The 142,262-nt window shown below is 49.1% G+C and overlaps 1 protein-coding gene across 16 annotated transcripts; it reads left to right on the forward strand.

Annotated features, from left to right (window-relative positions):
* The first annotated feature begins 512 nt into the window (after positions 1-512).
* Positions 513-65,779, forward strand: MARK3 (microtubule affinity regulating kinase 3). 16 transcript variants are annotated; one of them, XM_054201305.1, is made up of 20 exons: positions 513-1,197; positions 9,235-9,273; positions 13,886-14,077; positions 20,054-20,107; positions 27,626-27,674; positions 28,156-28,221; positions 30,755-30,825; positions 36,389-36,445; positions 37,420-37,656; positions 37,751-37,870; positions 38,599-38,698; positions 38,960-39,072; positions 39,851-40,004; positions 41,776-41,993; positions 47,265-47,368; positions 52,096-52,260; positions 53,070-53,243; positions 55,621-55,647; positions 60,555-60,599; positions 62,823-65,779. In XM_054201305.1, the coding sequence occupies exons 1-20, from the start codon at positions 1,147-1,149 to the stop codon at positions 63,166-63,168; spliced, it is 2,382 nt and encodes a 793-aa protein (XP_054057280.1). In that variant the 5' UTR covers positions 513-1,146; the 3' UTR covers positions 63,169-65,779. The 16 variants fall into 16 exon arrangements, with proteins under 16 accessions (XP_054057280.1, XP_054057276.1, XP_054057274.1 ...); XM_054201301.1 differs by lacking the exon at positions 9,235-9,273 and adding an exon at positions 3,529-3,644 and having other exon boundaries at positions 514-1,197; positions 52,986-53,243; XM_054201299.1 differs by having other exon boundaries at positions 514-1,197; positions 52,986-53,243.
* Positions 65,780-142,262: the final 76,483 nt, after the last annotated feature.

The following is a 142,262-nucleotide window of genomic DNA, read 5'->3' on the forward strand; positions in this document are numbered from 1 at the left end:
GGAGAAGACTTGAGGACCAAACCATGAACACGGCTATGCAGCCGGGGTGTTTCTGGAGGACACATGTCCCTGCTCCTGGCTGTGAGCAGGCAGCAGGGTCTGTCCCCGCGTCCCTTCTCCGGCTGAGGACTGGCCCCCCAAGGAGGAGATGCTGCCATTTCTCCCACCACCCTCCGCTCCTTCACCCCCTCTGCCCCACGCTGCTCCCCAACACCTCGCCCCACCGGTTCTCCCCTCAGGCCCGGCCCCGGCCGCACCGGGGGTCCCGCCGCTCCCCGAGGGCCTGTTGAGGAGAATCCCCCTCTCCAGGCCGCGCCGCCCCGGGGGGCGAACCGCTCCCACTGGCCGACGCCCGGAAGAGGAGGGGGGGGAATCACCCCACGAGGAAGGGCCGGGCCCGGCCCCGCTCGCCGCCGCCGGGACCCCGCCCCGCCGCGGCCCTAGCAACAAGCCGCCGGCGCCGGCCTCCCCGGCGCGGCCGGGCGGGGGGCGGGCCCTTCCGGTTCATGTCGGAGCTGGGCTCCGCGCGGAGGAAGCCGGGCGGCCATCTTGGCTCGTCCGGTAACGGCGGAGGGGCGAGTGTTAGGCGGGCGGGCAGAGGCGGGCCATTATGCGAGCGGCGGCCCGGTGAAGCGGGGCCGGGGCGGGGGAAGGAGAGGGGAGCCCCCCTCGGCAGCGGGCCCGCGCTAACCGCCGTGCCCCGGCTTGCGTCGGAGAGTGGCCGGCGAGAGGAGCCGGGCTGCGCCCCGCTGCCGCCTCCTCCCCGCCCGCCCTGCGTTCCCCCCTCCCCTCCCCCTATCCCGGAGTCGCTGCCTCGCCGCCTCCCTTCCCCCGGCTCCATCCCTCCCCGCTTGATGAGGCGCCCCGCTCCCCGCTGCTGACCCCCGCGGAGTCCGGCCTGGCCGTAGGATGAGCCCGGAGGACTCGGAGGGGGCGAGGCGGCTCCGCTCCCTGAGGGGCATCTAGCTCGGGCGTGGGGCGCCGCCGGAGGGTGGGGGGCACCGAAGCGACGCCGCCCCCCCGCCAGCCCACCTGGTCCTTCATGGTGGCTCCCTGCGACCACCATCTCCGAGCAGACGGGGGCCGGTGTGTGTGTGTGTGTGCGCGCCGCCGTCGCGGGCAGCGCGGCCGCCCGAGGGAAGTAAAATGTCCACTCGGACTCCATTGCCCACGGTGAACGAGCGCGACACCGAGAACGTGAGTACCGCCGGCCGCGGGGGGGGGACCGGCCCCAGCACCCTCCCCCGGCCCCGCCGCCTCTGGGGGTCACCGGGCGCCGGCCAGCCGGGGGAAGGGGCGGGGGGGGGGGGACATCGCCCTGCTCTCATTAACCTCTTACGGCTTGCACTGTTCCCGAATTGCGGATTTATTTTAAATTAATTATTTTTTTTAACTCCCCACCCACCCGCCCAGCACGGTTTCCCTATTATTGGCGGGCATTCCTCCCCCAGACCCGGTGTCCCCCTCTCTAACGCTTTATTCCAGTGTCTCTCGGTGGCGGGGATGGGGTTTGTCGTGGTGGTAGCGGGGGAGAGAAGATCGGCGGTGGGGAGGGGGGGTGGTCTCCTGGTGGGTTGCTGTATTCTCCTAATATGCCAACTTACTGCTAAAAGCAGTGGAATAAACCTCTAGTAAACAGATGGGAATAATTCAGCTTTGGTAGGGGTGGGCTAGGTGACCTAGATAATAGGCCTCTTCCCTGCTTAATTTGCAGGGTTCTCTTTGATAATGACGCTGTTAGACTAGTCACCTGTTCAGATGACATTAAAAGGGTTTCTTTATTGGAATTATCTTACAGATAAGGGAGCCTGTTCCTTCCCCCCTCCCCCCCTTTTTTTTTTCCTTAACAAAGCCAGGGTTTAGGACATTTTATTTACAAGATTGAGTCAAAGACTGTATTAACAATCACACAGGTCGTATGCTAAAGGAAGAAAGAAAAAAAAAAGTAGTCCCACCACAAGGGCAGATAGCCACAAACGAAGCTCAGCAGGAGACTCCCTTTCTGCAGATAGGAGCTGTATTTCTTTTAGGTTAAAACTTACTTGATCCCGGTGTATCCTGTCTAACTATTTTTCTGCATAGGCTCGGATACATCCCCAAATGATAAACAGAAGGGAGTTGTCAGTCACTGTAGTCTAAAATGAGTCGATCAGTGAACTTTGTATTCAGCTTTCTGTAAAGGCTATCTGATATTCTTTAGGAGACAGACGCTAAGCTTGACAGAGGAGGCTTTTTTTGCGAGGACTGCTTGTGTTTTGAACTGGCATAAAAAGTGGAAACTTTGGTTAAAGATCAGGAAGAACTGTTGGATTGTTCTAGACCATAAATAGTCCAAGAAATGTGATGGTAGCCCCATTGTTTAAAACAAGACCAGACAAAGTGTCAGAAAACATGCTGCATGGAACAATTACTGCATTACTAGGGATTTAGATTTTATTGACATAATAGGCACTTTTGACTTCTCTGATCTTTATTTGTTTTAGCGCTAGATGCAACCTGCAGGCTAAGGGCTGTATTGAGCAAAAAGCCAAGTAAGCATATTTGGTTGTAAAATCTCAATGAGCTTCCTGCCTTCTGGAAGAAAATAATTAAAATATTATGCGGCCCTTCCTATGCCATGGGGAGAGTTGAAGTTGTAGCATACTCTACAAAATACTATACAAAGCTTATTTGTATAATTGTTTTAGTCTATAAGCAAACCTGACAGAGGTTTTCAAGCTCTACATATATGTGTGGAGGCCACCCAGTATATCATTTTAGGAAGTGTTCAGATCAGGTTCTCTAATGTAGTTAATTCAAACTCTGCTATGGATAACTTAATGGTGGGAAGACTTAAAATGTGCTCGAGGAAGTACATTATTCACAAGCTGTGTGTTCTAGCACTTGAAGTTAGATTTTTACATGTCTTCCACTTAAGGCACCTTGTTCACACTTCAAAATATTGGTCTAACACTTCTCGTTCTTTAGTAATCTTAATAATTTAACATACGGGGATTGTCTTGCTTGCAGATTAATTGCCTTAGGTTTAGATTAAGGCATATCTTTCAACTGCTGTAATCTGGGCTGGTGACCACAGAAATACCTGTAGGTAGTGATACTGACAGGGAGACAAATCCATTGAACTAACCTCCTTGTACAATACCGTGTTCCTCAAGAAGCTGCCTCATGTTCTGGCCATCAGCTATCTAGAAATTCACCAGAAACCCTTGCTTAAAACTAAATTTAAATCTGACATTTAGTTTGTCTGAATTACCCCTACAGCTGTGAGTGCCAGGTCTCTTTTTTAATAGCAAATGTGACAATTTTGATACTTCAGCTAACTGTTCTTCCACCCCAAAGCTGGCTGTATTGTGTTGGCAGGTAAATTGAGCTCTTGATTCTCTTTCACGTAAGAGAAGTCTTAATTAGTTAATATTTGTAGGACTCTTTGAAGCTCGGGTGGGAAGAGGCTTAAGAGATGCCAAAGTATTCAGCCAGCCCTTAGGCCATGGTTGTGGACCCACTTAATGCCTTCTTTCTACTTGGAAGGTTACCACTGCTGACAAAGGCTTGGCTGGTGTTGAATCTGGTTGAAGCGTGCTGATCGTAGCTTACCCATGCCTATACTTGCAGTTTTGAAAATGAAGTTAGCCTCCAGAATGACGGTGAGCGTAAATTATCATTGTCTGTTCTTGCAGTTAACCACGTTCAGTGCTTGGCAACTCCTGTTGAATAGACAAGGTCTAATTGTCAGTGCTCAGTTTTTTTTTTTTTTTTAAGGCAGTGTATACCACTTCTTACCGAGACACTTCATGCATGTACTGCTGAAGTGGAAATACCGTCACAGTAACTTTCCCCAAAAGCCAGTCACAGCTATCAAGCCTTTAGTGCCTTTGAGATTAAAGAATTTGGCTCCGAGTCACCTGGTTTTGAGAGGAAAGGCATCCCAGATGATCTGTGATCACAGGAACTTCACACTTGAACAGTTGGAAGCTGGCTGTTGGCCTGCAATGAGCTGGCTTCTTACCACAAAGGTAGAGCAGCTCCTTGCTGGCCATGTCTTGTGTGGCAATGGCTGCCAGCTGCTTAGGGGACAGAAGTGAAGGAGGGGATCAGATCTTTTCTGTCTTCTTCAGAATTATCTCCTGCATGTGGGAGAAAAAGCAAGAGAGGCAGCAGAGACCTCCTTCATCCAAATCTGGGAGACACGGTAGACACAGACGAAGGACCTGTAGGTCACGGAAGAATAAGTAAACTTGTTTTACTAGTGACGAGGAGGAAGGGAAAGGAGATAGAGGAGGAAAGAGTATGGAAACACAATGTGAAGGAAGGTAGATGGTGGAAAACAAAGAGGAGGCATAGAGGAATGTGCATATGGCAGGATGGAGGACAAGCGACAAAGAAATAGGAGCAGAAGAAACAAGATTGTAGAGAGTAGGACAAATATTTGTTAAAAAAAATTCCCAAAGAGTGGCAAGGTGGTAGGGAACTAGATAGAAACAAGGAAATACAGGGGGTATGGAGGTTGGTGGTTTTTTTTTTTTTTTTTAAGGAACATGAAATAGAAAAGAAAAATCGACTAGTTTAATTTGAACCTCTGTCGGTTGCACAGCTGTGTTTCTGGGGGAAAAGTAACTGTTTTGGATGTGTTGGTAATGCAGGCCAATTTGAATTAAAAAAATACAAGTAATTTGAGGAAAAGCGAGACTAAAATGTACTCTTATCTCCATGACTGTGCCTAATGTGAAAAATTTGCTATTGAAAAGTGCCAGTGTGATGGCAACTGTGCTTGTACAAGCCTTTACAAAAGGATTCTGTGCAGCAAAAGTATCTAATTTAATTTTTTTTTATTTAAAATGGTTTAGTAACGGCAGGGTTAGAATCAAAAATTTGTTTTTAAGATATTGTGAAGGTTAGTGCAGTACCTCTTGATTTATTACCAATCAGCTATGAAATGCATTAGAGCATTTGCAGACAATATGCAAGCTCACATTATTCTATATATTATTTATCAGTCTTCTCCTATTACAAATAGATCTGTAATCGGAATGCTTTCTTCCGTAGCGTGAAACCCTGTTTTGTTTTGTTTTTTTAAAAGAAGGGGGTGAGGAGGAAAGCGTGCCTGTGGCCAAGAGTTCTGGTAGATTTTCTTCTACGTGGACCATTTATGTTTTTCCATATTTTTCACCAGTTGTCATAAATGGTCTGGTTTGAAATAAATTAGGTGAAGGTGGCAAAATAACTAGAAATAAACTATGTTTTAGGAGTTCACCTGGGATGTATTTTTTTTAATTCCAGATTTTCACAGAGCAGGAAAATGCTTTTTGTGCATTTTTTTTTACTGCCTGGGATGCCTGATAGGTCCAGTACTGTGTTTGTACTCAAAAAATACCCGATTAGGTTGTGTGGCATTGCGAGTCAGCCACTGACTGTTAGTATTTTCACATCTTGAAGTGAGAGGTTTCATTCTTCAGCTCTGCCAAACAGCCTGTGCCGTGTCGTTTAATCATTTCGGTTTCACTGTCAGCTCCAACTGATAGGAGGCTGCTGGGGGCGTCAGCCTTGGCTGCCTCTCCCCACCTGTGGTTTGTGCCGGCACTAATTACTGCGGGGCTGTACGACGAGTCTGCTCAGCGCTCTGACCTGACTCAAATGAATCCTTAAGAAAAGTGGGTTTATCCCTGTTCTGCGTTTCTGCAAATACTGCCACAGAGGAGGGGATGGGAATATCCAGTTCAGGTGGGAAAGGATAGAAATGCTTCTTACTATTTTGGGTTTGGTTTGATTTAAGCCAGTCATAGCACCCTAGGGCTAAGGCAACTTGAGTTATGCCACAACTACAAAGAGAGATGTATAACTGCAGTGGTGTACCTTTCACAAATTGTAGTGGTCTGCTCCTGGAAGCCAACTTCTTTTTTTCCTTTTTTTATGTTATTTCAGTAACTCAGAAAAATTAAGCTACAGGATCTTACTCCAGAAGTTGTTAAAAAGTCAGACGTAGTTCATCTATTTTACGAGCACCACTGAACGTGACTTAAATTGTGGCCTTAGAAATAGCAGTCTGAAAAAAAGAACACAACTACAGAAATTATTGAAAGAAAATAATCAAGAGGAAATACGGGGTTTAATACACTAAACTTCATAGACTTCTTCCTAGGTTTTCTTACCTGGTTGATTCTCCATTTTAATTCTAGTCAAAAGACATGCTCGCATTGATGTAAGCGGACAGTTCCTGTTGACTACATGTCTCAGGTGACTCAAGTCAAAGGAATTCTGAGAGTGGAGGCATTTGTCTCTCCAGATCTCCATTTCAGATGATATATAAGTAGCATGTGTCTGCAACTTCCTCCTCTTCTCAGGCAAGTAATGCTGCCTTATGGATGTCAGCCAGATCAAAAATGGAGGTCACTTTTTTTTTTTAGGCTCATGGCATATCAAGGTTGGCTCTGCTTAGTGTGGAGATCGTTTGCCACTGAAAATCTTTAGAATGTATGATGAATAGATGCTCACTGCTCTTAAAACACAAACCTGAAAGGTACTGAGTACACCTGTGCTAACACTCCAGTCAGTCTCCTGGATGAAACCCTTGGCTCAAGAAGAATTCTTGGCCTGTAAAGCAGCAACTTGTTGAGCTCCGTGTGCGTATATATACATATAAACAAAAATTAACTTTCAAATAAAATTTGTTCCTGCAGGGTTAAAGCCTAAACAAAGTTTTCTATCTGCAAGCTCAATGTGGTCTTTGAAAACCAACTGTGAGGGTTTTTTTTTGTTTAGCATGTAATTACTGACAGCGATGATTCTGGAAACAACTTAGTTGGCAGTATTGTTGATGAAGAATAGAATATGGTTGGCTCTTCAGCTATTATTCCCCAGGCTGATGTCAATAAATATCCATTTTAATCAGCAGTAAAGAAACTGGCTGGAAAGATATGATGAATGTCAGATCTTGATAATGTGAAGCAACAAAAGAGCTTTTAAAAACTTTTTCTAACAGGCACCAGACTTATCTTTTTGATTATACAAGCAGTATTTCTTCACTGTTGTGTTGTTCAGTGCTAATCGTGGAATTACAGATTCACTCTCTTTCATATGCTGTGTAGAGTATGAACCAAATGATGTCAAATAAGTGGGCAGAGGCTGTGGTGGTTATATACATGGAAAGGACTCCTGAGCCAGACCCTGTATGCCCACGAAGGGGAGCATCCTTCCTTCGCTGAAGGATGTTAGTGCTTTGCTATTGGTGCTCTCCTGTTCTGATCTTCAGGTCAGTGGTGCAGTTGTCACTAGCTCTTCCCACCGCTGGTCTGTGGCCAGAATTATGAGCATGCTGACTGTTAATCCTGTTTTTATCTTTATTTCACCCTCCTTGCTGAGGTTAGGGAGCATTAGGAATGTATGTCAAGAGGTATAGCCTGTGTGCGCTAAAGCCTGTATTTACTCTTCAGGATCTCCCTTTAAACTGGTTGTTTGACAAATATGACCTAATTAAACTAGCCACTCATTTTCCTGAAGTGTCATACCAGTTAAATAAAAATGAGTATTATGGTAGGCTGAGAATTGCGTGGTGAGTTCTTCACCTTTTGACAATGGAAGCATCCAAATTAGTGTTTTCTCTTTTATCAGCTATAGTGTGTTTCTAGAAGGTCTGTTTGTCTCCCTTGCTGAGTTCTGACCCTCTCAGTTGTTCCACTCGATCGCAGCATCCATAACGGTAGGGCTGTACCACACATCAGTGAACAAATCTGCCTTCATGGATTGATAACTTCAGTGCCACATTGGATACCGTTTCTCTTTGTAGGACAGCGTTTAAAATTTTATGAGATGGAAGCCATGACTGTTCACCCTTAAGAGTGATTATGTAGCAAGGTAGTCTAAAAACCGCCTTTTAATTATATGTGCTGAAACATCGGCACGGGCATACTGGGTCTGACAAAACCCACCTTGCTCTATGTCCTGATTTGTGCCCTGGTCAGTGGTAGGAGGCAAGTAAAATCAGGACAAGTACGGGATGTCTTCATCTGATGTCTTCCTATTTTATAATATAGGAAAATAATGTACTATTTTATAATATATCATGAGTTAGGGATTCCCAGAGCAGTAACTGGTATATAGACAATTGTGGTTGACTGTTTGCTGTGACACCTCTTGGTGCTTGCCAGAAATGTAAGTCTGTGTTTTGACTTTCCAGTAGAATTCCTTCGTCAGCAGTCACAGGATGCCCTGCTGTGCTGTTTCACGGGTATATCCGCGCAATAAGATGCTACCTCTGTGAATATCCTTAGGGCTAACCTTTTTTCTCTTACGCTGAGAAGTACTCAGCAGTCTGTATGTTCTTAAAGATGTTAATGATGAATAGGAAATAAGATACAACACATTGTTAGGAAGGGCTGTGGTGAAATATGTCTTCGCTTGTTTCATTTAAAATATTTCTGTGTTTTAAAAAACTGTTTCCTGATAAGTTTTTCTGTAAATAAGAGTGCTGGTGGGGAGTGCACAGCCAGAAATGACCATGTATTTATATGTTGTGTGCCCAAGTTAGGGTAAGGAAGCAATTTAGTGTCTCAAATGTTCATCATTTCCTGGAATGTTTAGTTTATTAACATTTTATGGGTAGGCTTTAAGTACAATTTTTTCTTATTATAATTAAAAATGCAGAATCAAATGAGGCTATCATGATTCTTACTGGTCTGTCAGCTTTCCAAGAAATTCTATAATATAACTTCATAGTATTTCATACAGAGGTGAAGGTAACAGCTAAGGTAATAAACATTCCTAGAGACTTTTGTAAGATTACATTTTATTAATTCATTTGGCTGATGAGAAGGTAGTTTTCGCTATTGTATAAAATAAATATTTTTTTAAAAATATGTTAATACCGTTTGTCTTCCCTATTTTAGAAAGCAAGCTTCCTACTTACTGTAAATAAGCATGGATTTTTGCAGGTCTTGGGCATTTAATTTCTTAATGTTTTTCAGCTCTTCAAATGGATATCAGATCCTGTCTCTTCCAGATTTTTCTCAGCTGTTGGCACCTTCTTAAGCAGTCTAAGAACTTTGATACTAGTCATGCTCTGCCCTGTGTGTTTCTAATGCTCTGAATGTTGAGATATCTCTAATCATACAGATACTGGATAAAAGTTAACATCTACCAAAAAGATTTCCGTTATTGGCACCTTCATACTTCATTTGCTTTTTACTTTCTTTTCTTTTCTTTTTCTTTCTCTTCATGCTAATCATTATCTGGCTATGAAAGGATGTCGGCTCATCATTGGGGGAAGGCTTTTGCGAAAAGGTGGGTTTTGCATCGTGTTCCAAATATAGTTGGTCTTAGGCTCAGTCCCTCCCTCTCAGTAAGGTCTCTCACAAATGGAGATGTTCTACTCGATTTCCTGTGGGGTTGAGTAATACCAGGGTGGGGCTGGGGGGAGGCGGAGGAGGAGAATGCTGCTTTTTTTTTTTTTTTTTAAATGAGAGAGGTTGTCTTGTTGGCTTGAAAATGGATAGTTTTTTAGAGCACCCTCCTTCTATGTGGAAAAACAAACGAACAAACAACCATCTTTAAAGTATTTAAAAGATTTTTGAAATGGAACCTGATGCATGCCAAGATACGGAAGAAAGTGCTGTCTTGTCATGAGTGGATTTCAGGAGACGTCTCTTTTAAGAGAGATGGTGACTCTGGCTAGCCTGAAGCCACACAAAATATACAGTCTCCTTGCTTTAGTTCCCGATCTGCAGTATAATGGTCTTCCTTTGCGTGAAAACAGGTATTTTGGGAATCCCTCAGCCATGGTGAGTGTCATGAACAAGTGTTACCCTTACACAGAACGTGCTTCCAGGAGATACATACAGCTCACCTACCTCAATGAATGGAAAATTACTACAAATAAACACATGCTTGTTTTAAATTTTGTGTTTTTAAGACAAACCCTCTTTCTTACTGAAGCCATATAAATGCAGACCTAGGAAAGAAGCCTGAAACCGAACAGAATCTTTGGGGGTTAGGGGGTGAGGGAAGCAAAATCTGCGGAGTTGAGGGTCTGCTTGGGAAAAGACAAATGACCTGCATCTCAATGTAGAGCAGAGGATGCTATTGCTATTTCTCCAGGCTGAGACTGGAGCTGTTAATCTGTGATGGTGGTTTTGTTGCATCAAGATAGCTGTTGAGGAAGCTGCCCTATGAAGAAGCTGAGTACAGCCAAATGCTATACAAGCCAATGCCTGACTCGAACTTTTCCTGCACCATCTATATTTTTGCTTTTTGCCTACACCGTTTAGCTTCTCATCTACCTATCATGGCTTCTTAAAAATTATTTGGATGGGAGAAACACTTTTACTCTATTTTGATTTTATGCCTTTTAGTATTTTATGCTACCAAGCCTTCTTCTTTCTTCATCTCCATAAGCAAAAGAAAATCCATGTTGAAACTGGGAAGCTGTTTTCTGTAGTTTTTTAGAAAGTTTGTGTTCTGTTTGATACAATAATCTTGTATTTGACAGAGGAAGGACTTGCTGATAGATTTACTTACGTGAAGTGAAATAAAGTCCAAATGAGATGTACTTGCAAATGGACAGATTTTTACAGAGCAAAACACAGCTACGAGCAAGTCAATTGAAGATAACTAAAATGCTTAGGAACACACAGCTTGATATTCAGAAACCACATCTGAAATAGGTCATTTTCTTGAAAAGAAATAATCTGGGTTAGGGTGGAAATGCAAACCTCCGTACAAGGAGATCGTGTTAAATTTATCAGCACTGGTCCAAATAAGTTCACAGCTGTTAATTCCTCCCTTTAAGCGTAAAGCTAGAAAGCATGAAAAAAATGATAGGGCATAAGAAGCCATTCCTCAACAGAGGACAGTGAAGCTCTCAAGATAAATTTGCTGTGGTGGTTTACGATGTGGAATAGTATAATCTTTCTTTTACCTAACATTATTTATATATAGTAGGATATGAGTAAGATCAGTTCTGAATAGCCTGTGCACAGGTTCTCTGGTTTGGGAATACATGGTACCTGACGCCCACGTCTCAGCTGCCTCGTAAGCTGCCTCAGGTCTAACGTAGTTTATTAGTTCAGGCACAAAACAGCACAGATGCAGATACTCTGTTTTCAGTCTCATCTGTGTGGTTCAAAGGTAACCTACTTGTTGAATGTGTCTGCTGGGGATCCTGAGCTAATAAGCCCTGCTCGCAGGTAGGCTGAAGCCAGTTTATGTTCCTGTGCCACGTGTGCCCAGGCACGAAAGGGCTGTAGTCTAAATAGTTCTGATAGACTTCTTTTTCTGAGGTAGGTTATCAGCCCGGTGTAGTGCAATGTGAAGTAGTACAGCTGTATTCCTGGGATGCTGTACTTGAAGTAAAAGTGAGCCTTCTGATATATCCAAGAAATATTCTTGTGGCCCTGTACAGAACATCCCGGTTCCTGATTGCTGGGGGTAGCAATGTAGGAGGATGTTAACTTTTAGCATCAGCAGTTGCTGCTTTTTTCTAGCTGGTCTGAATAACTTGACACTTGAAGGTACCAAAGGAGCTGACAGAGAAGTTCTCTGCATTGCGCGCTGCAGGGTTTGTTGGAAGTCGAAGTTCAGGGAAGTACAGAGGATTGGCATTGCTGTGCCAGTGTATACAGGGGTAAATAAGATGGCCTGAACAACCAGCACCAGCCTGGCATTAAGGGCATGCAAAATAGTGAAATTGCTGATACAGGATTTCACTGGCTTTAGTAGTTCCTTCAGCTGGGGGACTCATCTTGTCCTCCCTCTCCTTGAGAATTATTGATTGATAAATTGTTATCTAGTTGTCATAGGTCTTGAGATATTAGTGAGAACAAGGAATTGTTATCAAGCATTGAATTTTTACTGGATGTTATTATGGGCGTTCTTCTTGTTCCTATGTCATTTATTAGTGGTTTGGAAGAAGAGTATACTACCGCTCCTGAAAACTAGGATAAAGATTGCTTGAATATTAAATAGGCCAGGATGGGCCAATCATCAAGAACATGTAATAACCTGCATGTAAGGAAACTTTGCGTTTCACTTAAGCCAAATGTAAGATCATGTCTTTAAGGAACCAGGAATGAAAGTCGTCATGTGTGGTAAGGGAATGGGAGGCAATAATTTTAAAGGAGAGTTAGGGTCGGGGTTGAATGGTCAGATACAGACGGTCTTCTCCCAAGAAGGGCTGGTTCTGTCCATGTAAAATCAGTGGAGAGTTGAACAGAAGATGCGATCTCAGTGTTTAGTCCTCCTGCACCTGCTGTTGATATGGTATGTCCAGTTCTAGCGTGAGCCCCACAAAGAGATGTTGGAAAAATAGGAGAGGGTTCTGAAAAGAACTATGAAAAATGTTTTCTTGTCTTTAATTGTTCTCACAGCAGCCTATTTAGGGAGATAGATAGATAGATACAAAACTTCTGAAGTGAAGGAATAATGTGATCATAGTAATTAAGTACCTATATGGGAAGTACAAATCCAGTGATAAACCAGTAGTCGGGCAGTAAGGAGAAACTAAAGCCAAATTGATACTAAAACGTCGTATGCACCACAGTGTGTGTGTGTGGGCTTTAAATAGTAACTATTGAAACAATCTTCCGAGATTTGCGTAGACTAGTATCAATACTATTTCTTAAATGAAATGAATGTGTTTTTAAAAATAATTGAATCACAGCTGTTGCACTCAAATTAACAAACCAAGGAACTTAAGATGCCGGAGTATATGGTCACAAGGTTATGTCAGGTTATTAAACAGAGTGTGAAATTTGCCTATTGTCGTGCAAGTATGGATTTGTTCATTTGTGCCTGTACCAGGGTTGTTAGCTCTTGAGTTATGATCTCACATCCTTATGCTGCAGTGATTTTCAGACTGAGTGTTGCTGTATGCCAGATTTTCGGTTGCCCCCGCTGGGTTTCAGCAAGAGGAGTAGTAGTAGAAGAGCAAGATCTGGGATTTCTGGGATGACTGAATTTAACGTGTCATCTTCTGTGTAGCCAGGCGTTTGCTCCACACTTGCAGACTACTGAGCATTTCTAACTACTACTTTAATTAGTGAAGTTGGTATGTAGACTGCAACCGTGTGTTCAGAACTGAGAGACATGAGCAGTCCCTTAGTTTCTTTCATAAACAGGCTATCAGGAAATGAAGAAGACTTTACTGTTTTCTTAACCATGTGATCTAATGAATAAAGACTATTATAGGTATGATATATACCCATTCATTTTCACAATTAATAGCTGTTCAGGGAAACTGAGTGAAAGGAACTTAACAGATTGCAGACAATATCTCAGGTGTCTCTAACTGGTGCTCAGCCTATTGATATCTGAGGTTTCTATACATTAGGTAAGATTTCTTCCCTTTTCCAGGCCTTCCTGGCTATAAGGTTTTGTAGGAACGCGAGTCTAGTATGAAAAAAAAAAACCAACAAAAAAAAAACCCAAAAAAAACCCAAAAAAACTTTTAGTACTCTACCAGTAGTGTTAAACTGTCCAGTAAGGGTGAACATTTTACTGTGTGTGCTTTTGGAAAAGCTTTGTTCATGTCTCCTTTCTAAAGCTTTCCTGCTCTAGCTAGGCATAGTAATGCTAACAGGAAATAGTATGAAATACCTCCACGTTCTGTAACTGATTCATTAGTTCACGTAGGTTAGTTAAAAATGCTCAACTGTTGCTGCAGTTCAGGTGACGTTCCACTTGGTCCTTACCAGGGGGTGAAATGGATATTGTGTTATGAACTGGGAGCCTCTTTATTGTCCCCTTCAGGGCAAAGTTCAACGTGAATCTGAAGTTCGAGTTGCATTCTTTGAAGGTTTCTTCAAAGGAATCGCTAATGTTTTTGATTGTTGTATACCTCTCATCATTGGTGTGTGTTGTCTTTATTTCTCAGCCTTATCTGTGTATGTTTTTATTGCAGCACGCATCCCATGCAGATGGACGGCAGGAAGTTTCCTCTCGAACTGGGCGCTCTGGAGCTCGCTGCAGGAGCTCTATAGCTTCCTGCGCAGATGAGCAGCAGAATATTGGAAATTACAGGCTCCTTAAAACGATTGGAAAGGGGAATTTTGCAAAAGTAAAACTGGCAAGGCACATCCTAACTGGCAGAGAGGTAAAGTGGTATGGGTATAAACACTAGTGAATTGCAGTAGGTGTGAAGATTCTCTTAGAATAGCATCATCTAAGTCTGTGAACATTTAGCACATTTTACTAGAGATACTGCCACTGATGTAGAAAAAAATAGAAATGGAAAACTGTATTTTTTCTTTTTTAGTAATGATTGCAAAACAATTTATCTTGAAAATGGTCTCTTAAATTTATGTTTTTGACAAGTCCCTGTCCAACTGAATTGGGTTCCAGTTTGCTACTAGAATTCTCTGCTAAATCCTCCATTCACAAAAAAGGGCTCAATATATAGCAATCAAATAAGCTTGCTGGAAAGACTGCCTCTTGGTGTCTCTGTACTGCACGGCGCAGTGATGTATTGGAGGGGAAGTCAAGAATGAGAACTAATATATCTTCTTGATTGTGGTCTGAGTAGCCCAAATGCAGTATTTTCTTGCCAAAGCATTGTATCTCCCAGGAGTTCTGCTAGTGTTTGCAGTGCTGGGCAGCCTTGGGAAGACACTCCAGTTTGTTCAGAGCTGGTTTGTGTGTCGGTTGCTCAGCGTTGTGTGGTGTAAACAAGCTTTCTCTTGTATCTCTTCATAGTGTCTAACTCAGGTCCATAATTAGTTTCTGCATGCCATTACAATGTAGTTAATCACTTGCGCTTAATGATGGTTCTGTTGGTGAGCTATAGTTCTGTTTGCTTCTTACAAGAATGTGTTTCTTGGTGCTGTTTTATTAATAGTAACTCTAGGTACTGAAAGGGAGAAACACCTTATTGACGTTTTCTTGCCAAACCTGTCTAATTAAGTAAATATTTGCTGATACCGGCAAAGACTTTTAGAAAGCTATGTGGCTGACTGCAGCGCTTTAAGGGAATTTATTTTTTTCTGAGCTAATATGGAGTTCAGTAGCACTAGGAGGAACAGAGGGGACATCATTTTGCAAGAGTTATTGGGAGGGATTTTTTTATTTTTTTTTTTTCTGACAGTTCTGGTGATCAACTGTTGTCTTCAGGTGTTAAAGTTAGTGCATATTTGTAGACAAAATTTTTGGTTAACTGCTTTCCAGTTAGGTTCCCTCCTCTTTTTACTGATACTTTACACAGGAAATGCAAGTACTTGGTTAGTATTTCTTTGCTGTTATTATAGGCATAGGATTTGGAGACAGGTATCATGTGTCACACATTGCTGTGCAAAAAACTGAATTACGTTTTCTTTTACTTGCATATAACTGTGTTGACCTCTGGTTTATTATTTTTGTTTGAAATTTCAACAAATAAAGCAACAGTGTAAAATCTTTGTCCCAATTTGGAAAGAATTAAGTTTTAAGTTTCTTTAACTCTCATGGATAGATGTCATTGAATCAATTCAGAGGATAAATACATTCTGGGACATGGCCATTGGTCCTGGTGGCCTAGAATGAGTGGCCTTCCTTTGAAGGGAACAATTAAACTAGTTTTATAGGAGTATCTTGAAGGTATCTTAAACTTTTCTTTTTTCCTTGTAGGAGAGATGAGTAAAAGTTTCTCTTCTTGCTAGGTGATCTGTATGGCATTGATAATAATTGCATGTTTTAGATGTGTGTGACCAGAATTCTTCACAATATTCTGGGTAACAATTTCCCCAGTGTCATTAATTTACCCTTGCCGTTACAGAAGTATTTATCTGATCAATCTTTAGATTGTGCTAACCTCTTTCATGGCTGTGACATTGACGTTTTTTGGTTGTGGTCAGCAGCAGCACTTTGTATTTTGTTGAATCTCACTTTCTTTGCTAACTCATCTCCAAGGTTGTTCATATCAGTTTTCCATTGTATTTGATGGTGCCTCTTAACTCCTTCAACAGACTTAATCATTATCGTTTGACTTCCCATGCCAAAGCCACTGATACAGATATTAAACAAGACTGGTCCCAAGTCTTGTCCTTGTAAAACTTCTGATACCTCTTTAGCCATTTTTTTTAATTAAAAAAGCTCTGTTCACATTTCAGCTTATCTAGTTCAATAACTTCCATGCATCCTCCTTGATGAGGATTTGCAAGAGTCCAGATAGCCATATCTTACATGTTTCCATCGGGCACAATTAACTGTAGGAAAATATGTTGCATTTAACCCTTCTGTCTGTTTCCCTATTTTTTCCCCTGCAAGTTTCGAGCTCAAGAATTTTGTAGTAAAGGGCTCTCCTAGAAAACAAAAAGTTAAGTCTGATAATTTCCAAACCTGTGCTGCCATTTTATTCTTGATAGGTGTTAGAAATCTGTGCTCAAGAACGTTTTTTTTCTTTTTTTTTTTTTTTTTTTTAAAACCTACCACTCTTAATAATTCTGGGATACCGTTCTCAGTCTGGCCTCAGCCAGACAGCACTCATCTTCCTGAATTTGTTATTTCCTACGTTACACACTAATTCCTGCTGGCTGTCCTGTCTTTGTTCCCATTCTTTTTTCCATCTTATGTACCAAAACATAAAATAAAATGCTTAGTTTTGGGAGTCACGCTTCAATGAGTTTCATCTCTACTGTATCCTTGCTGTGTTTGAACCCTCCTTATCTTCTCCGTGTTATATATGTGGCTATTCTTAATGTCCTTTTAAGTGTCCGGTTCGGTTTCACTTCATGGCAATTCCTTCTTTATATCTCTGCGCTGATTAACTTCTAAATCATGCAGTAGATCAGCACTTTTCCTCTCGCTTCTTGGGAGGAGGGTATGTTTGTTCAGGCATTCTTTTAGGGTAGTTGCTCATCTCCTTACATCTGGAGTCCTTCCCTATGAGTTTTCCTGTTGCTTGAAATACAGCTTTCACGTTTCCAACTGGTCTAAGTTCCAGGACTCTCTTTCATTTCCATCTTTAGCGTGTCTGCAGGATGGATGATGAGAGCTCAGCCTCAAATTACAGAAAAGGAGAAGGGTTTATCTAGCCCTTTCAAGGAGCGATGAGAACATCAGCCTAAGTTGAGGGGGTTGAATTGTCCTGCCAAGGAGTGTGTGGCCTTCTGCTCACTGCAGGGGTATGGAGGTTGGGTTACCTTCGCTGCTCTAGAGGTGCTCTTTGGAAACACACTCCTTAGAGATCCTCTGTCTGGAGAGTATTATTTGTAGTCTGCCTGCCTTTTTGAAACCAAGAATCTCCATTGTAAATTTGCTTTTGTTAATTCTTTGACTTTTAAGCCATGTATTTTCGATTGTAATTTATCAAGGGTTATTTCCTCTGACAAGTTTCCCATACTTGCCAAAATTAATCTAAAAGATAAAACTACCTTTTGCTGTTTCTGAGGTGGTTGGAATCATAGCCAAAAAAATATGGATCCTTCTGTTCATTAAAGGCATGTGTTCAGTTAATAGCCAAGAAGTTGAAGTCTCCTAGTGAGACAGGATTCTTTCAGCATCCAAGTCTGACTCCAAGGAATCTACTGTCATATTCTTTCTGTTCTTTCCTTGGGAAAAGTGAAATTTGAGAGGGAGAAGACATTCTGAATGGTAGCAGTTTGGCCAATTTGCTCAGTGTTTCAACTTTTTACTGCTTTAACTCCCTCATTCAAGTCATGTAGGAGGAATGTTTTAAGTCATGTTATTGTGAATGGTGAAAGCAAAGTTAATTTTAATTCTACTAATGATCTCACACAGAATATCATGGCTGATGCAGCGGTGTAATGGTGTAGGTGGACTTGCATTCCTCCAGCATTGGCCATAGAACACAATACTTGAAACCATTCCAGATTCGCTTTGTGTAGAGAGAGCAAAGTTTCTGGTTTGGAAGGCAATTTGATGCTTTATTAACTGTGCTTAGTAAAACAGAGAATTTTCTTTCTCAGGCTCATCAAAACTATTCTTGAGGGCAGGCTCCCTTTGCCTGTGATTTGGAGACCTTATCAAGGCACCTGAAGTAGCTCCCTGTTCTGATGATGGGTTCAAGCTCTCAAAGGCAGTGTTAACACATTGTACTCCCAGTGTTCATATGGATAGGAATTCTCTAAATTCATCCTGCCTTTAAGGCTATAATTAGTGCACCGAACAGGCCTGTGAGTCTGCCTTTCAGAAAACTCAGGTGTGTACCTTCCCTGTCTCTCCAGGGGTTTGCCAGTGTCAGAGACCTTTCTCATCATCTGGCACCAATCAATGCACAGCGTGAGAGGTGAGCTGTGTTTTGCAGAAACTCAATACCTTAAGACTTTGTGGGTTGAAACAAGTTTATGTCTTTCTAAGATTGACCAGAATGGTACAGCTCAGAACACAAATGCAACTTTTTCTGAGTGGAATGCGCTTCCCAGGCAAACAGCCATCTTCTGTGGCATGGGTTGTCTTGGGACACCAGGTGACCTTCAAATAATATTATCTGCTGTTGACAAAGGCAGTGATTCCTCTATATCCAGTATGAATGTATAAGAGATCTCAGGAATTGAATAACTTTGTTACCTTCATGACAATAGTTCAACAGATGCAAAGGTAGAGATAAAAATCTTTCTTGGTTTCGTACACAGCTGCTAATACGAAAATACCTATTGCTTAATGTGTTCATGTCTTGTTTGTATTTTTGAAGTGATTTCTCAAGGTTTTGCGATGGAATTTTGCCTCAGGAAATAGTGATCTTTAATTTCAGTAGCATACCTTAGAAGAAAATACTCCTCAAAGCAAAAGTATTCTTAGATGGCTTCTTGGTGTGACATCTCCTTGTATCTTGTATCTAGAAGGGCTCAAAATAAATCTTGAATCTTAGTTTCAGAAAACACCTTATCCTTCATATAATTTTGTGATGCACCCAAGTATTGAACACTGTTCCCCTCTTACCCTCTCCATCATGATGATCCATCCCATGTGTTTTTGCACTTGAATGTAGGGATATAAATTTGCTTTGATGTAAGATATTCATTATTCCATATGTTGCCAATCCCAAGTTAACAAGGTGAAAAAGATAGCACAAAGCGATGCAGGGAAACTGGGAGCTGTGGCATGGGAAGGAGCAAGATCTGTTGTTTGAGCCAAAAATTCAAGGGGAATTGAAAGCCCTTGCTTTGCACCCGTGAGGTATTATAATCAGCTGAGTTGCAGCATCTTGCCTCTTTGAGAGGCACCATCTCCTTGGCTTCTGTGGAGTTTCTTCTGGTATGTTGACTCTCTAATTTAGAAAGGAAAAATACCAATTGGCATGTAATTCTAGAAAGATTACCGTTTCCTGTTCTAACTCATCCTGTATCCAAATTGCATTGCACTGACGCTCATCTCTGTTGCCTGTTCGTTGCCTCAGATCTTCAGGTTCTGACTAGTTACCATACTATTGACTTTCTCTTTTGATTCTTTTGTGAAATTTTTATTTCGTTCTTTTATGTTTCTGTGCAGTATTTACTAAAAAGATTAGAACAAATAAAAGAATGAACTTGCCCAAATTGTTGTACTATAGTCAATGGGTTTTTGTTAATGCAGAAGTGATACTTCATTTCATATCATCAGGTAGCAGATTGACACAAATAATCGGTGAATTTCCAAAGGTGAACTTAGTTCTTGCAAAATCTTTGTGGAATTACTTTCACTCACTCTGTTCTGAAATCTCTGCTTTTAGAAGCATCTTCACAAACTGCCAATGCCCAGCCAGTACTGTATAATCTGTTGTGTAATTATACTGTGTAAATATTATCTGTAGGCACACTGCTCTCTACCGGGGCACTGTCTGGTGTTGGAGCTTCCGCTGTCATAAGTGTGATGGTCTTAATGTCAAGCAAAAGACTAAGTGAGCTTCTTGTCTTAATATGCTTGAAATACTAGGGTTTTTTCCACTCTTCTGATTAGTTTCTTGCAGTAGAAGTAAAGTACACCTTAGCTGTTAATTCCAAATGTTTTTAGTTTAAATATAAGTACATAATTTGCTGAAGAAACTTGAGTGGGTTTTGTGTAATTTTCATGTTTTCCATTTCTGTTACTGGATTTGACCGTCCTGTAATAACGCTGATTTGTTCACATAGAAAATACTGATAATGAACTCTTCCTTTAGGTGGCCGTAAAAATAATTGACAAAGCACAGCTGAACCCAACTAGTCTACAAAAGGTATGTTTTTACATTTAATCTTTCAACTGTAGTGTAACTTGTTTTGTTTCACCACCTCCTTCCCTTAACCCCAAATGCCTGTGCTGGAGAATCTGAAGCATTGCATACCTTGCACACATCTGACTACTGTATTTAATAACTAGTTTTGTAACAGATATTTTTGACAAGGCTGCAGTTGTTCAAGATGAACTTGTCCAGAGCTGTAAACTGAGAGAACAGTGGTGTTAGCCACTTCCTTTGTCTCCCGAGCATAGCTAACTCTGTAGAGAGGATGTTCGTGGTTTGGTGTTGTGCCCCCCTGCCTCCTTCGTGCTGGTCACTGGGTTAAACTTAGGAAACCAGAGCTTGTGTCCTGTCCTCTTAAACCAGCCTTGAAAATACTGTCTCTGGACTGAAGGCCAAGCAGGCCTTTCACGGAGTTTGCAGCAGAAGAGGTTTTGTGGAGCAAATTGGAGCATGGCTATTCTGGTTTCTTCCCTCTAGCCTTGAATGTTTAATGTGCTGTTACGGTTGTATCGCCTTATCTATTTCAGTAAGCAGTGATAAATCCTACTCTTTCGTCAAGCAAGCCAGTCTGCTTTGGAGTGCCTGCAGGAAGTACATTTAAATGTCACTTTTACCTAGGACTTTTCTAACTCTGTCCTTTTAAGTGCTGCTGTCAAAGGCTTTTTATTTACTTTCGAGTACTTTGATAAAAAAACTTCCTTGCAATATTTCTGTTTGAATGAGAGAATACCCAGAACCTACCTGCAAACAAAATGAAATAGCATGACCAGAGTAAACTGGAGAATATACACATTTGGATTTTATACAAATATTATGAAGATTGTGTGACTAGATGTTTTTATCAAAATTAATGGTGCAAAAGTAAATTGGAAAAACACACACAAGTTCTTACATTGTACAGTTTGGTTGAGAGGCAAAGAATAACCTATAGAAGAAAGGCTCCGTCATCTGAGCAGGTAGCAACTTCCTACTGACTCTGTAGACTGGGAAAAAGTAGATAAAGTGGTTCCAGCTTTCTCAGATTTTTTTTTTTTTCAGCCTAATCCCTGAGGTTATTGGTAATTTCTGGGTAAGCAGGGGGGAAATGAAATGCAAATTAGGTAATACGATGGATTAGATAAAGTTGATTTGTGTGGCAGATCTGTGCAACTTTGAATACCTGAAAATATTGTTAAATGCTTGAAGCACTTGGAAGAGAAACAAAAACTGTGTGATATGAAGGGGAGGGGTCAGGGCATGGGAAAAACAGTTAGAGAAAAGTAGAGAGGCCGTGTTTTCAGACAAAAATGTACAATCTTGATCCTTCAAAGGGTGTTAGCTTGAGATTGAGCTGTAATGCTAGCTTGGGCTCATTTTCGGGTACAAAGCAAACCTTTTACAGGTCACAGGTGTTCAGTTGGCAAGGCCACAAGCTGGAAGCGTGCTTTGGTTCCTGGCTTTCAGCCTGCTCAGTGTCCACTCGTGTCTCTTATGATTTCATTTTTCTTTATAATTTAATTTATAAAATTAGATTATAAAGTGTGATTTGTAAATTGATCTTACCTACCACTAGGTTTTTTAAATGAGAGTCTGGAAGAATAGTACGAAGTAGGAGGGTAGAAATCGGATCAAATTTGGGGAGTGAGATTGCTAATGTGCTCTCCTCCTTAAGCTAACGTGAGAACAGAAAAAAATTAGCAAGATATATCAGTGTTCTCCATTCAAAAATGGAAAGTAATTTCCTTAAAGTTAAATGCCTGTTCATCCCAGTAAGCAGAGTGAATGCCCAATGCGTTATTTACCAATTTTGCCTTATGCAGGCTATTTTTGCAACCCTTGCCCCTTTTTCCCCCAGCACTGCCAGCGATGCCGTAGCCTCAGTGCATTTGAAGCCAACTGCGCACGCGATCTGTAGATGCAGGGGAAGCTAAGATGGAAGTGCTTCTGATCTTGCATTTCTGGACAGAGCGATAAAATATTTGAGGTATGGTGGGGAGGGAAGGGCCGTGCCAAGAAGAGGGTGTGGTGTACAGTGTCTCAGCTGCGGTGTAGCTGCATACCCTCGTCATCCTTAGGTGGGGAAACAAATGGTGATTAAGGCTGCCGGTTCTGATTTCTTTGTATTACGCCTTCCACACTGATACTTCAGCTGCCAGAAAGAAGTTAACCTTGTTAAGGACTTGCTTTGCTTTCTGGTGCAGTAATTCTCAGTATGTCCTCGCAGTAAGCTCTGGGCGGCTGCAGTCCTGACAGCTCAATATTCATCAGCGCAGCTCTTTGGAAGAGTCAGGTTTCTTGTCTGCTGCTGAGGAAGTCTGTGGTAGACACATGCAAGCTACTCTTAACTGTTGTTTTAGAACCTGATTACTACTCTGCTACCCTTGCTTAGCAAAGAGGAAACTGTAAGCAGTACTTCCCTGTTTTGAAAGAAAAGGGAATTCTTAGAGCTTTTTTCCCATGCTGGTGGTGTTAGTCATAATCACTGTTCTCCACAAATGGACTTGTGTACCCGGTTCCAGTGAATATTGGTCTCACTGGAAACAAGTGCTGATGCTACAGTAGTTCACTTCCTCCTAGACAAAAAAAAAAAAAAATTGTTTGTTTTTGTTTCTTTTGAATTAGCAATGCCATTATATGCAAGGAGTTTTTTTACCGAGCCCATGTAATAGCACTTAATCACTTCTCATTTTCCTTTTTTAGAACTTGGCTCCTCAGCCAAATAGTTTTGTTCATTATGTGCAGATGTTTTGCCACTTGTTTGGGCCATTTTTTTGCTAAAGCTTTTTAGAGTTTTTAAACATCAATTTTAAAGTGGACCGTGTTCTTTCTGACCATGGGTCAATCAGTATTTTTAAGACTGCAAGAGAAGGATGAGAATTTAAAATGCTCAGGCTTTTGTGTTTATAACAAGTATTTTTTTCTGTTTTCAATTTGTGGCTTGTTTGAGGCAAACTTGTATAAAGGCTTCCTGCTTGAGGCTCCTAATTATATGTAGGGCATATTTCAGTGAGCGGTTATCTGGAGGAGCCTAACACACAGGTAGAGCTTGGCTTGGCACAGCATCTCATGAAAAGTCCCCCACTTTGGGGTTAAGGAGTCCAGGATATGCTCTGCATCTGACGAGTGTACTGACTTGCTTTTTAGCAAGCTTTTTCAGTATTTTTTTAAATCATTTGTTACCAAAACTCTTGCAATAGCTAACACAGGAACACTTCTAATCTGTCTTTTCGGTGTGTTGAAAGAGACTTGGCTTAAAAGGTGGGCCCTTCTTCCCCCCCACTCCCTTGTTGCTTTGGGTATGTCAGCATAATTGAGTAAAATCGATTCAAGATTGTTACTCAGTATGTGTCTCTGTTTCCATTGCTGGTTTGATGGTTGTTTTTGGTTTTTTACTCAGTTTGTTGGCTAGCAGCATTAATTAAATGTAATTCTTTTCCCATATCTAACATGGCTTACAGTCAAAGGACCAGATCACAGCAAAGCTAAAAGCCATTTGTTTGGCAGACTAAGGATGTTTGTCTTTGCCTAGAAACATTTGTAGAGCTCCTGTTGATGGAAAGTGAGTTGTTCAACAAGTTGGGAGTAGTTTTTTCATCTCGGTATTAGAAATTAAACTGATAAGCACTGTTGTCAGTTGATTGTCTGCCTTTATGGTCTCATCACGACAAGTAAGTTCCGAAAACCTTTTTCTGTATTGTGAACCTTCACGTTGCATCCTCTGATGTTACACCTTCTTCTGTGTTCCTGTGGTAGAGAACCTCAGATGTGTGGGCTTTTATCGTAACTGGCTGTTTGCAGTGAATTTTACTGTGTGGTGATAAGTACTACTTCATTTGCTAGAAGCTGATGCACATAATGTTCTGGGGGAATGAAATCTGGGAAACCTTCTTTCAGCATACTGTGTGAAAGTTGTATGATGTTTTACGTTGTATTCTTCTATCAGAAATAAACTATAGTACATAATACAATAGCAAGCATTTGCAGATATCCCTGTGGAAGTTGCTGTCTGTGTCACAATGCCACACAAAACATTTAGGCTGATTAGGGGAGCACAATCTGAAGTGCATTCATCTAACTAAAATTATAACAAAGAATTTGATGGTGGTTGTATCCTATTCTCAAGTATTTTTATTTTTAATTTCCTCTGAGACAAAAATAGTCTTTTTTAAAAAAGCTTGTTTCTAGTCACCCACTTCAACAAATGGATCATACATAGAAGTTACTTTTTTTACGTGCTTCATTTGGGTTAGTAACGCAGAATAGTCGTCTTGTGGACCAATGTTATATTTAGAGCAGTCCAAAATGTTATATGAGCCTGACTTTATCACATTAGACCATCAAAGTGTACAGTGTACAATGGAAGTAGCTAGCCCCAGCCAAGTCAGCATTCTTTATTAAAAAAAATTGGTAATGAATATATTTATTTACATCATGATATTGTGAATTTTAGCCTCATTTTTACTGTCTTATTCTGTGTTGCCCTTGGTTGACTTTTCTTGTTTGGTGGCACCAGTGATGACTGCCTATATTCCCATACTTAATCCTATGAACGTAGCTCTCTCTCTCAGGTGGGTAGGGTGATGATAAATAGGCTGATGGCTGAATAACAGCCAAGGTCTTCATCTGTGCAGCAGTGGAGTTGCCCTTGGTGAGAGTCTGACCCAGTTGGCTTTGTCTGAGTGTTGGGGGTGGAAGATACCAACAATCAATTGAGAGCGAATTAAGCAAACTGTCTTCAGAACTTTAAAAGCTGACCAGGGGCTTTCAGTTATATAAACTGTGGTTAAAAGTATTAATGGAGTATTCAGAATATATTATACACTAGTTCAGCTGAAGTGATTGAAAAATAATAATAATTAAAAAAAAGCTATAGATTCAACTGCTTTTAAATTTGTGGTGATCAGAGATAGATGGTGAAGCAGTCTACCTTGTCTAATTACATATGTGAAAAATCTTCAGAAATAACATAGTTTAGAGGGGGACGGGGGGGGAAGCCAATTTACTTACCTCTCTGGGCAAAAAAGAAAACATATGGGTATAGTTCTTGAAACTCCATTTTGCATGGCCAAAAATTTACTTAATCAGTCACTTGATTGCATTTAAGCAGCTTGTCATTTAGCAAAGTGTCAGGCATAGAACTGGATGATGATAGGACAATTAAAAGCATTTGGAAAGCTGTTTGGTTTTATTCTGTGTTCAGGTAGTGTGCCATTCCCAGCCGTGGCTGTAGTGTGGGGGACAAGGTCTGTTGGGCACTGCTATGAGGATTGCTCCCCAAATCTTAGCCTTTACAGAAACATCAGAAAGCAGAGAATGGTTAGAACAACTGGTCTCCAAATTGTGATTATTTTTTTTTCCTTCCTATTTATTTAGTTAGTTATTTAAATCCTACTGCCCACGTTTTCTTTTATTAAAAGACACAAAGGCACAAGGATTTTGTTTTGTTAACTCTTGGGTTGTTTTCTGCTTGTTTCTTATGTTTCACTTTTTTTTTTTTTGCTTTTATTGAGTAAGTACACCTACAGATTTTTGAGTCGTTAGTAATACATGTAGACATGCTAAATGTCTTCACTTTATCTGAAATCTGATCTGAAGCAAATCTTGCAGCAGCACTTTTTGCTTCCTTACTGTTAATAACAATGCTGTTATCTCTTATTTGCAAAACTCTTTCTTTCTTTTCTCCCATGTCTGCATTCCTGTGGAGCTGTGGACTTGCGTTCTGCTTCAGTCTCTTTACATTAAGTTCAATATGATCTCTTAAGTTACTGGTGTTCCTGTAGAAGTTGGTGTTAGATTTATAATAAAACCTCTTAATTACTCCTGCTTTTTGAAGCATGGTGTTGGAAAAAAACTGAGGCTTAAGAATGGCTCTGGAGTCTTGGGCTGGCATGGGAGGAGCTGCAGAGGGAGAACAGCTACACACTTGACTGCCATATAGCATGCTGCCTAAAATGATAATTCTTTGCGTTTCCCAAATACAACAGTATTTGCACTTCAAGTTCTTTTGTAATATTTTTTTTTATCTTGGGTATTTTCTGGGGGAAGTGGGACTACATTTACTTCATCTGCTATTAACCAGCTTTGATTAAAAACCGATGTTTTGTATTGCAGTAACAACACCTGTAGCATTTTCAGTATTACACATATGGGTTTATGTGCATCTTTTAATTGTCTTTTTCAGAAGAGGATTTTCAGAGGTGAAAATAATTAACAGCTGATCAGTAATAGACTGCTTTCACTTGTGGTTTGTTAAATGGCATTCCCATATTACTGTCCAGTTGCAGGACGACAAAGCTAACTGTGTGATGGGCAAAGTTGAACTCTTTGGAAGTAACTACTCAAGCAAGACCCTCTTCACATGAGTATCGGTGTCAGGGGCAGGAACAAGATCCTTACGATGAGTACGTGCCTTCTGGATGCAGCACTGTTGATCTAATGTGATGCTGCAGCTTGAAACGGGTAGTTGTGCTCCCTCACCGCCTATCCGGCCAAAATAGATGTGCTGGGGTGGGCAAGGGAGCTGCAACAGAAGACTTAGCTTTGTGAGATTTTCTGTTAAATTCATTCCCGGGTCTTGTGCATCAGTCTGGGTTAACACCGGTGCTCACATAAAGGGAAGCGGCAGGATCCTGTTGCGTAGGAAGGTGAATGGTGAAGAGGGTGGGAGCAGGCTGATCCCGTTGAGACTGTACCGCTGAAGTAGTGGCGTTTCTTCCGTCTGCTGGGGATTGCTGGGTGAGGAAAACACTGTTTGTGTTCTGCCTTGTTAATTTTCGCAAGTACGTTCAGCGTGTTGTACTGGCCGAGCAGGCTTGGAGGCTGTATGTCTGGCAGTGAGAGTCAGTGGAGCTGTGGTGACAAACCCAGGACTAGATGCCATGGTGCCTCAGTCGCCTTGCAGGAATGCTTTTGAAGGGCCAAGGGGGAGCCTTGCCTCCCCATCTCTCCTTAAAACTTGCTTCTTGGTGGTGTAGTTGGATAACACATTTTTTTGTGTGATGTAAGCAGCTGATTTTTTTTCCCCCCGTGAGTTCCTGTCCTATCACAGTAATTCCCTGGCTTCAACAAAGTACTGAAGAGTGATGAGTTCATCCCAGTAACACAGTGCAGTGGTCTTCAAAAGGTGCTCTGGTGGGGGCTCCCGAAACTTTGGAAACAGTATTTTCTATGTCCGGGTAATGATTGTGTGATATGTACTGGCCAGCGAGAAGTTGCGTGGGCTTGTAACGGTCATCTGGCCCCAAAAAGCTGCAAACCACAGAGCTAAGATCACTCCTCTCCTGAGCTATCTGGAGTGCTTTGTGGGTGTGTTCAGGTTTTTGAGGGTTAGTTTGTTTGGGGAGGGGTGTTAAAAGAAGCAGGCACTTAACTCTTACCTCCAATAAGTGCTTATTTCGTGAACTTAATTGAAATGGTAATAGTAATGTGTGCCCTTTATATTTAAACAAGTATATCAGAATGATGGGGCTTTAGGAAGAATGGGTGTTACCTATTTCATTAACTTCTTTCTTTTGTGTTTTACGTTTATTTCAGCTCTTTAGAGAAGTAAGAATAATGAAGATCCTAAATCATCCAAATATAGGTACCTTGTTTCATATAATTTTCAACTCTGGAGAAATGTTGGCTTTTTCGCTGTTAAAATTGTTGTGGTATGAGTTTAAAAGATGATTCTGCACTAGGGTGTCAATTTACTGTAAAGTAACAGTAATAAATACTTTTTCAGAGCTGTGTGTTGAAGGGAAAAAAAAACCAAAACACAACATTTTGATTCCTTGACACAAACTATTATTTGCCTAGATAACTGATAATATTTTCCCATGTAACAGAAGCAAAAGTATTGTTTCTTGAGAAAATGTTGTTCTGTATGAGTTGACTGAATGTGTTACAGTATTTTCCATTTAGCAACGTTAGACAGAAAAAGCTTCCTTAGAGTAATAGTCTGATATTGCCAAGCAGCAAGGAAATAGGGTTTGCTTTGGGTTTTTTCTGACTGAATTCTCTATGGGGTTAACATAGTACTTTTGCAACCAGTTAACTGATTAATAAATGACTTTCTTTTCTAGTGAAGCTATTTGAAGTCATTGAAAAGGAAAAAACTCTGTATTTAGTAATGGAATATGCAAGTGGGGGTAAGTACCTCTCTGCTCTGATGACATATGTAAACAAATTGCCAAGTGGGAAGAAGCACTTGTTTTCTTTAAAGTTTTGATTGCTTTTTCAGGAGATACTAATGTCATGGTAGTGTAAAATCTTAAGCAAAGTCTAGAATATTTTCTGGGGCTTCTTTGGGCAACATAATTAATGAAAGCTTTTAAAACCAGCTTCTGAACTTATTGCAACTTAGTAACATTTGCTTTGTTGTCACACCTCAGATTTAATGGGAATCTTTATTCCGACGTTGATTGTTCCTCTCTGTAACAATGCCAACCTTTTCCATTTATTGTATTCGACTCTCTGTCTCTGGTGTCCTATTTTGTATAAGATATTTGGTAAAAACGTGTTCAAATGAGACATTTTCTTTAACTGTGGCTTTCAAAAGCACGAGTATTGCAACTTGTATTTTTCATATGTTCATGACATTTGACATATCTTTATCATGGACCTTCTGCTGTCAAGAGTTGTTAGGTTTAGCTTTATGCCATTTTAGGAGGAACTTAAAAATTTATTCCTGATTGTGGGGGTGGGGGGAAGCGTGCATCATGCAATTCTAGCTCTGATGAAAATATCTTGACATTAAGGTATTCGGGCTTAAGTTACTCCTTGCTGTCTAAAACCTAATAGCACTCAGTTTGTCAATGTGACCCTTTAGCATTAGCAGCTGGGAATCTGAGTTGAGGCTTTTCTTTAGTTTTGGGAGGGAGATACAAATACTTCTTTTCAGAGAAAATCAACATTGAATTCTGACTCTGACGTTAGATTATGTGAGGTTTGACGAATTACTATAGATCAGATAATGATTCTCTGCCTGCCTATGTTTTCTTCTAGCAGCTCCCTAAATGCTCAGCCAAGATTTGTCTAAACAGAAAGGAAGTTGATAAAATAGCATTAAAATATTGGCTAGCGCAGGTGTTTGTGGAGGCATCTCTGTGCAGTTTGATGGTGCTAGACTTAAAAGTGAAGTCCTGTTGCCATCTAGTGATTAGCTTCTAGGAGGTAGAAGGGCCAGCGGGTCTCTAAAGCAGTGAGGATGTTTCTTAGGGTAATGGAGAGATATATACTGTACTGGTCTGAAAGGCGGTGAGCGGTGCCCTTTACACGTGCCCCGTTGTGCAGGACAGGAATGGTTGGTAGTCTCAGTGCCAGGGATCAGTTTCACATGTTTCCTCTTTATCAAGATACTGGTCGCGCATGTTGCATATGAACCCTGTGGCCGCAGGATGAAAGAAGCTATTGCTACAACTGCAACATTTTGCATGAATTGGGGATAATTCTTTCTCTGGTGTCATTTTCCCTGAATTGTGAAGAAGTGTTCAGGGTTGTTCCTTCAAGGTTTTTGAAGAAACAACTGTGAAATACAGCTGAGGGAGTTACTTGAGCTAAGTATTAAATAATATGCTACAGAGGGAAGTAAGGCTATTTTGTAGAAAATCCTGACATTCCCTCAGATTGCTCAGCTGTTGCTTTTCCTGCTGTATGACTCTGCGGTTTTTTCTTCAAATTTGGTGGAATTGCTTCTTTTCAAAAATAAATGTGAAGTTACTCAGCCCTTCCCTCGTGAGGTGGCTATCTACCAAACAGCGTTTTCTTGCTCAGTAGAGAGCATTTAGGTGTTTCATCCACTTCTAAAGTTTTTATTAATTTTGTGTATTAGCAAAGAATTTTCAAAACTGTGTACTAGTCTGTGTTTGTAGGAGTTGTTATATACATGACTATTGTTTTTTAGTAAAGAAAATCTCCCATGCTCTCACAAACATGTCAATGTTTCACAGGCCAGTTGACTGCACCTGAAGCTGCGCTGTTGTCGTCTGTATTGACACGCTATAAAATGGATTGATTAAAGCGGGGCAGGGGGAACCCCAAACACAACAGATCTTTAGTAATCTCCTTTAGTTGTCCGCAACCATACAACATTGGGCTTGTTGAGGAGTAATCCTTCTCAGTGTATCTTACAGATATGATGGTTGTGTGGTGGATTATGTGAGCGTGTCCTGCTGTGCTCATTATTGTGACCTCCCTTGTGGGTACCTCTTCCAAGCCTAAGTTGAAGCTAAGATTTCTGATTTTGGTTAGAACACTTTCATACACATGCACAAAGTGAAATTCTAGTGCTGGTATGACAATATTTACAAATATCATCAAGTGTTCTTATATATGACGCTTTTTTTGTGGGGAAAAGAAACCTTTGTGAGAAAGCCTGAAATACCTGGGTACATATAATCTTCATTTGCAAAACAGAAGTATGCTGCTCAGTTTCTGTCATAAATAATTGGAAGCAAATGGGTTTTTTTTCTGTATCCAGTCATTCATTAAGTCTAACTATTTTCTAGTATAAGAGATAACCATGTATTAAATTGCATAGCAGTTGTGCCTTGTTCTCTTGAGCTAACCTGTAATCATAAACTTGAAGTACAATTATTCCAGTGAAGCTGTTGTGGGCAACTGTTAGAGAGGAATCTCTAGATTCTGAAATTGGCATTAATGTATCTCATTATTGAATTGTAGGGGAAGTGTTTGACTATCTGGTTGCACATGGAAGAATGAAGGAAAAGGAGGCTAGAGCTAAATTTAGACAGGTATGTATAATATTCCTATACATCAGCTCCCTCCCTCTCCACACACCCCCATACCCCCTGTTTTTAATGCTGAAATGAGTAAAATGTCTGTCCTTTGCATTTGACTTCTAGCAGTGTTAAGCGATAAGTGGACTTACAGCCCCGAGTGAGGAAAAAAAACTTGGGTTACAGTAGCACTTCGAAGGGGTTAGTAGTCCATTCAGTGGTGCTAGTTTCCTTAGTGCTGTGTACCAGGGTGTCCGGGAGTGCCAGAACACAGTGACTGCTTGATTTGGAAGTGTATTCCGCTCCAAAATTCATTTCCTCTGGGTTGATTTCATATATCCTTAGTTCAGCTGCTCTGTAACCTTTTGGAAGTTATTCAAATGTAACAGGCTACAAACAGGCCAGTTTCAAAACATGGGCAGTGCATGCAGCGGGCATCCGTTCACATCATCCATTTACATGAAAAGATGCGGTTTAATAATTGTTCTAAAAAGTCACAGAAAAGTAATTTCTGAGCTTGTTAGTTTAGCTTTATTTATGATGTATAAACTAGCCCTGCAAAGATGTGGTCATTTCATTGATCTGTAAAAAGCATTTCCATTCTACAGTAAAGCAGTATTGAATAACCAAATACTTACACATAACTAATTAAAATCCAAATCTCTGCTCTTATAGCATCTAGAGTTTCATTTTCAGATCTGGATGGTCTACTTTACTTTGTTTTCTGCTCTTGTGCAGAAATTTGTAAATGCATACGTTATTTCCATCCCTTTGATCACTTGGATAACCTAGATAATGTTGTGAAAAGTAATAAATCTCAAAATTCTACTTCTGCTTAATGACTCTTTAAAATAATGAACAGTGACAAAAGTGTTTTATTGAACGGGGTAGGAGTTTTAAACTGGGAAATTGTGGCAATGACTTGACAGTTTCACTGTTGGAAGGGGAGGCTCCCATAGCTTTGCTGCTTAAGCGTAGCCATGCAAAAGTAGAAGAAATTTGATCTAATATATGAGACTTTCCAGGAAATTAACTAGTTACTTTCACAAAATGCCTTGTAAAGAAAACTTTTACACTTTTCTAGTGTGGGTAGTGTGATTGAAAGGAACGATTTGGGAATTAGAAAACTGTGCCACAGCTGTTTTGCTCCCTCTTTCTCCAAGAGTAAGAATTGTGAAAGTGTTGTAAACAACAAGCTCAAAAGTTGCAATGAAAGTAAGGAAAAATAGAAACATATCTGACCCAACATAAGGAGGCAACAAAAACATTTCCGTGAAATCCTTGTTCCTTGTTTTTCTCTCATCTTTTTAAATCTTGTATCTACCCTCTTTAATCTTCTGGGGAAAAAACAAACAAACAAAAAACCACACCAAAACCCAACTAAACAAAATAACACAAAAAAAGCAGATGCAGACTTCATATCCCCAGAAGTGATTTGTGATTACTGTAGTTATACAGCTTGATAAGTAAGGAAATTTTTTTCTTCCTCTAACAAAATCTTACGTGTCTCTTTAAAGCTGCTTCCTACCCTTTCATATTCTGGCAGGTAGAGAACTTTCCTTTGTGATTGAGGGTTTCTGGTGCGTGTTTCAGTGCTGTGTTGGAGTAGATGTGATGAGTTGTGGAGCAGTCGTTCCCATTTCAGCCGTCTCTTCTAAATCTCAGACTGTTGCCTTGCACTTTGTAATGTCACTTGAAGAGCTTCAGAGTAACTTGAGAGGATTTGCTGTTCTCTCTCAGATGTGAATGTTGAAAACTTCTGCTGGTATGGTTCTCTGCTCTTTGTCCTCAGTTCCTTTTATCAGGAGTTGTGTGGAAAAAGATCTTGCAGTAATTCCATTGAAATTGCACATTTCTTCAACAATTACCTATTTTTTTTTTCTAACAGTACAACTCCTCTTTAAGTGAAAACTTGTGGAAACAGGTCAAACATGTTTTACAGGTACACTTAGTGCTTAATTTTATGGGATAATTGAGTAGTACAGGATATGTGTAACTTCATTTTTCAAAAACAAATGTGAAGGGAAAGAATTTAAAAGATAGTTACCTGCTGAGCTGGGTATTTGGCCCGTCAAGACTTGATTTTTATGTACTTCAGATTCTCAGCTTGATTTTTCTCTTTTTTTGTGCTTTGGTAGACTAAATGCTGTTTGTAAAGATAGATATATAGATTGTCTCACTTGAATCCACTGAAATATACAGAAATATGTTTTCAGTTTCTTCTTCGAAGTCTTGTCTCCTGGCACAGGCAGCTGTGCTCTGTCCTCCTTCAACAGCTGACTTCACGGCTACCGAGTTCAACAATATTAGAGGACCTTGATCTCAAAGATAGAAGGTTCTTGAGAGCTTCAAAAGCATGAGCACCTGGAAAAAAAATAAGAGAGAACCCTTGTAATAACCCGAGGAGAGAAAGTATAGCACGAGCATGTTGCATTTTGCTAGAGAGAACAGCATGCGTGTAGGACAGAAGTGAGGGAAACTTTGATCAGAGCTTGGCATTTATTAGACGCTGGGACTCTGATTGTGGGACAGTGTCAAAAGAAACTAGATCTTGCTGGGTTTACGGGTCATAAAACTATTCATTTCACCTTACTGTAGTCCCAGAATAGCTTCGTATAGCTTTTAGCTATTGTTGGAGGGAGAATGCTCTCTGTAGACCTTTTATCTGATTCAGTGCAGCTGTTCTTATGTTAGGTAGGGACTTGTGACATAATAGGGATATTTTATTTTTTTTTAATTCACTGACTGGTTGAAGAGATGGTGACTCTAAACTGAAGAAACAGTTGTGCCCTGGTATTGAGCTTGGTTGTTACAATAGGTTATATTGTATCTTGTATTTGGATCATGTTTCTTCTTTCCGTAGATGTGATTTCTGCATCCAGCACTTGTGTTTTATCTGAGGAGGCACTTCCTCTCTAGCAGGCAAAGAGCAGAATTTGGTAATTCTCCCCTCTTTGCTTGTTATAAATGGACAAAACCAAATTTTTTTGGTATGCATACTTAAGGTTTTTAGAAAAAAAGAATGTAAAAGACAGTGATCATGTTATTCCAGTAACCTTCGACAAGGAGCACAGGAGAGGGTACAAACACTAAAAATACAGCCATGCTCTGCATTTCTCCATTTCAAGCTCCTTTTGTGCAGTCATCTGTGAGAAATTCAAATCCAAAATGTTTTGCGTTCTTAATGTCACCTCATTTTTCTTTCCCTGTTGCAGGCTTCCAAGCAGTTCTGGTTCGATCTTGCAATTCTTTTTTCCATAGAAAAATTAGCCTATCTGGATAAGAATTAATGCAAAAACGAGAAGCCAAGGCTTAGGGCAGGGGGTCTCCCAAAATCCATGTGCGTTGCTTCCCTCTCTTCCTTGACTGCAGCCGATTAGATCTGGCTTCCTTTAGTCTTCCCACTGTTCCCTTGAAGAAGCTATTAAGAATTTTTAGTGCTGGTAGATGTTAGGACAGATCTTGTAAAATGAAAAAATGCACCAAATACATCTTGTATGTTCCAGTTAGGCAACTAAATACTCGTGGCAGTGTGGAAGGGACCTTGAGAGGTCATTTATCTATCTTTTTGTCACTTAATCCTTATGAAGAATGGTTTGTCTGCCTAGAGATAACTTGTTCTAACTTGTTCTTCAAAACCTATGATTATACAGATTTTTGAAATCCCTCCCAATAAATGTATTTCAATGCTCCAGTTCTGACCTCTGTAGCAGCAGGTCTGCTGTTTCTTCCCCTCTTCTCCTCACCTGCCAAGCACCAGCAGATATCTCACACTCAAGTAGGTTGGGGGTGAGGGGGCTGTCAATGGAAACAGTGATGGAAGGTGGAAGACAAGGGACTCAATCCAGTGCAGCCGTGCTTTGTGCTATTTTTCTTTCAGTTTTGACTGCTGTTCTTCAACTGTTAACATCATACACGTTGCGTTATTTCCCTTCCATTTAGATTGGAATCACTTCTGCAGTCTCTCTGCTGTCCTGTTGCAATGCAGAGGAGTTCAAAAGCATCTCCAGAGGAAACTACTGATTGATCATCTGCTAGACCTTACACTCTTACATAGTCAGACTAAAAGCAGTTTAGGAGTGAATGGTATATGGCTGTGTCTCTGCAGTCCCGAATAAAGCTTGAGGTGTTTGTCGTGCTGTCAGCCTTGGAAGCCCCTGGAGGGTGAGCTCGTGACTGGCGCTGAAGTAACGGTAGTGGACAGGAAAGAAAAGAAAACCAAAAAGATGGTACAAGTGATGGCGTGGGAGAACTTTGGCAGCTTCAGTAACTGTAAAAAGCTGAACTTGGAGTCTGAAAGAGGGAGCCAATATATAAAGGAACAAGCAAAAATAGAATGAAAGTACAGGGAATAGAAATATTTCAACTTTCCTGAGACTGCTTGGTTTCTAAGGGGGCATTTTGCACAAGTGTGAGTCAATAATACAGGGGTACAAAGATGGTAACATTGGTGTTTAAGTTTTGAATGCAAAATTGACCAGTAGGTCAGTTCTTTGACCTACCAAGAACCTTACTTTCACCTACTCTAAATTCTGGGTCAGAGAACCATTGCTTTTTACCAGTGCAGGAAGATGCTTATGCTAAGCTGGGCAGTCTGATCATGAGTTTTATTTTTTTGTAGCAGTAATGATACCTCATGTTTCTGTGTTTGAATATTCATAATCTTGAACAGAGAATGGAAATACATTTATTTAAGTGTGGTTATTAAAGTAAATTACTCTCATGTGCAGTTCCACTTATTTTAAGAAGTCATAACGTCTCCCTAAATTCTGACCACGTATGCATGACAATAAAATGTATTTGATCACACTTTTGATCATGCAACAATAAGACTTTATTCAGCTTTTCCACATGTGTAGAGTTCTGCAGCAACGCGTATGACTTTAAAGCAATGTACTAGGACACTGTACTGTGTAAATAGCTTATATAGTTTGCTATATAAAGCAGGAAAAACTTAATGATATTTGGAAATTATGATGGAAGAAATGATTCCATTACACTTGAGAGACACAAAGAGTTTTTTCCGTTGAACTTGCTACTCTTGTACAGTACACAAAATACAATAAACCATATGCACTTAAACAGCAGGCCTCTGTCAGATGCATAGTTGCTTCTCACTGCATAAGTTTTGACAAACAAGCTGTTTCCCAGTAGTTTCTCCAGGAGCGAAGCCTGTTTCTTACCCTTTTCTCTTCATGCTGTGGCATGAAAAATCACCTTTGGAGAGGGACTGGAAAACTTCAGTCTAGAGGGAAAGCTTTTATAGCTGTATACAGTATTGGAATGGAAATACTTCAGTAACCTCTCTGAAAGTCATTGCTTCTGCTGGTCTATAATTAGCCACGCAGGAAAAACAAAATCTTCTTTCAAGTATAGTAGAAACCAAATAGATCAAATAACAAACACTTAAGTTATTTAGCAGCTTTCCCCCAAATACACCGGTCACTGTAGTAGTTGGTTATTGTAGTTCTGAGTGGATAAGTACCTGTCAACTTCAGTAATAAAAGTTGAACCTTTTGATGAAAACTCCTGTTTCTTTGAGATGTCACTTCTATAATTGGGCTTGTTTTCTATCCAGATAGTATCTGCAGTGCAGTATTGCCATCAAAAGCATATTGTTCATAGAGATCTCAAGGTGAGTAGGAAAAAGTGTGTGAAGTGCGTGTGTCAGCTTCCGTATCTGTGGGTGTCATATTAATTGTGCTGATAAAATGTAGTGTATGTTAAACTTTCTGATTTTGGGGGTTTTTTTGCATGTTATAGCAAATTTTGAGGAATGTTTACAGTATAGAACCATTTCAAATAAAAGAAAGAGGATTTGTGAGACTCTTAAATATAGAAGTTTAATGCTGCTGAAAGATAACCTCTCGCCCTGTGGTCAGGCTCAAATTTGATGCAAGTCAATGTTAGCTGAGAGATCTTTTTTTTTTTTTTTTTTTAAAAAAAAGGTAGTTTCATAGAGATGTGACGTTTTGGTCTCGAACAGAATGAATTACCAGTTGTGATGATGAAACTGGGGTATGGCTTCTTTGTAGCTTGCCATGAAATGGTATATCCCATCTTTAAACTGTGCCTTTTATATTAATAGTATTGCCATGTAATTTGTTCAATATATCGTAACTTTGTAACTTTAAAAAAAAAAAGCAACCCACGCTTGAAGAAAGTTTGAAGATTGTGTGTGTTACTAACCTTTTGTAAGAATGCCATGTAAAGTATGGATAGTGAGACTGTATCTTGTTTTCATCTTAATACATCTGAAATGTAAGTTACAATAGAATCATAGAATAGTTTGGGTTGGAAGGGACCTTTAAAGGCGATCTAGTCCAACCCTCATTCTCAGGGATGCACTTCTGTGCAGAAAACAGATAGATGTTATTAATGCAGTTTTCAGGTAGCATAACAGCACCCATAGTCTGAAGCCATTGTACAGAGATTTTTAAAATAGAGGATATGTGAATTATAGACTAAAGCATACCTAAAGACCTTGCAAGGAAGGGAATGTTAACAGATATTTCAGCTTTTTGTCTTTTAAGAATGAGTAAAAACAGATAGTAGCACTTTAAATCAAGTATCTTAAGTTCATCTTACAAACTATTCTCTCTCTTCCAGGCTGAAAATCTACTGCTAGATGCAGATATGAACATTAAAATAGCTGACTTTGGTTTTAGCAATGAGTTTACAGTCGGAAATAAACTGGACACCTTTTGTGGCAGCCCACCATATGCTGCTCCAGAACTCTTTCAAGGGAAAAAATATGATGGACCTGAAGTAGATGTTTGGAGTTTAGGTGTTATCCTTTATACTCTTGTGAGTGGATCTCTTCCTTTCGATGGACAGAACTTAAAGGTGCGTTTTTGTAGAATGTGTTGGGCATGTTTACCTAATGTTTTAAGTGATTTGCTGCTTACAACTTACTGTCTGTTCTTCTTCTATTACCAAGGAACTTAGAGAAAGAGTGCTAAGAGGAAAATACAGGATTCCTTTCTACATGTCCACAGACTGTGAAAACCTCCTCAAACGTTTCCTGGTGCTAAACCCAACAAAAAGAGGCACTCTAGAGGTAATTGCAGAAATAAGGTGCATCAGAAAGCTAGACGTCATATTTTGCAAACTGGATTTTTGAGCTGCAACTTATTATTGTCATACCATTCCTGAATAGTTTATTTGGAGTGGGTTCAGGAGTGGAAGATTGTTGAGTAAAGCATATAACTTGTTTTTTTTTAAGATATTGTTTGCTGGGGATACAAAGCATCTGACTCCACAGTTACTTTCAAAATGAACATGAGACTACACTGCTTATGTCGTATAACTTTTCCTGATGGTTACCTTGTGGATTCCTGCATTAATGAATGATCCCCCAGGACACTTCCCACACTTTCAAATGTGAACTGGAAGTATGGACTGCTAGGTTATTGTAGGGTTGCATTTTGTACCATCATGGAGGAAAAAGGCCAAAAGAATACTAGTTTCCATGGACTTCCATAGTCAAGCCTGGATCTGCTAATCTTGTCAGAGTTGTCACACTGCTCCTGGTCTGTGTTACAGGCTTTTAGCTTTCAGCTATGTGCTAGAAGACAGCTGATTGGGAAGCAGCTTGGCTTGGTGTGCACAGTTGGTTCTCCTCACTGGAACAAAACAAAGCTGAGTAGGTGCTGGGGCCTGTTCTGGAAAAGAAAAAATGAGAAAAGGCCTTAGTGTTTGGTAGATGGAGGAGGGGGGGAGTTTGTTCAACAACTCATTGTCTTTGCTGCTAAGTGTATTGTACTAATAAAACCCTTTCTTTTATAGCAAATTATGAAGGACAGGTGGATCAATGCAGGGCATGAGGAGGATGAACTTAAACCTTTTGTTGAACCAGAACTAGACATCTCGGACCAGAAAAGAATAGGTAATCAAGTATTTTTCAGAATATGATACTGTTTGCATGGTGTGGGTGTTGTTTTTGTGGGTATTTTTCCCTATACCCCTCTGTATTTCTTTGCCCTTTGGAAAAAGTAATCTAATATCGATATTTCTTCAGGCTTATGTTCTCACACTTAATTGTTTCTTTTAATTCTTTAAATGTTCCATTCTTTCTCTTGAACTTAAACACTCAGCCAGCCTAAACATCAGAATGTTTCTGTTACTTACAGAGTGTGTTTGTTTTTAGATATTATAGTAGGAATGGGATATTCTCAAGAAGAAATTCAAGAATCCCTTAGTAAAATGAAGTATGATGAAATCACAGCTACATACTTACTGCTAGGAAGGAAATCATCAGAGGTAAGTACCGTTCTTACAAATGCAAAGAAATAAAGGAATCAGAAAGTGGTCTTAGCAAAGTAAGAAGCAAAAATTAAGACAGCAACTATAGGCATTGCATTCCTCCACAAAAGTCCATTACACTTAAAATCACATTATTCTAATCATCAGTGTCAACTGTCCAGATGGTGCTGTGTTTGTTCTCACTGTGATCTCAGTCAGTAAACTCTTTAGGTTCCCAAAACTGCCTTGCTTGCTCAGCAGTTACTCCTCTGAAGGACTTTGTATGCCAGTTACTGTCCTGTCTAGTCTAGGAGCTCAAGTGTGAATGTGCCAGCTGTAAATATTTTAAGAGAACCAAAAAGCAGGACCAATCAACCTAAAAAAGTTCTTGCCTTGTAGATTACCTCTCCATATGATGCTGAAAGGGCTCAGCATCAGTAAGCTGATCTTGGTTCCTCTGTTGGAGGAGTTGGTGTGGTGGCTTCTACTAAATGTATCCTCTCTTCCTGTTAAAATCTTAGAGAACTCTGAGGAGATAGTACTGAAAGCAGAGATGGATTTTCTTTATCTGATTGTCCTTTGAGGAGCTGCAGATTCCACTGAGTTTCACCTAAGACAGTTGCACAAGAATCTAAGAGAAGTTGGGGCCTCTTAAGCAACTTCCTTGCTGTCACAAAATTTCCTATGTACCAGAGCCATCTTCCTTCTGCCTCCCAGTTACTGCTCCCATAATGTGGTGGATGTTTAATTTGTTTTGTCTGAACTCCCTGTTTTAATATTCTCATTTGTATTGTAGTTGGATGCAAGTGATTCAAGCTCCAGCAGCAATCTTTCACTTGCCAAGGTTAGGCCAAGTAGTGATCTTAATAATAGCACTGGACAATCTCCTCATCACAAAGTTCAGAGAAGCATATCTTCTAGCCAGAAACAGCGGCGGTACAGTGATCACGGTGAGCAATTCTCATTTTCAGTGTTGCAGAATATAGTGACTTCCAGTTCTGTTCGGTTTCTGACTTTGCCTCCATCCCCCAAAGGTAAGGAGGATGACAACAGTGTAGCTCACAGCATGGTGGTTAAATAATTTACTGAATAACTAATATTTTTTTTAATTTGTTTCGTTATAAAGCCTTCAAAAACAGCTTCTAGAGGAAGGCTGAATACACCAACTTAATTCGCTTATTCTGCCTTGTGTCATCCCTTGCATTCCTGACCGTGCTGGGAAAGGCTTGTTATACAAATTGAAGAGAATGTTGCAACCCCCTTTTTCATGAAAAGCACAGCACTCCTCCCCCATGCTCTTCTGTGTCTGTTCAGCTTTTGTTTTCTTTTGACACTACTAGGTCAGCCTGTGTCTAAAACTTGAAGAAATGTCAGTTTGCCAATATTTCTTGTTTCCTGTTTCCTGAGGGAAGTGTCACTTGATTGTCCTGCAGGAATTAAATTTCTAAAGATCAGTGACTCAGGCAAACTCAGAACTCTGCTTAATGAGTGTGCAGGATAGTAGCTTAGAGCTTTCTAAGTATCTTAAACATCTTCCTGCCCAGACACTAACTCATAAAAGGAGTCTGTGCTTAGGTCTACTTTTAAATACATCAAGTGCATCCAGAGGTTGCTTTCCTTGTGGAGTCTCCTGGTATGATGATTATTGTGTTTTGTGATGCTTTTTAATATATATCTATACCTATATGTAATACATATACATATGCATTTTATTGTGTGTGTATATACGTACACTTTCTGATTAATTCTTATTAAAACACTAACTACAAAGTTGATGTATCTTGATGTATCCTCTTCTGAGGCGATGTAACTAAGACGGCAGAAAACCCAATCCTGACATTCCCCCAGGCTTTTCCCAGCATCCAGGATCCTATTAAAGCAGAGGGAGCTTGGGACTGCTGAAGGGGCTGCCTCATTCTCCAGTGTTCTGGCACACCCAGGGAGGCTGGTGGTAGATCACCACTGCCACCGCTTCTGGGCTGTTCCAGGAGCAGTTAATGCTGCTGGTGGTCCAGGGTTGCGTCACCAGGTACCTGTCTCAGGAGCCCAATTTTATCACAAATTGGCTTGAACACTGTGTGCCAGCTTTGTGCTAATGAAGGATCCTCTGATTTGAATGAGTCAGTTACTTGCTAAGTGTCTTCAAGATTATTCTAAAGGGTTTTTTTCCTTACCAAGACACACCAGTACTCAAACACCAAAAGGCTCCATTAAATTCATAATTCTTTCATGGAAATCACGTAATATCTTCACCTAATGAATTCAAATAAATGCCTGTTGTTATGGCCCTCCTGTCCTTAGCAAGGTAAGCAGAAGAAAATTATGTATCTTTGAATTATGATAAAAGTGGAAGCCTTACTAGAGTTGACTTGAATATCAAAGTCAGATTTTAGTACAAAATGGGGGGCCTTGCTTCATGGGGTCGTGTGCGTATGTTGTCATCGCCTCCCTTCTGTTGTCCCCCCCCACTTAAAGAGAAAGAAATAAAAAAAAGTTTGGAAAGTGTTTTGTTTTTCACAGTGTTTTGCTGTCTTCTGAAATGTGTATATTTCAGTAGTTTAAATAATTACCTTTTTGCAACTCTGATTCCCAGTGTTAATTAATTTGATTGTCATGTGTGAATGCATTTCCATTGTAGTGAAAAACAGCTACTGAACTTCTGAGAAGAAAAATCCTTTTCCTGTTTCTTTTTTGGTTTTTTTTTTTTTTTTTTTTTTTTAGCTGGACCATCCATCCCCTCAGTAGTGGCGTATCCCAAAAGAAGCCAGACTAGTACTACAGACACTGACCTCAAAGAGGAAGGAATTCAGTCAAGAAAATCCAGCAGTAGTGCTGTTGGAGGAAGAGGAATTGCACCAGCTAGTCCAATGCTTGGAAATGCCAGCAATCCCAATAAGGCTGATATTCCTGAACGTAAGAAAAGTTCGGCTGTTCCTAGGGTAAGGAAAAATGCTTATTTATCAAAACCATGAAATGTTTTTGAGGGGTGAAAAAGTGTCAAACCTGTGATTTATCAGCGGTGCTGATTTTATTTTTTATCAAGAGTAAATGTAGGTATCGTACTGTTGCTTTTTTTTCCCCTGCATCAGTCGGCTACTCAAGTTACCTCTTAATATTCCTGAAGTAGTTAGTAGGTATTAATAATTAAGCAGTAGTAGCTGTTAGTGAACAGACATACTTTGGGTATTAAAAAACATTTAGAAAAAAGAAAGTGAACCTAAAGGCTCTCCCCTGAAATTTCCTATGAGTTATTTCTGATATCAGCAACTACTGTTGTGTGGCCTCTGTACAGAAGAACAAAATCTCTATTTTTATTACAAGGAACCACCTAATCTTTGTTCTCAAACACGCTATTCCAAGTCATAGTTATGTATATTAAGATTATCAAAGAAATATAGCTCTAAAAACTGTTCAAAGGTATATTTCAACCTGTATTTAGAAGTCGTGTGCCTGGCTTTTGTCCTCGTGGGCTTCCCGCACCTGCCCCTAAACCTCAACAACAAAAATACCATGCTAAGGTGCATAACCAGTGAATTTACAGGGTCGAGCAGTAGGTAGTGTACCAAAAGAAAGAAAATCCTTTGTTTGGTTTGGCTTTAACTTGTATACTCTGTGGTGCCTCCCGCTGAGGCAAAGCTGGAAATCTGTTTTCACATAATAACTTTTGTGTTTTGTAACATTTAATTTCTAAAACTTAAGGATTTTGTATTGAAAAACTTCCTTCTTTTCAGAAGAAATAACTTCCCAGCCCTTTATTCAACTTGCAATGGAGTGATTTTATTTTTTTTTTTAAGCTTACCCAAAAAGCTGTTATATTTGGTCATATACTCTCTGCACCATAACTTACAACAAATAAGAACAGAATTTCCTGAGCTCACAGCTTTTTGACAATCTGAAGCAAAAGTAGTAAAATAAGATTTATTTTACTTTTTTGGTGCTGTATTGTCAGTTGGCTTAGTGGCTGATAGTGACTTGGCTGGAGGATTTCAGACAAAGAGATTCCTTGGAAAGACACGTCTTCTACTGTAGCAGCTGTTACTCATAAATGCAAACAAGAGCTCATGATTTTAGGCGACACTTTTCTGACTTTTGTGGTCCCCTGTCCTTTCCCTTGGTTTATGATTAGTCCAGAAACCATTCAGATTTTGTTTCTTCTTACATGACAGTTCTTTGCTGTTGAGACTCAAAATGGTAGGATAATCCAATCAGTTTTGTCCAATATGGGACTTCACTAAGTATTGTGTAGTGCCTCACTCAAGAGCTTTGCATCACAGTTACAACATTTTTTATGTTTAGTATCTGTAGTGTTTTGATCTGCCCTTCTGCACAACTCCCAAATCGTGGGAATTTATTCCAGTAGTCTTATTTCAAATTCCTTACTACTGTAGCTGAAATAAAATTTGAGCTCATAACTGTAGGATACTTCTCTCTCTTGATTCAGTGCACAACAGATCTTTTACAAGCAGTGGTACAAGGTGGTGAACATGGAATCAGACTTGTGATGTCACTCAATTAATTAGTGATTAATTAATTAATTAGCTTAAAGTTGTCTCTGTTCATAGCTCTTCGTGTCAGATTGTGCAAACTCTCTTATTTCTGCCCCTGCCCCACGCTAGAGATTAGTCTTTTACTTTCTGGCTGTTGGGGATTGCGGGAAGCACTGACTTCTTACACAATTCCTGGAACTGATTAGGGAGTTTTATTTCTTACAGTATTGGCATGCATCTGGAAGGGGAAAAAAAAGGATATTGGAGTTACCATATTTGTCCTGAAGTTGAAAAAAATTTGAGGTGGAGAGAGTTTGTGTTCTCACTGAGCACTTAAGTCCTAAAATCAGTAATATGATAAGAAGCAACAGAAAAATACCGTTTAAAAAAATTATTACTCTGACAGATACAGCAAAATTAGTAGAACTGGTCCTTGCTGGAGACTCTTAGCCAGTTGTGTGCTGCTCTTCTTGAATAACGAAGCTTACAAGCATGCACTTAAGAATAAGAGTTGTGCTTGTAGAGCAGATAGCTAGTCTGGGGTTGGAGTAAGGGGCTCCAAGCGGTACTTCTAAAGCTGGCAGTGTGTTTAAACTCTTTAAACAAAATAGTTCTGCAAGCTGAACAAGTGCACATCAAAAAGCTTCAAGTTCATCAGGCAAATACCAAATTAATAATGAAAACCTGCTACAGGGGTTGCATAGTTAGCAGCAGCTAATTAATTCCTTTCTTTAATAACTCCTTGATTATTGTTCACAGCTTTGGATTTTTCCTCAATGCTTGTAATAAGGCTGCCCCAGAGCCCTTAATATGGACTTTAAAAAACTGGAAGAGGAGAATAGATGGTATGTTTGTGAAATCATTTAGGATCAAAAAAACAGACTAGTGCTCTTAATTTAGATTGGTTCATTACTGTAAGTCAGAAGCTGATTCCTTGAAAGGTTTTCATCAGTCCTCGCCTTGGCGTCTCTTAATGTGAAAACAGCCTGCCTAAGCAGTGGGCATAAGACTCTCTAGGAAAAGAGGGGGACTCTGCACCACAAATTCATCCTTTGTGCTGTGATTGGACCTTGTGCACATGCTCGGAAGTCTCAACATGTGCTTCTGCAGTGTCAACACCTCTTACAAAGAAGGCAGATGATGCCACAAGGATGAACTTATGCAGCTGACCCTCACCCTAAGGGTTGTCATTCCATTGGGGAGTGTGGCTGACACCAGTTCCAGGCTTCCTGTGCTGTGCACCTGTGCGCCTTAGTCATGTCCAGAGATTAATAGTTTGTAGACTGGCTGAACAAAAAAGTTGTAGCTGAAGAGCTTCCTTAATGAATTGTGAAAGTCGTACACTAAAAAGTGTAGAGGCCCCGATGCCAAGGCTGTATTCTTGCTAAAACTGAAGTTTGAAAGCTTGAAATGCTTAAATCTCCTCTCACGACCTCTGAAATCTGAGCCAAAGAGAAAAAAATATATACTGTTCCTTCTGTCTTTGTGTTCCAGAAAGAGCTGGCAAAGTGCATCTTTAGAGTCCTCTGATTCCAGATACGAATACCAAAACTTGTCCACTCCCAAACCTGAAAATGCGTAGTCTTTCAAGTTTGATCCAGCACAGAGATTGCGGTCTTGTCTTTCTAGACGTGCAACATCACAGTACTTCTTAATGCTATGTGGTGGCTTCTCAAGGCAAACAAATATTTAATGCTCTAAGGGAGCAGGTGGAAAGAAGCAAGCCACCCATTATTGTGCATGTTTCCCACCAAAAAAACCACTGCAAACATATGCAAACATTAATATACAGTACTTCAGTGTACTATTGGCTTGCAAGGGCTCCACAAAGTGTCTTGCACAGCGTGATCTCTCAAGAACATACAAGCTCAACTTCACGTTAGATGCACAGTTTCATTGCTCACAAGTTTAGTAAAGAGAGGGGAGTTTGCACAATGACAAATGTTAGAGAAAAGTGGAAGAATCAATGACTGAGTTTAAATAAATGAACATATTTGAAGACAAGGGAATGTGAAAGGAATAAAGTACAAGGAGAGCGCCAGGAAGACTTCTGCTGGTGCTTGGCACATGTCTATCCCAAAGAATACTTGAGAGCTCTTGAGATAACTACTTACGATTTAATTAATAGTTCTGTGAATCTAAAATACTCTTGATACTCTTTGTACTTTTTAACACTAGGAGGTTGCGCGGTTCACTCTTTCATTTTTATTTGTACTTTCATGTGAAGATGTGTAACAGGTCAGCATTCTTTTAAGCAGACAAGATGGCTTCATTGTTAAATCTGCAACTCAGGGTCCGAGTTGCTTGAGACTCCCTGTATAGCAAATATTTTGTCTAAAGGCACTGGCAAAGCTTGTACTGGTTATTGAGAATACTCCACTTTAACAGTTTTATTTCAGGTTCGGAAACAAAAAAGGTTTGTCTACACTCCTTTTGTGCTTGAACTTTTTTTTTATCCTTTTTATCCTTCTTCCCGTCTCATTCTCTACTGTGACCGTTTATGTGAAACCTTTTTTGTAATGCTATTTTAAAAATCCACTGAATTTCCCTTGTCTATCATAGCAGTAATTCTTCAAAGAACTCCAAAAGGTTAGTTGAGCATGAAGTCCCCTGCCTGATTCTTAGTGGCCATCCTTACTGAACATGTGCTTATCCAGGTGCTGACCAGTCATTCCCTTAAGCTAGCCTCCTCCAAGACTTTCCCAGCAGTGATGTTTAAAGTTAAGAGCCTATTTTGCTTCCTGCTTTGCCCCGTGATCCTTTTCTTTAAAGACAATTTTTAAAGGTTTTTTCCAATTTCCAACCACATGCAGTTTCCTGTGTTATGTTCTTGGGGTGGGGAGTAAAAATGGAAGGCTTGCCAGCTTTTACTTCCTCTACAACCTGGGGGTGCATGTTTATCTGGACCACCATGCTTTTCCTACAGTAATTGCATCTAACATTTTGTAATTCTGTTATCTGTGAATTACCTAGCTTCTCAGTCGTTCCTGGAAAATTGACCGCCAACTTGGGCATATCTCCACCCTCTTTCTCTGTAAAGACAGAGGCAAAGTAATTCTATTTCTTTTCTCCCCTCTAAAGTAAGGTCTGTAGTTTAAGCTCCCCTGGTTCTCTTGTCCTCAATGTATTATGCTTGTATTTAAATGTATATTTTAAAAAATGTTGTCTTAAAATTCTCTGCAATTTCTGTCTTTAATTTGAGTTATCCTTCCCTTTTTTTAAAACTTGTCTAGTGTTTTATAGTATTTTAATATTTAAAACTTCATGTTTACCTTCCCACTGAATTTTACAACATTTGTTTCTTAAGTCTTTGCTTTTCCTATCTTGTTTAAGGGTATGATTTTAAGTTAAAGGAAATTCTACAATCTGCAAGTGGTAAAGTATTTCAAAAATAGGCTATAAAGATGTAGGCTATCCAGATGTAGATGAATGCTATACATACTGAGAATTTGTAATTCAGAACACTGGTAACTAAAAACTTTAAGCGGTAATAATTTTGAGCCATCAACATGAAATACAAGAACAACTCTTTCGAATTATTTTTTCAGATTGCATTATTCCTTAAAAATACTTGAAGGTGTTTGTATATTAACTTATTTAATTATTGTAAGTCCTATAATTGTGTAGAACTAGCATGAAGTAAACCAGCCTTCAATTATATGTAGACTTAACCCCAGAAAAGCCGTTTGTGGGGAATAACAAGCCTATGTTTTTTAATTGTAGAATAATACTGCCCCCGGAGCAATGACACGGCGCAACACATATGTTTGTAGTGAAAGAACCACTGCTGATAGGCATTCAGTGATACAAAATGGCAAGGAGAAAAGGTATATGAAATGTCTTCCTATGGTGTGTGTCGCTTGTCTTCACATTTCCAAAAAAATTATAATGTCTGATTTAAAAACCAGTAATATTCTAGCATAATTCTTAATGAAAGGTGAGTATAGATCTTTGGTTGTGGAGTACCCGTAAGTATGTTGGGTTTTTTTCTATGCTTAATTCATACAGTCTTTATACTTAGAATGTTAAAGGAAGATGCTAATTTCTGGTTAAATACATGTCATGTTTTTACAGCCTTCATCTTAAGTCAGATGTTAATTCCTGTGACCAAACAACACATGCTTGCAGAAGAGGCTTGTTTAGTGTCAAACTACAAAGTCAATCTCTCTTGGGCCATTTTTTTCTTTTTACATTTCGCTTTATAGTGTACTTTGGGATTAATTGGAATGCTCTTTTTTCTACCAAGTTTCAGGGAGAAAGTCACTTTTTCTGAGCAAAGACAGAACAGTGATGGGCCATTGTCTTGGACTAATAATGTTGCTTACTGATATCCTTGTAGTTTAATTGCTTCCCAGTATTTATAGAACCCATCTTAAGAAGGGTAGCACTGATATCTCCATATTCTGAGTGAAAACAGTCAGAGAAATGATCTCCTCTTACTTTACTGAATGAAAGCTTGACTGGAGCACGCAATGGAGTTGGAGTTAACCAGTTCATGTGTCGGCACCACAGCTACATCTAGCGCCATCCTTCCCTGTGTCCCAAAGAATGAGGAGAGCTGTAGAAAATAAATATAATAGTGAACGTAGACATTAGCTATAGAGTAACACTTCTGAAGAATACCAGCAAGCCTCCTGGCTGGCTGAGGTGTTTTAAGTCCCAACTGTTCTTTGCAGAATTCTACTGGTGTCAAAAGCTGGTAACAAGTAGTTGACCATTGCTAGGAGAGTGCCCGGATAGCTAGTACTTAATAAAAATACTTAAGCTTGGAGGAATGTGTACCTCTCTCCTACTCTTCCCAATTTTCTCCACCCCTTCCTAATTTTCTGCTATATTGTAAAGGGTGGGAAGAAAATACTTTTCTTCTAGCTTGTGTTGAAGTTGGTGAAAGATCCACCATTTTTTGTACAGAATGTTTCCCCTTCCTTTTGCCAGTTCATAAGGAAGAGTGGCAAAGCTGTGATGTTGAATGGAAAGTCTGTCTGTCCCTTGTTTGACCTGGAGTCTAGGGATAAAGAACATGATTTTGACCCTGTCTCTTCCTCCTAGCTTTCTGCAAACTGAAAGTGATTAAGGAAAAAGTCAAGTGTTAAGTTTGAAGAGTGCCAAAGGTGTAGCTGGCCAGCTGGGCCTGCAGTCAACTGTCTTGTGAAGTACAGCACAGCTATTTGGTACTGTCTCTTAGTGTGTCTGTCTCGGCCTTCATTGATTAGTCCTTGTTAATGTTACCAAGTTTGTTTAGATTAAAGCTCACCATCCCTCCTTTGATTTGATACGTTAATAGCTTTGTTTCTTTCCAAACTCTCTTTGATAAATGAACCTTTCTGTCCAAAATAGTTTTGATCAGATTTGGTTACTTGATTTCTTGGTTTAATAACATTTTTGTTCATCTTTAAACTAATATCTTTGCAATATCTTGTCTACGATTTCATTATTATGTTTTTTAAAGGTATTAGATATTGTTTACTAGGAATGCTTGGGATTCAGATGTCGACTTAATTCAGGAGTAACTTTCATACTGCTAAGGAGCTGTCTTCTAAAGTTGTTGTTGGTTTTTTTTTTTTTTCCCTCAGCTTTGAATTTCTCAGAAAACTGCTGTCTTTCTGGTTTTTCCCATACGGGCATTGTATTAACTCTATTTAATATCCATAATAGGTTATCCTTATGTAATTAACCTTTTATTGTCAATATGGTATGCAAACATCATCTGCTTATTCTGTAGACTTTAGCCCTATTTGGGTCATTTGAAATGTCTAGGCGTTTATATTTTCGTTGTTGGAAAAAAAAATCTTCATAGCTTTTATCGTATATTTTTGATTACTACTTTCGTTACTCTTTATAGAAGGTTAAAGCAAGAAAAGATAATGAGAATGCATTGCTAATTGTTGTACAATTGGAGACTTCTTGTGGTCTGAAATGCTTCAACACTAAACTGCTCATTCATTTTGGCACCATTTCAGAATTACTGTGATTTGGCACAGAATTCAGAATTTATGTCTGAATATATTTTGTTGCTGTAGCTGGGCAAAGGCTTGACTGATCATATGAAATGCAGGGACCTTTAATGCAGGCTAAATAAACATGGCTGTTGATGGGACTGGATCTTCAGAATGGATGGATTTTGCGAGCCTTCAGGTGTTTCTGTAGTATCTCTAATACGACTGTACTCTCATCTTGGCAGAAAGTAACTTTAGAAACTTGTTAATGGTTTTTCCTCTGCGAAGCAAGAGCTGAAGTAGAAACTGGGCCTTCGTATAAATCCAAGGTTTTGTTAAAAATGCTTTCTGTGCTTTTGAAGTGTCTGTTGGTGGCAAATGTTAAAGAGAAAAGTAATTACTATAAAAGGTTTGTTACAGATTGGATTGTAGATTGTTCATAGCCAGTCAGATACTGACACCCATCGAAAACTTGGGAGGCTGGCCTTAAAAGGCAAGATGTGTGCATTCAAAGTCTCTATTCTTTCCCTTGAGAAACAGTTAAAATATTGCCTGTTCTGTCTTTATTTTGCACATTGAATTCTGAGGAGGCACCATTTCTGAAGGTATGGAAGCTTTGAAGAATCAATAGTCAGCTGTTTGACCTGATGTTGGAGAAAATAGTCTTGAAGACCCCATGCCAGACTGGCAGAAGGGAAGAGTGTTTTAAGTCACACATCCCTACTTTAACACATTGTGTGGCTGACACAGGCATTCCCATGGAGATGACTCTGGCTTTCCTCCAAAGCCTGAGCATTAATTAACGCACTTGGGGATTCATGAAACACTTGTCATAATGATAGGCAATTGCTTTAAATCATTTCTAACGCAAATGATTTACAACAGCCTCAGATTTTTTTTATAAGCCTTGGCACTAATTGGCAAATGTTAGCTCACTGTTTCTCGTGTTCCCAGGCTAGTAATCCGAGGAATCCAAGGAAGCTGATTTCTAGCAGTGCTTCACAGGAAGAAATAAAAATGCTTTAATATGTGGTCTGGTACCTTATTGATACCTTTTAGCTATCACATCTTTGGAGGCAGGTGATAAGTAAAACTTGAGTCTAATGTGTTGTAAAACTAAATTTTTCTCCTTTATCTTTTGCAACATGTTGAGAGGAAAGGAGCTAGAAGTGCTTGAGAGGCTGGTGACCAATTATTTGGGGATTAGTTGACTTCAGGGTATTGCTTTTGAGATGAATGCTCATTTCCTTACAATTTCTTAATACCCTGGGGTAATATAAAAGCTGGGCTGTGTTGTGGGCTCCATTGTAGTAGTGGTTGTAGTTGGCATCCTGCTGGATTCAGCATTGTAAAGAGATGTAGACATGACTCAGATGAAGTCTTCTAGATTCTGAAAAGTTAAAAACAAACCAAAGAAGTAGATCTTGCTAAGCATTTTAGGAAGCAGTTCTGAAGTCTGAGCTGTGAGTTTGAGAGCTAAGCCCAAGAAGTGGCTCAGCTGACGCTCGTAGCTGGAGTAGCATTCTCCTCTCTGAAGGCTGATATACCAGAATGAGATAACAGGACTTGAATTTCAGTGTGTGTAACCATGAAATAACTTGGAAGTGAACATGCAGTCTGATGAAACTGTCATGGACAGATTTCTTAATCTCGGACAATATTTCTGAATTTCAGTTGTCTTACTTTTCAAAGAAAACTTACAATGAACAATATATGGTGTGGTAGCCTGAAAGGCCTGATACATCTTGTGGCCTCTCAGTTTTCTCCTATCATTATTGTTACTAGATATTGTGAAGGCTGCAAAGAGTATTTTGGCCCAAAGAAAGAAGATTTCATTCTCCTATTTTAACATATTATACAGCTGGCAGCTTACTGGCCGTTCTGCCAAGACAGCACTGTAGACCTTCCTTCAAAGCCTGCATGGTAATTTGGAGAATTTAAGGTTTGTGGCCAAGCAATCTGAGATGCTCTTCAACAGTCATACCTCTATCTTCAGAGAGCAGCAAGCGTTATTCATTGCCTCCTACAGGTTGACCAATAGTAGCCTTTTTGTTTGAGCGTCTCTGGACTTGTTAAAGATCATTATATTGTTGCTTTCGATTGTGCCTGTGAAGTCCCTCGATTATCAGATGTAGATCAAGATTTGACAGCTTGCCCAACTTACATTGATTTCTTTTAACATGGATACATTCTGAAAACAAAATATTTCACTGCAGTAATGGACCTATCACCAGTCTTTTGGAAAGTGCAGTTGGTGGGGTTTTTTTTTAATGCATTTTTTTAATGTTAAGACCAATACGAATTACATCAGTGCTTTATACTAGTGCTTTGGCACAGAACACTGAGTTTTTCAGGTTCTGTATGTCAAGGAGTGTATCACCACAAACTAATGCTAATGGTAAGAGAATGATTGAAGTTTTGTGCTATAGTAAGGATGCTTTTTAAAGGGGAGTGTAGGATAGTTACTGCTGTTTATGTAGAAGAGGGCTGTTAGAGTTCATGTTCTTTGATAAATCAGCTAATAGAAGGAAAAGTTTGCTTTTTTTCTATGCACTAGTTTGTTGTTGGTCCATCATGCTCTTCTTTCTGCCTCTGCCTGAACCCAAACCCCCTCACAGCCTGACAGAAATGTTCGCTTACGCAGCTAGTCCTGCTTCAGTTTGTACTACATCCTTCTCCAGTGTTCGGCTGCGACATCAGAAGTCGATGTCCATGTCAGCCTCTGTGCACACGAAGATGATGTTGCCTCCAATAGACAATGGCGCAGATAACTTCAGGCCTATGTAAGAACCTGAAATCGTTGTGAAACTAACTTATACCCACTGCTTCTTAACTTTGTGCTGTGGAATTTTAGTCCTAGATTGTTCTAGTATATATTGCCCACAAGATGTGTGTTTCCTCATTTTTTTAGTCTTGTTTACATGTGTCTTGTGGTGTGTCAGGCTGTCTGTGACATAATCCTGCAATAATGAACCTTAATTTTTTTCCTAGTGTTAGGAGTATTGGACATTCCCTATTGTCAAAGTTTGTGGGAGACTTTAACTGTGTATCCTGAAGGACTTCATTACTTGGAGTGGTTCACTTGTAGAGAATTTTGTGTAGGATACTATCAAATTAGTAAGATTTTCAAAGACGTATATCTAGAACGTGGAGGGAGAGTCACTAAAGTTACGTATTGCTTCTCTTTCCTGGGAGGAAACTTTACTCATCTATTCTTTTATCAGGCTTCTCAGTGAAACGTTGTATGCCTAGTTTATCTGGTCTTTTCCAGGATACTCCTGTTGCATTTTTCTGCCTATGTAGGTTTCTGTTTCGGCAGCCTTTTAATCCTAACTTCTTACAAGTTTTGATTCCATACAGTGCTGTAATAATGTTGGTATTTCCAACCCTGGCTTATATAAAAATGTCTGCTTATGCTTTACTGTAGAATGTAGTGTTTTGTGTTTCCTGCAGTACCGTAGTGCTTCTGTAAAGAAGTTCTAGCATTGTTTTTTGTTTCCCGCTCTAGCACTATTCCCGATCAAAGAACTCCCGTTTCTTCAACTCACAGCATTAGCAGTGCAACCACACCTGATCGTATTCATTTCCCCAGAGGAACGGCTAGTCGGAGCACTTTCCATGGCCAGCTCAGAGAACGACGTACTGCTACCTACAACGGACCACCAGCCTCCCCCAGTCTGTCCCATGAAGCAACACCGCTCTCACAGACTCGAACCAGGGGTTCCACCAATCTATTTAGTAAACTAACTTCAAAACTAACAAGAAGGTAAACCTCTTAAAATGGTAATGCAACGTTTCCTTTTTATCGGGTAGTAGATGTACCTAGTTGTTCGTTGCTTAGGTTGTTTTGTCCACATTCTCTGATTAATGGCTTAACAGTTTCTGCAACTGGCTTACGATTTTTTTTTTGTAGTTCTTTTTGGTTACAGACGCCATTTGTTTTTAGCAGTTGAATCAAATGGGATAAAAAGTGAGACAGCCTGGTTTGTGCTGTTTGTTCTGTGCTCTTCATTCTCATGTCTGAGGTACAAATGCTGCAGAGCTGAAACGTTTCAGCTCAGGTCAAAAGCTGCTCACTCTGACTGCATGGTCTGTCAGCTGACGGCATAAACTAGGATCACAGTCTTGATATTTAATGTAGTGTTAGAAGTTCAGGTTGTATTTCCCAACTGCTTAAGCTATTAATATATCCAGAATAATCTTGCTGGCAACACATGAATAGATCACAGGTGAAAGGGTAGAGGCAGGACACAAAAGCTTCTTTTTTGGCCATAGTGCTGGCATCTTAAAATAATGGCAGTACTATGGTTTCGGTCTAGGCAGGAGTCTGGTCAAACCTTGGAAAACTTACTCCTGTTTTGACCTTTAGTTCATCTGCAGATTCTGACTTCGGTGTGAAGTTGTGTTGGTCTAGCCAATGCCTAGCTTAAGGAGGTTTCTTCCTGCGCTAACAGTTTTTATTCTAATTGGACTTCCAGTTTCAAATCCACGTACAATTTAAATTAGTTCCTGCAAATCCTAAAATTGAAAACCACTTTTTTCCTTCTGTATTTAAAACCTGTGGGTTCACGTGCCGCATACTTCAGACCATTCTGATATCCACAGCTTGTGTTTGCAGAAGTGAGGGTTTGTTTATCCTTGCCTTAAAATAACCTCCATGCTTTTGTACCCTCCTCATCACGTGAAATTTTCTTGGAATATATCGTTCTGATCTTGGCCTGCTTGCTGTTGTTTTAGGCTTATATCACATCAGCACCAAGCCATTTCCTTCCTGTCTGTACTGTGACCATACATGCCTCCCTCTCAGCATCCTCTTCATTGTCTCCTATTCCTACAAAATAACGCTTAGCCAAACTTCAGTTTTTCACAGCTGGCCAATTTCAAAGTAGAGAGGGAATTTCTTTAAAAATATAGAAGTTGTTTTTTGTGAAAAACAAAAACGTGACAGCCTAGCCTTTGGTAAATGTCTTACCCTGCTCAGTGCTCTGCCAGCTAATGTTTCCCTGGGAAATACTTTTTTTTTTCCTTCTTTTTCTGTTGAGAGAGAGAGATATAAAAGATTAATTTGAATTATTTTTTTTTTTTAAGAATTAAGTCATCTGCTTTTTGTCAAGTGAAGTCTTAATCAAACACATCCTTTTGGCACATTTTTCTTTCTGTACTTTTGTTTGTAATATCCTTACTTAACTTTCCATCTGACGTTCCAAATGTGGACGCTCAAACTGTGAACATGCAAGCTTGTCACTTGTGCTGCTGGAACATGCTGTTTATCATTGTGTGTCGCTCAGTTGTTCAGGCAGCATTCAAGCTTCTATCATTACCTCCGAGTTTCAGCTTTTGCAGTGCAGTGTGGTTTTCTTGAAGAAGTTTTTCCCCACCACTTCTGACAATAGTTTAAATTCCATCTGGACTTAATTAAATAATGTATAGTTGTAAAACAATAGTGCTGTTACAGATGGTTAAGTTTGCACTTGGAGGACCTCTTACGGTTGAGGCTCTGTTATACGAGGTGCTGCACGAACTACTAAGGAGGTGGATAGTGCCAGCCATCAAAGGACACAGTTCTTCTCTTCAAATACATTTTAAAAACCTTAAAACCTGTTAATTTATTCTAGCGTTCTCTATGGGGGATCAGAATATTTTTTATTATAAACTAATTATGTTCTGGTGTAGGCAATTGTTACAGCTTCTGCCACTAAAATTAGCTAAATATTTAAGGCATTTTTGGCACAACATGGCTCACCTAATGTTAGGAAGGAAGGAAGAAACCTAACTCTGAAGATACTCAAGATCTAGTTATAGTAGATTTTTGCTTTCTATTTGAGATACATAAAGAAAATTCAAAGATCTTTTTATGTGACCTTGCAGGTTGAGTTGTAAAGTGTTTTGACACCAGTACGAATTTTAATTCATAATAACTACTGGTGGTATATTTCCCATAAAAATGAAGTTTGGAAGTAGCAATGCTAAGAGTTTGACTCTTCAGACCCCAAATCATCTGCCTAATCTCAGAATGTATTGAAGTGTGATTTCATTGTGCGTTTTAAATGAGATCTTTTTGCATGTTTCACTCTAAATGGCTTTTTCAATTTATTTTGTACAAAACTTTTTGTTAATTATTATTTTGGCTTAATTTCTTTTAGAAACATGTCATTCAGGTTTATCAAAAGGTAGGATTTATTTATATTTAAAAAAAAGTCGCTCCTGCAATTAACAACAGATTTGGCTTTCTAGCCTTGGTTTTCTGAAAACTAAACTTTCTGCTGAGAACTAAATACTTTCTTTCTTGAGAGGAAAGCATAGAATAAATCCATTAACTCATGATGATACTTAAGAATCTGTGGCACCTGTATAACAAGATGCTACGCATGCCTTGTGAATTCTTCTTTCTGTGATAGAGTTGGTAGTACCAAAGTAATTCTGTTCTCTGTACTAATACACTTAGCATGCTTATGTTTGAAGAATGAGGTGTTTGATAACAATGATGAAAGTATAAACAAAACATAAGGTTACAAGCAAATAAAGGTAAGTGATGCTAAATTTACATTCTCTATCTCTTTGTTTCATGACATTTTATAAAAAAAAATCCGTTTGAAGTGTTGCCTGCGGTTGATAACGATAGAAAGCAAACCGAACACAGTTCTGAATTGAAGAGTTTTGTGTGGAAGATTGAATGAAGATGCAATGGCGGTGTATTTATTTGAAAATGGCATGCATTTGCTGAAGTGAATTGCAGCCGAAGCACAAATAGAGCACTTAAGTTACAAAAAGTATGACACCTATGCAAATTTCTTAGCAAAAGGGAAAAGCTCAAAAGTCTGATTCACATTTCAAGCCCAAAGGATTGAATTTAGTTTTGCAATTTGGGAATGAATCAAGCTGCCATGTATCTTGTTAATCCACCATGACTCATGAAAGTTGGTTATACAATTTTGACCCGCAGATAAATTTTCCAGTAGAATCTTGTAATATTCTGGTAAGTTGTATCATATCTTGTGGCTTCTTAAAGGGCGGTACTTTCAATTTCCAGCTACTTTTCAAAAAAAAAGAAGACAGGGCCAAAACCCAGACATCTGTTTTAACTTTCACAATGCAAGGCTGTGCACGTGACTGTAATTTGAAGGTTTTCATACCATTTCAAAGAAATACTCAGATTAGGGAGACGTGAGATACGTTAATAGCTACTTGAATTTGGGTACCGTCCAAGTCTAAAGGTACTGCCCCAACTAAATGAGTAAATTCCACACCACAGGAATAATAATCAGGGCTCTTCCAAACATGACTATGTTTAGAGCTGGTGTTGGTTGGGTTGGCATTGTGACGGCTGACTTGAGAAAAGGAACATGCACAAACTGTTTGTTAGGGAAGGAAACCATCCAACGCAGTCTACAGATGGAACCGAGCAGCAGCAGTAGTTTGAACCCCTCGTGCATCGTGAGCTGTGGGGTGCATACTGCTTTGTCTCTCCATAGTCACATTGCTTTTAAAACAAAAGCTTACGACTGTGCAGTCTCCACAACTGGAGGAAGTTTGTTACTCTGCTGCTCTGAAGACAGACGGAAAATGCTAATATGAGTACAGTTTTCAACTAGAAGGTTACTGTTCAAATTTGAGATTTTAAAAAACAGTAATTTTTTTAATAATTTTTTAAAATTTTCCTTTGACTTGAGGCCAGGGATCTTAGACTACTGTGGAAATAGCTGCTGCAGCTTTCACTGCAGATTTGCAGTCTTACGTCACCTACACAGGACCAGACTGTGCTTTTTAAATTCTATTTTAAGTGTGCATGGTGTCCCCCCATATCTTATCTTGTACATAGGTACAAAATTAAAATGTTGGGGGGATGGCAGTTTGATATCACTTCATATGCTACGAATCTCAGCTAAACTAATTTTCTTTGGTACTATAACCTAATTCCACATATATATATATAGTACTGCAACATCATTTTGGGGAGCTGAACAAAAGTAGATAAACAGTTACTCCTTTTTTAACTACTGAGTTCTAATATTGTACTTGGTACACAGAGGTATAAAATATATCTCTCTCTCGGACCATGCGCTGTCCTTGCCAATCTGCATATTGTGGAAATCTGACTTTTTTTCTGACAGCAAAAATCACTTTCAGTGTTCTGGATTTTATTGCAGCATCTTTTCTCCATTCCATAAATTGATCTTACTTGAGCGTCTTTCACTTTTTGCTGTTTTTCCTTATCTTTTTCGACAGTTTTCTTTGTGTTTATTTGTATTTTTAACAGGGTGTACAAAGATGTAAAGAACAGAAAGCACAGCATAACTCAGGACAGATGCATGGAAATATTTTTTTCTTTAAAGCCTTCTGCAAACCATAAAGGAGATAGTGTATAGGCATTGCATGACAAATGACAACATAACTTTCCTATATATTTGTTCCGTTCTCAAGACCAAGGAGCGACTTGGTACATAAAATTAATTTATGTAAGAATACAAGCAAAGGCAGAAAATTTAGAACATAAACTAGGCGTTTGCGGTTCCCGCAGAAGGGCAGTTTATATGAGCAGTGAGGAGGCCTCGGGGCTGCATCTGACTTGCAGACCCACCGGAACAATACTGGCAGTACAGTAAGTGACTGTTCCCAAAGCGCCAGTGCTGGGCTGTAGAACTGGACCGTAACCACGTCCTTCGTGAAGGAACAAGCATCTAGAGCGACTGGCACGGCTCTCCAGTGTTTGGCATGATGGCTGTATTTGAGGGTGCCTGTCACCAAATGCAGTTCCTCGTGCTAAACGAATGGAACACCGAAGCATTGAAAAACTTGAACAAAGTAAGGATTTTCCGAGAGGCTTCCATGAAAGCATGTTTGTTATTTCAAAGCGGTAGGTATTTTGTAAATAACGACCGTACTTAGATTTAGAGTACAGTGGTTTACAAGCCAAACAGTTTGGCTTAACTTCAACCTGAACAGGGTCTGAAAACACCACTAGGGAGTTTTCCCCCCAGACTTTTCTGGACAGATTCCAGTAACAGTAAGACTATTCATTGTTGGGGATACTGGTTATGATCCCATTTTCTACAACCTCTGGCAAGTTTAAAAAATAAATAAATAAAATACATCCATAAATGCATGCAGCTCTTAACAAGGCTGTCGTCTTCCACTTCACAGGAACACAGTTGTCCTTTGAAGACACTGCTCAACTGAAAAACTGAGAACTTGAACTTTAGACTTGTTGCTTGCTTTGCCCAGTAAAACGAGTCTTTCCCAGATCGTGTGGAATGCATGGATTTGTTCGGATGGTACATGTGATAGTTCTCCCCCTGCCCACCTACCCCCATTGCAGTTCTACAGAACTGTTGTAAGGGATGAGTTCATGGGCTGTATACACAGACCTTGGAAATCTTTTTCCACCTTCTCCTGTATCCACCATAGTAAAGTAGCAGGTGATCTTAATCTCCTTACTAAACAGATCATCAGTGCTGTTGACATTTTAAACTCTTAACGTGGGTTTTGGAAATCTGAATCAAGTATTAGTTGCAGTCAGGTACTTGGGAGATCGGGGGGGCTGCAGCCTCTGAGTCAGTTGCCCTCCTGTGTTACTGAGGGGAAGGGAACAATTCTCCCCCTCTTTAAGTTGAATTTTAACAATTGTACATAAAATTGTGCTACAATGAAAATGAGTACCATTAAAAACACTTTGAAGAGCTAGAATTAGTTGAGGACTTGTCAGTTGTTTTCTTCTTCTTATCTTCCTTGTCCTTTTTGCTTGGGACAGCTTTAGTCAATGGAAACGTTTCCTAGCAGAGAGTCCGTCTCGCTGTGTGCTGTGCATACCTCGGAGAGCAGGGCTCTGATCGGCGGCTGTTGGGAGGAACGGCTCACAGCTGAGTGATGGACCACTTAACTGGATTTCTGTTGCAGTAGCAGCGTGAGTTTTGATCCAGGAGCAGGGTCCATAGCCTTTGCAGCAAGGGCTGCCACCGTGCTCCTCCGGGTGCTAGCGCAGCCTCTCTTCCCTTGTGACAGGGACTGCACAGAGTCATCCCACAAACCTGTTCCCTCACTGCAACGCTCAAAAGCGGGGAAAGGAGGAAATTAAGCCTTGTAACATCCCCCACACACCCTGATATAAATACCGCTGTACGGCAAAAAATAAGCTTACTGTTTTACATTCCTGTCCCTAGACACCTGATAACCAAACTGCCTTAATAATTTCCATTGTTCAGTGTAGCTACGTCCTACCTTAGAGTAGGCTTGATAAGGGCCTTACAAAGCTAGCTTCCCCGCGAGCAGAATTAACACGGATTTAGAACGGTGGTACTGCGATAATGGGAAGGCAGAGGAAGGTGATTTTCCCCCTTATTTCTGCTTGATACTGGGCTTTTAAAAAATGGTAGTGATCACCAACATAGCTTTAATCAATGTAAGAAGACAGAAAGTTTGTTTACTCAGATGTTGAGGGTGCGTCAGTGTGGGAATTAATAGGGTGGCCATAGCACAGCTTGACAAATCTTGGATTTACCTCTAAATCTATCTTAAAATGTATATGCATCTTGTTCTTTTGCTTTAAGGTATTTGGTATTGTTTAAGCACCTAATACCTCAGATTTGATGTGCTTGCAAACACACAGGGTGACCAGACTTGTCTGTAAAATACGGTATTTTTTTAAATGCGTATATTATTACCAGATAAAACTTTAATTAGCCTAAAAATAATTGGGAATTATTTCTCTTTTAGGAGGTACTTACTAAATAATACAATAACTTCAATACAGTTTGTAACTTCAGCTTAACATTTTCCGTGTTTAGAAGTTGAACTTTAGTCAGAGTTCTACAGTACTAATATGTATAAACATACATTGTAAAAATCAGTTATGCTCTTTTTAAAAACTGTAGTTTATAGACTTCCATTTGGTTTGACAAGATGTTACATCCTGAATTTGGTCTAACCAATGAAGTTCTTTACATCTTTGTTGCTTTGCATTTTAACACACCTTTGGTATGACTGCAGTATCTTTTAGCAGCTACTCAGATATTGTATATTGTAGTGTAAGATTTGTCTTCTCTTTCCCACTTCCTTTTGCTTCTGCATTCTTTTCAATGAGGCTCCCGACTGAATATGAGAGGAACGGGAGATTTGAGGGCTCAAGGTGAGGGTAAAATTTTTGTTTAAAATGTTACTTAGGTGAGTTTGAACCTTCCTCCCCTTGATTATGTGGCATAGTGGCTTCAGGCAGCAGCTTTTGTTTTGTGTGAGGCTTTGAAACTAAACAAAGAAGCATTTCTGTCTGCAAAACAGCTATTAAAGCACTGACTGACTTGGTTCTGAACTTTCATCTTTCCTGTTGCCTTTTCCCTTGTGTGTTTTTTGCATTTAAGTCGTTATAATTTGCTGTTGTCTTGTAGATGTGTAGGTGAGTGGTCTCTAGTGAGGCTGCAAACGTGTGGGGTAACCACTGAAGGGTGATATTTCTCATCTGCAAAATCACAGATAGTTAAACAATATTTTTCATGTTATAATCTTCTTCCAAAATCTGCATATCAAAAAATACTATAAATGATCAAACTTGTGCTGGTTCTGCCAACTGTTTTCAAGTAGAAAAAGCTTTCACAAATAAATAAGCATTGAATCAGAGTTGGTGTTCCCCCTGCCCCCCCCCCCTTACAGCCTTACTAAATTAAAACCTTTAAGTTAAAACAAAGTACCCCAATTTCCTTGCTGAATTTTGTAACATCTGGCAAATCACGTAGCTGGATTTGACAGCATAATCCTGTGACTCTCACAGTTACTGGAAGTCTTTCTAATAGAATGTAAAATGATTAAATAGGTTATCTTTGAGAGAGATTTATTTAGTTTTGACCTTGCTATCACTTTTTATTTAATTTTTTCATAATTGCCTGCTTAATGGCAGTAGAAGGAAAGCATTTTGTTACCAGAAATTCACTGCCAACTATTTTAAAGAGCAGCTTGACTTAATATTGTAAATTAAACTTTGAAGTTCAACATGAGACCTGAACTGCATGGTTTGTGGTCAGTTAGGTTAGGCGTTTTCAGGAAGATATTTAAGCTTGACAGTCAATATATTTAAGTCTCTTGTCCTGAGGACAAGTAAATTTGAAGAGGCAACTGACAGTGTGCAATGTTCGTAAAGCAAATCTGTCAGATTTTTTCCCTGGAGGTCCAAATGCAGTTCCTTATTCTTTAGCTACGTGACCACTGATTTTAATTGAAGTGTAAGAATCATAGCACTCTAGAAATTTCTGGAACTTTTCTTTGTCCGCTATAACTTTATTTATCCTTACCAAAGGAAAAGCTTTTTTTATTTAAAAAACATAGTAATGCAGACTTGGGAAATGCAGCCTCAGTATTTTGTGCTTTATCTCCTAAAACTGTGACAATAATAGTAACCCTCTTACTCGCTGTCTTTACTAACAGTGTTGAGGAGGTGTCTGATAGTGACTTCCAACTCTCCTTCCTCCAGTCAGCCTCAAAGGCACTCAACTGCATAGCTTGCAGCAGCAAAAGATTTCATCGCTTTACCCCTGTCAGTTGTTGGTATTAAATAAATTGCTGCCCAGCTTAGAGATGAGGTATTTCCTCCCTGTTGAAGGGAACCCCAGTAGCCTCCGATGTGGTGGGTCTCTAGTGACCATCTCCAACACCAGTGCAGGAAGGCCAGAGTGAAACCGCAGCAGCCCGGAACTGAGTGGCACATGTTGGCCCTGGGGCAGTAGGTGGGTGACCCATGGCAAGGTCTCACGGTCCTGCTGTCCTTCCTCCTGCTTGCAGCTGACTACTGTGGGACTCTGTGGGCTCTCTCAGCGCTCGGTCTCTGACCTGCTGCACAGGAGGAGGTGCAGGGGAACCCTTGGGGTCTTTCTGCACAGGCTCATCCCCATTGCGTATGAGTAGGTACCTCCTGTGGGCTGGTGCTCCCTTGTCCTGGGCTGAGCACCCTTTTGTCACAGGTCGCCACTATTTGAATGTTCCAGAAACTTCTAGCGCAGAGCTGGTGTTTCAGCAGTCCACGTGGCCCAAGAATAGGGCTTTGAGCAGAACCTGCCTTAAAATTGAGTCATAGGTGATGCATGTAGTTCTACCTCTGCAAGGTCATTTCCCTCACGCTCTTGACTCCAGTGATTTCCAGTTGTGTCACCCGTCGTACCATACCTTCGTTTCAGCCCCAACAGCTAATGCTTTACCTTGACTGTGTGTTCGTACAGCAGCTAGGAAAGCGGGGCATTGCTCGCAGCCGGAGCCTCTAGATGCTGCTCTAATACCGGCAGTGTGCGTTGAGTGTTAGTTTGCTTCACTAACGTGAAACGTGGAGAAGGTAGCTGGCCCTGCTAACTAATAAATTCCTGTCTTTCAGCCGCAACGTAGCTGCGGATCAAAAGGATGAGAACAAGGAAGCCAAGCCTCGGTCTTTGCGTTTTACCTGGAACATGAAAACCACCAGCTCCATGGATCCCAATGACATGATGAGGGAAATACGAAAGGTCCTGGATGCCAATAATTGTGACTATGAACAAAGAGAGCGTTTCTTGCTTTTCTGTGTCCATGGAGATGGGCACGCGGAAAACCTTGTACAGTGGGAGATGGAGGTGTGTAAACTGCCAAGACTGTCGCTGAATGGAGTTCGCTTTAAGCGGATATTGGGAACATCCATAGCTTTTAAAAACATTGCTTCCAAAATTGCCAATGAGTTAAAGCTGTAACAAGAAAAATAGTTAAGTTGTAAATTAGTTAGCAATTTCAAGTGTTTTTGAGAATTCTGATGGAAATGTATAGAATAACATTTAGGCAATAACTTCTGCATCCTTCTGAATAGTGATATTAAAAAAAAAAAGCTGCTGAGCTGGGAGGGAGAGTTGGACTTTTTTATAAGTGCACTACAGCATTAAAGTTGCCTACTATGTAAAATATTACCCCTTCTGCTTTATTTCCATTGCTCCTAAGTCTTTGACAACAAATTGAAACACAGAATATATTCATTTAAATATGCCTCCTGTTTGTGTGGACGTGTGAATGTACAGTATGTGTGTATAATATATAAAGTATTATATGTAAACAATTCATTTACAACATCGAGCTGTACCAGTACCTCTTTTTGGGCTAATTTTGGTGCTAAAAATTGAAATGGCCAAGGAGGAAACACTTGAGTTAATATTTAAAATAACTGAAGCGATAACCAGTAAATGCAGGTTTACAGTTCACTGCTGTGTTAAGAAAAAAGAAAAAAAAAAAAAAGTGTGTGAAGGGTTTGGATTTACGGTTGTGAACATTATTAGTCCTGTTTTCTAAGTAGATTTCACGAGATTATTAAAAATTCACTTTTACTGAATAAGTCTTGCATTATATTTTGCCCACCTATTTATTATTTAAGTCTGAATCAAATTAAAAAAATGTAGCTGATTTGCGCATTAAAATTTGGGTAAACGCTTCCATGCTTCTGCTAAACTACTAAAACTGTATCTTTGTCCTTTTGGCTTATGAGTATTGATTGCAGCTAAGAACACTTTTCTGTTGTTCCACCGTTCCTCTACAACCGTTCCTCTACAGAATGAGGCAGTCTAAAAGGATGTGCTAAACGCTGACTAGCGACTTTTGCTTTCAGACCAAGTTCTCCACGTTAGACTAGGTCAGACTGATGCAAAGCACAACAGGACTCTCAGATATCAACTGTATTTTGATGCAAGTTGCCACGTCCAGTCGGTGCCGTTCCGAGGTTTTGCTGCACGGTTGGCAATACCCTCCTGCGCCTTCTGGGCATGCACGGTATTGAAACCCAAAAGCGGGAATCAAATTGGCTACCGCTCTCCTCTGTTGTAACGTCCAACTTGCTAAACTACAGCCATGGGCAGTAGCAGTTAAAACCTTTCCTTGCAGCTCTCTTCCAGCGTGCTTCCACTCGGCCCTGGTTGTATGGCTTTCCATGGCTTCGTGCCACTTGTGTCTCCAGCTTCTGCTGCGCGGGGAGTCCACTGCCGCTTTTTTAACGTGCGGTGTGGAAACCCGCCCGTGGTGGAACTCTCGGATGGCCAACGAGCTTTCTGTAGGACGCGAAGCAACTCTGGGATGGTCCCCACTTTTTAACCATCACTGTGGTGAGGCAGATTTGATTTTTTGCAAACTAGAATGAAGAAATTTCTTCATGCGTTGTTCCCTACTGATACTCAGTTTATTTCATCAAGGACTTCTGTAGATAATATCCGGCAGTATCTACCTGACTTTTTGTATTAATGTTTTATGGTTATATTTCAGTGAAGCACTTAAAGCACATGTTAAGTACATGCTTAAACTGGAGCCTAAATTTGCATTTTAAATTTGCAGTGAGCTAATAGTTATTCATAGTACACGGTTCAGATTTGACCCGAGGTGAAAATGCAAAATCCTTAACATTTTGCGAGTTAGTTCTTGTGATCCGTAGTCTCTGAAGGCAGCAGACTTCCCCCTCAGCATCGGTATTGATTATGCTAGTTTAAAGGGTAGTCATAGTTGTTAAATGTAGTAAATATTCCTGAATTTGCATTTTATTCTCTGTATATTCTGTATCACACCATGGCTTGAGAACTCCAGGTGCTACCGGAGTTCGGTTGGCTTTCAGTGCTCTGCCCGTGCCTGTGCTGCTCCGTATGGTTTTTTCCATGAAAACTCCATTTTGTAATAGCAATAAGCCATTTCAGGGCAGTCATTGTACTTTCTCAGGTGAATGGTCACCTCTCCTTTCACTTCCTACGTTTAAAGCACTCCTCCAAATGTATTTTTTTTCACCTGGCAGTGCACTTTGTCGTCTGAACTGGAAAAGTGTTCTGATAAATGATGTAAATCTGTATTCGATGGAAGATCCAAAAGGTTTCATATTAAATGTTTCCTGAAATACTCTCTTCCTACTTCACCTGTTAAGTATGTAATTGTTTCTAGAAAGTGCACCAGTATCATACTTTGGATATTTAAAGTTTGTACTTAAGTATTTTTCTTAAAGTGTTCTCAAGAGTTTCTTTCAGAGTAAATCTGTATTTGAGGTATTAAAAAAAAAAAAAAAGAATTATTATAATCAGAAACAGATTTTTAACAGCTTCCTTCCCCAATGCCTTATATTCTTGCAGCTTGGTTATTTTATACCTGTGTTTCTTTAGCATACTGCATGCTTACTCTTCAGGCCTCCAGGAGTTGCCCGGAAAGGAAAACTGCTTCCTTCGGATCTCCACACCAGAGACTAAATTCTTCCCAAACACAGGCCTTTTATTGTTGATATCCCTCGGGGCTCTGTGTAGCTTTATCAGCTCTGCTGGTGAGAGGACTCTGCAGAACTACGGCTGGTTTTTCTCTCCTTAAGAGACAAGTTTTGAAAATAACGGGAGGTCAGTGTGTGGTGAGGATGTAGCAGCAGGCCCAGGCTTTTTGAGATGCGTCTCTGGCAACTGAGAAGCGGTTTTACGTAACGGCGTGACTGGTGTCCTGGAATGCGTGGTCCGAATGGTGTGTTGGGGGGCATTTCTAATGGGCTTGTGACTAAAGGTTAAAACCCATGTCATCCAGCTCTGAAGATGTCTCTTAGTTGCTGGATCTGGCAGAGAAAAATGTCTTATCGAGTTTGGGTTGCAGGGAGTTGACTGCTTTAAATAAGTGTTTAAAGATATGCACATTAAAAAAAAAAAAAAAAAAAATCGGCACACTGAGCAGGAACAAACAAGTTCAGATAAACTTTTTCTCATGCAAAGCTTCCCTGTACTTAGGCTTTCTAAAACACCTCAGTCCGTTTGACCTCTTTACGAGGTCTGAGGTCCTCGACGATGCTAAGTGGTCTAACCATTTTGCATGTGACTTTTACTCAAGTTATGGCACATGGTCCAATATTTATGGGTTCAAAGATTTTTTTTTTTTACCACAAACTTGGGCAAGGTTCGCCTTTTTTCTCTTGTATTACAGTGAAATTTCAAGAGCAAATACAGTGAGATGATGTATCCCAAATTTTTCAAGATGAATTAGATTACTTAAAAACAATAGATCTGAAATTAGCATCTACATGTTTATGTTAAAGAAATGAAGTCAGAGGTTCAGGAGTCTTTCTAGTCACATGGAAAGATGGTAGTGGATCTGGAATTTAAATAGAGATCTCTCCAGTTCAGTTAAAAGCTGGGATGTACACGGCCCGATTGGGATAATGTGTTGAGACTTTTAATCAGCCTTTCCCACAGCTGCTGCATCACACACAGTGTTGCGGATTGCAATTTAATTAGGACTGTGGCCAACCCAGAGAACCATTTTTCTCTCTTAAGCCCTGGTCTGGAGCAGCAGGATGTATGCGGCTGTTTTGAGTTAAAACCCACTTGGTCGTGCTGGTTTGGGTTCCCCAGGGGCTTGGGTACCTCACTGGGTACGGGCAGAGGCTGCTGCTGAGCTATTGTCCTGCTGTGTATTTCAGGGGTGAGGTGGTCGGGTGTTTTCTTGCTGTGCGGTCTGTGATCATAGAATCATGGAATGTGTTGGGTTGGAAGGGACCTTTAAAGGTCACCTAGTCCAGCTGCCCTGCAGTAAGCAGGGACATCTTCAACTAGATCAGGTTGCTCAGAGCCCCATCAAGCCTGGCCTTGAATGTCTCCAGGGATGGGGCCTCCACCACCTCTCTGGGCAACCTGTTCCAGTGTCTCACCACCCTCATTGCGAAGAACTTCTTCCTAATGTCTGATCTAAACCCACCCTGCTCTAGTTTAAAACCATTGCCCCTCATCCGATTGCTACATGCCCTTGCAAACAGCCCCTCCCCAGCTTTCCTGTAGGCCCCCTTCAGGTACTGGAAGGGGCTATAAGGTCTCCCCGGAGCCTTCTCTTCTCCAGGCTGAACAACCCCAACTCTTTCAGCCTGTCCTCATGGGAGAGGTGCTCCAGCCAGCTGTCCAAGACCATATATTTTCTTAGTAACCTAAAGAGTGAAATATTTAGAGAATCTCAGTAGTAGATGGTATTTCTGCTATTTAAGGTGGGGGGAGGGGTCATACTAATGTAACATCTTTGTTTTCTAACTCACGTTGCAGATGTTTAGGAAATACTAAATACAGTTTTGTAAAGCTGATCCCACTCTAGATTAACGTTTAATTTTAAACATGTAGGTTTGCAATTTCCTGTATTTCCAACTGTCAATGCAATCGCATCTCTGTAAGTTTTCATAGAAAAGCCCTGAAGCTTTCCTGTGACGATGTGCTCACGTTATTCCAAATCACTGGTGCTGCCAGTTAACCCCCCGCTCTGACGTTCTGATGAAGTCTGGTTGTGAAAATTACACCTTTGACTGGAATTTTTCCCTCCAGTAGCAGTGAATTGTTCCATGGATTTCACCGCTGACCATTAATCCGTTGCCGTTACCCAGCAGGAAGGGGCGTAAGCTTTGGATAAAAGCTCAGCCCTAGTGCAATTAATAAGAATTTTTTTAATTGCACTTCACACCGAAGGCCCATCAGTGTCCTACGTTACAGCGGCAGGAAATGCTTAGGGAAGTCCAAGAACACAAGACAGATAAAGTAATTGTTCTCCACGTGTGTGCTCCTTCTGACAAAATCAAGAGCAGGAAAAAAGCGAACCTTTAAACTTACTGGGATAATTTGATGGTGTTCTCGTTCCTGTTTTTGCCGGTCTCTTCGTAGCGTGCTACCAGGTACTGCCTCCAAGCAAAGGGGCTGGATAACAGCAGCAAAACCAGGAGGAGCAGTTGCCTCACCCAGTGCTTCTGAAGTTCAAACAGGACGGTATTTGAGAGACCCTTAGCTGGCCTCTTTTAGCCTTCTAAGAATGTCTTAACCCGTGGGCTCTCGTTCCGGCAATAACTTGAAAACAGAAGCTGTGTCAATACCGACACTATGAATCCTGCATCTGTGCACAGAAGCCACGTTCAGGGCATTAATTACCAGGTGTTGCGTGTTCGTCTTCACCTACAAGTGCCATTAACACCTTGTCATGGTCGTGACTTAGCAGGTGAGATATTTATTGCAGGAGGAAAAAAAAAAAAAAAAGCTTTTGCTTGTTTTTGCTTATGTGCATTGAGCAGTTGGAACTGTGTGCTGTGAGACTCGGATGTGGAATTCATGCGGAGTGGCCACGGTTATGGTTGCTGTGGGAACCACGGCATTGAATTTCAAGGCATAGAAATGCAGTTCTCATCCCATTAATAGCCTTGTGTTACCGTTTAATAATGTCCTTATGAAATTCAGCGCATAAAGGCAAAATATTTGTACAGTTCATGTTTCCTTGTAGTTGCTGGTCACGCTGAATGTATTGGGGCAATAAAATCAGATAAGGAAATATCTCACCACAAAAATAATTCTCTTAAAACATATGGGGATGCAAAATTGGAAAGTAAAGTCCTGTTTGCTTGGAGGCGTCTCTTACCAGGACCTCAGCTCAGCCTGAGCGCTGTAACCAACTACAAACAGCAAAATCTGAGCGTAGAATTATTTTCCGTCCTGGCTTACCCAGCCAAAAGGCACAAAATTAAGTGCTTTCACACATGCTTCCACAGAGATGGGAAAAACACCAGCCTGATAGGAGCTTGGAGACGCTCGAAGGCGTTTGTTTTAATTTTCCTGTGTGTGTGGCGCCCGTGGGAGCAGGGGCTGGTGGGTATGAAGAGCCGGAGGCTGCCCGGCAGGGTCAGGGCAAGGGTGGATGGATGGATGGATGGATGGATGGATGGACTGGATGGATGGTTGGTTGGGCCCTGCTGTGCTGAAGGGCGCGCTGAAGAGGGATGTTGCAGTGTCCGTGGTGGCCACAGGATGTCTCTCAAATGCAGAAACACGGCTCTGGTTGGTGTTCGTCTCGATTATTTTTAGAAGAGAGCGCCAAGGATCACTTGGTCCGTGCAAAGCGGCAATTTCACATCGGTTATCGGTGTTACCATCCACTCAGCAAACTTTGACTTATTGTTAAAAGCATTAAGGGGGGAAATGTACCACAAGATATTGACGGAAGTTGCATATTTTTCAGGTTGAAAAACACCCTAATGCTACATTTAACTTTCCATTATGTTTTATTGCTTTCAGAGCGGAGGTGTAGTTAAATGGTCTTTAGCTTTGCCGTGGAAAACCCGTAGGGCTGCAAAACTCTCTTCCACTTTGTCAAGCCTTGTTCCCTCTCCTTTCCTAGAAAATGACCATGTCGGGCAGCAGGCTTTTCTGCTGAGAAGGGTAAAAGGAATATTGAATATTTAAATTAATTTCCAGCTTTTTAAAGAGTAAGAATCTTTGTTTTCCTGTTCGGAAATTTAATTACTGAAGCTATTTCGCTGTTCATCCTTTAGTCATCAGTCTAATCAAGGCTGTAAATTGCAGCCAGCCTTTTCTAAAATAATGTGGGATCACTTGCCATTTATATTTCACTGTATTAAGTAACCCTGAAGCTTTATGCCTGGCATTTTCCATGCCTGCAGTCTGGTTTAGTCTTCAAACAAATCTTGTCACTTGTGCTTTGAGTAGGCAAGAAGTGAAACTTCCTTATTTGCTCAGGATTTTTTTCAAATCGCATGTTTTGCTGCAGCGTTCACTTTTATTGTAATCAAAGTTTTGCTGTTGGGGGATTAATAGTGACTGGTAGTAATATTTATCGCTGGGATATTTGGATTCGGTGAGTGGAAATGGAGAAGCTGTTTATTTTGGTCGATCTCAGGCTCCTCCGTCTTCTTTCCATGAAGGAGCCCCGTGACTCGTCCCCTCCTTCCTGCAGTCCCAGACCCCATCAGCCGCGGCTGAGCCCTTTCCTGCACCTCCCAGGGCGATGTTCTAAAGCCTTGGTTGTGGTGGGAGTCACGGCGTGCACAGAGCTTGTCGTGTCGTGCGTGGCCGTGCAATGGGAGCAGCAAAAGCAGAATTTTGCCGTTGGGAAGTTCTGTTCCTCATCACCCACCTGGGAGCAGCCCTCAGAGCGAATTTGTTGGGTCAAATGTATGTATTTTAGTGGTTTTATCTGACTGACCCCTTTATGAACCTCTTTATCCCTGGCATGTAAAACGTGTTACTTTCTCCTTATCTCCAGAGATGAGCCTTGGCTGAACCCTTCTGGCTGAACGCTTCTTCGAGTTAAAGTCTCGATTCAAGGGGCAGACCCTTTTTGAGGTCTCCTGTGGTGTCAGAGCTCCGTGAATCTCTCCAGACTGGGTCTGTAGGTGCTCTTCTAGCTGGGGAAAAGAGTACAAGTGCTCCAGGGCCCCCTGAAGCGTCTTAACACGGGTCCTTGGCACAGACCATGGCAAATGCAGAGGGATCTCCTCAGTGTTCAGTTGCTGAAGTGATTCTTCAGACCTGAGGGACAGTTTAGCTGAAGTAAGTGCAAGTCTGTAGTGAACACTTGAATTCGGAGCAGTCTCTAGGATGAGGAAGAAGGTGAGTTGTCTCTTCTGGGTGACTTCAGTTCCTAGGTGCTTTCCAGACTTCTCATTATGGCATACTTAATTAGATGTGTTCTGTAATGCACGCAGGGCTTGCGCAGTGGTGGCCAATGTGCACGATGACAAAATGCCCCGTTATGTGGAGCTGTGTGGGCTCTGGGTGCTAATGGAACGAGCAGGACTGCCCTGTTGTGGCTCTCCCGGCCTCCATAAGCAGGAGGGAAGGCTTGTCCTGGTCGTGTTGCCGTAGGGAACCATGTCTGTTTCTCTCCCCCATGGCCCTTTGGTCCTGCTTAGGAGCGACATTAAAAGGAGTTTTGCAAGGCGTAAAGGGAGGGATGGTGGGAGCTTACTGGTGGCAGAAGAGGAGCTCGGTGAGCACCACCTCCAGTGGCCCCTAGCTCAGATGGGTTTGTGTCAGGTGCAGCCGTACCATTTCCCGTCCCGTCTCACGCTGTTATTTGTTGGTGCCAACAGCCCTTGGGGTAAAGCTGCAGCTCGCGGGGGCTGCAGGGAAAGGCCCGTTCCTCCTCTGAGCTCTGTTTTCAGGGCACTTGCAGGGACGTTTATCTCCGATCCATCCACCCACCCTGCCTGAAGCTGGCTTGCATGTTCAGCAGCCACAGGGAGGACAGATCGAGCGGACACGAGCGCGGGCTCTCACACACGGCACATGGCTACATAAGGCTTGTTTCTCTGGGAAACCAGCCTGAAAACGGTGACAGTTCACAGCAGGGATCAGATCTGCTGATTAAGAGGCAGCTCTCCTTAAAAGGTCACTTTTCAGGTCAGAGCTTTGCTCGGGGTGAATAGGGGTGGATTCTGCTGTGCACAAAAGGGAGTCAAGCTCTAGTCTGTGCACCCGGTGACTCGGGTAACTTAAAATACCAAAGACTGCTCTCCAATTTTCTGTCCACTGCTGACATTATTAGCTTGGTCTGCCAGGGTAAGTGTTGCATCATGTCAGACAGTTTGGGGTATTTTTTCTTTTTTTTCATGACTATTTTACATCTGGCTAATTCTGCTGAAGAAGCGGGGAAATGTGGCACCACCTTTGCAAAGCAGTAAAAGTAAAGGCAGTGACAAAAGCATTCGTCAAGGATAAAAATAAAGCAGAGGGATGAGAGCCAAGCTTTATGGGGAGACATGCTGTTTATTTCACCAGCATCCAGCATCTCTCATTAACTTACTGTTACCCTTACCTTACCCTCCCCTTCTGTCCTACAACAACATGTGAGAATAAAGACTGTTTCGTCCTTGCCTTGTTTTGTCACTCAGATGATGCCTTTTCCCAGTTTTCTTTCTTGGAAGCAGCAGCGTTTAGCATTTTGCTGCAAAGCTGAGTTTCACTGATTTAGCAGCCGAGTTCAGGGAAGGCAGGGGATGAAAACAAGTCCTAAATTTGGACTGAACCAAAGATAGACATGCTGCTAAATGGAAAACCAAAAACCTGGAAGTAAAGCTCTGGATCAGCGTGGTATTGCACTGAAGTTTGTGGCTATGCTGATGGTTATACTTGCTGCTGTAACGTGCCCTTTTATCTTTACCTAGGGCACGTGCGAGTGTCCTGGCTGGGGACGCGTGGAGTGTGGTGGCAGTCACCTCTTCTGCGGTATCGGCTGGTTGCGGGGAAATGGGGGTTTGTGCTGCTAAATTCAGTGGTGATAGAGTAACCCTGTGGGTAAAGGCATTGCAGAGCTGGGAGGCCGAATTCTGACCTCCGAAAGGGTCTGATCCTCCCCCTCCCCGGCCCCCAAGGGCTGTGTGGGACACTGCTAGGACTCTCCCTTCTCCTGCCAGCAGCGCTCAACCTCTGCAGCCTATTAGAGCAAGGAGCGTGTGCCTGGAGACAGAAAATGGTAATTTCTTGCCGTTACTTAGCAAGCCTAAGCCCCACTGGCATGGTCCAACCAGAGCTCTGGAGAGATCCACTTTTACACAGCCTTAACCTGCAGAAGCCCTGTGGTCTGAGAGATGAGAGACCCTGATTCCGTTTGAAAGTGGCTTTCCCCAAAACACAGGAAGAGAAGTAAGGAGGATGGGGGGTGGAGGTCCACCTCTGTTACAAGCACAGTGTTGTTTTTCCAACATCTCAAACCTTTTTACCAACATCTGCTTAAATTTGTGTGTGTACTTTTGGTATGACATTCGAATCTTTATCGAACCCTTTGCTGGGGCTGGGATACCTGAAGGTATGTCCTCTGCCCAGCCTGCGCACCTTGCAGCCTGTCGGCAGGGCAAAACCAGGAGCTTCCACCTGTCCATGTCCACAGCAATGACTTGGAAACAATAGTGTCAGTCAGTCTTTTCAAATTAAATTACTCTAATGCAGGAAACAGCGCTGAAGATTACAGCAAACTGAGCAGGCAAAGGCAACGCTCGTTGCTGTAACTTGTCCTTTCTTTATTTACCACGTGGGCAAGTATATGGATGGAGACGTCTCCAACTGTGGGTCATGCTGGCCAGGGCCTCTTGTGCAATATTGGCCACATCAAACTGACGGAGCTAGAGGAGAGTTTGCTGGATGCCCCTCTCAGCCTCTTTGAGCGGTGCCTGACACCCACCCTGGCTGCAGAGCACCCTCCTGGCTTCTGCTGCGAGGGCAAAGGGCTGAGGCACGGGCAGCCTCCGCAGCAAAGATGCTCTTTGTGCAGCTTAGGAGGACCTCTGCCAGCTCTCTGCTGCTCTGCTCAACAGCTTGTCCCCATTTAGAAACCACTGTACACACAAAGAGGATGCGGTCACCCCAGCAAATCGGAGGTCCCAAGCCAGTTCTTCAATCTGTAGCGCAGCAAGCTGTCTGCGCTCGCGGGGGGTGGTACAATTTCCTGTTGAGCCTGAAGGGCGCGTGGCCTCCTTTCCCCACGTTTCTGGGGCAGACAGCAAAGGAAACAAGGTGTTAAACCCAGTAGGAGCTAGAACAGGGCCCTGCTCAGCCTTGATACCATCGGAGACAAAAAGGCCTGCCAGCAATCCCACTCACCAGCTGCCGTGTGGAAAATCCTGGAGTGGGTTGAGATTCAGGAAAAGGTACTAAAATCTGTCTTTGCGGGTGACGGGGTCCCTAACTAGGCCATCTCCTAAAGCAGGAGACTGAGCAGGAGTGGAGCTAAGTCCAGAAGAGGAAAGGCTGGAGTGATCTCATCTCTGCATCTACTCTATTTCCAAGTAGGTAGAATAGACCAATGGATTTGAAAATGGAGTAGCAGGAGTTCCCTCCCTCGGCACCTTCCTCCCAGGCATGGCTGCAGGATGGGGTCAGTTTTTAGGACAGACACTTGTTTCTCCTCCCTGCCTAGTGCTTACAGCAGGTGTCCCCTCACGCTGCACCCCTCTGGGGCAGTCCCCACACAACCAAGGCACGGTCACCACCGCTGCCCCCCTGCAGCGAGGGTCCGGCCTGGCAGACGTGGGGGAGTACCCGCAAGAAATAAGATCACCCGCTGGCACATCCTTCTCTCCTTATGGTTTTCCACAAAAGAGCACCCTGGTTTGCTGCCATCTTACCCTGTATCGCCACAGCCGTGGCTGGCAGGGGTGGGTGCTGCCCCGGGATGGAGGCCAGCTGGAGGGTGAAGGACAAACCGCTGCCTACTCAAAGTAAAAAGCCTCTTCCTATCTCAACTGGTTTCATTTCTGTTTTCTGGCCTGGATCCAGGCTGGGTTGGGGCCAGGACACTTCCTAGCCCTGGTTTCTTGTCTAGTTGCTAGACCAACTTCTCCTTTGGCTGGCTGGATGCTCTTCTGCTGGCTGTTCCTCAGAAGGACCTTCCGCAGGGGCCAGGCTAACCTCTGTGTGAAAGAGGAAGGGAAGGTCCTGGTCTCACACGTCGGGAGTGGTGCAGCTTGTGCAAGTGTCTGTCACAAGACGAGTAGGAGTCAGACTTTCCCAAGTCTCAAGTTAGATCTCTTTCTGGCCGCTGCGATGAGTGTGGGTAGGCTGACGTGTAGGACAACAAAAGCTCTCTGTTGGTAGATGTAAGCAGAGTAGTTTGAGAATGTCCCAAGTTTTCTTCTCAGTGAAGTGATAATTTTTCAGGGTTGTGAGAACTTTGCTGAAATTTTCTCTCCTGGAGGACAGAAGGGAAAGGGGTTCACAGCATCCAAGGATGCTGTCAGGAGGACCTTCAAGCTTGTATTACAGTCACACAGCTTGACGAAGAACTACAAAGAGGCACAATTCATCAACCCCATGGTTATTGTCCTGCACACAAGCTGCTGCTGTCCTTTTTTGAGGTCATAAATATTTGCAGTCAACTCAGGCAAGTGGTTGGCCAGTCGTGTCTCTAGGGAGACGGAAAGTCTGTCAAATCCCCACTGTAAGGAGCTGCTATCTGTTCGAAGTGGCGCTGAAAAGGGCTGTTCATCTCTGACAGCTCTTCTGTGGCCGAAGCGTGGCCGCCTATGTCAGCTGGACCGGAGATGTCCTGTCGGCATCCTGGGGAGGGAGCTGGGGGATGTATGCTGAGCTCTCCCTGCGTGGGTGACTGACCATCTCGCCACCACTGCTGAAGGAAGCAGCAAGCTGTTTTGTGAACCCCTTAGCCAGCAGCAACCCAGAAAAACCTGAGCGCTGGCTCTTGCTTAGACTGTCATATGCTTGAATTCAAGGAAAGTTTTCTCCCTTGGCAGAGAAGGAGCAAAGCCACCCTCTGGTTCAGTGCTAGCCGAGAGCATCCCTGCTTTCCCTCCTGCCCCAGCACTTTTGTTTCCAGGGCTGGCTGCTGATGGGATGTGCCTCCTGCTATGGCCATGGCTGTGGTTCTGCTCTCTTGGGCAGCTCCTCCCCACGTGTGATGCACTACAGACTATGTTCCCAGAGGATCTAAGGAAGGAGCACTTGACACCAGGAAGGACAGGTCTTTCAGACGCTTTTTGAAGCCACCATGCCCTGGGAGGGGGCAAGGGCTGAAGTAATGTGTTCCTGGAGCAGGCATGCACCGGAAGTCTGGAGGAAAAATCGTTATGGAAATAATAACAACAGTGACAATCAGAATAGGTGGGATCATGCTCAACACAAAGACAATGCGTCAGCCGAAGCAGGCATCTGTTTCCGTGGAAAAAGTCATCTGCGGCTGTGATGAGCCTGTGCCTCTCCTTGCCTTTGGGTAGCTGGGAGGAGAAGACAGGAGGGACAAAGGTGGCTCAGCATGCTGGCGTCCAGACCTGGCTGTGCCTGAGCTAAAGGCAAAGCTCAATGGTGTGCACGCAGGAACAAACAAGGGAGCTCTTTTCCCTGTTTGCTGTTCTGGGGCAGCAGCTGCTACAGCTTTTGTGAACGTCTGGGCCAAGCTGAACCCCAGTGGAGTGAACGCGACAGCATAAAGCCTAATGCTTTGCAGGAAACACCATGTCAGATTTGTCCCTGTTCAGCTTGGTGGACTCTGAGGTGACAGGAGGGACCATCTGTGGTTTAAAACAGGTCAGCCCCAAACTCCAGCAACTCATGGTGGCCCTGGGTTTGTGGCCTGCAGATGGATGGTCTGGAAATATAGCTCCAAAGGTCAGTGGAGACCCATCCTCAGCCTTCTGCTGTGGAGTCAGCCTGGGTTTGGAGAGTGATGCAGTTGGAGGTAGCTCCTGGACAGTGAAGGGCTGTGCCCTGCCTGCTGGCACCATTCGGTCATGGCTGGTGATGGTGGCAGCCTTCACCCCCCAGCCCAACTCCAGCTGGGTGCCTGGGTGCACTCGTGCGCTGCGACCCCGCTCGCTGCAAGCAGCGCAGTCCCCTGCTGCCAGCTCCTCGCCTCTGGTGGGTGCTGAGCTGCCCTGTCCACCCCCCATGGTGGAGGTTGTCTTGCAAGACCTCGTGGGGGCAGTGCCATGTCTCCCTTCCCTGGGCTGCCTTCTCGTCACCTGCAGAGTGATGTTCAGGCTCAGAAAACATTACTCAGACCTGCAGGTCTTGCAAGCACCTACCGGTGGTGGGGGCTGCCCCATGTAAACACCACCCAAGCGGTGGGGTGCGGGCTCAGTTCCCGGCACCCATCAGCTCTGCTGCAAGCACCCCTGGCTGTAGCAGCGACACCCTGCTGTGTTTTGGAGCTGCACTCTTCACAAAAATATGAGCATCCCTAAACAGACCCGAGGTCCTAACGCGACACTGCCAAGGATTTCTGCTGGGCTGCTGCTTCCAGCCTGCGCAAACATCAGTCCAGCCAGAGATTAAACAATATCCTTTAATAGGAACAGCGTTTCGAGCGTGGGGAGAAAAGAGCATTCCCCATTCAGAGCTCTCACGCAGGCTGTGCAAGGGCTGCGGAGGGAGCGGGATGCCCTGATTTGGAAGTCCCTTGCTCAACCCGACTACTCAAAAGGCGTCTGTTTCCTGTGCTTGGGCCAAGGGAGAATTTTTTTTATTTAGAAGATTCCTCGCCTGCTTAGCATAGAGGGGAACTCGAAAGACGCCAGCTTGTTCTCCTGGCCTCCGCCAAACGTGACTTTGACCTACAGCAGATGCGGGAGTTACTACCGGCTTGTTGGAGCCTCCTCGGCGCACGGGGCCAGGGCTCGCCAGCGCTGCCATTTATGGGGCTCCAGCCATTGCCCTGATTAGATAGTGCTCGCCCAGTGCAGGGCAGCAGTCCCTCCTGGGCCTCACAGCGTTGCCTTGCTCCTCGAAGGCCACCCTGGGGTCCTGCCTGGGGGGAGACCCAAGGAAGGGGGCTGCTGAAACGCTCACCGGCGAAAACAGGAGCTGCCTTTAAAAATAAGCTGACAGAACAGCTAAGCTGGAGAGCATCACTCCCGTTTCCATGAGAACGAGGGAACACAGCCTGCCAGGGCAGCGCCACTCCAGCCCTGGCTTTCCAACCCCGCTTTTGCCCTGCAAGGAGATTTCTCTCTGGCTCTTCCCTACTTTTACCCTCTTTTCTTATTCAGGCTCCTTTGGGTGGACCCTCCCTGTGGTCCCTGCTCTCTGCAACTACTCCTTCTGCCCCCCAAGACCTCCGAGCCTTCCTGGGATGGCAAAGCCACATTTTGTCACTGCCAGCACCCCAGGGTGTGGGACACAAGGGGTCCCACACCCTAAAATGGCCAAAACTTGGAGGACAAAGCCCCGCACCTGAAACAAGGGGCTGTGGACCAGGAGTCAGCCACATCTATCACAGGGTTTTATTGCTGCCAGCAATTGGGTAGGGTCTTCTCTGCGCTAGTTTGGAGGGTGATGTCCCCTCTGGTGTCCTCCCCATGCTGGTGGGAGGTGACCTTTGCAGGGGGACTAAAGTCTCTGGCTGTGAGTGAACCAAGAGGCTCTTCACCTCCAATAACATGCTTTTTATAGTCTTTTCCATTCCCAAGAGAAATTCTGCAGGAATTTTCTATTTCTGCAGGAGAGGCAGCGGGGAGAGGAAAGGTTGAGCTCTCTTGAGACATTTCTACTTTTATTTTTACTTTTGTTGTTTGGGTTTTTTTTAAATCTCGAGGAAGGAACAGACTAAAAGGGCATAAATAAAATACAACTAGTTGGGACAAAAATACTTGGTTGAAATCCTCGCCCAGGGCTGTGAGTGAGTTTGTGCTTGAGAGAGACATTCAGCTAAGGGAGGATTCTGCACCTCAAACCGGGATTATTTTTTTTTCTCTATTCCATCTGCAGAAGAAAAAGAGTGACCAGGTTAACCCTCACCTCTGAAGAGGGTGAGCAGGAAGGCAGAGGACCATGTCCAAGAGCTGCTTTGACCACCCTGTCCCCAGCCTCAGCAAAGCTGCTTCCCCCGCACTGTGAACCAGGGTTAACGATGCTCTCCAAGGGCTGGTGAAAAGCCTGCTCGATGCTTTGCTAAATGCACCATCAAACACAAAGTACTGTTAGCACTAAGCCTGGCATAAGCTGAAGGAGCAATCTGGTTTTCTTTTCCAGTCCAGAGTTTGGGGTTTCACGGTTGTTGATGCCCCCAAAGCCCAGCCTTTAAGGTGTCCTGCTCCTGGTTAGCATCTTTGTCCTCCCCCGGGGGGGGGGGTGGCAGGGGGCTTTTCTACCTTGGAAAGGAAAGAAAATACTGACAAGCTTTCAGCCACTTCTAAAATATGCTTTAGCTGCATGCTTCTCGCAGAGTGTAAGTGCCGTTGCTTAAAACAAATATATACGTACTCAATTTTCTTGTCTTATTTTCCAAAGATCCCACAGTCTCAGCGTGGCTTGATAATAGTGCCTCACCACAGGTTGCCTTTTCTGAGAGGCTCATTTCCAAGTCCCAAAATATCTCCCGCAACAGCTCATTTAGAAACTGCAGCCACTTGGCCACGGCCACCGTGTCCCGGGTGCCGGTGTGAGCATAGGCTCGCCGCTGCAGCCAGCTTGCTGCTGCCGTCCGCAGTTGCCTCTGCCAGCACTCCAGGGTTTTTCTCTGTGGGGTGGAAGGACAAGAAAGAACATGTTGAGAAACAGCAAGCAGAGAATTACGTGCGAAGTTCAAAGATTAGTGGTTGGCTTATTAGGGTTTTTCCCCTAAGCTCAGTATTAAGTAATGCTAAATGACCCGCACGTAAATCAGAAGGGAGGATTAATAAAGGCTTAATGGTGGATGTTTGTGTTTGAAAATGTCATGGGACTAAGAGTGCTGGCAAACAACGGCACGTTGCCCCCCTCACTGATACCCACTGGAAGATGTTTCTTAGGATCTTAAAAATTGTTTTACCTTACTTCCTAATTTTATGACTCTTTTTAATAAAAAAACTGTTCTCATGCCCATTCAGCCTCAAATAGCTCTTGGATTTATAAGTGTAATTCACCGTTCCTCTATATCTTGATGTGTTTATTCCAAATCCCTTTTAGGTAATCTGTGATTTCTGGTGGTCCCTGCTCAGGGCTGGCTGTAACTGAAAGTGAATAAACTGAGCTGAAAGGTACATCATCTGGGTATTTAAACAAGCCCTGTAGAAGATGGTGGCTCACCAGAGAAGTTGTTCTTGGTGGAAGCTTCACTCTTGAACTAAGTTGTATGAAAAATCTCAACGCGGCCACGTGAATGACAAGCAAAATGGAAATGACTGTGAGAGAGGACAGTTTACAGGTACCCCAGGAAAGTAATGGCTGAAAGGGCACGTATTCTAAATACAAAGACGTGTCATTGCTGGCTTTGACACTGATTATATAAAAGTATTTGGAAAAGATACACTGGCCATCTGCTGTCTTATGCCTCTTCATGGGCTCCAGCTGACCCACCGCTTGGTGTCATTTCTCATAAATACTGCTCGAGGGCTCATCCTTTATTCCTTGAGAGGAAAAAAAAAATACAACTTTCGTCTGCTTTTAAAACTGTGTTTTGTACCACATGCAAGGGTCTGCCCAGCCAGGCATTCCGGGGTGTCACACCCAAGCACCAGGACCACCCGAATCAATTTGAAGGCATTTTGAGGGGAGCAGGAAGGGGCTGTGTAGAGGGATGCTCAGCCCCTGGAGATGTCCTGGATCCCATGAGAGAGGAGAGGGATGTGGCATCTTACTGACAATGGGTCATGGCATCAGGCAGTGATGACCGAAACAGGCAGTCCCCTCCCCTGTGTGAGGACACGGGTGACCACCAGCATGAAACACTGCCGAGCATCTGTGTCCACCAGTGGGAAAAGGACCAGATGCTCCAGGGGCAGCAGCTGGGACCAGACTGATGATTCCCTGCTGGAGACTGGGGCCTGGGTTTGTCCGATATTTAGGTTATTGCCAGGAAGTGAAGAACATGAACCATGGCAGAGCCCTGTACTGCCGCAGGGACCCTTCCCCTCTGACATACTGAAAAACCAGCCCCACAGCAACAAGCGGCAGGTCCAGCAGAGACGGACCTTCTCCATCCCCTGTCAAGGTTGTCCTCATCACCGTGTTCCGGCTCGGTGATGACACAGGCTTTTGCCTGCAATCCGAGACAGGCAGCTCCCCCCATGCTAAACTGCAAGGTCTCCGTCCTGCTAACAAGTCTTTTTGCAAACCACAGGGTTCATTGCAAATAAAAACCACCAGGAAAAAAAAAAGAAGCCCCCCAAAAGGCCAAACCACCAAGTAACAGAAAACATGTAGCTTATGGCTCTGGGTTGGTCACGTCCCCCACTTGCTGGGTATGAGGTTAGCTCAGCCTTTCTCCTAGATGAGCCCTCAGCCCTGCGCCACTTCATAGCACCCCACAGCATGAGTAAGTCAAAGCAAACGCTTTAGGGGGATAACCGGTGGGCAGTCAGCTGTTGCATAAGGATAAGGGCTGCTCAGATGCAAGGTGTGATACACAGCAGCATGCTGCATTAGTGTGCTTCTCACACGGCCCTGCAGAGAGCTGGCTGGTGCCACCTCTACTGCCTCTTAACCTGACTCTCTTCCATGTTAATGCAATCAGGCGGTGCCTTGCAGTCTGTATGGTCACTGGTGGCCAGGGATGCTGGCCAGGACACAGCCCTTTGAGACATCACTGCAGCCTTCCCCAGCACTTACCTCCTGCTGCTGGGATGGGGCTTCACAAGAATTTTGTGGAAGGGAAGGATGGACCTTCTGGGATGCCGTGAGAGACGATGTGGTCTGGGGATCAGCCTCCGGAGAACCACGGGCAGAATGGGGAGGTGCCCAGAGCACCCAGGGGGCACTGAGGCCAAGCACTGGGGGTGGCTGGGTGCACTGTGGCAGCTGCACACATGTCTATGTGTGCCTGGCCTTGCATTCCCACCTCTGCTCTCCTCTGGCCTCCAGGACAGCCATAAGAAATCCTCAAGCCTCTCCTGAGGCTTTCAGCAGTGGGAAATAGCTGAGCTGTTGATTCCTCGTGGCCCTTTTGGCCCTCTAGGTAGGTGCAAGGTTTGGGGCACTGCTGGGCCCCCACCAGCCACCCCTCCGTGGGATCGGAGAGCTGCCCATGCCACCCACCAGATGGAGGAAAGGAAACAGTGCTGGCAGCGGCATGTCCCCTTGGCCCAGCAGAGGGACAGGGGGACGTCCCAGAGGCAGAAGAAAGGAAGGCAGGCACTTATTCCAGCTCTGGGGGAAAGAGCATCCTCAAGATGCTCAACATTTTGCCTTAAAAAAAAGGCTTATAAAAAAGGAGCCAGCGATCACTCTCCTGTGGTGAGAAGCCAACGCTCCAGGGCCATGAGTTCTCCCGTCCATCGCAATCCTCTTCTCATGCACATTCCCATGGGTATCTCTGGAGCCATCTCTCCCCAGACAAGTCCCAGCTCGGAGGCTGTTACAGCAGCAATCCAATACAATGGTATCCCGATGCCCTTTGCTGAAGACAGCCCACTCATGGAGCAGCATGGTCCCATAGCCATCCTGGTGTCCATTCCCACCAGAGACCTCTCCTGTCGTGCCCATCTGGACATCTTCTGTCACTCGCTCCTGGCACAGCCCTCCAGATCCTCACCGCCAGCACAGGATGGCTCTGCTGGCTTCCCAGTAATCACAGGTACTCTCTGCCCAGCAGCCCGGGAATGTCGTCAGCCCAAGTGGTGATTAGCGATGAATCAGTGGATTTCACCACAGCCGTGGAAGGAGACTGGCCGGTTTCTGTGGGTAGATGCAGCCTGGCCCACGCTTACTGAAATACCAGCTTTCCTGCCCGAGATGACTTCACCACCCAGTGCCCTAAAACTACCTCGTTTGCATCTCACTGCTGTGGTCACCTCCAGCTTATCCCTGGCCAGCTGGGCCAGTGAAGCAGGAGAAATCCCCTCTGTGCTGAAGCTGGGGCACAACCTCCATCAGCTCCCATGGGCAGGGCTGGGGCTAGCACTGAGCCTGCCATCAGTTTTGCCTCCAGTTTTGTTGCACTTTGAACATGCAGCAGCATTTGAACTGCAAACAGCCCCTATTTACACCCCAACAAAACTGTCCTCGGTGTATGTGCTAACTGCTCTGCCTGACCAGGCTAAAGAACGTGGGGTTTCAGTTGAGTTAATTCACTTGGTTTCCAGTCTTGTTCATTCCCCAGTAATCCAGGAAAGCTTTACTGTGCCCAAGTACTACTATCAAACACCATCGCAATAAGTCACTGCAAAAATATAAGCTGACACCTCAAAGGTCTCCTCAGCACAGGTTATTCTCAGTTTTACTCTCTGGTCATCAGTAACAGATGTGAAAGAGCAATTGGACTGCAGCTGCTGGCTGAACCTCACACCCACCTGCGCTAAACACAGTGAGAAGCTGTGATCTTTACAAAGATCTGCACGTGTATCTGTCAAATTAATCTTCAATTCTGGTTTTATTCTGAAATTGCATCAGAGAAAGCTCGGAGTTGCCCACTCTGTATTTTTAGCTGAAGCTTTTAAAATTCATTAGAAACCTCAATGTTCGCATTTTTCTAAATGTTACCCTTTCTCTCTATCCATTTTCCCGGGTGTTGAGCATGAAACATTTTGCCCTTTAAAAGTTCATATTCATATATATATATACACACATATATAAAACAAAATATACATATGTTTATATAAATATATATCTATATATATGGTTTTTCTTACTCACTGTCTGGAGGAGGAAAATAAAAATCTTTAGGAGGTTTGGATGCAACTCTGTTTATTTTTACCCTGTCTGGTAATGCAGATTTTCCCCGTTAATTGTCGATCCCAGTTTGAGCCCACGCTGCCAATTTAATTACTAGACCCACACTGTGGGTGTAGTAGATACAGCTTCACCTGGCACACTCGACCTGGCTCTATGCAGCATTTCGACAAGAAAAAGATGGTCTTTCAAAAGGTGGGGGAGACCCAGTGTCTTCATGTACAAACAACCCTGCAGCCCATAGGGAAGCCCTCGCCACTGGGTTTTCCCGGCTCACAGCCAGTGAGGCAGAGATGCTGTGGGGCTGGGAACCCAGGGCAAGCAGGCTGTGCCTCGAAATGGGGATGGTCAGGAGCTTGTGTCATTTCTGTGTACGAAAATATATCCTAACACGTTAAAACCAGGGGAAGAGGGTCAAGCGATGCGAGAGACCTAGATCTGATCAGCCTCTCATCTCAACATCTTAGGCTATGGGGTGTCCTCCTCCATTGCCAGGCTTGGCTTCCCCGTCACTGGGGACAAATAGAACCCAGCGAAGCCCTATGAGGGTGGAGAATTGCCCTGAATTGCCCTGCCACTTCCTGCTGGTGGCAGGCCAGAGCAAATGGTCACACAGGCTATTTCCAGCTTTATAACTGCAATTTTTTAGGGGAGGAGGGCAGGCAGACTAGCCAGAGGAATGCAGAGCAGCCAAAGGAGCCTGCTGGCCTTCTGTTTCCCCAGGGGAAACAGAAAAGCAAACAGGAGATGAAAAGGCTGTGATGCCATCTCCCTTCCCAGAAAAGTGGCCTGCCCACCATGCTACCACATTTCACGTGTGTGTGTGGGTGAGTTAAAAAAAAAAAATTAAAAAAAAAAATCACTCAAACTCTCCTGCTCAAGCTATTCCACATTGCATAAAAACATGGTAACGCTCATCCCAGGACAGGCTGGAGCCTAAACCTCCTCCCTCTCAGATGGGTGCTGGAGACATTAGGCAATAGCATCCTCCTTTTTATTCTTGGCCTAGTGACGGACTAATTATGCTGGGCAAAATGGAAAGCCTGAGGAAAGCACTGCCCTGGCCTCGGCTGTGGTTGGGGCTGAGCCGAGGCGGAGGGCAGGACTTTAGTAGCAGTCTGCTGCACCCTGGGCAAGGCTCTCACCGGGGACGCTTCAGATAAAACCACCTTGCTCCATGCTTTGCTTCCGTGTGAGAGAAGTCACAGGGTTTGGCCACCTTGTCCCAGGAAGCAGAAGACTCCCCAGAGCACCTGGACCTCCTCATGAAGGAACCGCCCCGTCCCCTGGCTTGGCTGGGGACACAAGGGAGCACGTGGGGAGCTTGGCCACTGAACCCAAGGCCTGGTGTGGCAGGGTGCCCAGGATTGATGCCATAATGCTGAGCTTACCACCATCCTCTGTGTGGCTTAGTCCACAAGCGGGTGAAAGACCATGAATAATTTCCCAGTAGATAGCACAAAAGTGGAATAGGGAGCATTTATGGGCAGTCTACTGCCAGTAAGTGTAATGTGAGAGGTAAATGGTTTCCCGAGCAGCTTGATTTCTTGAATAAGGATCCTGGGGTGCCAGCAGGCAGCGTGCTGCCTGTGCCAGGCGTGCTGAGAGGGAAGGGGACCGGGATGGCTGACTGCCACCAGTGCAGGCATTGCCCTGCAGGGGCATCACGTCCAGGCCAGAGCTAGGCAGCCGATCCCCAGAGGAGAGCAGAAATGTTCATAAGAAAAAGACAATGAAAAATAGAATGAAATTTCCCTTGAAAATGTTGTAAAAATGGTGTGTGTTTCAAGTGGCACCCGGGAGCCGAGGGACATGAGCAGGAGGCTGAGGATAACACTTCCAGATAACACTTCCAGCCTCACAACTCACATTGAGGTGCTGGAACATGGCCAAAGAAGGGCAAAGAGGCTGGTGAGGGGTCTAGAGCACAAGTCTTATGAGGAGCAGCTGAAGGAACTGGCGTTGTTTAGCCTGGGGAACAGGACACTCAGGGGAGACCTTATTGCTCTCTACCTGAAAGGAGGTTGTAGCAAGGTGGGTGTTGGTCTCTTCTCACAAGTAACATGCAAGACTCACAATCAGACAAGAGGAAATGGCCTCAAATTGCACCAGGGGAAGTTTAGATTGGATATTAGGAAAAAATTTTACACTGAAAGGGTTGTCAAGCATTGGAACAGGCTGCTCAGGGAAGTGGTTGAATCACCATCCCTGGAGGTATTTAAAAGACATGTACATTCAAACTGGGGGGGTCTGACCACATCCCAGGTAGAGAATCTTGCACTTGCTCTTGTTAAATTTCATACGGTTGGTGATTGCCCAGCTCTCTACTCTATCCTGATCTCTCTGGAAGGCCTCTCTACCTTCAACAGAGTCCACAGCTCTCCTACTTTACTAGCATCGGCAAACTTACTTAACGCACACTCGATTCCTGCATCCAGATCATTTAGAAAAACATTCAAGAACACTGGCCTTAAAATTGAGCCCTGGGGAACTCTACTGGCGACTGGCACCAGCCTGATGGAACTCCATTTACAACTCTTTGAGCCCGAGCCATCGTCCCATTACGGTTTGCAGTTGGACTTCACAGAATCACAGAATCACAAAATGGCTCGGGTTGGAAGGGACCTTAAAGATCATCTCGTTCCAACCCCCCTGCCATAGGCAGGGACACCTCCCACTAGATCAGGCTGCTCAAAGCCTCTTCCAGCCTGGCCCTGAACACTTCCAGGGATGGGGCAGTCACAACTTCTCTGGGCAACCTCTTCCAGTGCCTCACCAACCTCACAGTAAAGAATTCCTTCCTAATGTCTAATCTAAATCTCCCCTCTTTCAGTTTCAGGCCGTTACTCCGTGTCCTATCACTACACTCCCTGATAAAGAGTCCCTCCCCATCCTTCCTGTAGGCCCCCTTTAGGTACTGGAAGGCCACTATAAGGTCTCCTCGGAGCCTTCTCTTCTCCAGGTTGAACCACCCCAACTCTCTCAGCCTGTCCTCATAGCATAAGTGCTCCAGCCCTCTCATCATCTTAGTAGCCCTCCACTGGACTCGTTCCAACAGGTCCATGTCCTTCTTGTGCTGAGGACTCCAAAGCTGCACACAGTACTCCAGGTGGGGTCTCACCACAGCGAAAGAGAGGGGGAGAGTCACTTCCCTTGACTTGCTGGCCATGCTTCTCCTGATGCAGCCCAGGATGCGGTTGGCTTTCTTGGCTGCAAGTGCGCATTGCCGGCTCATGTTGAGCTTCTCATCCACCAGCACCCCCAAAGTCCTTCTCCTCAGGGCTGCTCTCAAGCCATTCTTCGCCCAACCTGTATTTGTGCCTGGGATTGCCATGACCCAGGTGCAGGACCTTGCACTTGGCCTGGCTGAACTTCATGACGTTCACACAGGCCCACCTCTCAAGCCTGTCCCAGTCCCTCTGGACGGCATCCCTTCCCTCCAGTGTGTAGACTGCGCCACACAGTTTGGTATTGTCGGCAAACTTGCTGAGGGTGCACTCAATCCCACTGTCCATGTCACTGACAAAGGTGTTAAACAGCACTGGTCCCAGTACTGACCCCTGAGGAACACCACTCGTCGCTGGTTTCCATGTGGACATTGAGCCGTTGACCACAACCCTTTGGGTGCAGCCATCTAGCCAGTTCCTTATCCACCGAGTGGTCCATCCATCAAATCCATGCCTTTCCAATTTAGAGACCAGGATGTCGTGTGGGACAGTGTCAAATGCTTTGCATAAATCCAGGTAGATGACATCAGTTGCTCTCCCCTTATCTCCCAATGCTGTGGCAGCCCCATAGAAGGCCACCAAATTTGTCAGGCACAATTTGCCTTTGGTGAAGCCATGTTGGCTGTCACCAATTACCTCCTTATTTTCCATGTGCCTTAGCAGAGATTCCAGGAGGATTTGCTCCATGATCTTGCTGAGCACAGAGGTGAGACTGACCAGTCTGTAGTTCCCCAGGTCTTCCTTTTATCCCTTTTTGAAAGGGAGTTGGTGTTTCTTTCGCAGTCCATGCCTGTAACTGGGAGAACGGAAGAAAAGATAACCTGCGCCCCAGACTCCCTCATTAACCGTCCCAAGGCCCTGAAGTCTCTTGATTGTTCCTGGGCTATGTGTTGCCACCTCATCATCACCCACGTGAAAGAGCAACAGCGGGTAGTACTGCGAGGGCCAAACCAGGCTGGGAAGTTTTCTTGTGACGTCCCTCACCTGGGCCGCAGGGAGAAAGAGGGTCTGCCCGGCATATTGGGCCCTCTGTTCCCCTCAGAAGGGAGTCACCTACTACTACAACGCACCTCTTCTTCCTTGTGGAGGCAGTTTTTAAACAGGGGCTAGGCCTTACTGGTCCCGGCATCTCTTCTGGTGCAGCCAGACCATCTTCCATACCATCCATGGTTTGGCCTACCTCCTTGAGAGCCTCACACCTATCGTACAGAGGCACCTAGTTTTAGGGGATGTGGGCAAAGAGAGGGTTTGTTTGCCACCTCTAGTACGGACTAGCCTCCATTCACTAGCCTCCTTTTGGCCACTGCCTTCAGTCTGGCAGGGGGAAGGTACCAGATCTCCTTCCACTCAGGGTTTTTTTGGTGGCTCTTCTGGTTTTGTACTCAGGGAGTTCAGAGCCTGATTGCACCAATCAATTTCTTTCTCACTCTCCCTGATGCTCCTCAACCTTTCTGCTTCCTCTTAGCTCTGCCACCAGGCTGAGTAGATCATCCACCTGGTCGCACCCCACACAGCTGTCACCCCTTCTGCATCCATCAGCCCTGAGAGGTTGTGGCACTCCCTGCAGCCAGAGGCTTGGGTGGCTGCGTGCTTCCACGGGAGCTGTTTGTGTGGCTACGTCTGCTCTGGCAAGCACAGAAGACGCAGGAAGCTGCGTCTTTCGAGTAGAGCCCGTGGCCGAGCTCCGCTCCTCAGCTTCCCGCGCAAACTGCCGCGCCACGCCCTGGCCGCCCGTCCTGGCCGCCGCGCTCCCTGGGGCCGCCTTGTACGGGGCTGGGGGCGCCTTGTACGGGGCTGGGGGCGCCGCCCCGTCAGCTGCCCTCGCGCCAGCTGCCGGCGCCCGGCGGGTCCCTGCCGCTGCCCGCGCTTGTCCCGGCCCCAGGGAAACTCGGGAAAAGCCCCTTTTCTCCGCGATCGCCCAGCTCCACTGCGGCCGTGCGGACACCGCGGCCGTTCGTCTCAGCGAGTGACCGTTAGTCGCGGTTACGCCGCGTATACATCTACCGCTGCCGCGGCAGGCCCCATCTTGTCAGCCGCTCTCGCGCGAGCTGCGGGCCAGCCACGGGGCCCTGCCCCTACACGTGCTTCTCCTGACCTCACGAAATTTCCGGAAAAGCCCCTTTTCGCCGCATTCGCCCCGCTCCTCTGCCAACGTGCCGGCACCAGGGCTGTTCATCTCAGCCAGTCGACAAGCCTAGTTGGGGGCATCCCCGGGCGGCGGGTTCTCACCCGGCATTGAGGGCCCAGCCACTGGCCCCTGGGCTGGGCACACCCTTGCTGCCTCCCCGCTGCCTCGTCCCCTCCCCTACCTGCTCCCAGCTCCCTGCGGCTCCCATCCCGGCTCCCCCCGACGCCAGCTCCCTCCCTCCCAGCCCCACTGAACCCCTTCTCTCCGTACTCCTACAGGCTATGGCTGCAACAAGAGTCCTTGCCATTGCCAGGAGCCTTGCGATAGAGACTCTCTCCCGTTACCCCCTGCACAGCGACCGCCCCCCCTCTTCCCAAATCCGTTCCCCCGGGGAGCTTCACCCTGTGCTTATTTATGTCAATAAATCACTTGTTTAACACACAGACGCTGCCTCCGTGAGTGTCGGGGCATCACTTTGTTGGGGAACACAGGCACAGGGTGCTGACGGCTCAGCTGCCACAGAGCCAGGGAGCATTTTGCAGAAAAGCTGGTTCCCGTGTATGAAGCACACCAGCGACTGGTGAACTCCCTCGCCTCCCCTCGGTTTAAGCTGAGGCAACCCCTGGCCCACAGCAGCTTGCCATTTCTCTTCAGAGCTGATGTTCAGGCTCTGGTTCACTGATTTGCTAGCTAAGGCTCCCCCTCCTGTCCCTACTCCTGCACTGGGGCAAGAGGAGCAATTTGTCACCCTCCACAGCTGGGCACATTGCCTGTGTGGCTCCGCAGGGAGGGAGCCTGACGTGGCTTCCTTGGGGGCCATACACAAAGCAAGCCCTGGGAGCGCCACAGCATTGCCCTCGGGTGACCCCAGCGAGGTGAGAATGACGCAGGCCGAGTGGGGAGCCCTTTGCACGGGGGACAAGTGCCACGACGGCAGAGCGGGGCCCTGGCGGCTCTGGCTCCTGTACCAGCATGAGACTCATGCTCCACACCCTCTCGTCACCTCATGCTCAGGTTCTCACCACTTGAACACAGGGAACTTGAACTGCAGGGAAAAAGACGGGAGAATGGGTGACACAGAAAGGAAAGGGAAATGCCCGCACAGCAGCCCTCTGCCAACAGTGGCAGCGTGCTCCTCGCAGTGGCCTCCCCAGCACAGCAGCCGGTGAAGACCGTGGTGGCTGCAAAGATGATTTTTGCACTGCTTTCCCTTCACACTGTCATGACCATGGTGGCGATTGCACACGGGTCGAGAAACTCCCTGGCAGCTCTGGCTGGGCAGGGACCAAGTGAGAGGCGCTGCTGAGGTGCCTCTGTGTGTTCACTGGGGTCCCGGTGGAGCATCTGCTCGTCCCAGACACTCCTCAGGGAGTTGGTGCCACAGAACGGACCGTGCTGGACGTGGAGAAGCCGGTGCTGTGTCATCAGGGGGAGCTGCCCATGGGGAAATCTCCACCTGCATCCCCAACATCACCCTTGGGAAATGTCTCTTTGGAAGCAGTGTCCTCTCGCCGTGGCACAGCCGGAACAGAGATCCTGCCATGGACAGGCCCCATCCCACCACCAGCATATACACCACCACCCACCCATCGGTGTCCCGAAGGCACCGAGAGCACAACCACCACCACAAGCTCAGAGGCCAGCACCAAGGCAGCCGATTCCATCTCACGGGACGGGATCTCAAGGAGCAAGCAAAGCATCCACGGGCCACAATGCCCCATTTTATGTTTGCTAAGGGTTTGGGGGTGCTTCTGTGATGGTGTGCTCCCCGCCAGGTGCCAACCGGACCTTCATCTCCCATGTCCCTGCCCAAGAGATAACCAGCCGCGGTGGTCACAACGGGTGCACCTGGTTGTGATGGCGGCATCCAGGGCTCAAAGGTGGTTTGGGGGAGTCTGATAACAACACAATAGCCAAGGGCAAACTTGAGCAATGCTGGTGCTGTGGTCAATATGCAAATAGGACTAGAGGGCAACCATCTTACCCCCGTAAATAGTCAACAGCCCAGGAGCCCTTGGAGCTCTCCTGCACAGCAGCAGGCTACCTTGAGTAGGGACGCCTCTCAAGATTACTTCTCAAGATCCAGAGATTCCTCGGCAAAACAGATCCTCAGCAAGTGACTGATAGCATGCTAAACTTTGAAATCTTAGCTAAGTGATGGAAAGGATTGATTGCGCAGGTGTCATCCTGTAGCCATAAACGCTTGAGCAACTCTGAGACTAGGATTGGATGCAGCCGCCCCTGGACTCCTCTCTGAGAAGGAGTTTGGAAAGCAAGAGGGTCCTCTCTGAACCTCCTGACTCAACGGGAGGCTCTCCCTCACAGTTCTGACTGACCCTGCCCTCCATGCAGTAAATGACTGATTGCACCTCGCCATCGAATCCTCTTAAAAAACACTCACATTTACTACAAAAAGCTGTCACTGAGCCGGGGGGGTGCCCAAGGACGGGGCTGGTTGCCGGCCTGTGATGCGCTCTGTGGCATGGGACACCACAGGGGACGCGTCACAATGGGGGGCAGCTATAAAAGGCGCCAGCAGCAGCGCTGCCCCAGTACGGCCTGGGCTAGCGGTGAGTGGGCTGGCGGGGGGAGGCTGGGCTGGACCAGGGCCAGGGCAGAAACGCCGGCCCCCGGGGGGTGGGTTCTCACCCAGCACCGAGGGCCCAACTGCTGGCCCCTCTGCTGGGCACAGGCCTTGCTGCCTCCCCGCTGCCTCGTCCCCTCCCCTACCTGCCCCCATCTTCCTGCGGCTCCCGTCCCCATTTCCCCCGGGGCCAGCTCCCTCCCTCCCAGCCCCGCTGAACCCCTTCTCTCCCTATTCCTACAGGCTATGGCTGCAACAAGAGTCCTCGCCTTGCTTGTGCTAAGCATCTTCCAGCTCCTGCCGATGGTCGGTGATGAGCGGGATGACAGCAAGCACGAGCACGTGCAGCAGCTTATGGAGCAGCTGAGCCTGGAGATGACTTGGCTGCTGCAGGAGCTGGAGCAGGGCGCCTTTGCCTGGGGAGCCCTGCTCTTCGCTGCCTTACAGCAATGGCAGTTCTGGGCCATTGCAGGAGTGATGGTCCTGCTCTTCAGGCTCTGCTGCTGGCTCAGGAAAAGGAGCCGACAGCCACCCAGCAGGAGCAAGAAGGACACTTTGAGAGACGAGGCTGATAGGGAGGAGCCAGAAGAAATACCCAGTGTTGCCCTGGATCTGCGCTGGATTTCGGCCACACGCCTTCTGGACCTGTCAGAGTCCTTCACAATGGTGGAGGAGCTGGTGGACGAACTTCTCCGTATCTGCCAAAAACTCTCTTGGGACAGTTTCGTGCCACGACTGGGGCCAGTCATCGGGGTGAGCAGCACCTTACAAGGTTGGATTCCCTGTGAGGAGGAGGCCGTCTACCGCCTACTCGTGCCCCTGAAGCCCCCCCGGGGCCATGCCTTCCACCTGGAGATGGGCAGCGCCACCAAGGACACGCTGGCGAGGAAGGCCAGCCTCCGCGTAGACCTGCGGTGTACCTGCATGAAGGAGCCGCTGGCGGAGGACATGCTGTGCTTCCTCCACCACCCTGAGGAGGAGCTGAGGGAAAAACAGGGGCCCAGCCTCCTACACACCTTCTGCACTGGCCCCTACCTGGACATAGACACAACCGCACGCTGGCTCCAGATGCTGCTAAAAGACGCCTGGGCGGTTATGCCCCAGTCGAGACACTGCTGTCTAACGGTGCTGCCCTCCAAGCACTCCTGCAAGCTCCAGATGACGCACACTTCCAACAGTACCATCCTGATTGAGCTCATGTTTGGAGTGAAGCAGGGCGACTCGTACGCCTTCCTCAGCTGTGAGTAGGCAGAGGCCACTGTTACCAGCAGCAGGACGCGGCCATTGCCAGGAGCCTTCCAACAGAGACTCTCTCCCGTTACCCCCTGCACAGCGACCGCCCCCCCTCTTCCCAAATCCGTTCCCCCGGGGAGCTTCACCCTGTGCTTATTTATGTCAATAAATCACTTGTTTAACACACAGACGCTGCCTCCGTGAGTGTCTGGGCATCACTTTGTTGGGGAACACAGGCACAGGGTGCTGACGGCTCAGCTGCCACAGAGCCAGGGAGCATTTTGCAGAAAAGCTGGTTCCCGTGTATGAAGCACACCAGCGACTGGTGAACTCCCTCGCCTCCCCTCGGTTTAAGCTGAGGCAACCCCTGGCCCACAGCAGCTTGCCATTTCTCTTCAGAGCTGATGTTCAGGCTCTGGTTCACTGATTTGCTAGCTAAGGCTCCCCCTCCTGTCCCTACTCATGCACTGGGGCAAAAGGAGCAATTTGTCACCCTCCACAGCTGGGCACATTGCCTGTGTGGCTCCGCAGGGAGGGAGCCTGACGTGGCTTCCTTGGGGGCCATACACAAAGCAAGCCCTGGGAGCGCCACAGCATTGCCCTCGGGTGACCCCAGCGAGGTGAGAATGACGCAGGCCGAGTGGGGAGCCCTTTGCACGGGGGACAAGTGCCACGACGGCAGAGCGGGGCCCTGGCGGCTCTGGCTCCTGTACCAGCATGAGACTCATGCTCCACACCCTCTCGTCACCTCATGCTCAGGTTCTCACCACTTGAACATAGGGAACTTGAACTGCAGGGAAAAAGACGGGAGAATGGGTGACACAGAAAGGAAAGGGAAATGCCCGCACAGCAGCCCTCTGCCAACAGTGGCAGCGTGCTCCTCGCAGTGGCCTCCCCAGCACAGCAGCCGGTGAAGACCGTGGTGGCTGCAAAGATGATTTTTGCACTGCTTTCCCTTCACACTGTCATGACCATGGTGGCGATTGCACACGGGTCGAGAAACTCCCTGGCAGCTCTGGCTGGGCAGGGACCAAGTGAGAGGCGCTGCTGAGGTGCCTCTGTGTGTTCACTGGGGTCCCGGTGGAGCATCTGCTCGTCCCAGACACTCCTCAGGGAGTTGGTGCCACAGAACGGACCGTGCTGGACGTGGAGAAGCCGGTGCTGTGTCATCAGGGGGAGCTGCCCATGGGGAAATCTCCACCTGCATCCCCAACATCACCCTTGGGAAATGTCTCTTTGGAAGCAGTGTCCTCTCGCCGTGGCACAGCCGGAACAGAGATCCTGCCATGGACAGGCCCCATCCCACCACCAGCATATACACCACCACCCACCCATCGGTGTCCCGAAGGCACCGAGAGCACAACCACCACCACAAGCTCAGAGGCCAGCACCAAGGCAGCCGATTCCATCTCACGGGACGGGATCTCAAGGAGCAAGCAAAGCATCCACGGGCCACAATGCCCCATTTTATGTTTGCTAAGGGTTTGGGGGTGCTTCTGTGATGGTGTGCTCCCCGCCAGGTGCCAACCGGACCTTCATCTCCCATGTCCCTGCCCAAGAGATAACCAGCCGCGGTGGTCACAACGGGTGCACCTGGTTGTGATGGCGGCATCCAGGGCTCAAAGGTGGTTTGGGGGAGTCTGATAACAACACAATAGCCAAGGGCAAACTTGAGCAATGCTGGTGCTGTGGTCAATATGCAAATAGGACTAGAGGGCAACCATCTTACCCCCGTAAATAGTCAACAGCCCAGGAGCCCTTGGAGCTCTCCTGCACAGCAGCAGGCTACCTTGAGTAGGGACGCCTCTCAAGATTACTTCTCAAGATCCAGAGATTCCTCGGCAAAACAGATCCTCAGCAAGTGACTGATAGCATGCTAAACTTTGAAATCTTAGCTAAGTGATGGAAAGGATTGATTGCGCAGGTGTCATCCTGTAGCCATAAACGCTTGAGCAACTCTGAGACTAGGATTGGATGCAGCCGCCCCTGGACTCCTCTCTGAGAAGGAGTTTGGAAAGCAAGAGGGTCCTCTCTGAACCTCCTGACTCAACGGGAGGCTCTCCCTCACAGTTCTGACTGACCCTGCCCTCCATGCAGTAAATGACTGATTGCACCTCGCCATCGAATCCTCTTAAAAAACACTCACATTTACTACAAAAAGCTGTCACTGAGCCGGGGGGGTGCCCAAGGACGGGGCTGGTTGCCGGCCTGTGATGCGCTCTGTGGCATGGGACACCACAGGGGACGCGTCACAATGGGGGGCAGCTATAAAAGGCGCCAGCAGCAGCGCTGCCCCAGTACGGCCTGGGCTAGCGGTGAGTGGGCTGGCGGGGGGAGGCTGGGCTGGACCAGGGCCGGGGCAGAAACGCCGGCCCCCGGGGGGTGGGTTCTCACCCAGCACCGAGGGCCCAACTGCTGGCCCCTCTGCTGGGCACAGGCCTTGCTGCCTCCCCGCTGCCTCGTCCCCTCCCCTACCTGCCCCCAGCTCCCTGCGGCTCCCGTCCCCATTTCCCCCGGGGCCAGCTCCCTCCCTCCCAGCCCCACTGAACCCCTTCTCTCCCTATTCCTACAGGCTATGGCTGCAACAAGAGTCCTCGCCTTGCTTGTGCTAAGCATCTTCCAGCTCCTGCCGATGGTCGGTGATGAGCGGGATGACAGCAAGCACGAGCACGTGCAGCAGCTTATGGAGCAGCTGAGCCTGGAGATGACTTGGCTGCTGCAGGAGCTGGAGCAGGGCGCCTTTGCCTGGGGAGCCCTGCTCTTCGCTGCCTTACAGCAATGGCAGTTCTGGGCCATTGCAGGAGTGATGGTCCTGCTCTTCAGGCTCTGCTGCTGGCTCAGGAAAAGGAGCCGACAGCCACCCAGCAGGAGCAAGAAGGACACTTTGAGAGACGAGGCTGATAAGGAGGAGCCAGAAGAAATACCCAGTGTTGCCCTGGATCTGCGCTGGATTTCGGCCACACGCCTTCTGGACCTGTCAGAGTCCTTCACAATGGTGGAGGAGCTGGTGGACGAACTTCTCCGTATCTGCCAAAAACTCTCTTGGGACAGTTTCGTGCCACGACTGGGGCCAGTCATCGGGGTGAGCAGCACCTTACAAGGTTGGATTCCCTGTGAGGAGAAGGCCGTCTACCGCCTACTCGTGCCCCTGAAGCCCCCCCGGGGCCATGCCTTCCACCTGGAGATGGGCAGCGCCACCAAGGACACGCTGGCGAGGAAGGCCAGCCTCCGCGTAGACCTGCGGTGTACCTGCATGAAGGAGCCGCTGGCGGAGGACATGCTGTGCTTCCTCCACCACCCTGAGGAGGAGCTGAGGGAAAAACAGGGGCCCAGCCTCCTACACACCTTCTGCACTGGCCCCCACCTGGACATAGACACAACCGCACGCTGGCTCCAGATGCTGCTAAAAGACGCCTGGGCGGTTATGCCCCAGTCGAGACACTGCTGTCTAACGGTGCTGCCCTCCAAGCACTCCTGCAAGCTCCAGATGACGCACACTTCCAACAGTACCATCCTGATTGAGCTCATGTTTGGAGTGAAGCAGGGCGACTCGTACGCCTTCCTCAGCTGTGAGTAAGCAGAGGCCACTGTTACCAGCAGCAGGACGCGGCCATTGCCAGGAGCCTTCCAACAGAGACTCTCTCCCGTTACCCCCTGCACAGCGACCGCCCCCCCTCTTCCCAAATCCGTTCCCCCGGGGAGCTTCACCCTGTGCTTATTTATGTCAATAAATCACTTGTTTAACACACAGACGCTGCCTCCGTGAGTGTCTGGGCATCACTTTGTTGGGGAACACAGGCACAGGGTGCTGACGGCTCAGCTGCCACAGAGCCAGGGAGCATTTTGCAGAAAAGCTGGTTCCCGTGTATGAAGCACACCAGCGACTGGTGAACTCCCTCGCCTCCCCTCGGTTTAAGCTGAGGCAACCCCTGGCCCACAGCAGCTTGCCATTTCTCTTCAGAGCTGATGTTCAGGCTCTGGTTCACTGATTTGCTAGCTAAGGCTCCCCCTCCTGTCCCTACTCCTGCACTGGGGCAAGAGGAGCAATTTGTCACCCTCCACAGCTGGGCACATTGCCTGTGTGGCTCCGCAGGGAGGGAGCCTGACGTGGCTTCCTTGGGGGCCATACACAAAGCAAGCCCTGGGAGCGCCACAGCATTGCCCTCGGGTGACCCCAGCGAGGTGAGAATGACGCAGGCCGAGTGGGGAGCCCTTTGCACGGGGGACAAGTGCCACGACGGCAGAGCGGGGCCCTGGCGGCTCTGGCTCCTGTACCAGCATGAGACTCATGCTCCACACCCTCTCGTCACCTCATGCTCAGGTTCTCACCACTTGAACATAGGGAACTTGAACTGCAGGGAAAAAGACGGGAGAATGGGTGACACAGAAAGGAAAGGGAAATGCCCGCACAGCAGCCCTCTGCCAACAGTGGCAGCGTGCTCCTCGCAGTGGCCTCCCCAGCACAGCAGCCGGTGAAGACCGTGGTGGCTGCAAAGATGATTTTTGCACTGCTTTCCCTTCACACTGTCATGACCATGGTGGCGATTGCACACGGGTCGAGAAACTCCCTGGCAGCTCTGGCTGGGCAGGGACCAAGTGAGAGGCGCTGCTGAGGTGCCTCTGTGTGTTCACTGGGGTCCCGGTGGAGCATCTGCTCGTCCCAGACACTCCTCAGGGAGTTGGTGCCACAGAACGGACCGTGCTGGACGTGGAGAAGCCGGTGCTGTGTCATCAGGGGGAGCTGCCCATGGGGAAATCTCCACCTGCATCCCCAACATCACCCTTGGGAAATGTCTCTTTGGAAGCAGTGTCCTCTCGCCGTGGCACAGCCGGAACAGAGATCCTGCCATGGACAGGCCCCATCCCACCACCAGCATATACACCACCACCCACCCATCGGTGTCCCGAAGGCACCGAGAGCACAACCACCACCACAAGCTCAGAGGCCAGCACCAAGGCAGCCGATTCCATCTCACGGGACGGGATCTCAAGGAGCAAGCAAAGCATCCACGGGCCACAATGCCCCATTTTATGTTTGCTAAGGGTTTGGGGGTGCTTCTGTGATGGTGTGCTCCCCGCCAGGTGCCAACCGGACCTTCATCTCCCATGTCCCTGCCCAAGAGATAACCAGCCGCGGTGGTCACAACGGGTGCACCTGGTTGTGATGGCGGCATCCAGGGCTCAAAGGTGGTTTGGGGGAGTCTGATAACAACACAATAGCCAAGGGCAAACTTGAGCAATGCTGGTGCTGTGGTCAATATGCAAATAGGACTAGAGGGCAACCATCTTACCCCCGTAAATAGTCAACAGCCCAGGAGCCCTTGGAGCTCTCCTGCACAGCAGCAGGCTACCTTGAGTAGGGACGCCTCTCAAGATTACTTCTCAAGATCCAGAGATTCCTCGGCAAAACAGATCCTCAGCAAGTGACTGATAGCATGCTAAACTTTGAAATCTTAGCTAAGTGATGGAAAGGATTGATTGCGCAGGTGTCATCCTGTAGCCATAAACGCTTGAGCAACTCTGAGACTAGGATTGGATGCAGCCGCCCCTGGACTCCTCTCTGAGAAGGAGTTTGGAAAGCAAGAGGGTCCTCTCTGAACCTCCTGACTCAACGGGAGGCTCTCCCTCACAGTTCTGACTGACCCTGCCCTCCATGCAGTAAATGACTGATTGCACCTCGCCATCGAATCCTCTTAAAAAACACTCACATTTACTACAAAAAGCTGTCACTGAGCCGGGGGGGTGCCCAAGGACGGGGCTGGTTGCCGGCCTGTGATGCGCTCTGTGGCATGGGACACCACAGGGGACGCGTCACAATGGGGGGCAGCTATAAAAGGCGCCAGCAGCAGCGCTGCCCCAGTACGGCCTGGGCTAGCGGTGAGTGGGCTGGCGGGGGGAGGCTGGGCTGGACCAGGGCCGGGGCAGAAACGCCGGCCCCCGGGGGGTGGGTTCTCACCCAGCACCGAGGGCCCAACTGCTGGCCCCTCTGCTGGGCACAGGCCTTGCTGCCTCCCCGCTGCCTCGTCCCCTCCCCTACCTGCCCCCATCTTCCTGCGGCTCCCGTCCCCATTTCCCCCGGGGCCAGCTCCCTCCCTCCCAGCCCCACTGAACCCCTTCTCTCCCTATTCCTACAGGCTATGGCTGCAACAAGAGTCCTCGCCTTGCTTGTGCTAAGCATCTTCCAGCTCCTGCCGATGGTCGGTGATGAGCGGGATGACAGCAAGCACGAGCACGTGCAGCAGCTTATGGAGCAGCTGAGCCTGGAGATGACTTGGCTGCTGCAGGAGCTGAAGCAGGGCGCCTTTGCCTGGGGAGCCCTGCTCTTCGCTGCCTTACAGCAATGGCAGTTCTGGGCCATTGCAGGAGTGATGGTCCTGCTCTTCAGGCTCTGCTGCTGGCTCAGGAAAAGGAGCCGACAGCCACCCAGCAGGAGCAAGAAGGACACTTTGAGAGACGAGGCTGATAAGGAGGAGCCAGAAGAAATACCCAGTGTTGCCCTGGATCTGCGCTGGATTTCGGCCACACGCCTTCTGGACCTGTCAGAGTCCTTCACAATGGTGGAGGAGCTGGTGGACGAACTTCTCCGTATCTGCCAAAAACTCTCTTGGGACAGTTTCGTGCCACGACTGGGGCCAGTCATCGGGGTGAGCAGCACCTTACAAGGTTGGATTCCCTGTGAGGAGAAGGCCGTCTACCGCCTACTCGTGCCCCTGAAGCCCCCCCGGGGCCATGCCTTCCACCTGGAGATGGGCAGCGCCACCAAGGACACGCTGGCGAGGAAGGCCAGCCTCCGCGTAGACCTGCGGTGTACCTGCATGAAGGAGCCGCTGGCGGAGGACATGCTGTGCTTCCTCCACCACCCTGAGGAGGAGCTGAGGGAAAAACAGGGGCCCAGCCTCCTACACACCTTCTGCACTGGCCCCTACCTGGACATAGACACAACCGCACGCTGGCTCCAGATGCTGCTAAAAGACACCTGGGCGGTTATGCCCCAGTCGAGACACTGCTGTCTAACGGTGCTGCCCTCCAAGCACTCCTGCAAGCTCCAGATGACGCACACTTCCAACAGTACCATCCTGATTGAGCTCATGTTTGGAGTGAAGCAGGGCGACTCGTACGCCTTCCTCAGCTGTGAGTAAGCAGAGGCCACTGTTACCAGCAGCAGGACGCGGCCATTGCCAGGAGCCTTTCAACAGAGACTCTCTCCCGTTACCCCCTGCACAGCGACCGCCCCCCCTCTTCCCAAATCCGTTCCCCCGGGGAGCTTCACCCTGTGCTTATTTATGTCAATAAATCACTTGTTTAACCACAGACGCTGCCTCCGTGAGTGTCTGGGCATCACTTTGTTGGGGAACACAGGCACAGGGTGCTGACGGCTCAGCTGCCACAGAGCCAGGGAGCATTTTGCAGAAAAGCTGGTTCCCGTGTATGAAGCACACCAGCGACTGGTGAACTCCCTCGCCTCCCCTCAGTTTAAGCTGAGGCAACCCCTGGCCCACAGCAGCTTGCCATTTCTCTTCAGAGCTGATGTTCAGGCTCTGGTTCACTGATTTGCTAGCTAAGGCTCCCCCTCCTGTCCCTACTCCTGCACTGGGGCAAGAGGAGCAATTTGTCACCCTCCACAGCTGGGCACATTGCCTGTGTGGCTCCGCAGGGAGGGAGCCTGACGTGGCTTCCTTGGGGGCCATACACAAAGCAAGCCCTGGGAGCGCCACAGCATTGCCCTCGGGTGACCCCAGCGAGGTGAGAATGACGCAGGCCGAGTGGGGAGCCCTTTGCACGGGGGACAAGTGCCACGACGGCAGAGCGGGGCCCTGGCGGCTCTGGCTCCTGTACCAGCATGAGACTCATGCTCCACACCCTCTCGTCACCTCATGCTCAGGTTCTCACCACTTGAACACAGGGAACTTGAACTGCAGGGAAAAAGACGGGAGAATGGGTGACACAGAAAGGAAAGGGAAATGCCCGCACAGCAGCCCTCTGCCAACAGTGGCAGCGTGCTCCTCGCAGTGGCCTCCCCAGCACAGCAGCCGGTGAAGACCGTGGTGGCTGCAAAGATGATTTTTGCACTGCTTTCCCTTCACACTGTCATGACCATGGTGGCGATTGCACACGGGTCGAGAAACTCCCTGGCAGCTCTGGCTGGGCAGGGACCAAGTGAGAGGCGCTGCTGAGGTGCCTCTGTGTGTTCACTGGGGTCCCGGTGGAGCATCTGCTCGTCCCAGACACTCCTCAGGGAGTCGGTGCCACAGAACGGACCGTGCTGGACGTGGAGAAGCCGGTGCTGTGTCATCAGGGGGAGCTGCCCATGGGGAAATCTCCACCTGCATCCCCAACATCACCCTTGGGAAATGTCTCTTTGGAAGCAGTGTCCTCTCGCCGTGGCACAGCCGGAACAGAGATCCTGCCATGGACAGGCCCCATCCCACCACCAGCATATACACCACCACCCACCCATCGGTGTCCCGAAGGCACCGAGAGCACAACCACCACCACAAGCTCAGAGGCCAGCACCAAGGCAGCCGATTCCATCTCACGGGACGGGATCTCAAGGAGCAAGCAAAGCATCCACGGGCCACAATGCCCCATTTTATGTTTGCTAAGGGTTTGGGGGTGCTTCTGTGATGGTGTGCTCCCCGCCAGGTGCCAACCGGACCTTCATCTCCCATGTCCCTGCCCAAGAGATAACCAGCCGCGGTGGTCACAACGGGTGCACCTGGTTGTGATGGCGGCATCCAGGGCTCAAAGGTGGTTTGGGGGAGTCTGATAACAACACAATAGCCAAGGGCAAACTTGAGCAATGCTGGTGCTGTGGTCAATATGCAAATAGGACTAGAGGGCAACCATCTTACCCCCGTAAATAGTCAACAGCCCAGGAGCCCTTGGAGCTCTCCTGCACAGCAGCAGGCTACCTTGAGTAGGGACGCCTCTCAAGATTACTTCTCAAGATCCAGAGATTCCTCGGCAAAACAGATCCTCAGCAAGTGACTGATAGCATGCTAAACTTTGAAATCTTAGCTAAGTGATGGAAAGGATTGATTGCGCAGGTGTCATCCTGTAGCCATAAACGCTTGAGCAACTCTGAGACTAGGATTGGATGCAGCCGCCCCTGGACTCCTCTCTGAGAAGGAGTTTGGAAAGCAAGAGGGTCCTCTCTGAACCTCCTGACTCAACGGGAGGCTCTCCCTCACAGTTCTGACTGACCCTGCCCTCCATGCAGTAAATGACTGATTGCACCTCGCCATCGAATCCTCTTAAAAAACACTCACATTTACTACAAAAAGCTGTCACTGAGCCGGGGGGGTGCCCAAGGACGGGGCTGGTTGCCGGCCTGTGATGCGCTCTGTGGCATGGGACACCACAGGGGACGCGTCACAATGGGGGGCAGCTATAAAAGGCGCCAGCAGCAGCGCTGCCCCAGTACGGCCTGGGCTAGCGGTGAGTGGGCTGGCGGGGGGAGGCTGGGCTGGACCAGGGCCGGGGCAGAAACGCCGGCCCCCGGGGGGTGGGTTCTCACCCAGCACCGAGGGCCCAACTGCTGGCCCCTCTGCTGGGCACAGGCCTTGCTGCCTCCCCGCTGCCTCGTCCCCTCCCCTACCTGCCCCCATCTTCCTGCGGCTCCCGTCCCCATTTCCCCCGGGGCCAGCTCCCTCCCTCCCAGCCCCACTGAACCCCTTCTCTCCCTATTCCTACAGGCTATGGCTGCAACAAGAGTCCTCGCCTTGCTTGTGCTAAGCATCTTCCAGCTCCTGCCGATGGTCGGTGATGAGCGGGATGACAGCAAGCACGAGCACGTGCAGCAGCTTATGGAGCAGCTGAGCCTGGAGATGACTTGGCTGCTGCAGGAGCTGAAGCAGGGCGCCTTTGCCTGGGGAGCCCTGCTCTTCGCTGCCTTACAGCAATGGCAGTTCTGGGCCATTGCAGGAGTGATGGTCCTGCTCTTCAGGCTCTGCTGCTGGCTCAGGAAAAGGAGCCGACAGCCACCCAGCAGGAGCAAGAAGGACACTTTGAGAGACGAGGCTGATAAGGAGGAGCCAGAAGAAATACCCAGTGTTGCCCTGGATCTGCGCTGGATTTCGGCCACACGCCTTCTGGACCTGTCAGAGTCCTTCACAATGGTGGAGGAGCTGGTGGACGAACTTCTCCGTATCTGCCAAAAACTCTCTTGGGACAGTTTCGTGCCACGACTGGGGCCAGTCATCGGGGTGAGCAGCACCTTACAAGGTTGGATTCCCTGTGAGGAGAAGGCCGTCTACCGCCTACTCGTGCCCCTGAAGCCCCCCCGGGGCCATGCCTTCCACCTGGAGATGGGCAGCGCCACCAAGGACACGCTGGCGAGGAAGGCCAGCCTCCGCGTAGACCTGCGGTGTACCTGCATGAAGGAGCCGCTGGCGGAGGACATGCTGTGCTTCCTCCACCACCCTGAGGAGGAGCTGAGGGAAAAACAGGGGCCCAGCCTCCTACACACCTTCTGCACTGGCCCCTACCTGGACATAGACACAACCGCACGCTGGCTCCAGATGCTGCTAAAAGACGCCTGGGCGGTTATGCCCCAGTCGAGACACTGCTGTCTAACGGTGCTGCCCTCCAAGCACTCCTGCAAGCTCCAGATGACGCACACTTCCAACAGTACCATCCTGATTGAGCTCATGTTTGGAGTGAAGCAGGGCGACTCGTACGCCTTCCTCAGCTGTGAGTAGGCAGAGGCCACTGTTACCAGCAGCAGGACGCGGCCATTGCCAGGAGCCTTTCAACAGAGACTCTCTCCCATTACCCCCTGCACAGCGACCGCCCCCCCTCTTCCCAAATCCATTCCCCCGGGGAGCTTCACCCTGTGCTTATTTATGTCAATAAATCACTTGTTTAACCACAGACGCTGCCTCCGTGAGTGTCTGGGCATCACTTTGTTGGGGAACACAGGCACAGGGTGCTGACGGCTCAGCTGCCACAGAGCCAGGGAGCATTTTGCAGAAAAGCTGGTTCCCGTGTATGAAGCACACCAGCGACTGGTGAACTCCCTCGCCTCCCCTCGGTTTAAGCTGAGGCCCCCCTGGCCCACAGCAGCTTGCCTTTGCCCAGCACAATTTCAGGTGCCCCAGGGTCGAGCGAGCCGTCGCCCGCCCAGTATGACCCACGGCCGCAGCATCTGCACAACCCGTGGCAGGCACCCAGGGCACAACGGTGAGTAATGCTGAGAACCAGAACCAAAGCTTTCAAGGTGAGGGGGTGGGAGGTTCAATTTCTCTCTGGATCACAGGTTTTTAGTGAGTGCCGGCTGGGGTAGTTCGCTGTGGCCAGCCTTTTGGTGTGACATGTTCGCTCTCTGGAAGCAATTTTCAATTGCTGCGTACTAGCTGAAACAAAAGCACGGCCGCTGGAGTGCTACTGCTGCTCTTCGGGCTCTGCTGCTGGCTCAGGAAAAGGAGCCGACAGCCACCCAGCAGGAGCAAGAAGGACACTTTGAGAGACGAGGCTGATAAGGAGGAGCCAGAAGAAATACCCAGTGTTGCCCTGGATCTGCGCTGGATTTCGGCCACACGCCTTCTGGACCTGTCAGAGTCCTTCACAATGGTGGAGGAGAAAAACAGGGGCCCAGCCTCCTACACACCTTCTGCACCGGCTTCTACCTCGATGTGGAGAAAATTGCCCACTGGTTCCAGAACTTGGTGAGCTCAGTCTGGGGGAGATGCCTCAGTCGCATTGCTACGCTATGAAGGTGCTGCCTTCCAGCCGCTCCTGCAAGCTGCAGCTCACAAATGCCTGCAGGAGATCCCTCTTCGTTCAGGTGATGTTTGGGGTGCAGCAAGGACATCTTCCTGAGCAGCCAGACTACAGAGGCCATCTTCTCCTAAAGCACCATGTGGACAGAGAGCTACGCTGTGGCAGAGCTGAAGTCCTCAGGCATATGGCCAGGCAGGCCCCGCACTGCAGGCCAGTAGTAATGGCGGGAGAGCGTAGGCAGCCCACGAGAGCCAGCAGCTCGCACGAGGGTTGGCGACAAGAGGGAGTTGGGGCCTACAGTAATGGCGCCCGATTTAAAGGGGCTCTAACAGCCACCAGCGATCACTCGCTGAGGGAGAGCTGTGGTGCAAGTAGGTCCACAAGGGAGCGGAGGTTCATAGCGCAAAAAGAGGTTTTTTCCCGATCTTTCAAGAGCTGGGGAAAGGACAGGAGAGCGCAGGCATCCCGAGAGAGCCGGCAGCTCCCACAAGGGTTGGTGACAAGATGGCATCAGGGCCAGCAGTAATGGCGCTTGATTGAACGGGGTTTAACAGCCACCAAGGGTCACTCGCTCAGGGAGAGCTGTGGTGCAGGTACGTCCGCGAGGGAGCCGGGGTTCGTGGCAAAAAAGAAAAACGTTTTTTCACGATCTTTCAAGAGCTGGGGAAAGGCCAGGAGAGCACAGGGAGCTGCTGGCTCCCGCGGCAGCTCTGTCTCCTGGGACACCACAGGGGATGCGTCACAATGGGGGGCAGCTATAAAAGGCGCCAGCAGCAGCGCTGCCCCAGTACGGCCTGGGCTAGCGGTGAGTGGGCTGGCGGGGGGAGGCTGGGCTGGACCAGGGCCGGGGCAGAAACGCCGGCCCCCGCGGGGTGGGTTCTCACCCAGCATCGAGGGCCCAACTGCTGGCCCCTCTGCTGGGCACAGGCCTTGCTGCCTCCCCGCTGCCTCGTCCCCTCCCCTACCTGCCCCCAGCTCCCTGCGGCTCCCGTCCCCATTCCCCCTGACGCCAGCTCCCTCCCTCCCTCCCAGCCCCACTGAACCCCTTCTCTCCCTATTCCTACAGGCTATGGCTGCAACAAGAGTCCTCGCCTTGCTTGCGCAAAGCATCATCCAGCTCCTGCAGACGGTTGGCAGTGAGCTGGACGACGGCAAGCACGAGCACGTGCAGCAGCTTATGGAGCAGCTGAGCCTGGAGATGACTTGGCTGCTGCAGGAGCTGGAGCAGGGCGCCTTTGCCTGGGGAGCCCTGCTCTTCGCTGCCTTACAGCAATGGCAGTTCTGGGCCATTGCAGGAGTGATGGTCCTGCTCTTCAGGCTCTGCTGCTGGCTCAGGAAAAGGAGCCGACAGCCACCCAGCAGGAGCAAGAAGGACACTTTGAGAGACGAGGCTGATAGGGAGGAGCCAGAAGAAATACCCAGTGTTGCCCTGGATCTGCGCTGGATTTCGGCCACACGCCTTCTGGACCTGTCAGAGTCCTTCACAATGGTGGAGGAGCTGGTGGACGAACTTCTCCGTATCTGCCAAAAACTCTCTTGGGACAGCTTCGTGCCACGACTGGGGCCAGTCATCGGGGTGAGCAGCACCTTCCAAGGTTGGATTCCCTGTGAGGAGGAGGCCGTCTACCGCCTACTCGTGCCCCTGAAGCCCCCCCGGGGCCATGCCTTCCACCTGGAGATGGGCAGCGCCACCAAGGACACGCTGGCGAGGAAGGCCAGCCTCCGCGTAGACCTGCGGTGTACCTGCATGAAGGAGCCGCTGGCGGAGGACATGCTGTGCTTCCTCCACCACCCTGAGGAGGAGCTGAGGGAAAAACAGGGGCCCAGCCTCCTACACATCTTCTGCACTGGCCCCCACCTGGACATAGACACAACCGCACGCTGGCTCCAGATGCTGCTAAAAGACGCCTGGGCGGTTATGCCCCAGTCGAGACACTGCTGTCTAACGGTGCTGCCCTCCAAGCACTCCTGCAAGCTCCAGATGACGCACACTTCCAACAGTACCATCCTGATTGAGCTCATGTTTGGAGTGAAGCAGGGCGACTCGTACGCCTTCCTCAGCTGTGAGTAGGCAGAGGCCACTGTTACCAGCAGCAGGACGCGGCCATTGCCAGGAGCCTTTCAACAGAGACTCTCTCCCGTTACCCCCTGCACAGCGACCGCCCCCCCTCTTCCCAAATCCGTTCCCCCGGGGAGCTTTACCCTGTGCTTATTTATGTCAATAAATCACTTGTTTAACCACAGACGCTGCCTCCATGAGTGTCTGGGCATCACTTTGTTGGGGAACACAGGCACAGGGTGCTGACGGCTCAGCTGCCACAGAGCCAGGGAGCATTTTGCAGAAAAGCTGGTTCCCGTGTATGAAGCACACCAGCGACTGGTGAACTCCCTCGCCTCCCCTCGGTTTAAGCTGAGGCCCCCCTGGCCCACAGCAGCTTGCCTTTGCCCAGCACAATTTCAGGTGCCCCAGGGTCGAGCGAGCCGTCACCCGCCCAGTATGACCCACGGCCGCAGCATCTGCACAACCCGTGGCAGGCACCCAGGGCACAACGGTGAGTAATGCTGAGAACCAGAACCAAAGCTTTCAAGGTGAGGGGGTGGGAGGTTCAATTTCTCTCTGGATCACAGGTTTTTAGTGAGTGCCAGCTGGGGTAGTTCGCTGTGGCCAGCCTTTTGGTGTGACATGTTCGCTCTCTGGAAGCAATTTTCAATTGCTGCGTACTAGCTGAAACAAAAGCACGGCCGCTGGAGTGCTACTGCTGCTCTTCGGGCTCTGCTGCTGGCTCAGGAAAAGGAGCCGACAGCCACCCAGCAGGAGCAAGAAGGACACTTTGAGAGACGAGGCTGATAAGGAGGAGCCAGAAGAAATACCCAGTGTTGCCCTGGATCTGCGCTGGATTTCGGCCACACGCCTTCTGGACCTGTCAGAGTCCTTCACAATGGTGGAGGAGAAAAACAGGGGCCCAGCCTCCTACACACCTTCTGCACCGGCTTCTACCTCGATGTGGAGAAAATTGCCCACTGGTTCCAGAACTTGGTGAGCTCAGTCTGGGGGAGATGCCTCAGTCGCATTGCTACGCTATGAAGGTGCTGCCTTCCAGCCGCTCCTGCAAGCTGCAGCTCACAAATGCCTGCAGGAGATCCCTCTTCGTTCAGGTGATGTTTGGGGTGCAGCAAGGACATCTTCCTGAGCAGCCAGACTACAGAGGCCATCTTCTCCTAAAGCACCATGTGGGCAGAGAGCTACGCTGTGGCAGAGCTGAAGTCCTCAGGCATATGGCCAGGCAGGCCCCGCACTGCAGGCCAGTAGTAATGGCGGGAGAGCGTAGGCAGCCCACGAGAGCCAGCAGCTCGCACGAGGGTTGGTGACAAGAGGGAGTTGGGGCCTACAGTAATGGCGCCCGATTTAAAGGGGCTCTAACAGCCACCAGCGATCACTCGCTGAGGGAGAGCTGTGGTGCAAGTAGGTCCACAAGGGAGCGGAGGTTCATAGCGCAAAAAGAGGTTTTTTCCCGATCTTTCAAGAGCTGGGGAAAGGACAGGAGAGTGCAGGCATCCCGAGAGAGCCGGCAGCTCCCACAAGGGTTGGTGACAAGATGGCATCAGGGCCAGCAGTAATGGCGCTTGATTGAACGGGGTTTAACAGCCACCAAGGGTCACTCGCTGAGGGAGAGCTGTGGTGCAGGTAAGGCCGCGAGGGAGCAGGGCTTCATGGCAGAAAAACAGGGTCTTTTCCTGATCTTTCCAGAGTCAGGGAAAGGCCAGGAGAGTTCAGGCAGCCTGTGAGAGCCAGCAGCTCGCACGAGGGTTGGTGAGAAGTCGAGGTTGGGGCCTACAGTAATGGCGCCCGCTTTAAAGGGGGTGTAACAGCCACCAACGGTCACTCGCTGAGGGAGAGCTGTGGTGCAGGTAAGGCCGCAAGGGAGTGGGGGTTCATGGCAAAAAACCCAATGTTTTTTCCCGATCTTTCAAGAGCCGGGGAAAGGACAGGAGAGCGCAGGCATCCCGAGAGAGCCGGCAGCTCCCACAAGGGTTGGTGACAAGTTGGCATCAGGGCCAGCAGTAATGGCGCCCACTTTAAAGGGGGTGTAACAGCCACCAAGGGTCACTCGCTCAGGGAGAGCTGTGGTGCAGGTACGTCCGCGAGGGAGCCGGGGTTCGTGGCAAAAAAGAAAAGCGTTTTTTCACGATCTTTCAAGAGCTGGGGAAAGGCCAGGAGAGCACAGGGAGCTGCTGGCTCCCGCGGCAGCTCTGTCTCCTGGGACACCACAGGGGACGCGTCACAGTGGGGGGCAGCTATAAAAGGCGCCAGCAGCAGCGCTGCCCCAGTATGGCCTGGGCTAGCGGTGAGTGGGCTGGCGGGGGGAGGCTGGGCTGGACCAGGGCCGGGGCAGAAACGCCGGCCCCCGCGGGGTGGGTTCTCACCCAGCATCGAGGGCCCAACTGCTGGCCCCTCTGCTGGGCACAGGCCTTGCTGCCTCCCCGCTGCCTCGTCCCCTCCCCTACCTGCCCCCAGCTCCCTGCGGCTCCCGTCCCCATTCCCCCTGACGCCAGCTCCCTCCCTCCCTCCCAGCCCCACTGAACCCCTTCTCTCCCTATTCCTACAGGCTATGGCTGCAATAAGAGTCCTCGCCTTGCTTGCGCAAAGCATCATCCAGCTCCCGCAGAGGGTTGGCGGTGAGCTGGACGACAGCAAGCACGAGCACGTGCAGCAGCTTATGGAGCAGCTGAGCCTGGAGATGACTTGGCTGCTGCAGGAGCTGGAGCAGGGCGCCTTTGCCTGGGGAGCCCTGCTCTTCGCTGCCTTACAGCAATGGCAGTTCTGGGCCATTGCAGGAGTGATGGTCCTGCTCTTCAGGCTCTGCTGCTGGCTCAGGAAAAGGAGCCGACAGCCACCCAGCAGGAGCAAGAAGGACACTTTGAGAGACGAGGCTGATAGGGAGGAGCCAGAAGAAATACCCAGTGTTGCCCTGGATCTGCGCTGGATTTCGGCCACACGCCTTCTGGACCTGTCAGAGTCCTTCACAATGGTGGAGGAGCTGGTGGACGAACTTCTCCGTATCTGCCAAAAACTCTCTTGGGACAGCTTCGTGCCACGACTGGGGCCAGTCATCGGGGTGAGCAGCACCTTCCAAGGTTGGATTCCCTGTGAGGAGGAGGCCGTCTACCGCCTACTCGTGCCCCTGAAGCCCCCCCGGGGCCATGCCTTCCACCTGGAGATGGGCAGCGCCACCAAGGACACGCTGGCGAGGAAGGCCAGCCTCCGCGTAGACCTGCGGTGTACCTGCATGAAGGAGCCGCTGGCGGAGGACATGCTGTGCTTCCTCCACCACCCTGAGGAGGAGCTGAGGGAAAAACAGGGGCCCAGCCTCCTACACATCTTCTGCACTGGCCCCCACCTGGACATAGACACAACCGCACGCTGGCTCCAGATGCTGCTAAAAGACGCCTGGGCGGTTATGCCCCAGTCGAGACACTGCTGTCTAACGGTGCTGCCCTCCAAGCACTCCTGCAAGCTCCAGATGACGCACACTTCCAACAGTACCATCCTGATTGAGCTCATGTTTGGAGTGAAGCAGGGCGACTCGTACGCCTTCCTCAGCTGTGAGTAGGCAGAGGCCACTGTTACCAGCAGCAGGACGCGGCCATTGCCAGGAGCCTTTCAACAGAGACTCTCTCCCGTTACCCCCTGCACAGCGACCGCCCCCCCTCTTCCCAAATCCATTCCCCCGGGGAGCTTTACCCTGTGCTTATTTATGTCAATAAATCACTTGTTTAACCACAGACGCTGCCTCCGTGAGTGTCTGGGCATCACTTTGTTGGGGAACACAGGCACAGGGTGCTGACGGCTCAGCTGCCACAGAGCCAGGGAGCATTTTGCAGAAAAGCTGGTTCCCGTGTATGAAGCACACCAGCGACTGGTGAACTCCCTCGCCTCCCCTCGGTTTAAGCTGAGGCCCCCCTGGCCCACAGCAGCTTGCCTTTGCCCAGCACAATTTCAGGTGCCCCAGGGTCGAGCGAGCCGTCGCCCGCCCAGTATGACCCACGGCCGCAGCATCTGCACAACCCGTGGCAGGCACCCAGGGCACAACGGTGAGTAATGCTGAGAACCAGAACCAAAGCTTTCAAGGTGAGGGGGTGGGAGGTTCAATTTCTCTCTGGATCACAGGTTTTTAGTGAGTGCCAGCTGGGGTAGTTCGCTGTGGCCAGCCTTTTGGTGTGACATGTTCGCTCTCTGGAAGCAATTTTCAATTGCTGCGTACTAGCTGAAACAAAAGCACGGCCGCTGGAGTGCTACTGCTGCTCTTCGGGCTCTGCTGCTGGCTCAGGAAAAGGAGCCGACAGCCACCCAGCAGGAGCAAGAAGGACACTTTGAGAGACGAGGCTGATAAGGAGGAGCCAGAAGAAATACCCAGTGTTGCCCTGGATCTGCGCTGGATTTCGGCCACACGCCTTCTGGACCTGTCAGAGTCCTTCACAATGGTGGAGGAGAAAAACAGGGGCCCAGCCTCCTACACACCTTCTGCACCGGCTTCTACCTCGATGTGGAGAAAATTGCCCACTGGTTCCAGAACTTGGTGAGCTCAGTCTGGGGGAGATGCCTCAGTTGCATTGCTACTATGAATTGCTACTATGAATTGCTACTATGAATCGCATTGCTACGCTATGAAGGTGCTGCCTTCCAGCCGCTCCTGCAAGCTGCAGCTCACAAATGCCTGCAGGAGATCCCTCTTCGTTCAGGTGATGTTTGGGGTGCAGCAAGGACATCTTCCTGAGCAGCCAGACTACAGAGGCCATCTTCTCCTAAAGCACCATGTGGGCAGAGAGCTACGCTGTGGCAGAGCTGAAGTCCTCAGGCATATGGCCAGGCAGGCCCCGCACTGCAGGCCAGTAGTAATGGCGGGAGAGCGTAGGCAGCCCACGAGAGCCAGCAGCTCGCACGAGGGTTGGTGACAAGAGGGAGTTGGGGCCTACAGTAATGGCGCCCGATTTAAAGGGGCTCTAACAGCCACCAGCGATCACTCGCTGAGGGAGAGCTGTGGTGCAAGTAGGTCCACAAGGGAGCGGAGGTTCATAGCGCAAAAAGAGGTTTTTTCCCGATCTTTCAAGAGCTGGGGAAAGGACAGGAGAGCGCAGGCATCCCGAGAGAGCCGGCAGCTCCCACAAGGGTTGGTGACAAGATGGCATCAGGGCCAGCAGTAATGGCGCTTGATTGAACGGGGTTTAACAGCCACCAAGGGTCACTCGCTGAGGGAGAGCTGTGGTGCAGGTAAGGCCGCGAGGGAGCGGGGCTTCATGGCAGAAAAACAGGGTCTTTTCCTGATCTTTCCAGAGTCAGGGAAAGGCCAGGAGAGTTCAGGCAGCCTGTGAGAGCCAGCAGCTCGCACGAGGGTTGGTGAGAAGTCGAGGTTGGGGCCTACAGTAATGGCGCCCGCTTTAAAGGGGGTGTAACAGCCACCAACGGTCACTCGCTGAGGGAGAGCTGTGGTGCAGGTAAGGCCGCAAGGGAGTGGGGGTTCATGGCAAAAAACCCAATGTTTTTTCCCGATCTTTCAAGAGCCGGGGAAAGGACAGGAGAGCGCAGGCATCCCGAGAGAGCCGGCAGCTCCCACAAGGGTTGTTGACAAGTTGGCATCAGGGCCAGCAGTAATGGCGCCCACTTTAAAGGGGGTGTAACAGCCAACAAGGGTCACTCGCTCAGGGAGAGCTGTGGTGCAGGTACGTCCGCGAGGGAGCCGGGGTTCGTGGCAAAAAAGAAAAACGTTTTTTCACGATCTTTCAAGAGCTGGGGAAAGGCCAGGAGAGCACAGGGAGCTGCTGGCTCCCGCGGCAGCTCTGTCTCCTGGGACACCACAGGGGACGCGTCACAATGGGGGGCAGCTATAAAAGGCGCCAGCAGCAGTGCTGCCCCAGTACGGCCTGGGCTAGCGGTGAGTGGGCTGGCGGGGGGAGGCTGGGCTGGACCAGGGCCGGGGCAGAAACGCCGGCCCCCGCGGGGTGGGTTCTCACCCAGCATCGAGGGCCCAACTGCTGGCCCCTCTGCTGGGCACAGGCCTTGCTGCCTCCCCGCTGCCTCGTCCCCTCCCCTACCTGCCCCCAGCTCCCTGCGGCTCCCGTCCCCATTCCCCCTGACGCCAGCTCCCTCCCTCCCTCCCAACCCCACTGAACCCCTTCTCTCCCTATTCCTACAGGCTATGGCTGCAATAAGAGTCCTCGCCTTGCTTGCGCTAAGCATCATCCAGCTCCCGCAGAGGGTTGGCGGTGAGCTGGACGACGGCAAGCACGAGCACGTGCAGCAGCTTATGGAGCAGCTGAGCCTGGAGATGACTTGGCTGCTGCAGGAGCTGGAGCAGGGCGCCTTTGCCTGGGGAGCCCTGCTCTTCGCTGCCTTACAGCAATGGCAGTTCTGGGCCATTGCAGGAGTGATGGTCCTGCTCTTCAGGCTCTGCTGCTGGCTCAGGAAAAGGAGCCGACAGCCACCCAGCGGGAGCAAGAAGGACACTTTGAGAGACGAGGCTGATAGGGAGGAGCCAGAAGAAATACCCAGTGTTGCCCTGGATCTGCGCTGGATTTCGGCCACACGCCTTCTGGACCTGTCAGAGTCCTTCACAATGGTGGAGGAGCTGGTGGACGAACTTCTCCGTATCTGCCAAAAACTCTCTTGGGACAGCTTCGTGCCACGACTGGGGCCAGTCATCGGGGTGAGCAGCACCTTCCAAGGTTGGATTCCCTGTGAGGAGAAGGCCGTCTACCGCCTACTCGTGCCCCTGAAGCCCCCCCGGGGCCATGCCTTCCACCTGGAGATGGGCAGCGCCACCAAGGACACGCTGGCGAGGAAGGCCAGCCTCCGCGTAGACCTGCGGTGTACCTGCATGAAGGAGCCGCTGGCGGAGGACATGCTGTGCTTCCTCCACCACCCTGAGGAGGAGCTGAGGGAAAAACAGGGGCCCAGCCTCCTACACACCTTCTGCACTGGCCCCCACCTGGACATAGACACAACCGCACGCTGGCTCCAGATGCTGCTAAAAGACGCCTGGGCGGTTATGCCCCAGTCGAGACACTGCTGTCTAACGGTGCTGCCCTCCAAGCACTCCTGCAAGCTCCAGATGACGCACACTTCCAACAGTACCATCCTGATTGAGCTCATGTTTGGAGTGAAGCAGGGCGACTCGTACGCCTTCCTCAGCTGTGAGTAGGCAGAGGCCACTGTTACCAGCAGCAGGACGCGGCCATTGCCAGGAGCCTTTCAACAGAGACTCTCTCCCGTTACCCCCTGCACAGCGACCGCCCCCCCTCTTCCCAAATCCATTCCCCCGGGGAGCTTTACCCTGTGCTTATTTATGTCAATAAATCACTTGTTTAACCACAGACGCTGCCTCCGTGAGTGTCTGGGCATCACTTTGTTGGGGAACACAGGCACAGGGTGCTGACGGCTCAGCTGCCACAGAGCCAGGGAGCATTTTGCAGAAAAGCTGGTTCCCGTGTATGAAGCACACCAGCGACTGGTGAACTCCCTCGCCTCCCCTCGGTTTAAGCTGAGGCCCCCCTGGCCCACAGCAGCTTGCCTTTGCCCAGCACAATTTCAGGTGCCCCAGGGTCGAGCGAGCCGTCGCCCGCCCAGTATGACCCACGGCCGCAGCATCTGCACAACCCGTGGCAGGCACCCAGGGCACAACGGTGAGTAATGCTGAGAACCAGAACCAAAGCTTTCAAGGTGAGGGGGTGGGAGGTTCAATTTCTCTCTGGATCACAGGTTTTTAGTGAGTGCCAGCTGGGGTAGTTCGCTGTGGCCAGCCTTTTGGTGTGACATGTTCGCTCTCTGGAAGCAATTTTCAATTGCTGCGTACTAGCTGAAACAAAAGCACGGCCGCTGGAGTGCTACTGCTGCTCTTCGGGCTCTGCTGCTGGCTCAGGAAAAGGAGCCGACAGCCACCCAGCAGGAGCAAGAAGGACACTTTGAGAGACGAGGCTGATAAGGAGGAGCCAGAAGAAATACCCAGTGTTGCCCTGGATCTGCGCTGGATTTCGGCCACACGCCTTCTGGACCTGTCAGAGTCCTTCACAATGGTGGAGGAGAAAAACAGGGGCCCAGCCTCCTACACACCTTCTGCACCGGCTTCTACCTCGATGTGGAGAAAATTGCCCACTGGTTCCAGAACTTGGTGAGCTCAGTCTGGGGGAGATGCCTCAGTCGCATTGCTACTATGAATTGCTACTATGAATTGCTACTATGAATCGCATTGCTACGCTATGAAGGTGCTGCCTTCCAGCCGCTCCTGCAAGCTGCAGCTCACAAATGCCTGCAGGAGATCCCTCTTCGTTCAGGTGATGTTTGGGGTGCAGCAAGGACATCTTCCTGAGCAGCCAGACTACAGAGGCCATCTTCTCCTAAAGCACCATGTGGGCAGAGAGCTACGCTGTGGCAGAGCTGAAGTCCTCAGGCATATGGCCAGGCAGGCCCCGCACTGCAGGCCAGTAGTAATGGCGGGAGAGCGTAGGCAGCCCACGAGAGCCAGCAGCTCGCACGAGGGTTGGCGACAAGAGGGAGTTGGGGCCTACAGTAATGGCGCCCGATTTAAAGGGGCTCTAACAGCCACCAGCGATCACTCGCTGAGGGAGAGCTGTGGTGCAAGTAGGTCCACAAGGGAGCGGAGGTTCATAGCGCAAAAAGAGGTTTTTTCCCGATCTTTCAAGAGCTGGGGAAAGGACAGGAGAGCGCAGGCATCCCGAGAGAGCCGGCAGCTCCCACAAGGGTTGGTGACAAGATGGCATCAGGGCCAGCAGTAATGGCGCTTGATTGAACGGGGTTTAACAGCCACCAAGGGTCACTCGCTGAGGGAGAGCTGTGGTGCAGGTAAGGCCGCGAGGGAGCGGGGCTTCATGGCAGAAAAACAGGGTCTTTTCCTGATCTTTCCAGAGTCAGGGAAAGGCCAGGAGAGTTCAGGCAGCCTGTGAGAGCCAGCAGCTCGCACGAGGGTTGGTGAGAAGTCGAGGTTGGGGCCTACAGTAATGGCGCCCGCTTTAAAGGGGGTGTAACAGCCACCAACGGTCACTCGCTGAGGGAGAGCTGTGGTGCAGGTAAGGCCGCAAGGGAGTGGGGGTTCATGGCAAAAAACCCAATGTTTTTTCCCGATCTTTCAAGAGCCGGGGAAAGGACAGGAGAGCGCAGGCATCCCGAGAGAGCCGGCAGCTCCCACAAGGGTTGTTGACAAGTTGGCATCAGGGCCAGCAGTAATGGCGCCCACTTTAAAGGGGGTGTAACAGCCAACAAGGGTCACTCGCTGAGGGAGAGCTGTGGTGCAGGTACGTCCGCGAGGGAGCCGGGGTTCGTGGCAAAAAAGAAAAACGTTTTTTCACGATCTTTCAAGAGCTGGGGAAAGGCCAGGAGAGCACAGGGAGCTGCTGGCTCCCGCGGCAGCTCTGTCTCCTGGGACACCACAGGGGACGCGTCACAATGGGGGGCAGCTATAAAAGGCGCCAGCAGCAGCGCTGCCCCAGTATGGCCTGGGCTAGCGGTGAGTGGGCTGGCGGGGGGAGGCTGGGCTGGACCAGGGCCGGGGCAGAAACGCCGGCCCCCGCGGGGTGGGTTCTCACCCAGCATCGAGGGCCCAACTGCTGGCCCCTCTGCTGGGCACAGGCCTTGCTGCCTCCCCGCTGCCTCGTCCCCTCCCTTACCTGCCCCCAGCTCCCTGCGGCTCCCGTCCCCATTCCCCCTGACGCCAGCTCCCTCCCTCCCTCCCAGCCCCACTGAACCCCTTCTCTCCCTATTCCTACAGGCTATGGCTGCAATAAGAGTCCTCGCCTTGCTTGCGCAAAGCATCATCCAGCTCCCGCAGAGGGTTGGCGGTGAGCTGGACGACGGCAAGCACGAGCACGTGCAGCAGCTTATGGAGCAGCTGAGCCTGGAGATGACTTGGCTGCTGCAGGAGCTGGAGCAGGGCGCCTTTGCCTGGGGAGCCCTGCTCTTCGCTGCCTTACAGCAATGGCAGTTCTGGGCCATTGCAGGAGTGATGGTCCTGCTCTTCAGGCTCTGCTGCTGGCTCAGGAAAAGGAGCCGACAGCCACCCAGCAGGAGCAAGAAGGACACTTTGAGAGACGAGGCTGATAGGGAGGAGCCAGAAGAAATACCCAGTGTTGCCCTGGATCTGCGCTGGATTTCGGCCACACGCCTTCTGGACCTGTCAGAGTCCTTCACAATGGTGGAGGAGCTGGTGGACGAACTTCTCCGTATCTGCCAAAAACTCTCTTGGGACAGCTTCGTGCCACGACTGGGGCCAGTCATCGGGGTGAGCAGCACCTTCCAAGGTTGGATTCCCTGTGAGGAGGAGGCCGTCTACCGCCTACTCGTGCCCCTGAAGCCCCCCCGGGGCCATGCCTTCCACCTGGAGATGGGCAGCGCCACCAAGGACACGCTGGCGAGGAAGGCCAGCCTCCGCGTAGACCTGCGGTGTACCTGCATGAAGGAGCCGCTGGCGGAGGACATGCTGTGCTTCCTCCACCACCCTGAGGAGGAGCTAAGGGAAAAACAGGGGCCCAGCCTCCTACACACCTTCTGCACTGGCCCCCACCTGGACATAGACACAACCGCACGCTGGCTCCAGATGCTGCTAAAAGACGCCTGGGCGGTTATGCCCCAGTCGAGACACTGCTGTCTAACGGTGCTGCCCTCCAAGCACTCCTGCAAGCTCCAGATGACGCACACTTCCAACAGTACCATCCTGATTGAGCTCATGTTTGGAGTGAAGCAGGGCGACTCGTACGCCTTCCTCAGCTGTGAGTAGGCAGAGGCCACTGTTACCAGCAGCAGGACGCGGCCATTGCCAGGAGCCTTTCAACAGAGACTCTCTCCCGTTACCCCCTGCACAGCGACCGCCCCCCCTCTTCCCAAATCCGTTCCCCCGGGGAGCTTCACCCTGTGCTTATTTATGTCAATAAATCACTTGTTTAACCACAGACGCTGCCTCCGTGAGTGTCTGGGCATCACTTTGTTGGGGAACACAGGCACAGGGTGCTGACGGCTCAGCTGCCACAGAGCCAGGGAGCATTTTGCAGAAAAGCTGGTTCCCGTGTATGAAGCACACCAGCGACTGGTGAACTCCCTCGCCTCCCCTCGGTTTAAGCTGAGGCCCCCCTGGCCCACAGCAGCTTGCCTTTGCCCAGCACAATTTCAGGTGCCCCAGGGTCGAGCGAGCCGTCGCCCGCCCAGTATGACCCACGGCCGCAGCATCTGCACAACCCGTGGCAGGCACCCAGGGCACAACGGTGAGTAATGCTGAGAACCAGAACCAAAGCTTTCAAGGTGAGGGGGTGGGAGGTTCAATTTCTCTCTGGATCACAGGTTTTTAGTGAGTGCCAGCTGGGGTAGTTCGCTGTGGCCAGCCTTTTGGTGTGACATGTTCGCTCTCTGGAAGCAATTTTCAATTGCTGCGTACTAGCTGAAACAAAAGCACGGCCGCTGGAGTGCTACTGCTGCTCTTCGGGCTCTGCTGCTGGCTCAGGAAAAGGAGCCGACAGCCACCCAGCAGGAGCAAGAAGGACACTTTGAGAGACGAGGCTGATAAGGAGGAGCCAGAAGAAATACCCAGTGTTGCCCTGGATCTGCGCTGGATTTCGGCCACACGCCTTCTGGACCTGTCAGAGTCCTTCACAATGGTGGAGGAGAAAAACAGGGGCCCAGCCTCCTACACACCTTCTGCACCGGCTTCTACCTCGATGTGGAGAAAATTGCCCACTGGTTCCAGAACTTGGTGAGCTCAGTCTGGGGGAGATGCCTCAGTCGCATTGCTACTATGAATTGCTACTATGAATTGCTACTATGAATCGCATTGCTACGCTATGAAGGTGCTGCCTTCCAGCCGCTCCTGCAAGCTGCAGCTCACAAATGCCTGCAGGAGATCCCTCTTCGTTCAGGTGATGTTTGGGGTGCAGCAAGGACATCTTCCTGAGCAGCCAGACTACAGAGGCCATCTTCTCCTAAAGCACCATGTGGGCAGAGAGCTACGCTGTGGCAGAGCTGAAGTCCTCAGGCATATGGCCAGGCAGGCCCCGCACTGCAGGCCAGTAGTAATGGCGGGAGAGCGTAGGCAGCCCACGAGAGCCAGCAGCTCGCACGAGGGTTGGCGACAAGAGGGAGTTGGGGCCTACAGTAATGGCGCCCGATTTAAAGGGGCTCTAACAGCCACCAGCGATCACTCGCTGAGGGAGAGCTGTGGTGCAAGTAGGTCCACAAGGGAGCGGAGGTTCATAGCGCAAAAAGAGGTTTTTTCCCGATCTTTCAAGAGCTGGGGAAAGGACAGGAGAGCGCAGGCATCCCGAGAGAGCCGGCAGCTCCCACAAGGGTTGGTGACAAGATGGCATCAGGGCCAGCAGTAATGGCGCTTGATTGAACGGGGTTTAACAGCCACCAAGGGTCACTCGCTGAGGGAGAGCTGTGGTGCAGGTAAGGCCGCGAGGGAGCGGGGCTTCATGGCAGAAAAACAGGGTCTTTTCCTGATCTTTCCAGAGTCAGGGAAAGGCCAGGAGAGTTCAGGCAGCCTGTGAGAGCCAGCAGCTCGCACGAGGGTTGGTGAGAAGTCGAGGTTGGGGCCTACAGTAATGGCGCCCGCTTTAAAGGGGGTGTAACAGCCACCAACGGTCACTCGCTGAGGGAGAGCTGTGGTGCAGGTAAGGCCGCAAGGGAGTGGGGGTTCATGGCAAAAAACCCAATGTTTTTTCCCGATCTTTCAAGAGCCGGGGAAAGGACAGGAGAGCGCAGGCATCCCGAGAGAGCCGGCAGCTCCCACAAGGGTTGTTGACAAGTTGGCATCAGGGCCAGCAGTAATGGCGCCCACTTTAAAGGGGGTGTAACAGCCAACAAGGGTCACTCGCTGAGGGAGAGCTGTGGTGCAGGTACGTCCGCGAGGGAGCCGGGGTTCGTGGCAAAAAAGAAAAACGTTTTTTCACGATCTTTCAAGAGCTGGGGAAAGGCCAGGAGAGCACAGGGAGCTGCTGGCTCCCGCGGCAGCTCTGTCTCCTGGGACACCACAGGGGATGCGTCACAATGGGGGGCAGCTATAAAAGGCGCCAGCAGCAGCGCTGCCCCAGTATGGCCTGGGCTAGCGGTGAGTGGGCTGGCGGGGGGAGGCTGGGCTGGACCAGGGCCGGGGCAGAAACGCCGGCCCCCGCGGGGTGGGTTCTCACCCAGCATCGAGGGCCCAACTGCTGGCCCCTCTGCTGGGCACAGGCCTTGCTGCCTCCCCGCTGCCTCGTCCCCTCCCCTACCTGCCCCCAGCTCCCTGCGGCTCCCGTCCCCATTCCCCCTGACGCCAGCTCCCTCCCTCCCTCCCAGCCCCACTGAACCCCTTCTCTCCCTATTCCTACAGGCTATGGCTGCAATAAGAGTCCTCGCCTTGCTTGCGCAAAGCATCATCCAGCTCCCGCAGAGGGTTGGCGGTGAGCTGGACGACAGCAAGCACGAGCACGTGCAGCAGCTTATGGAGCAGCTGAGCCTGGAGATGACTTGGCTGCTGCAGGAGCTGAAGCAGGGCGCCTTTGCCTGGGGAGCCCTGCTCTTCGCTGCCTTACAGCAATGGCAGTTCTGGGCCATTGCAGGAGTGATGGTCCTGCTCTTCAGGCTCTGCTGCTGGCTCAGGAAAAGGAGCCGACAGCCACCCAGCAGGAGCAAGAAGGACACTTTGAGAGACGAGGCTGATAGGGAGGAGCCAGAAGAAATACCCAGTGTTGCCCTGGATCTGCGCTGGATTTCGGCCACACGCCTTCTGGACCTGTCAGAGTCCTTCACAATGGTGGAGGAGCTGGTGGACGAACTTCTCCGTATCTGCCAAAAACTCTCTTGGGACAGCTTCGTGCCACGACTGGGGCCAGTCATCGGGGTGAGCAGCACCTTCCAAGGTTGGATTCCCTGTGAGGAGGAGGCCGTCTACCGCCTACTCGTGCCCCTGAAGCCCCCTCGGGGCCATGCCTTCCACCTGGAGATGGGCAGCGCCACCAAGGACACGCTGGCGAGGAAGGCCAGCCTCCGCGTAGACCTGCGGTGTACCTGCATGAAGGAGCCGCTGGCGGAGGACATGCTGTGCTTCCTCCACCACCCTGAGGAGGAGCTGAGGGAAAAACAGGGGCCCAGCCTCCTACACATCTTCTGCACTGGCCCCCACCTGGACATAGACACAACCGCACGCTGGCTCCAGATGCTGCTAAAAGACGCCTGGGCGGTTATGCCCCAGTCGAGACACTGCTGTCTAACGGTGCTGCCCTCCAAGCACTCCTGCAAGCTCCAGATGACGCACACTTCCAACAGTACCATCCTGATTGAGCTCATGTTTGGAGTGAAGCAGGGCGACTCGTACGCCTTCCTCAGCTGTGAGTAGGCAGAGGCCACTGTTACCAGCAGCAGGACGCGGCCATTGCCAGGAGCCTTTCAACAGAGACTCTCTCCCGTTACCCCCTGCACAGCGACCGCCCCCCCTCTTCCCAAATCCATTCCCCCGGGGAGCTTTACCCTGTGCTTATTTATGTCAATAAATCACTTGTTTAACCACAGACGCTGCCTCCGTGAGTGTCTGGGCATCACTTTGTTGGGGAACACAGGCACAGGGTGCTGACGGCTCAGCTGCCACAGAGCCAGGGAGCATTTTGCAGAAAAGCTGGTTCCCGTGTATGAAGCACACCAGCGACTGGTGAACTCCCTCGCCTCCCCTCGGTTTAAGCTGAGGCCCCCCTGGCCCACAGCAGCTTGCCTTTGCCCAGCACAATTTCAGGTGCCCCAGGGTCGAGCGAGCCATCGCCCGCCCAGTATGACCCACGGCCGCAGCATCTGCACAACCCGTGGCAGGCACCCAGGGCACAACGGTGAGTAATGCTGAGAACCAGAACCAAAGCTTTCAAGGTGAGGGGGTGGGAGGTTCAATTTCTCTCTGGATCACAGGTTTTTAGTGAGTGCCAGCTGGGGTAGTTCGCTGTGGCCAGCCTTTTGGTGTGACATGTTCGCTCTCTGGAAGCAATTTTCAATTGCTGCGTACTAGCTGAAACAAAAGCACGGCCGCTGGAGTGCTACTGCTGCTCTTCGGGCTCTGCTGCTGGCTCAGGAAAAGGAGCCGACAGCCACCCAGCAGGAGCAAGAAGGACACTTTGAGAGACGAGGCTGATAAGGAGGAGCCAGAAGAAATACCCAGTGTTGCCCTGGATCTGCGCTGGATTTCGACCACACGCCTTCTGGACCTGTCAGAGTCCTTCACAATGGTGGAGGAGAAAAACAGGGGCCCAGCCTCCTACACACCTTCTGCACCGGCTTCTACCTCGATGTGGAGAAAATTGCCCACTGGTTCCAGAACTTGGTGAGCTCAGTCTGGGGGAGATGCCTCAGTCGCATTGCTACTATGAATTGCTACTATGAATTGCTACTATGAATCGCATTGCTACGCTATGAAGGTGCTGCCTTCCAGCCGCTCCTGCAAGCTGCAGCTCACAAACGCCTGCAGGAGATCCCTCTTCGTTCAGGTGATGTTTGGGGTGCAGCAAGGACATCTTCCTGAGCAGCCAGACTACAGAGGCCATCTTCTCCTAAAGCACCATGTGGGCAGAGAGCTACGCTGTGGCAGAGCTGAAGTCCTCAGGCATATGGCCAGGCAGGCCCCGCACTGCAGGCCAGTAGTAATGGCGGGAGAGCGTAGGCAGCCCACGAGAGCCAGCAGCTCGCACGAGGGTTGGCGACAAGAGGGAGTTGGGGCCTACAGTAATGGCGCCCGATTTAAAGGGGCTCTAACAGCCACCAGCGATCACTCGCTGAGGGAGAGCTGTGGTGCAAGTAGGTCCACAAGGGAGCGGAGGTTCATAGCGCAAAAAGAGGTTTTTTCCCGATCTTTCAAGAGCTGGGGAAAGGACAGGAGAGCGCAGGCATCCCGAGAGAGCCGGCAGCTCCCACAAGGGTTGGTGACAAGATGGCATCAGGGCCAGCAGTAATGGCGCTTGATTGAACGGGGTTTAACAGCCACCAAGGGTCACTCGCTGAGGGAGAGCTGTGGTGCAGGTACGTCCGCGAGGGAGCCGGGGTTCGTGGCAAAAAAGAAAAACGTTTTTTCACGATCTTTCAAGAGCTGGGGAAAGGCCAGGAGAGCACAGGGAGCTGCTGGCTCCCGCGGCAGCTCTGTCTCCTGGGACACCACAGGGGACGCGTCACAATGGGGGGCAGCTATAAAAGGCGCCAGCAGCAGCGCTGCCCCAGTATGGCCTGGGCTAGCGGTGAGTGGGCTGGCGGGGGGAGGCTGGGCTGGACCAGGGCCGGGGCAGAAACGCCGGCCCCCGCGGGGTGGGTTCTCACCCAGCATCGAGGGCCCAACTGCTGGCCCCTCTGCTGGGCACAGGCCTTGCTGCCTCCCCGCTGCCTCGTCCCCTCCCTTACCTGCCCCCAGCTCCCTGCGGCTCCCGTCCCCATTCCCCCTGACGCCAGCTCCCTCCCTCCCTCCCAGCCCCACTGAACCCCTTCTCTCCCTATTCCTACAGGCTATGGCTGCAATAAGAGTCCTCGCCTTGCTTGCGCAAAGCATCATCCAGCTCCCGCAGAGGGTTGGCGGTGAGCTGGACGACGGCAAGCACGAGCACGTGCAGCAGCTTATGGAGCAGCTGAGCCTGGAGATGACTTGGCTGCTGCAGGAGCTGGAGCAGGGCGCCTTTGCCTGGGGAGCCCTGCTCTTCGCTGCCTTACAGCAATGGCAGTTCTGGGCCATTGCAGGAGTGATGGTCCTGCTCTTCAGGCTCTGCTGCTGGCTCAGGAAAAGGAGCCGACAGCCACCCAGCAGGAGCAAGAAGGACACTTTGAGAGACGAGGCTGATAGGGAGGAGCCAGAAGAAATACCCAGTGTTGCCCTGGATCTGCGCTGGATTTCGGCCACACGCCTTCTGGACCTGTCAGAGTCCTTCACAATGGTGGAGGAGCTGGTGGACGAACTTCTCCGTATCTGCCAAAAACTCTCTTGGGACAGTTTCGTGCCACGACTGGGGCCAGTCATCGGGGTGAGCAGCACCTTCCAAGGTTGGATTCCCTGTGAGGAGGAGGCCGTCTACCGCCTACTCGTGCCCCTGAAGCCCCCCCGGGGCCATGCCTTCCACCTGGAGATGGGCAGCGCCACCAAGGACACGCTGGCGAGGAAGGCCAGCCTCCGCGTAGACCTGCGGTGTACCTGCATGAAGGAGCCGCTGGCGGAGGACATGCTGTGCTTCCTCCACCACCCTGAGGAGGAGCTGAGGGAAAAACAGGGGCCCAGCCTCCTACACACCTTCTGCACTGGCCCCCACCTGGACATAGACACAACCGCACGCTGGCTCCAGATGCTGCTAAAAGACGCCTGGGCGGTTATGCCCCAGTCGAGACACTGCTGTCTAACGGTGCTGCCCTCCAAGCACTCCTGCAAGCTCCAGATGACGCACACTTCCAACAGTACCATCCTGATTGAGCTCATGTTTGGAGTGAAGCAGGGCGACTCGTACGCCTTCCTCAGCTGTGAGTAGGCAGAGGCCACTGTTACCAGCAGCAGGACGCGGCCATTGCCAGGAGCCTTCCAACAGAGACTCTCTCCTGTTACCCCCTGCACAGCGACCGCCCCCCCTCTTCCCAAATCCATTCCCCCGGGGAGCTTCACCCTGTGCTTATTTATGTCAATAAATCACTTGTTTAACCACAGACGCTGCCTCCGTGAGTGTCTGGGCATCACTTTGTTGGGGAACACAGGCACAGGGTGCTGACGGCTCAGCTGCCACAGAGCCAGGGAGCATTTTGCAGAAAAGCTGGTTCCCGTGTATGAAGCACACCAGCGACTGGTGAACTCCCTCGCCTCCCCTCGGTTTAAGCTGAGGCCCCCCTGGCCCACAGCAGCTTGCCTTTGCCCAGCACAATTTCAGGTGCCCCAGGGTCGAGCGAGCCGTCGCCCGCCCAGTATGACCCACGGCCGCAGCATCTGCACAACCCGTGGCAGGCACCCAGGGCACAACGGTGAGTAATGCTGAGAACCAGAACCAAAGCTTTCAAGGTGAGGGGGTGGGAGGTTCAATTTCTCTCTGGATCACAGGTTTTTAGTGAGTGCCGGCTGGGGTAGTTCGCTGTGGCCAGCCTTTTGGTGTGACATGTTCGCTCTCTGGAAGCAATTTTCAATTGCTGCGTACTAGCTGAAACAAAAGCACGGCCGCTGGAGTGCTACTGCTGCTCTTCGGGCTCTGCTGCTGGCTCAGGAAAAGGAGCCGACAGCCACCCAGCAGGAGCAAGAAGGACACTTTGAGAGACGAGGCTGATAGGGAGGAGCCAGAAGAAATACCCAGTGTTGCCCTGGATCTGCGCTGGATTTCGGCCACACGCCTTCTGGACCTGTCAGAGTCCTTCACAATGGTGGAGGAGAAAAACAGGGGCCCAGCCTCCTACACACCTTCTGCACCGGCTTCTACCTCGATGTGGAGAAAATTGCCCACTGGTTCCAGAACTTGGTGAGCTCAGTCTGGGGGAGATGCCTCAGTCGCATTGCTACTATGAATTGCTACTATGAATTGCTACTATGAATCGCATTGCTACGCTATGAAGGTGCTGCCTTCCAGCCGCTCCTGCAAGCTGCAGCTCACAAACGCCTGCAGGAGATCCCTCTTCGTTCAGGTGATGTTTGGGGTGCAGCAAGGACATCTTCCTGAGCAGCCAGACTACAGAGGCCATCTTCTCCTAAAGCACCATGTGGGCAGAGAGCTACGCTGTGGCAGAGCTGAAGTCCTCAGGCATATGGCCAGGCAGGCCCCGCACTGCAGGCCAGTAGTAATGGCGGGAGAGCGTAGGCAGCCCACGAGAGCCAGCAGCTCGCACGAGGGTTGGCGACAAGAGGGAGTTGGGGCCTACAGTAATGGCGCCCGATTTAAAGGGGCTCTAACAGCCACCAGCGATCACTCGCTGAGGGAGAGCTGTGGTGCAAGTAGGTCCACAAGGGAGCGGAGGTTCATAGCGCAAAAAGAGGTTTTTTCCCGATCTTTCAAGAGCTGGGGAAAGGACAGGAGAGCGCAGGCATCCCGAGAGAGCCGGCAGCTCCCACAAGGGTTGGTGACAAGATGGCATCAGGGCCAGCAGTAATGGCGCTTGATTGAACGGGGTTTAACAGCCACCAAGGGTCACTCGCTCAGGGAGAGCTGTGGTGCAGGTACGTCCGCGAGGGAGCCGGGGTTCGTGGCAAAAAAGAAAAACGTTTTTTCACGATCTTTCAAGAGCTGGGGAAAGGCCAGGAGAGCACAGGGAGCTGCTGGCTCCCGCGGCAGCTCTGTCTCCTGGGACACCACAGGGGACGCGTCACAATGGGGGGCAGCTATAAAAGGCGCCAGCAGCAGCGCTGCCCCAGTATGGCCTGGGCTAGCGGTGAGTGGGCTGGCGGGGGGAGGCTGGGCTGGACCAGGGCCGGGGCAGAAACGCCGGCCCCCGCGGGGTGGGTTCTCACCCAGCATCGAGGGCCCAACTGCTGGCCCCTCTGCTGGGCACAGGCCTTGCTGCCTCCCCGCTGCCTCGTCCCCTCCCCTACCTGCCCCCAGCTCCCTGCGGCTCCCGTCCCCATTCCCCCTGACGCCAGCTCCCTCCCTCCCTCCCAGCCCCACTGAACCCCTTCTCTCCCTATTCCTACAGGCTATGGCTGCAATAAGAGTCCTCGCCTTGCTTGCGCTAAGCATCATCCAGCTCCCGCAGAGGGTTGGCGGTGAGCTGGACGACGGCAAGCACGAGCACGTGCAGCAGCTTATGGAGCAGCTGAGCCTGGAGATGACTTGGCTGCTGCAGGAGCTGGAGCAGGGCGCCTTTGCCTGGGGAGCCCTGCTCTTCGCTGCCTTACAGCAATGGCAGTTCTGGGCCATTGCAGGAGTGATGGTCCTGCTCTTCAGGCTCTGCTGCTGGCTCAGGAAAAGGAGCCGACAGCCACCCAGCAGGAGCAAGAAGGACACTTTGAGAGACGAGGCTGATAGGGAGGAGCCAGAAGAAATACCCAGTGTTGCCCTGGATCTGCGCTGGATTTCGGCCACACGCCTTCTGGACCTGTCAGAGTCCTTCACAATGGTGGAGGAGCTGGTGGACGAACTTCTCCGTATCTGCCAAAAACTCTCTTGGGACAGTTTCGTGCCACGACTGGGGCCAGTCATCGGGGTGAGCAGCACCTTCCAAGGTTGGATTCCCTGTGAGGAGGAGGCCGTCTACCGCCTACTCGTGCCCCTGAAGCCCCCCCGGGGCCATGCCTTCCACCTGGAGATGGGCAGCGCCACCAAGGACACGCTGGCGAGGAAGGCCAGCCTCCGCGTAGACCTGCGGTGTACCTGCATGAAGGAGCCGCTGGCGGAGGACATGCTGTGCTTCCTCCACCACCCTGAGGAGGAGCTGAGGGAAAAACAGGGGCCCAGCCTCCTACACACCTTCTGCACTGGCCCCCACCTGGACATAGACACAACCGCACGCTGGCTCCAGATGCTGCTAAAAGACGCCTGGGCGGTTATGCCCCAGTCGAGACACTGCTGTCTAACGGTGCTGCCCTCCAAGCACTCCTGCAAGCTCCAGATGACGCACACTTCCAACAGTACCATCCTGATTGAGCTCATGTTTGGAGTGAAGCAGGGCGACTCGTACGCCTTCCTCAGCTGTGAGTAGGCAGAGGCCACTGTTACCAGCAGCAGGACGCGGCCATTGCCAGGAGCCTTCCAACAGAGACTCTCTCCCGTTACCCCCTGCACAGCGACCGCCCCCCCTCTTCCCAAATCCATTCCCCCGGGGAGCTTCACCCTGTGCTTATTTATGTCAATAAATCACTTGTTTAACCACAGACGCTGCCTCCGTGAGTGTCTGGGCATCACTTTGTTGGGGAACACAGGCACAGGGTGCTGACGGCTCAGCTGCCACAGAGCCAGGGAGCATTTTGCAGAAAAGCTGGTTCCCGTGTATGAAGCACACCAGCGACTGGTGAACTCCCTCGCCTCCCCTCGGTTTAAGCTGAGGCCCCCCTGGCCCACAGCAGCTTGCCTTTGCCCAGCACAATTTCAGGTGCCCCAGGGTCGAGCGAGCCGTCGCCCGCCCAGTATGACCCACGGCCGCAGCATCTGCACAACCCGTGGCAGGCACCCAGGGCACAACGGTGAGTAATGCTGAGAACCAGAACCAAAGCTTTCAAGGTGAGGGGGTGGGAGGTTCAATTTCTCTCTGGATCACAGGTTTTTAGTGAGTGCCGGCTGGGGTAGTTCGCTGTGGCCAGCCTTTTGGTGTGACATGTTCGCTCTCTGGAAGCAATTTTCAATTGCTGCGTACTAGCTGAAACAAAAGCACGGCCGCTGGAGTGCTACTGCTGCTCTTCGGGCTCTGCTGCTGGCTCAGGAAAAGGAGCCGACAGCCACCCAGCAGGAGCAAGAAGGACGCTTTGAGAGACGAGGCTGATAAGGAGGAGCCAGAAGAAATACCCAGTGTTGCCCTGGATCTGCGCTGGATTTCGGCCACACGCCTTCTGGACCTGTCAGAGTCCTTCACAATGGTGGAGGAGAAAAACAGGGGCCCAGCCTCCTACACACCTTCTGCACCGGCTTCTACCTCGATGTGGAGAAAATTGCCCACTGGTTCCAGAACTTGGTGAGCTCAGTCTGGGGGAGATGCCTCAGTCGCATTGCTACGCTATGAAGGTGCTGCCTTCCAGCCGCTCCTGCAAGCTGCAGCTCACAAATGCCTGCAGGAGATCCCTCTTCGTTCAGGTGATGTTTGGGGTGCAGCAAGGACATCTTCCTGAGCAGCCAGACTACAGAGGCCATCTTCTCCTAAAGCACCATGTGGGCAGAGAGCTACGCTGTGGCAGAGCTGAAGTCCTCAGGCATATGGCCAGGCAGGCCCCGCACTGCAGGCCAGTAGTAATGGCGGGAGAGCGTAGGCAGCCCACGAGAGCCAGCAGCTCGCACGAGGGTTGGCGACAAGAGGGAGTTGGGGCCTACAGTAATGGCGCCCGATTTAAAGGGGCTCTAACAGCCACCAGCGATCACTCGCTGAGGGAGAGCTGTGGTGCAAGTAGGTCCACAAGGGAGCGGAGGTTCATAGCGCAAAAAGAGGTTTTTTCCCGATCTTTCAAGAGCTGGGGAAAGGACAGGAGAGCGCAGGCATCCCGAGAGAGCCGGTAGCTCCCACAAGGGTTGGTGACAAGATGGCATCAGGGCCAGCAGTAATGGCGCTTGATTGAACGGGGTTTAACAGCCACCAAGGGTCACTCGCTCAGGGAGAGCTGTGGTGCAGGTACGTCCGCGAGGGAGCCGGGGTTCGTGGCAAAAAAGAAAAACGTTTTTTCACGATCTTTCAAGAGCTGGGGAAAGGCCAGGAGAGCACAGGGAGCTGCTGGCTCCCGCGGCAGCTCTGTCTCCTGGGACACCACAGGGGACGCGTCACAATGGGGGGCAGCTATAAAAGGCGCCAGCAGCAGCGCTGCCCCAGTATGGCCTGGGCTAGCGGTGAGTGGGCTGGCGGGGGGAGGCTGGGCTGGACCAGGGCCGGGGCAGAAACGCCGGCCCCCGCGGGGTGGGTTCTCACCCAGCATCGAGGGCCCAACTGCTGGCCCCTCTGCTGGGCACAGGCCTTGCTGCCTCCCCGCTGCCTCGTCCCCTCCCCTACCTGCCCCCAGCTCCCTGCGGCTCCCGTCCCCATTCCCCCTGACGCCAGCTCCCTCCCTCCCTCCCAGCCCCACTGAACCCCTTCTCTCCCTATTCCTACAGGCTATGGCTGCAATAAGAGTCCTCGCCTTGCTTGCGCTAAGCATCATCCAGCTCCCGCAGAGGGTTGGCGGTGAGCTGGACGACAGCAAGCACGAGCACGTGCAGCAGCTTATGGAGCAGCTGAGCCTGGAGATGACTTGGCTGCTGCAGGAGCTGGAGCAGGGCGCCTTTGCCTGGGGAGCCCTGCTCTTCGCTGCCTTACAGCAATGGCAGTTCTGGGCCATTGCAGGAGTGATGGTCCTGCTCTTCAGGCTCTGCTGCTGGCTCAGGAAAAGGAGCCGACAGCCACCCAGCAGGAGCAAGAAGGACACTTTGAGAGACGAGGCTGATAGGGAGGAGCCAGAAGAAATACCCAGTGTTGCCCTGGATCTGCGCTGGATTTCGGCCACACGCCTTCTGGACCTGTCAGAGTCCTTCACAATGGTGGAGGAGCTGGTGGACGAACTTCTCCGTATCTGCCAAAAACTCTCTTGGGACAGTTTCGTGCCACGACTGGGGCCAGTCATCGGGGTGAGCAGCACCTTCCAAGGTTGGATTCCCTGTGAGGAGGAGGCCGTCTACCGCCTACTCGTGCCCCTGAAGCCCCCCCGGGGCCATGCCTTCCACCTGGAGATGGGCAGCGCCACCAAGGACACGCTGGCGAGGAAGGCCAGCCTCCGCGTAGACCTGCGGTGTACCTGCATGAAGGAGCCGCTGGCGGAGGACATGCTGTGCTTCCTCCACCACCCTGAGGAGGAGCTGAGGGAAAAACAGGGGCCCAGCCTCCTACACACCTTCTGCACTGGCCCCCACCTGGACATAGACACAACCGCACGCTGGCTCCAGATGCTGCTAAAAGACGCCTGGGCGGTTATGCCCCAGTCGAGACACTGCTGTCTAACGGTGCTGCCCTCCAAGCACTCCTGCAAGCTCCAGATGACGCACACTTCCAACAGTACCATCCTGATTGAGCTCATGTTTGGAGTGAAGCAGGGCGACTCGTACGCCTTCCTCAGCTGTGAGTAGGCAGAGGCCACTGTTACCAGCAGCAGGACGCGGCCATTGCCAGGAGCCTTCCAACAGAGACTCTCTCCCGTTACCCCCTGCACAGCGACCGCCCCCCCTCTTCCCAAATCCATTCCCCCGGGGAGCTTCACCCTGTGCTTATTTATGTCAATAAATCACTTGTTTAACCACAGACGCTGCCTCCATGAGTGTCTGGGCATCACTTTGTTGGGGAACACAGGCACAGGGTGCTGACGGCTCAGCTGCCACAGAGCCAGGGAGCATTTTGCAGAAAAGCTGGTTCCCGTGTATGAAGCACACCAGCGACTGGTGAACTCCCTCGCCTCCCCTCGGTTTAAGCTGAGGCCCCCCTGGCCCACAGCAGCTTGCCTTTGCCCAGCACAATTTCAGGTGCCCCAGGGTCGAGCGAGCCGTCGCCCGCCCAGTATGACCCACGGCCGCAGCATCTGCACAACCCGTGGCAGGCACCCAGGGCACAACGGTGAGTAATGCTGAGAACCAGAACCAAAGCTTTCAAGGTGAGGGGGTGGGAGGTTCAATTTCTCTCTGGATCACAGGTTTTTAGTGAGTGCCAGCTGGGGTAGTTCGCTGTGGCCAGCCTTTTGGTGTGACATGTTCGCTCTCTGGAAGCAATTTTCAATTGCTGCGTACTAGCTGAAACAAAAGCACGGCCGCTGGAGTGCTACTGCTGCTCTTCGGGCTCTGCTGCTGGCTCAGGAAAAGGAGCCGACAGCCACCCAGCAGGAGCAAGAAGGACACTTTGAGAGACGAGGCTGATAGGGAGGAGCCAGAAGAAATACCCAGTGTTGCCCTGGATCTGCGCTGGATTTCGGCCACACGCCTTCTGGACCTGTCAGAGTCCTTCACAATGGTGGAGGAGAAAAACAGGGGCCCAGCCTCCTACACACCTTCTGCACCGGCTTCTACCTCGATGTGGAGAAAATTGCCCACTGGTTCCAGAACTTGGTGAGCTCAGTCTGGGGGAGATGCCTCAGTCGCATTGCTACTATGAATTGCTACTATGAATTGCTACTATGAATCGCATTGCTACGCTATGAAGGTGCTGCCTTCCAGCCGCTCCTGCAAGCTGCAGCTCACAAACGCCTGCAGGAGATCCCTCTTCGTTCAGGTGATGTTTGGGGTGCAGCAAGGACATCTTCCTGAGCAGCCAGACTACAGAGGCCATCTTCTCCTAAAGCACCATGTGGGCAGAGAGCTACGCTGTGGCAGAGCTGAAGTCCTCAGGCATATGGCCAGGCAGGCCCCGCACTGCAGGCCAGTAGTAATGGCGGGAGAGCGTAGGCAGCCCACGAGAGCCAGCAGCTCGCACGAGGGTTGGCGACAAGAGGGAGTTGGGGCCTACAGTAATGGCGCCCGATTTAAAGGGGCTCTAACAGCCACCAGCGATCACTCGCTGAGGGAGAGCTGTGGTGCAAGTAGGTCCACAAGGGAGCGGAGGTTCATAGCGCAAAAAGAGGTTTTTTCCCGATCTTTCAAGAGCTGGGGAAAGGACAGGAGAGCGCAGGCATCCCGAGAGAGCCGGCAGCTCCCACAAGGGTTGGTGACAAGATGGCATCAGGGCCAGCAGTAATGGCGCTTGATTGAACGGGGTTTAAGAGCCACCAAGGGTCACTCGCTCAGGGAGAGCTGTGGTGCAGGTACGTCCGCGAGGGAGCCGGGGTTCGTGGCAAAAAAGAAAAACGTTTTTTCACGATCTTTCAAGAGCTGGGGAAAGGCCAGGAGAGCACAGGGAGCTGCTGGCTCCCGCGGCAGCTCTGTCTCCTGGGACACCACAGGGGACGCGTCACAATGGGGGGCAGCTATAAAAGGCGCCAGCAGCAGCGCTGCCCCAGTATGGCCTGGGCTAGCGGTGAGTGGGCTGGCGGGGGGAGGCTGGGCTGGACCAGGGCCGGGGCAGAAACGCCGGCCCCCGCGGGGTGGGTTCTCACCCAGCATCGAGGGCCCAACTGCTGGCCCCTCTGCTGGGCACAGGCCTTGCTGCCTCCCCGCTGCCTCGTCCCCTCCCTTACCTGCCCCCAGCTCCCTGCGGCTCCCGTCCCCATTCCCCCTGACGCCAGCTCCCTCCCTCCCTCCCAGCCCCACTGAACCCCTTCTCTCCCTATTCCTACAGGCTATGGCTGCAATAAGAGTCCTCGCCTTGCTTGCGCAAAGCATCATCCAGCTCCCGCAGAGGGTTGGCGGTGAGCTGGACGACGGCAAGCACGAGCACGTGCAGCAGCTTATGGAGCAGCTGAGCCTGGAGATGACTTGGCTGCTGCAGGAGCTGGAGCAGGGCGCCTTTGCCTGGGGAGCCCTGCTCTTCGCTGCCTTACAGCAATGGCAGTTCTGGGCCATTGCAGGAGTGATGGTCCTGCTCTTCAGGCTCTGCTGCTGGCTCAGGAAAAGGAGCCGACAGCCACCCAGCAGGAGCAAGAAGGACACTTTGAGAGACGAGGCTGATAGGGAGGAGCCAGAAGAAATACCCAGTGTTGCCCTGGATCTGCGCTGGATTTCGGCCACACGCCTTCTGGACCTGTCAGAGTCCTTCACAATGGTGGAGGAGCTGGTGGACGAACTTCTCCGTATCTGCCAAAAACTCTCTTGGGACAGTTTCGTGCCACGACTGGGGCCAGTCATCGGGGTGAGCAGCACCTTCCAAGGTTGGATTCCCTGTGAGGAGGAGGCCGTCTACCGCCTACTCGTGCCCCTGAAGCCCCCCCGGGGCCATGCCTTCCACCTGGAGATGGGCAGCGCCACCAAGGACACGCTGGCGAGGAAGGCCAGCCTCCGCGTAGACCTGCGGTGTACCTGCATGAAGGAGCCGCTGGCGGAGGACATGCTGTGCTTCCTCCACCACCCTGAGGAGGAGCTGAGGGAAAAACAGGGGCCCAGCCTCCTACACACCTTCTGCACTGGCCCCCACCTGGACATAGACACAACCGCACGCTGGCTCCAGATGCTGCTAAAAGACGCCTGGGCGGTTATGCCCCAGTCGAGACACTGCTGTCTAACGGTGCTGCCCTCCAAGCACTCCTGCAAGCTCCAGATGACGCACACTTCCAACAGTACCATCCTGATTGAGCTCATGTTTGGAGTGAAGCAGGGCGACTCGTACGCCTTCCTCAGCTGTGAGTAGGCAGAGGCCACTGTTACCAGCAGCAGGACGCGGCCATTGCCAGGAGCCTTCCAACAGAGACTCTCTCCCGTTACCCCCTGCACAGCGACCGCCCCCCCTCTTCCCAAATCCATTCCCCCGGGGAGCTTCACCCTGTGCTTATTTATGTCAATAAATCACTTGTTTAACCACAGACGCTGCCTCCGTGAGTGTCTGGGCATCACTTTGTTGGGGAACACAGGCACAGGGTGCTGACGGCTCAGCTGCCACAGAGCCAGGGAGCATTTTGCAGAAAAGCTGGTTCCCGTGTATGAAGCACACCAGCGACTGGTGAACTCCCTCGCCTCCCCTCGGTTTAAGCTGAGGCCCCCCTGGCCCACAGCAGCTTGCCTTTGCCCAGCACAATTTCAGGTGCCCCAGGGTCGAGCGAGCCGTCGCCCGCCCAGTATGACCCACGGCCGCAGCATCTGCACAACCCGTGGCAGGCACCCAGGGCACAACGGTGAGTAATGCTGAGAACCAGAACCAAAGCTTTCAAGGTGAGGGGGTGGGAGGTTCAATTTCTCTCTGGATCACAGGTTTTTAGTGAGTGCCGGCTGGGGTAGTTCGCTGTGGCCAGCCTTTTGGTGTGACATGTTCGCTCTCTGGAAGCAATTTTCAATTGCTGCGTACTAGCTGAAACAAAAGCACGGCCGCTGGAGTGCTACTGCTGCTCTTCGGGCTCTGCTGCTGGCTCAGGAAAAGGAGCCGACAGCCACCCAGCAGGAGCAAGAAGGACACTTTGAGAGACGAGGCTGATAGGGAGGAGCCAGAAGAAATACCCAGTGTTGCCCTGGATCTGCGCTGGATTTCGGCCACACGCCTTCTGGACCTGTCAGAGTCCTTCACAATGGTGGAGGAGAAAAACAGGGGCCCAGCCTCCTACACACCTTCTGCACCGGCTTCTACCTCGATGTGGAGAAAATTGCCCACTGGTTCCAGAACTTGGTGAGCTCAGTCTGGGGGAGATGCCTCAGTCGCATTGCTACGCTATGAAGGTGCTGCCTTCCAGCCGCTCCTGCAAGCTGCAGCTCACAAATGCCTGCAGGAGATCCCTCTTCGTTCAGGTGATGTTTGGGGTGCAGCAAGGACATCTTCCTGAGCAGCCAGACTACAGAGGCCATCTTCTCCTAAAGCACCATGTGGGCAGAGAGCTACGCTGTGGCAGAGCTGAAGTCCTCAGGCATATGGCCAGGCAGGCCCCGCACTGCAGGCCAGTAGTAATGGCGGGAGAGCGTAGGCAGCCCACGAGAGCCAGCAGCTCGCACGAGGGTTGGCGACAAGAGGGAGTTGGGGCCTACAGTAATGGCGCCCGATTTAAAGGGGCTCTAACAGCCACCAGCGATCACTCGCTGAGGGAGAGCTGTGGTGCAAGTAGGTCCACAAGGGAGCGGAGGTTCATAGCGCAAAAAGAGGTTTTTTCCCGATCTTTCAAGAGCTGGGGAAAGGACAGGAGAGCGCAGGCATCCCGAGAGAGCCGGTAGCTCCCACAAGGGTTGGTGACAAGATGGCATCAGGGCCAGCAGTAATGGCGCTTGATTGAACGGGGTTTAAGAGCCACCAAGGGTCACTCGCTCAGGGAGAGCTGTGGTGCAGGTACGTCCGCGAGGGAGCCGGGGTTCGTGGCAAAAAAGAAAAACGTTTTTTCACGATCTTTCAAGAGCTGGGGAAAGGCCAGGAGAGCACAGGGAGCTGCTGGCTCCCGCGGCAGCTCTGTCTCCTGGGACACCACAGGGGACGCGTCACAATGGGGGGCAGCTATAAAAGGCGCCAGCAGCAGCGCTGCCCCAGTATGGCCTGGGCTAGCGGTGAGTGGGCTGGCGGGGGGAGGCTGGGCTGGACCAGGGCCGGGGCAGAAACGCCGGCCCCCGCGGGGTGGGTTCTCACCCAGCATCGAGGGCCCAACTGCTGGCCCCTCTGCTGGGCACAGGCCTTGCTGCCTCCCCGCTGCCTCGTCCCCTCCCCTACCTGCCCCCAGCTCCCTGCGGCTCCCGTCCCCATTCCCCCTGACGCCAGCTCCCTCCCTCCCTCCCAGCCCCACTGAACCCCTTCTCTCCCTATTCCTACAGGCTATGGCTGCAATAAGAGTCCTCGCCTTGCTTGCGCTAAGCATCATCCAGCTCCCGCAGAGGGTTGGCGGTGAGCTGGACGACAGCAAGCACGAGCACGTGCAGCAGCTTATGGAGCAGCTGAGCCTGGAGATGACTTGGCTGCTGCAGGAGCTGGAGCAGGGCGCCTTTGCCTGGGGAGCCCTGCTCTTCGCTGCCTTACAGCAATGGCAGTTCTGGGCCATTGCAGGAGTGATGGTCCTGCTCTTCAGGCTCTGCTGCTGGCTCAGGAAAAGGAGCCGACAGCCACCCAGCAGGAGCAAGAAGGACACTTTGAGAGACGAGGCTGATAGGGAGGAGCCAGAAGAAATACCCAGTGTTGCCCTGGATCTGCGCTGGATTTCGGCCACACGCCTTCTGGACCTGTCAGAGTCCTTCACAATGGTGGAGGAGCTGGTGGACGAACTTCTCCGTATCTGCCAAAAACTCTCTTGGGACAGTTTCGTGCCACGACTGGGGCCAGTCATCGGGGTGAGCAGCACCTTCCAAGGTTGGATTCCCTGTGAGGAGGAGGCCGTCTACCGCCTACTCGTGCCCCTGAAGCCCCCCCGGGGCCATGCCTTCCACCTGGAGATGGGCAGCGCCACCAAGGACACGCTGGCGAGGAAGGCCAGCCTCCGCGTAGACCTGCGGTGTACCTGCATGAAGGAGCCGCTGGCGGAGGACATGCTGTGCTTCCTCCACCACCCTGAGGAGGAGCTGAGGGAAAAACAGGGGCCCAGCCTCCTACACACCTTCTGCACTGGCCCCCACCTGGACATAGACACAACCGCACGCTGGCTCCAGATGCTGCTAAAAGACGCCTGGGCGGTTATGCCCCAGTCGAGACACTGCTGTCTAACGGTGCTGCCCTCCAAGCACTCCTGCAAGCTCCAGATGACGCACACTTCCAACAGTACCATCCTGATTGAGCTCATGTTTGGAGTGAAGCAGGGCGACTCGTACGCCTTCCTCAGCTGTGAGTAGGCAGAGGCCACTGTTACCAGCAGCAGGACGCGGCCATTGCCAGGAGCCTTCCAACAGAGACTCTCTCCCGTTACCCCCTGCACAGCGACCGCCCCCCCTCTTCCCAAATCCATTCCCCCAGGGAGCTTCACCCTGTGCTTATTTATGTCAATAAATCACTTGTTTAACCACAGACGCTGCCTCCATGAGTGTCTGGGCATCACTTTGTTGGGGAACACAGGCACAGGGTGCTGACGGCTCAGCTGCCACAGAGCCAGGGAGCATTTTGCAGAAAAGCTGGTTCCCGTGTATGAAGCACACCAGCGACTGGTGAACTCCCTCGCCTCCCCTCGGTTTAAGCTGAGGCCCCCCTGGCCCACAGCAGCTTGCCTTTGCCCAGCACAATTTCAGGTGCCCCAGGGTCGAGCGAGCCGTCGCCCGCCCAGTATGACCCACGGCCGCAGCATCTGCACAACCCGTGGCAGGCACCCAGGGCACAACGGTGAGTAATGCTGAGAACCAGAACCAAAGCTTTCAAGGTGAGGGGGTGGGAGGTTCAATTTCTCTCTGGATCACAGGTTTTTAGTGAGTGCCAGCTGGGGTAGTTCGCTGTGGCCAGCCTTTTGGTGTGACATGTTCGCTCTCTGGAAGCAATTTTCAATTGCTGCGTACTAGCTGAAACAAAAGCACGGCCGCTGGAGTGCTACTGCTGCTCTTCGGGCTCTGCTGCTGGCTCAGGAAAAGGAGCCGACAGCCACCCAGCAGGAGCAAGAAGGACACTTTGAGAGACGAGGCTGATAGGGAGGAGCCAGAAGAAATACCCAGTGTTGCCCTGGATCTGCGCTGGATTTCGGCCACACGCCTTCTGGACCTGTCAGAGTCCTTCACAATGGTGGAGGAGAAAAACAGGGGCCCAGCCTCCTACACACCTTCTGCACCGGCTTCTACCTCGATGTGGAGAAAATTGCCCACTGGTTCCAGAACTTGGTGAGCTCAGTCTGGGGGAGATGCCTCAGTCGCATTGCTACTATGAATTGCTACTATGAATCGCATTGCTACGCTATGAAGGTGCTGCCTTCCAGCCGCTCCTGCAAGCTGCAGCTCACAAATGCCTGCAGGAGATCCCTCTTCGTTCAGGTGATGTTTGGGGTGCAGCAAGGACATCTTCCTGAGCAGCCAGACTACAGAGGCCATCTTCTCCTAAAGCACCATGTGGGCAGAGAGCTACGCTGTGGCAGAGCTGAAGTCCTCAGGCATATGGCCAGGCAGGCCCCGCACTGCAGGCCAGTAGTAATGGCGGGAGAGCGTAGGCAGCCCACGAGAGCCAGCAGCTCGCACGAGGGTTGGCGACAAGAGGGAGTTGGGGCCTACAGTAATGGCGCCCGATTTAAAGGGGCTCTAACAGCCACCAGCGATCACTCGCTGAGGGAGAGCTGTGGTGCAAGTAGGTCCACAAGGGAGCGGAGGTTCATAGCGCAAAAAGAGGTTTTTTCCCGATCTTTCAAGAGCTGGGGAAAGGACAGGAGAGCGCAGGCATCCCGAGAGAGCCGGTAGCTCCCACAAGGGTTGGTGACAAGATGGCATCAGGGCCAGCAGTAATGGCGCTTGATTGAACGGGGTTTAAGAGCCACCAAGGGTCACTCGCTCAGGGAGAGCTGTGGTGCAGGTACGTCCGCGAGGGAGCCGGGGTTCGTGGCAAAAAAGAAAAACGTTTTTTCACGATCTTTCAAGAGCTGGGGAAAGGCCAGGAGAGCACAGGGAGCTGCTGGCTCCCGCGGCAGCTCTGTCTCCTGGGACACCACAGGGGACGCGTCACAATGGGGGGCAGCTATAAAAGGCGCCAGCAGCAGCGCTGCCCCAGTACGGCCTGGGCTAGCGGTGAGTGGGCTGGCGGGGGGAGGCTGGGCTGGACCAGGACCGGGGCAGAAACGCCGGCCCCCGCGGGGTGGGTTCTCACCCAGCATCGAGGGCCCAACTGCTGGCCCCTCTGCTGGGCACAGGCCTTGCTGCCTCCCCGCTGCCTCGTCCCCTCCCCTACCTGCCCCCAGCTCCCTGCGGCTCCCGTCCCCATTCCCCCTGACGCCAGCTCCCTCCCTCCCTCCCAGCCCCACTGAACCCCTTCTCTCCCTATTCCTACAGGCTATGGCTGCAATAAGAGTCCTCGCCTTGCTTGCGCTAAGCATCATCCAGCTCCCGCAGAGGGTTGGCGGTGAGCTGGACGACGGCAAGCACGAGCACGTGCAGCAGCTTATGGAGCAGCTGAGCCTGGAGATGACTTGGCTGCTGCAGGAGCTGGAGCAGGGCGCCTTTGCCTGGGGAGCCCTGCTCTTCGCTGCCTTACAGCAATGGCAGTTCTGGGCCATTGCAGGAGTGATGGTCCTGCTCTTCAGGCTCTGCTGCTGGCTCAGGAAAAGGAGCCGACAGCCACCCAGCAGGAGCAAGAAGGACACTTTGAGAGACGAGGCTGATAGGGAGGAGCCAGAAGAAATACCCAGTGTTGCCCTGGATCTGCGCTGGATTTCGGCCACACGCCTTCTGGACCTGTCAGAGTCCTTCACAATGGTGGAGGAGCTGGTGGACGAACTTCTCCGTATCTGCCAAAAACTCTCTTGGGACAGCTTCGTGCCACGACTGGGGCCAGTCATCGGGGTGAGCAGCACCTTCCAAGGTTGGATTCCCTGTGAGGAGGAGGCCGTCTACCGCCTACTCGTGCCCCTGAAGCCCCCCCGGGGCCATGCCTTCCACCTGGAGATGGGCAGCGCCACCAAGGACACGCTGGCGAGGAAGGCCAGCCTCCGCGTAGACCTGCGGTGTACCTGCATGAAGGAGCCGCTGGCGGAGGACATGCTGTGCTTCCTCCACCACCCTGAGGAGGAGCTGAGGGAAAAACAGGGGCCCAGCCTCCTACACACCTTCTGCACTGGCCCCCACCTGGACATAGACACAACCGCACGCTGGCTCCAGATGCTGCTAAAAGACGCCTGGGCGGTTATGCCCCAGTCGAGACACTGCTGTCTAACGGTGCTGCCCTCCAAGCACTCCTGCAAGCTCCAGATGACGCACACTTCCAACAGTACCATCCTGATTGAGCTCATGTTTGGAGTGAAGCAGGGCGACTCGTACGCCTTCCTCAGCTGTGAGTAGGCAGAGGCCACTGTTACCAGCAGCAGGACGCGGCCATTGCCAGGAGCCTTTCAACAGAGACTCTCTCCCGTTACCCCCTGCACAGCGACCGCCCCCCCTCTTCCCAAATCCGTTCCCCCGGGGAGCTTCACCCTGTGCTTATTTATGTCAATAAATCACTTGTTTAACACACAGACGCTGCCTCCGTGAGTGTCTGGGCATCACTTTGTTGGGGAACACAGGCACAGGGTGCTGACGGCTCAGCTGCCACAGAGCCAGGGAGCATTTTGCAGAAAAGCTGGTTCCCGTGTATGAAGCACACCAGCGACTGGTGAACTCCCTCGCCTCCCCTCGGTTTAAGCTGAGGCCCCCCTGGCCCACAGCAGCTTGCCTTTGCCCAGCACAATTTCAGGTGCCCCAGGGTCGAGCGAGCCGTCGCCCGCCCAGTATGACCCACGGCCGCAGCATCTGCACAACCCGTGGCAGGCACCCAGGGCACAACGGTGAGTAATGCTGAGAACCAGAACCAAAGCTTTCAAGGTGAGGGGGTGGGAGGTTCAATTTCTCTCTGGATCACAGGTTTTTAGTGAGTGCCGGCTGGGGTAGTTCGCTGTGGCCAGCCTTTTGGTGTGACATGTTCGCTCTCTGGAAGCAATTTTCAATTGCTGCGTACTAGCTGAAACAAAAGCACGGCCGCTGGAGTGCTACTGCTGCTCTTCGGGCTCTGCTGCTGGCTCAGGAAAAGGAGCCGACAGCCACCCAGCAGGAGCAAGAAGGACACTTTGAGAGACGAGGCTGATAAGGAGGAGCCAGAAGAAATACCCAGTGTTGCCCTGGATCTGCGCTGGATTTCGGCCACACGCCTTCTGGACCTGTCAGAGTCCTTCACAATGGTGGAGGAGAAAAACAGGGGCCCAGCCTCCTACACACCTTCTGCACCGGCTTCTACCTCGATGTGGAGAAAATTGCCCACTGGTTCCAGAACTTGGTGAGCTCAGTCTGGGGGAGATGCCTCAGTCGCATTGCTACTATGAATTGCTACTATGAATCGCATTGCTACGCTATGAAGGTGCTGCCTTCCAGCCGCTCCTGCAAGCTGCAGCTCACAAATGCCTGCAGGAGATCCCTCTTCGTTCAGGTGATGTTTGGGGTGCAGCAAGGACATCTTCCTGAGCAGCCAGACTACAGAGGCCATCTTCTCCTAAAGCACCATGTGGGCAGAGAGCTACGCTGTGGCAGAGCTGAAGTCCTCAGGCATATGGCCAGGCAGGCCCCGCACTGCAGGCCAGTAGTAATGGCGGGAGAGCGTAGGCAGCCCACGAGAGCCAGCAGCTCGCACGAGGGTTGGCGACAAGAGGGAGTTGGGGCCTACAGTAATGGCGCCCGATTTAAAGGGGCTCTAACAGCCACCAGCGATCACTCGCTGAGGGAGAGCTGTGGTGCAAGTAGGTCCACAAGGGAGCGGAGGTTCATAGCGCAAAAAGAGGTTTTTTCCCGATCTTTCAAGAGCTGGGGAAAGGACAGGAGAGCGCAGGCATCCCGAGAGAGCCGGCAGCTCCCACAAGGGTTGGTGACAAGATGGCATCAGGGCCAGCAGTAATGGCGCTTGATTGAACGGGGTTTAACAGCCACCAAGGGTCACTCGCTCAGGGAGAGCTGTGGTGCAGGTACGTCCGCGAGGGAGCCGGGGTTCGTGGCAAAAAAGAAAAACGTTTTTTCACGATCTTTCAAGAGCTGGGGAAAGGCCAGGAGAGCACAGGGAGCTGCTGGCTCCCGCGGCAGCTCTGTCTCCTGGGACACCACAGGGGACGCGTCACAATGGGGGGCAGCTATAAAAGGCGCCAGCAGCAGCGCTGCCCCAGTATGGCCTGGGCTAGCGGTGAGTGGGCTGGCGGGGGGAGGCTGGGCTGGACCAGGACCGGGGCAGAAACGCCGGCCCCCGCGGGGTGGGTTCTCACCCAGCATCGAGGGCCCAACTGCTGGCCCCTCTGCTGGGCACAGGCCTTGCTGCCTCCCCGCTGCCTCGTCCCCTCCCCTACCTGCCCCCAGCTCCCTGCGGCTCCCGTCCCCATTCCCCCTGACGCCAGCTCCCTCCCTCCCTCCCAGCCCCACTGAACCCCTTCTCTCCCTATTCCTACAGGCTATGGCTGCAATAAGAGTCCTCGCCTTGCTTGCGCAAAGCATCATCCAGCTCCCGCAGAGGGTTGGCGGTGAGCTGGACGACAGCAAGCACGAGCACGTGCAGCAGCTTATGGAGCAGCTGAGCCTGGAGATGACTTGGCTGCTGCAGGAGCTGGAGCAGGGCGCCTTTGCCTGGGGAGCCCTGCTCTTCGCTGCCTTACAGCAATGGCAGTTCTGGGCCATTGCAGGAGTGATGGTCCTGCTCTTCAGGCTCTGCTGCTGGCTCAGGAAAAGGAGCCGACAGCCACCCAGCAGGAGCAAGAAGGACACTTTGAGAGACGAGGCTGATAGGGAGGAGCCAGAAGAAATACCCAGTGTTGCCCTGGATCTGCGCTGGATTTCGGCCACACGCCTTCTGGACCTGTCAGAGTCCTTCACAATGGTGGAGGAGCTGGTGGACGAACTTCTCCGTATCTGCCAAAAACTCTCTTGGGACAGCTTCGTGCCACGACTGGGGCCAGTCATCGGGGTGAGCAGCACCTTCCAAGGTTGGATTCCCTGTGAGGAGGAGGCCGTCTACCGCCTACTCGTGCCCCTGAAGCCCCCCCGGGGCCATGCCTTCCACCTGGAGATGGGCAGCGCCACCAAGGACACGCTGGCGAGGAAGGCCAGCCTCCGCGTAGACCTGCGGTGTACCTGCATGAAGGAGCCGCTGGCGGAGGACATGCTGTGCTTCCTCCACCACCCTGAGGAGGAGCTGAGGGAAAAACAGGGGCCCAGCCTCCTACACACCTTCTGCACTGGCCCCCACCTGGACATAGACACAACCGCACGCTGGCTCCAGATGCTGCTAAAAGACGCCTGGGCGGTTATGCCCCAG

This window comes from Rissa tridactyla, chromosome 4 (assembly GCF_028500815.1).
Source record: "Rissa tridactyla isolate bRisTri1 chromosome 4, bRisTri1.patW.cur.20221130, whole genome shotgun sequence".
Taxonomy (NCBI): domain Eukaryota; kingdom Metazoa; phylum Chordata; class Aves; order Charadriiformes; family Laridae; genus Rissa; species Rissa tridactyla.

What these genes read in the sequence shown, in the direction of transcription:
- MARK3 (XM_054201299.1), top strand. Translation starts at nt 1,147, where the DNA reads ATGTCCACTCGGACTCCATTGCCCACGGTGAACGAGCGCGACACCGAG. An exon ending in ACATCCTAACTGGCAGAGAG is followed by an intron (nt 14,078 to 20,053) that starts GTAAAGTGGTAT and finishes CTCTTCCTTTAG; the next exon opens with GTGGCCGTAAAAATAATTGA. An exon ending in CCTAAATCATCCAAATATAG is followed by an intron (nt 27,675 to 28,155) that starts GTACCTTGTTTC and finishes TTTCTTTTCTAG; the next exon opens with TGAAGCTATTTGAAGTCATT.